Below are 121,896 nucleotides of genomic sequence, written 5' to 3'. Positions count from 1 at the left end.
TTCCAAGCATAAAAACACATACATTTTCAATCATTTTAAAACATATATTGAAATGCCTGACATCATAATTTTCTTTCAAAAGTATAGTTTCTAAATGCATGTTTTGTTACTTTAACTGTGGCATTTCTGTTAGAGATTGACTCATTCATCTTTAACAAATGTGTGTTTCAAGGTTTCTAAGTTTTACCTCCACGCAAGTACAAGAAATAATACTTAAAACTTTTTTTAATTTTTTTTTTATTTCAGTTTCTTGAAAAATGTTTCTGTCTAACCTATTAATACACATTTTTTCTTTTATTACAGCTGCATATTAAGTAAAGAATCTGGCTCCTCTTTCATCCTAAACACTTGCACTCTTCATTCCTGCATTACTTTTAGGCAGACACACTCAAACTTTTCCTGACCTGTCGTCTGATTGGCCAAGACCGAATCCGGACAGAACCCCAAACCACCACAAGGCATCATGGGAGATTATACCCAGGTGTGCTGCTGTGCTCCTGTTGCGAAATCTCCCAAATCCGTGGTGTTTTTATGAGTCGGCGTGCACAATAGTCAGCTCTTCCTGCATAGATGCACGCCTGTGATGTTTGGGACAGTCTAAATGAGCAGTAATCTGGCGCGGCCCTCCTCGTGTCCTGCTGAATTTCCTGTGGCTTAGGCCCAGCTGAGCTCCTCTGGGCCTCTATGGGATTGAACCAGGTCTGTTCAGGAATCTGTGCTGATTTAACCCAAAGAAATGAAAAAGGGAGGAATAACATGGCTGCCGTTTGAAGGAGAAGTAAACCTCAAAACTGTGGAATATTTGAGATTTTGTGTGTATAGATTTTATTTTGTTTCATTACTGCATTTTCTGATCTATGTTATAATATCGTGTTCTCATCAAAAACATACCTGGAGTTGTGTTTTGTTTCATTCACACATGTTTAACACACAAAACCTACATATTTATGTTCTGTTCTTCTTAAAGAGAAAACACTCTATTCCACCTTGTGATGTCATGTGATAATACAGGAAGTGCTCCACTGTGCTTTTAAACTCCGCACACCTTTACTTGAATCATTTGGATAATTTTAGTCCTGGAATTGCAAACTCTACTGAACAAAAGTTAAAAGGTAGCTGTTAATTTGAAAACTATCACTTCATGACATCACAAGTTGGAACAGAGGATTTGGGGCATGTAGATAGACTAATAATAAAGAATTACTCAAACATGTGTGAATGAAACAAAGCACATCTCCAGGTATGTTTTGGAGGAAGAAATAACATTCTAACACAACTTAAAGCTTACAAGAGTACATTTTTTATGTTATAGATCCTTTAAAATACTTGTAAAACACTTAGTTATGTGCAGCTTTGTATGTGATCAAACAAATAATATAAAAAGACCCACTGAGGTTATACTATATATCAACTACACCTTAATTAGCCTTAATAAAGTATGATGTAATGTACTTATTTAACAGGACTAGAATGTTTAATGGGATTTAGTAGCTTAGCACTGTGTAACTTTTCTGGTGGGGGGTCTGCCATTGGCTGGTCTCCATGGAGATGTTATTGCTTTGCCTTGAATGTTCCACAGTACGGTTAGTACTTGGATTGGAGACCACTGAGAATTCCAGGTGCCACAGTGGAGTGCAAGTCCCAAAAAAACTGTTGTTGTGTCCTTAGGCATGGCACTTCACCCACATTGCCTAGTATGAAAGTGGTGTGTATGTGAGTGATGGGGGTGGTTGGAGGGGCCGATGGCATAGATTGGCAGCCTCTCTTCAGTCAGTCTGCCCCAGGTCAGTTGTGGCAACAATAGTACATTACCAGCACCGTGTGGAATGAATGAATAATGAATAATGAATAAAGCGCCTTTGAGTGTCCAGAAAAGAGCTATTATTATTATTATGGCATTAAATAAATATATCTGTATTTACTTAATTACAGATGTTTTTATTTCTCAAAACTACCACAAAAGCAAACATTATTGCAATGAGCTGGCCCACTTCTCCACAGATCTGACCTGTAACTTGATGTGGTGAAGTAGCCTGCTTGTCTCCATCAAGATAGTTAAATTAAATGCCGTACTATGGAACTTTCCAAATAAATTCATAAAACATAATATCACAAATGGCTATTTTGGACTTATATGACACCTGTAAAACTTCACCATTTTAATTCAAATATTCCTGATGACTGTGTAAAGTGTGGCAGGGAAAAGGGGAGCCTTATTCATTTATGTGGCAGTGTGAAAAACTCCAACTGTTTTGGAAAGAGGTCACTACTACAATTTCAGATTTAATTGAATGTGAGATGCCATTGGATGGTAAACTCTGCATACTACACGTCTTCCCCAACAGCTTGAGTGTTAATCTAAATAAAAAGAATCTTGTTATTTTTTGTTTATTGCAGGCCAAACATGTAATTGCTCTCAAATGGAAGGAAATGGAGGGGCCCAAAGTAAACCAGTGGATTAAATTAAGGTCCAGCAATTTGGCTCTGGAGAAGCTGAGCAACACATCTAAAAGAAAACTTGAGGAGTTAGTTAGTTATTTGGTTGCCATTTTTGCTCATTGTTAAGAATTTTGACATGTAGAAATCATAATTGAGTGACTTGTGTTTTTAGGGTGGGGGGAGGATCTTAACCCTCTCAGGCTCAAATTAATTTTTAGTATCAGGAAAAATCTGATATTTGGGGAAAATTATAATATGGGGTAGTAATATACAATTCTGACGTTTTTATCCTTTGTAAACAAAAAAAGTATTTTGCACTTCTGGCAGGCCGTTTGCGTGTAACCATTCTTGCACAGTCTGCATCGCCCACGTTTATCAGCATGGATGGGAGAAAAGGCTCCTGAGTAAAAAAAAGCTCATATAATATGGATGTGGAGTAAGTAGGTACTTGGAATTTAGCTGTTGCAAATCTGCAACGCCTGCCTGGAGAGGGTTAATGTATGTGTTTTTATTTTCTTTTTGTATAATGTTTTTTATGTTTTGTATATTTTAATATGTAAAATCATAATATATGGAGTCAAGCAGGTGGGGACCCTCTACTAGAAAGTTCTGTGACACAATTGATTATTATAATTTTGCGGCATAATGGTCACATTTTTTTATAGCTTTTCCACCTTCAAGGCACTCAAAGCACTTTACAACAAGGAACCACTCACCCATTCAGACACACATTCATATACCAGTGTACGCAGACACTGTGGGCAAGGTGGGTTAAGTGTCTTGCCCAAGGACACAACGACAGCATTCATCTGTGGGAGCTGGAATCACACCAGCCAACCTGCGGGTCAGTGGATCTGACCGGTCATGTTGAGAGCTGGATTTGAACCTCCAACCTTCAGATCAGTGGGCGAATGCTCTACCAACTGAGCTACTGCCGCCCCAGCATAATGAATACAGCACCATACAACTTGTTCATGTGGGCATTTGTACATATTGGCTTACATACAGTATATTATAATGATTAAAATTCAGTTACACTTCAATCACTTGCAAGAACCCTATAGCATATTTCCATCATCTGTGAATACAATAGCTTCTTGATACAAGCAGATTTTTAAATTCATAAAAGGTAAAAGTATCTCGCTGTAAATATAATGACAATATTTGTGCATTGAGCATGTAGAAATGTGGGTTTTAGAAGAAAGAAAAGAGAAAATGTGTTTCGGTTTCCATGGTTACTTGTGTTCAGGTTTGTCTTGGAGGAGATCAGTGAGGTGCATGTGTCAGCGTGCATTAACCTGCTCAGGCCGGCACATGTACAGAGACACGGGACGCCATGAATAATACACACACAAGAAATCGCACATTAACCTCCTCATCTCACATCCAAGTAGTCGCAAAATACACACAGAATACACGAAAGTACACAAAATACGCAGGTGTGAGTGGAAAAACTGCAGTAGTCCCAAATGCAGGTGGAAAACATCTGTATTTGTTCGGCTGTAGCACACCAGGACTAAACAGTGAGATGTTCCGCCCAATCCGTTGTCTTCACTGAGGCATTTGGGATTTCAGACGATGTGGAAGATACAAAATCATGGGGTTAAATCTGGTTTGTTCTTCTAACAGTGGCTGAATCACCAACATCTGTGGATTACTCATACACTACTAAACATGCAACTGAGAGTCTGTTCACACTTTCTCATTTGGTCCTGGTTTGAACCCAGTTTAGTCTTGATGTAGACTGGGTTTTGTTTTGATCTAGTCCTGGTTTAGTTCTGGTTTGTTCCTGTTTTAGTCCTGGTTTAGTCCTAGTTTATTCTTGGTTTAGTCCTGATATAGTCCCGGTTTAGTCCTGGTTTATTCTTGGTTTAGTCCTGATTTAGTCCTGGTTTAGTCCTAGTTTAGTTTTAATTTAGTCCTGGTTTAGTCCTGATCTAGTCTTGGTTTAGTTCTGGTTTATTCTTGGTTTAATCCTGGTTTAGTCCTGGTTTAGTTCTGGTTTAGTCCTGGTTGAGTCCTGGTTTAGTCCTGGTTTATTCTTGGTTTAGTCCTGGTCTAGTCCTGGTTTAGTCCTGGTTTATTCGTGGTTTAGTCCTGGTTTAGTCCTGGTTTAGTCCTGGTTTAGTTCTGGTTTATTCTTGGTTTAATCCTGGTTTAGTCCTGGTTATTCTTGGTTTAGTCCTGGTTTAGGTCTGGTTTAGTCCTGGTTGAGTCCTGGTTTAGTCCTGATTTATTCTTGGTTTAGTCCTGATCCTAGTTTAGTCCTGGTTTGATCCAGATCCAGTTCTCGATGTCACAGTTTATTATTACTTTTTGTGTGTATGTGCAAAAATAAACACACCCTCAAAATAATTTCCCTTTTACGAAAAAATTTGAATATTTATTTTTCTTACTTTAACTAATTCATGATGTTAATATAACCACTTTGACACCAAGGTATTTACTTTTTTTTTTTTTACACAAGTTCTTCTCTCTAACAGACAAACAGAAAACATGTTGTTCCACCTCATGATGTCAGAAAGTGCTCCACTGTGTTTTTAAACTCCATACACCGTCACTGGAATCATTTGGATAATTTCGTCCCCGGAATTGCCAATCTCTACTGAAATAAATTAAAATGTAGCTGTTACTTTAAAACTTACTCTTACTTTAAAAATTGAAATCACATTACCTTTGTTTGACCATGTTTTTTTGTTTGTGGATTTGCTAAAAAATATACAACATATTTATATTTTACTGACAAATTAATGACCACAGTAGTCCCAAATTCATTCATGTTAGCGTTTTCACCCACTGTCTTTGAACACACCAGCTCCATGTGCGACTTCAGGCCTGTTGTCAAAGCCGTATTTCACATTTGGAGTGAGACTTGTGCCAAGCTTCAGGAGTCCTCTGCCCCTCGCCACTCTGCGCTCTGCCTCACCAGGGCCCACTATATTCCCCTCACAGTCAAATTAAAAGGCTATGCCAGAAAAGCAAGCATATCTGCAATTCAGAACACATTTTTCTATCGGACAGGAGATATATTGCCGACTAAGTATTGTCAGATGTTGGCAAATTCCACAGATTTTTCATATCCGGAGCCTGAAACTTGGCCTGAGACTGGGAACACATTATAGACAAAAGCAGAAATGAAGCAAATATCCCCTCCATTCTGAACAAAATAGTTTCTCTAATATGAAATGCCATAGCAGGGACCATAAATCATTTAGGAATCTGTTTGGAAAGTTCTCACTAAATATGCATTTATTTGGTGCTGTCTGTTGTATAAATACTATAATTTCACTTATGTCTGTGGAAGAAAATAACCACTACTACAAATGTGTACTAAAGTAAATGTTACATGGCTAATCAAGTATTGCTGCCAAAGTTGTATTTGATTTAAAGTACAAGGTTTGCATGAAAAATACTTCTTAAAGTTAATTCGTTTTTAATGCAATTTTAGTAATATTGTAGATTAATCTTTTAGGTAAATGTTGATTAATTAAACTGTTTTCTGATTGTTTTTATTCTCTAAGTTTTGGCCTATATCAGATTATAAAGAATTATATTTACATGATTTCAAGTACACTCAAGTACACAGTATATCTACACTCAAAAAAGTAGGATTACTCAAAGAATCTAATAAATTAGTTGCACTAACACATAACTTTTGTTTAATTTAGCCAAATTTGTGTTGGTGTCGGTGGTCGGGGGAAATGGGGGCTTATTTTTGTTGTTTTGTATTTATTGTGGGTGTTGTGAATATTGCTTTATGTTTTTGTGTTTTGTTTTATGTTGATTATTGTAATTTGTTAAATGTTGATTGTTGTATTTTTTAGTGAATAATAATGTAATAAATTATAACACAAATATTTGTACTTTTTTTCCTCACCAGATAAATTTATATTATTGAAGCTATCAATATTAGTGGTCTTTGTTAATTAATAGTAGTGGTCTTTGTTAATTAATAGTAGTGGTCTTTGTTAATTAATAGTAGTGGTCTTTGTTAATTAATAGTAGTGGTCTTTGTTAATTAATAGTAGTGGTCTTTGTTAATTAATAGTAGCCGCCTTAGCTAATTAATATAAACATAGATAACATGTATTAAATAGGCTAAATCTTACTATTTCATAATAATTTTCTGTGCAGTAATTGTAACCATGATGACTTTGGCTCGCATGTGTAGTACACAACAAAACAAAATAAAAAACAACCACAAATTCTCCACAATATTACATTTTTTTCTCAATTATTACAATGTGTGTGAAGGCCTGTCAGAGCAAAGAGCAGCAGTGGGCCCACCTTGTTAAAAAGCAGCCAAAATATGACATTGTAACAGCGAACGCAGAATAAAACGCTGAAATGGCCAGAATATTCCTTCTTTTCTTCACCCCAAATATTTCCTCTAATATAAACGCAATATCAGCATCCATAAATCATTGAGGAATTCATTTGGAAATGGTTTTGAAAAATGCATTTATTTTGCTTGGTGTTCATCAATAAAAATGTGAAAAGTTTTATTTATATATTCATGCATTCAGTGGGATTCAGTTATTCATGTATTCACTCATTCACAAGGCAGTGTGTGTGTGTGTGTGTGTGTATGTGTGTGTATGTGTATATGTGTGTGTGTGTGACCTGCTATGCTCCAGGCTAGTGCACTTCCCCAGGGGCCCCTCATCTTTTACTGGGCCCTGACAGAAGATGGAGGCAGGGAGAGGGGTCCGCTGCATTAAAAAGCCTTTACCTAGCTCTGATTTATCGCCCCTGCTGCCCCCTCCCTCCCTCTCTCCCTCTTTGTCCCCCTTCCTCTCTTTCTTTCTCCCCCCCCCTCACACACACACACACACACACACCTGCCATAGTCCCCACCGCGCAGCTCCACGCCACACTCTATCAAACACAGACGTACCAGCGCATTTACACACCATCAGACCCAAAATGGCGGCCGCTGCAGGAGGAGTCGCATGTCCTCCTGTGATTTTGCATTGTGATGTTGCAGCTATTTTCTTCAGGCTTTTTGTTCAGAGCGAGCGGGCAGTAGTAATCGTAGTAGTAGTACTTAGGGATACAGAGAATAGCTCAGGGCAGTGTTTTTCAACCTTTTTTGAGTCGCGGAAGACTTTTGCTGCTTAAAAGAATAAAATAAAAGCGTAAACAATGTCCATGTTACCGTGTCTGGAACTAGAAATTTTGCTGTAATGATCATTTTTATTTCTTTTCTAGTTCAAACATTTACATTAAATAACTTTGTGAATCAGTTAGCTCAAACTGGATTTTTTTCAAGGCACGTTTGGCAAACCTTCATGTTGAAAATGTTTTAGGGCATATGGAATTTTTGTAAAAACTTAAACTTTTATTCAGGCAAATTTGACACTTTTTACAGAGAAGAAGTGACAGCATAGTTATGGAATATTTACAAAAAAGATAATTTACTTTTTAAATTATTACTAAGACAACGCAAACTATAAATTCATCTGAAATTCCACAACTTGAACTTCAGAAATTTCAAACAAAGACTTGAACATACAGGAAGAAACACACTTACGCCTTTAAAAACATGATCAGAACATGAACTGTGCTGCTTGAATCCACCTGTGCAAATAGAAAAGACAATATGGGTTTCATGTATGTGTGGACAAAGTGAGGAGGGATTTTAAAATGCACCTGCTCATGGAACAAAGACCCACACAGCAGCAGTGTCCTTGAGAGGGCCAACTCTCCATAATCAGATTCACTCAGACATACACACCACTACATACACTGCATATGGGTGGAATACATTTGCTCCATCTCAGGTTATTGCACCAGAGCTGATACAGAGAATGGACTTAGATATGAGCCCGATGAGTCCAAATATTAGTACATATATTTTAGGCATTTTCTGTACTGTATTACAGGTCCTATATTATGCAAAATTGACTCACATGTTTGAGCAATGCCGTATTGTTAGTCTGTTTTTATCTTTAAAGCTCAAAATGTAGTAGTTTTGGAGTTAACAGTTACCTTTTACATTTGTGGCATAGAGATGTAGGTGTATGGAGTTTAAAAACAGTGAGGCACTTCTTGTATCACCACGTGACATCACAAGGTGGATCAGAGTGTTTTTGTTTGAGAGAAGAAAATGAAAAGTGAAACAAAACACAATTCCAGAAATGTTTTTGATGAAGAAACATTATAACATAGATCAGAAAACACTGTAATAAAATTTAATATTTTACACAATGAGAAGGAAAATATTTATATTTTTGTATTCATGAGCACATTGTAACATGCTTAAAGTGTATAATATTTAACAAAACACATTAACATATACAGTATTTAAGATTAGGCTAAAACTTTTATCCAGTTTTCCTGGATAAAAGTTTGACAATTTTGGTGAAGCTTTTACTTTCTGGAGCCAAAAGCTTGTCTTATTTCTACAATACCTTATCATTTTAAAAATATGAAAGGTATAAAAAAAGCTACCTTAGATTTGTAGTAATGTTCCAAGGAGTTCTGTTTAGACCTCTGCCTCGGAGACCTGGCCCTGGATAAGCAGATGAAGACGGATGGATAATGTTTCAACTGTCAAAATATTTGGATGAAATTTGGTGTATGTTGGTGTATTGATGACACAGACAGAGGGATATTTTTAAAAGTTTGTTCACAAAATGCCACTTAACTGATTGGGAACTAACATAAATATTTGCCATGTTTCCTGCCAAAATAAAACACAAAAAACCTCAAAACAAAATATGCAATTGTGTCGCATTCAGCTATTGTTGATTATTTTAATAATTGTAAAATGTGTTTCCAGATACGTCTGGTAAAAGGTAGCAAAAGAAAAATGTAATTCTGTCAACTGGACAAAAGTTTTTGAGTGAAGACGTTTTGCAGCTTCAATTCCAAATCTATATTTTCATTCACACAATACTGATACTCAAATATACATATATATCTACGTATTATTTTTATTCATATGGGCCAGAAACAAATACATAAAAAGCATACACAAATTAACCCACTGCACATTTAGTATGACTTATATTACTGTGCATGAATGAACGCAGCAGCAGCAGCAGCACTGCAGCCTGAGCAGCCATAGTAGTGTCTGTGGTTGTGTCAGTGTTAGCAGCAGATGTGAGAGGAAGCCCTGTGCATCCTTTTACTCCAAACTATAATTCATTGTTGGGAATGCCACAATCTAGATTACATCTTGCGCAGCTTAAAAGTGTATTCTCCCATAAACAGCAATCTACGGCACATAAAAATTCATGGGGCTCCAGCATAGACAATGGCAGGGTACTCTCGCTACTGCATGCGTGTGTACTGGAGTGTGTATTTGTACATGTATTTGTAGTAGCGGCATAAACAATCCCCCCTCTGCTCTCCCCCTTTCCTTCTCCCCCTCCTCTCCTCCGTCAGAGAACATGCAGTGATCCATCAGTTTGTCCACAGAAAAGCAATTTCAGGAGATGTTCAGTTTTTCACAGGCCTCCCCTCACTCAGAGCAGACACACACTACAGCGAGATAAAGGAGGGAGCTCGAGAGCTAGAAGGAAATGGAAAAGGTGATTTTAAAAAGGAAAGATGGAGCAAGAGAGGAGGACAGAGGAAAAGAGGGGTAGTCTGTTTAATAGGACATACTGGTATTTGCTGTATCATCACTGGAGTAGGCCTATGCTGCCTGCCGCAATGGTGCAATTGAGACAAGGTTTACTCGAGTAGTATTTTTTATTATATTTTAGTTATTGTTCAAGGGGAGACGAGCAGGTTACAGCACTACGATAAACTACAACTCAGATCTGTGGAGAGTCTCTCCTGTTCACTGAAGGAATTACTGTATTTTTGAGCAATAGAAACATCTGTACTGAATAAATGCTAGATGGATATGTTTAACGCCATACCATGGAACCTTCCAGGGAAAGCAATAACATCTCCACGGAGACAAGCGGGTAGCGAACTCTCTGCCAGAAAAGTTGCTAAGTACACCTTTAATTCTTAATTATCAAACAGTTTCTTAAGAGTGATTCAGGATTAGTAACTACTTCCCTAATACTCCTGAACCTAACCCCTAATTAAAAAATATCCTTAAAAAATAAAAGGACTAAAAAAATACCCTTACACCTTAATGTTAGTAGTTTCATAATCATTTTAACAAACTACGAATAAAGGTTTATTAAGATGTAATTATTAAAAAGTGTAACAAACAAGGATTATAGTCGACAAAATGATATTTAAAGGCCAGTTTGGAGCTTCTAAAGAGCCAATAGACTGGGGTTTGTAGGCCTGTATACCTGAAAGATGGAAGAAATAAGAAGCAGAAAAGAAGGGAGGGCAAGAGGGCCACGTAAAAAAAGAAGAAAAGGAGTGGGTGGTGTAAATAGGACAGGGACAAGAAGAGGGGTGTGACAGGAATGGTCCTGCTCCTGAACTTAAACTGAACTGAAACCTATCTTCAGTTTAGTACTATTTATTCGAGTACTTCTCTGCAGGTACACTGTGGAAATGTCAATACCAGCAGAAGAGAAGGGTACGTTTTTGAGGTACTATCAATAGTTGCATAGAAACAGAAAAATAAATTTTGAGCTTCACACTGTTGTATATGTATTTGCATGCAAGTAATTCAATTGGACTGCATTTGCTTATCATACTATTCATTTTCCTATTCACTTCCACATTTGGACAACCTGTATGTCATTCTCCCATACCTTTTCAAGAGGCAGATTCACAATACAGTACAGTCCATATAACACAAACATGAAGTCATCTCCAAAAACCTTCAAAAATGACAGATATTATAAAGATTTGCGAAATTTCAATGACTCCCCATGCCCTATTTTTTACAGTGCTGACAGGAGCAGATGACAGCGTAATTACAGAGCAGGCGCTCATAACACACAATTAAACAAACAAAGCACATCTCCTCCTTACACCCTGGTCTGGGGACTTTTTGTTCTGATTGGGTGTAAAAAGTCCCTATAGTACAGAGTCAGTGGGAAGAATCCATGTGCAGACAGGAGTATATGCTCTGCTAACAAACAGCCAATGGACAGCAGGCTAATGTATCTCTGTGGTAATGGGCTTAAGTTAAAACAAGATGAGAGAGGCCTTGGTTTTAGCAGCGCCGCATACGCACTAATGACTAGAGGGCCTCCAACTGCCATTTCAGCCTATTATAACAGCAAGATGGCCTGTCTCTGTTTTTAAAGATGAATACAAATTAAAAAGCATTAGGCTACATTCATTTGCAGTCTTTGGCATATAGGGCACTTTTGGTCGGCGGGCCACTTAAGACTGCCTGATTTCTTCAAATGACCTTGGAATCAAAGAAAGAGCAAGTTTTAATGATTCAGAGGGCTCTTAAAGACAGGGGCGAAGGAAAAGCAACACGCGGCCTCATTAAAATTTTCATTTAAACATTAAAAAAGCTTTTTGTTACAAATGTCCCTGCCAGGAATCGGAGTTGATACACAAAGCGCCGTAAGAATTTGCAGCATCTGAGCCAATTTGATGGTGATGCGCCTCCACATCCCCTCATCAGTGCTATACAGTAAATTATAAGGGAATGCTTTTTGGCTCTTTTCGAATTGACTTTGTTGAGGCTCAAGCAAGTGTGGAATAAATAATGAGACAAAGTAACAAGACTGCGCATATCTCTCATAACAAAGACATTTGTGTAAAAGAGCAGAAATAACACAATAAATAAGAACGGAACACTGACTATAACATAAAGTATCAAGTTTAACATTGTAGCATAAAACAATAATATATATATAATAATAAAAGTGCAGCTACACTTCTCAAAAAGGTGTGGCGGGGAAATAAACATAGAAAAATATAACACAAACATAATATAAGTCAGGACACATATACTGAAGTTAAGACAATTAAAATTCAGTTTTTTATACTTATAGTGGCGCACCATAAAGAGCAGGCAAGAATCACTCCTATGTCCTCTCTTGGGTATGTCACTGGGCACTGTAATTTTCCAACACAATTTTGTCATTATAGATCAATGTTGCAATTTGTCCGAATGTCCAAAATACAACATAATTTTCCATGATGTCAGAGATTATAACCATTTATTTGTTTGTTATGAATTAAGTCTTTCTTCATGCTTTATTAAGGCTAGTTACTGAGAATTCCATTTGTTAAGTAAAAACATTCTTAGATGCTAAACAGCAGCTTTGATCTTTATTCGTCACATATGACTGAACTGTTTGGGAAGGCCTAATATGCAAAATATTCAAACAGATCCAGCCCATCCACTGAAAGTCTTCTCCTCTCTCCTCGCTGGCTCTCTTATTTCCCAAAAGCCTTCATGCCTTGTAAAAGTGCGGGCCCGGGCTGCTCAGCTCAGAGCTCCTAAATGTAAAGTAATATTAGACGGACACGTACATCTGTGTTACTGTGGGCCCACTCACTGTGGCTGTCCACAGGCTACACTGGACTCAGCCAAATGTTCCCTCTAGTAGAAAGTACACAGCTGGTACAAAACCACACAAGTATTAGAACTAGAAGCAGTAGTACAAGCAGGAATAATATTGAGGCGGTAGTGTTAGTGATCTTATTGCAGTAGATTTGATTGGGGATCCACTTTACTAATATATCCCCACCATTAGGAGAGGGTTGTGACATTTGGCTTGAATTCATTTGCATATCACCATGGCAATGCATTAAATCAAATATCCCAAAAGAGTCAGAGTATTAATTAAGTACTTACTAAGCCTGAATCATTCTTAAGATATTTGTTCATTACAAATTATGAATAATTATTAAATTAATGAAAAGTTCTATCGACCCGTTGCAACGGTCTGATCATGATCTAATTTGTGGAATAACCAGATTACTGAAATGCCATCTAAAATTTAAAATCTGATTTAAGTAATCTGATTTCTTTCTGGTTATCTGCCTCAAAATTATGCAAAAAGAGAAAACTTAAAAATGAAAGAGAAAATGTTTAAGATTATAAGAGTTATATTTTAAATGTATTGTACTTTGTTTTCCAACTCCAGCAGTTTCTCTAAACACATGTCACCAGGTGTTTAGACGATCAGATTTCTCTTGTTGATGTAAACACACAAACCAAAAATCAGATCTAATGATTGGGTTATCTGATTATTTATATTTTTTCCTCGCCATGTAAACATACCCACTGTCTGAAACAATGAAACCCTGCTACACCATCTCTCTGCAGTTCTCGGCTCCGACCGCAGTCTAACTTCACCTCTCGTGTGTTCAGTTATTTACAGCCCTGACTACAAAAGCAATGAACTGTTCTGCAAACTACACAGCGCTGCCTTTGTGTCACCGGCAAAACAGGAAATCAGGCTTTTGTCGGCAAGAGACGGCTTCAAAACTCGCTGTGTTTCAAGTGTCTTAAGCAATCCCAACTCTCCGTCTTCACACGCACACGCTCCTCACAACAGATTGGGAAACAGCACAAATGATCTGGAGGGGGGAGTCCCAGCGGGCGCCATGTTTGATTTTTTTCTCCTCAGGTTTGCCCCTCCTTCCTCCATAACTTCTATCCTTTGCTCATTTTGTCATACTTTCTTCTCGTTCGTTTCACAGTGCCAGTTGGTTGTCCTGTGTACTCTCCTGGGTACGTGTCTTTCTCTCTCCCACTTTAAAACATGTGCTTGCTGGTTGGGTGTGTATGTTGCGCAAATGTCAGTAGTGATTGTATCCTTCATCCACAATGTAATAATAAGGCAGGTGTACGGATGGCTCCCACTTTTCCTCACCACAAATTGTTCTCTTTGTGGCCCAGAAATGAGCTATCGCAGCAGTAAACACTAAGAGCAACAACAATCCAAATGAAAGATTCGATTGGATTTTGGGAGCTAGTTTTGGTCGTCTTTGTTGACACTTGGTAAAAATGATAAATAGCCTATCTGGTCATGTGTATTTTATGTTTGGACCATGCAATGTGGAATTCTGGTTCTTCCTCCACTGTCAGCAATGTTATGACATATAAAATATTAGAATATAATAAAAACACTTGGACACACAGAAGAAGCTGCAACAAAAGAGCTACAGTTTTGCAAAGACCCTGACTCTTCGTCTAGCTCATGTCTGAATAAATAGTTTTGCTTTCTCATTCTTAGAGCGGGGTTGAATAACTCCTAAAAAAATTCTTAAGGTAATAAGATATGTGGAATCATAAAATGTCCTAAACAAGAAGATGTTGACTCATCATATTATCATAAAAATATTTGGCATGATGGCCACGTGATCAGAAAACGAAATAATCCACACGAGTCCTCATTTGGGTTGCCAGTTTCAATGCTGAAATCCATTTGGTTAAAATTGCCTCTCTCTGATCTGAATGGTCACTACCTAAACCTCATCATCTGCAGCCAAACATTAATGGGTGAAATCTGGAGGTTGTAGAGTTTTTCACATGAGGCTTGGTCTGTCCATATTCTAATAATGCAAAAATGTGCAGATTGTGATTGTGGTTCATTTTCAGCAAAAGCCCCCTAAGAAAACGTATTGTTGCTTACTTTAAAATGCTATTACTAGGCCACCATTGATCAGTGGATATAAAAAATCAAACAAGTTTATACAATGGAACTGTTAAAAGCTCAACTACAGCTTAAAGTGTCAACTTTGGAAAAGAGATGGTGGCCAATTATTGACTTTTCCAAATTTTTCCAAAGACACTAACATGCCTTATTTTTTATTTATTTTTTAATCTGTTTTTTTTTTTTCTTCTAGAAAAAAGGTAGCCATCTAGTGCCCTCGCTTAATTTTATTTCTCTCCAGCAACTATGTCAGGAATCAAAATACACTAGAAAACCCTGGAAGTGCAAGTTCGGGCATCAGCTAATCAGCGAAAAGCAATACACTGTGTTGTCAACGATTCCCGAGATCGAGGATTTAAAACTGGAATAAAGAGAATGTTTGGTGAATTGGGAAAGGGGGATGTTATTGTCCTTCTTCCTACGGGATTTTGGAAAAGCTTAATATACCAGTTAGCCCCGTGAGCGGCACGTTACATACGTCAAGACCAAACAGCAGCGACTGGTTAAATTAAAAAAAGTACCGTCCTATTGTTGAGCGAATGAATTCCAACGCTGCGAGGTCAGACGGTTTCTACAAAGTCAAACTGGCTGATGAATTAAGCTAGAAAAAAGGGGGGATAAAAGGAAAAATATAAATTGTGTGAGGGCCTGATCTCAGGATACTGCTGATGTGAACTGATTTGTGGCAATAAAAGTAAAAAAAAAAAAAAAAAAAAGTGCTATTGCTCAACTTCAAGTACAAATTATTTTGCAACAGTTTGGATGCAAGATTTGTGATTTAGTTGTATAAAAGTTCTAATGGTGTGCACATTCTGGGACAGATCATAAATTAAAGCCAACCAACATTTGTATACAATCATTTTAAAACAAGAAACTTTAACAAGAACATATATAGCAGCCTTTTTCTCGGTGAAACCACCCTGCTCCCATTTACATCCCCATTTACTCACCTTAAACCAAAGGATTCATCTTGACTGTCCACAAAGTGAGTCCGTGAATAAGTTACATTACACCTGTTAGCACAAAAACAACAGGTCCAGTTGGGAGCGGAGCTTGGAATGGGACCACTCATAAATAACGGCGTGCTCATGTTTAGTATTTGTGGACAATAGTTTGGATGTGCTCTTGTGGATGGATCACAGGTGCGGAGGACATTGTGTTGTAGATGTGGTCCAGGTGCTGCAGTTATTTCTGGTGTGGGCCGTTAATCACCAAGCAGACGCTAATGAAATATGGCTTGCATTTTAGCAGTTTTAAAATAGTTTTCCTGACTGCATAAACTTACATAGGGAGATCATCATACTAATAAGGACAAATTTATATAAACAAATATTTATAGAAACTTGGAATTTCAGTGAGGTGTGAAAAAATTTACGCGGAATTTACCCTTTAACTATAGGACTTCTCCATCTTGGTTAGATTATTGCACTGGTAGAAGTCTATAAGATAATAAGTGTTTAAGGCAGTGGAATGTCATGTATATCACTCTTATGGCTGTTGACACTTGGTGTGACGCTAACTGAAAGCACTACTCTGTCAGAAGTTCTGGTTAGACCTGTTGTGAGCTTTATTTGAACATCATCTGACCGGAAAGAGCTGACTTTGGAGTTTGGAACTACAACTGACTTGTGCCAGTAAACCGGACTGGACTATGAACACTTATATTCATCACAGACTCCTGATAATGTGTTGTTGAAATTCATTTTGTATTTTTTCAGCCAATCTCAAAACTACTTAAAAATACTTAACGCTATTGCTGAAGTTTGCTTTGTGTCACCACTGTAACTAATGAACATTCTGGCATAGAAATAAGCCCAGAAATACACCCCCAGCATGCTGTCACTGCAAAGTATCAATACCACATTAGTTTGGAAGCTAAGCAGGGTTTTGCCTGGTTGGTAAATGGTCACATTTTTATATATAGCACTTTTCCACCTTCGAGGCTTTACAACAAGGAACCACTCACCCATAAGAGAAAATGTTGTTTTTGTTTACATCTGGCTTTTCTGCATGTGGCAGTGGCTGGTAGGTCGGGCAGGTCTTTTGTGTTGACAGTTGCGTTGCGTATGTCATGAGATAACTCGTCTTATTTTTAAATAGGTTTTGCATTTAATTGTTTTGACATGACTTCATCATACTCTGCTCTAAGTCACTGAATGTTGAGGATCAAAAACATTACTTTGAAAAGTTAAAACTCACTGAACTGTTGACAATGTTGACGTTGTACTGCTGTATGACCATTGTTGATGTTGTACACCGATGATTGTTGATGATGTTGACGTTGTACTGCTGTATGACCATTATTGATGTTGTACGCCGATGACTGTTGACGATGTTGATGTTGACTTGCCATTTTTTGCCTACCAAAATGACTGACATGAAGTCTTCATGGTTTCTCGTATTCACACACTCATTCATACACAAAGGTGAGGTGGGTTAAGTGTCTTGCCCAAGGACACAATGACAGCATTCACCTGTGGGAACTGAAATCACACCGCCAACCTGTGGGCCAGTGGATCTGACGTCTCAACCAACAGTGTTTACGTCAAGAGCGGGATACGAACCGCCAACCTTGGTCTCAGTGAACAAACCAACTGAGCTACTACTGCCGTGGTTAAAGTCTAGTGCGTATTGTTGCTGTGTCGTTGGGCAAGACACCACAACCATCGTGCCTTTGTGTGCACGTTTTGGACGAGCGATTGATCGGCGGTTGGAAGGGCTGATGGTGTAGATTGGCAGCCTTGCTTTTATCAGTCCACCCCAGAGAATAGAACCAGTTTTAATATTGTCTCGTATTACCCAGCGTGCATGTCAGCTCGTCTTGCTAAATAAAAGCTTGACACAAACATTGACTGGAATCCCTATTACTCACAGACCTATGAACTTACTGTAAATAAGCAGATGTGCCCATGTGTTTTATTATTGTCTCTAATTCACATTTCCCATTCATGTTGTGGCTGTCCTCCATTAGGGGCCAACGCAGAGTCAGAAGACACCAGAAAGAGGCTAAATATTTGATTATAAGGTGTTTATCCCTGTTAAACGATGACAACATTGTTACGCCGATATGTAAGTGCCTCAGATGTGATGCGGCCGCTCGATAACTATTGACAGACGAATGATTGTTGTTGTTCTTTGGTTTTCGTCATTGTCCGGGCCCGATGCACGAGGGGCTAAACTGGGAGTGAATGTGATTGGATTTTCAGTCTCCATCATTGAATTCCCATGCGGCGAATACTAATTCCAGTATTTAGTGCGGTGATGCCGGGGCTTGCTTTCATCTTAAACTGATTCGAGTCTAATTAGATTGGGCATGTGGGGGGTGCTGGATGTATCCGTCTGGACTAATCCTTGCCTTTCTGTTCCAAACATTGTATTATCCAGAGAAAATCCATTGGCTGCAGGCTATTCAGAGGCCAGATCTTCAGCCTCTGTACTGTATCATCGGGGGGTGTCGTGGCTGGGAGGGCACACACTGGACCCTAATGGCAGTGAGTGATGTATGGGTTGAAGAAAACGCCATTTAGAATTTACCGTAAACCTTTTATCGTGCATTGAGGGCAGGACCGCTCTCTGCTGCAACCAAAGCTCTTTGTGAACTGCGATGAACTGTCCTCTCCAAGCAGTTTTATTCCAGGACAGAGCTGTGGTAAATTCTCAATATAGTCACATCTAAAATGACTCTGTTTATTTTGGTTGACTTGAACAAATCGGCACCAGAATGAGTTTTGTTTGTGAGTCAGACCGCAGCAGTGTGAGATGGAGGAGGTGCTTCGTGTACAGGCGTTTGAGAAGGCCGGAGAAATGAAAGGCCTTCAAAGCCATTGTTCTCGGCAAAGGTCAAACGCAATTCAATCCTGTAATATGGCAGCGGGGAGAGCTCCGTCGCCCACCGCCGCCACTTTAAGGGCGAGGAACAGGAAAAGGGACGTTCAGCACAACACTGGCTCCCTGAGAACTCCTCACATACATCAAGGACAGAGGCAAACAGGCAACATGTTCAGCTGTTTGTGCGTCGTGAATGTTATGAATGAATTGTGTTGTGTTCCCTGGATGTCTTAATAACACATACACACATTTTTAGCCTTCTGAGGTTGATTTTTATTGTTATTAAAGGTCCTACATTACGTAAAATTGACTCATGTGAGCTTTTAGTCATGTTGGAATCAAAAATATACCTAGAGTTGTGTTTTGTTTCATTCATGTTTGAGTAATTCTTTTTTATTAGTCTGTCAGCATCTCCAAAGATCTCCAAAGCTTGTTCTGTTCCACCTAGTAATTTCAAGTTAACAGCAACCTTTCAACTTTTGTTCTGTAGAAATTGGCAATTCCATATAATTATGCCTTATTAAAAAACACTTTCTTGCTATTTTGAATTTATTATTATCATTTATATTTTTGTTCTTTGTTATTATAATATATTGTGATGTGTGAGCTACTGTGTCCAGATAATTTTCCCTGTAGATCAGTAAAGTTTGTCTTAGTTTTAGCCTAAGAAATGACCCAAATGATTATGGTGAAGGTGTATGGAGTTTAAAAACATAGTGGAGCACTTCCTGTATTACCACATGGCAATACAAAGTAGAACAGTGTTTTCTGTTTGAGAGAAGAACTCAGCCTAAATATGCAGGGCTTGTGTTTTAAACATGTGTGAATGAAACAAAACACAACTCCAGGTCTGTTTTTGATGAGGAAACATTATAACATAGATCAGAAAACAGAGTAATATGGATCATTTCAAGACAAAATTGTGTTTTTGACAGTAGAAAAGTTTGATTTGATGAATGTCACTGAACTGGCTGTGTATTTGTGTGATAAAAACTGCATACTACTGCGTTTTCATGACGGGGCTACCTTTATGTTGACACAAATAAATGTCAGTCATGATTGACACATTTACCTGGTTGGTGATACGATGCACTTGAGCCATCCTTGAATTCCACTGTCCACGTCCTCAAGATAAGGAGGCAGGGACTCTTCTCCAGATCTTAAGCCAAGAAAATTGTTGAAATTTCTCCAGTAAACAACACCAAAACATAACCTTTAATCTATATTTTAGATGCTCACACCCCTAAATAGTACATTATATTCAGTGATGGGAAGAATACTTTTAATACCTGCATTAAAATGTATTTGTAACATATCAGAGTACTTTATTCTGAAAACATTCACATTCAATTTAGTGATATGAGTATAAAACCAGAAGATAAAACTTTATTTTTGTTGTATTTATTTATCACTTTTTCTTAATAATGGTGCGCAGTTTAAAACATAAATTACAATTCAAGTATTGTCATATGTTTCTTTGAGTTTAGTAAAGTAACTGTACTTGGAATACCCCCAAATGTAACTGTACCAGAAAGCAATTTGGGTATACTTATGTACTTCACAATACTTTGTTGACAGGTTGTTGTATTGTCTCTAATGCGAAAAATCCATAGTTAATTATTATTGGTTTAACTTATATAACCGCATAATTTATTAGAGACTGAACATCTCATTATGTCTTCAGGTTAATGCAACACTGAATCAAATTAACAGCTAAAATAATCCTTTCATATGAGCAGACAACTGAAACATGAAATCATATAATATATATAGTGTTGCAAGCAGATTTGAGTCTCTCCTTGCTTTGTGCTGCCCTTGTAGATTGCATTAGGAGGTGTAATGACTTGTGAACGCGTCCCGCTCCTTGACCCTGACACAGGAGGAGGAACTGTGATCTATTGTGGCTATGTGCCGATCTGGAGCAGCCATTTTAATGTGACAGCATATGTTGACCTTGGCTCTGAAGGGTCATGCTGCCTGGCTGTCTTCTGTTCTTTGGCCTTTTTAATTCAATAGTAATATATTGTCAGAAGCCTTCCATTTCACACTGCTTTCATGTGCCCGTGTTGTGATGTGTTGGCGGAGATAATAGAGAAAAACAAGGGCGCACCTGATCTGATAAACATCCATATATAATCCCATACATCTGCTTAGAGTCAGATTATTGTAAATAGCTTTAGGGCTAAACCTAATCAACTCTGAATATGAATATTGGAAAACAGATCACAGGAAGTGCTTAGTCCAAAAATAATGAATTATTATAATCACAAATGTAAAGTCACATTTGTTGTAGCACTTTTCAAAGTACATGGTAATAACCAATTTTCATATTTTGTTTTCTTATGGTTTTTACATAATCTTATCAAGAAACAGCAATAACAGTGCTTGAAAACTCTGGTGTTTATCAGAGGTGACAGGTGCAGTTTCCCAACTTTTGGTAATTATAAAATGTAGTTATTGTGAAGTGTTTTATAATCAGATCATCTGTCTGACTGCCTGTATTATCTCAAGTGATCTTTCATTCAGTATTAAAAGTTTGCATCAAACACAAACAAAGATGGATGAGCGCGAGCTGGTTTGCAGATACAGTTTTTAATGTATCACAACAATGAGCAACAAACATACTTGATGAACTATTTCCAGAAGTTGTTCAAATACCATCTACAATAAACGTCATTTCAACTATGACAACAGGTCTGTGACAAAATAAAAAAAGGTTTCAAAACCATGTTATTACCGTGGTACGGTACAGTTGAGACCTCAAACAGTACAGTAACAAAAACTAATGCAACTACTCTCTATATATAAAACATCAATAACATTTTTGGTTTAGTTTATTTAAAGTTTTAGCCATAGGGGCTTCTTCTTATTAAAACCTCAGGGTGCATTCCTATGTAACCCAGATGTTGAAGAGTACATATTGTGGAGGATATGATTGCGCCATGAAAATCCCTTTGACATCCAGAAGAACAATTCCACTTTCAACCTTTTGAAGGCTGTCCCCATAAAACATGACACAATCCATCCATTTTTTTTTTCAAAAAGTTTTTTTTTTCTTTTTGGCTGCTGTGCAGTTGCAATATCTATGTACAGTATATTGTTGGACCATCCTCTTTGTTGGTTTGTTAGCTTTTACCAGTCCTTGGTGTGGAAAGCGTACTGTCGGACACTAGCATCTTAGCACATGATGCTAGCTGACAGTTCAGTCTTTGAATGCTGAGCCACAAAGTGGGAAAGGCAAAACGCCAGAGTAGAGAAAGCCTTTGGGATCAGGACAGTCATGTTTGTACAATGGCAGAATTGCACCTTGGGAGGCCAGGATGTCTCTTATGAAACACAATCAAAAAGTGTCTTCAGGATTAAAGAAAGTGTTAAAATACTCAAAATCCAAATAATGACATTTAGAAAGCTCACACAGAAAAATAAAACTGGCATTTTGCGTCAAATAAAAAATACAATAATAAAACATACGGAAATGATATTTGATGTCATTGTTTGAAACAATAACTAAGCATGATTTGATTTAACCTGTCAAACAGTTGCATTACATGCTACTTGCTCATCTCAGAATAGGAAATACCAAAAGCAATACATTTTTGCATTTCTTCATATTAATAAATTTGTACCATGCACAGCCAACTACAAATATGTACAACAGCTTAGCTTTCTTTGTTCACAAGCCTTTTCTTTCATACAAATAGCCTTCTGTTACTTTGGAATGAATCACATTGGTTTCAATTACTAAACTAGAAAGTGATTCGTAAAAAACAGAACACCCTTTGACAGCTTTCACATTCTTAGTTCCACAGTAAAATAAAAGAAAGAAAAGAAACAGAAAAGAGCAAAGCAAAGCAATGAATGGATCAGGATTTTGTCTGACACAAAGTATAGAGAATTTATGGCAAGCAAAAAAACATTACACAGTAGCAGCAAACCTTGTAAGGTAATACTTAGCAATGTTGAAATCACTAAATGTGGAAAACTGAAAAGTGTAGATCAAGTGCCCAGAGAATTGGTGGGAGGACGTCAACCTAATGGCAGCGTATGGATGTAACACTGTTTGGACTACATCATGAACATGTCTGAATATACAACGCAAATGCTGTTGTCCTCCTTTTGAAGCAGCATATTTGTAAATGTAAAGCATGATCATATTTTAACATCGTGACCAACTTGTACCTTAACAGTTTCAAGTATACAGTACTGCTTTCTTGGATGCACCAATTATTAAATAGGTTTCTAGATTGTTAGGCATCAATCTTGTAACAAATGTGGACCAATATGCTGCTGCAATAGACACAAATAATAATTAAACACAAACTTACATACAGACATATAAACAAAAATCTATTAAATTAACAAATGGCCTACTCAATAATAAAAAGACAAATCAAACAAAATAAGTGCACTATAGTCCAGACACAAGCAGGTACCGTAACAGTACAGCAATTCACAAATGAAAAATGTTATATTCACATAATTCAAGAGTCTATCAAAACTAGAGTTATTACCTCTTGAGAAAAGGGCGTGAGCAGAGGTAAGGTGAGAAGGTAAGAGTTGGCACAGATTAGTATATACTACAAGAAATTAAGGATACAGCTTGTTGGAATACAAACTGGCAAACACAGGGGCATCATACACATAAAGTTCACCATTCAAATTCCCTCAGTGGCAAAACCATACTGTCTTTGTAGGGCAAAACTAAAAGGATATGCACATTGTCCATTGTAACAGTAATATTGTCTCTTGGTACTCTATACACATCAAGGAAATGCGTCCGATAAAGCTTGACATGTTTTGGTTATAAGCCAAGTGTACCCAGGCTTTTGCTGCTTTAACAAATGAGAAATGTTATGTTCTGACCTGAGAATTTAAAGCTACTGAATTACACCTATCTAAACTAAGAGAGATTCTCTTTGAGGGTTCTGGATCGTCATCCCATACAGTACATGCTAGCATTTGGAAAACAATCCAGCTGAGGTGCAATTTGCTATCGTGAGAGTTTTTGGCTTGAAACAAGCCCTCAAGGGACTTGTGGGATTTTTTCCTACTCCATGTTTTGTATACAATATAAGCTCAGTCAAGCATCTGCAACAGTTCTGTCCATAACAAAAATCAATCAATATCTTGCCAGCATATCAATATGGGAAAAACAATCCTGAGTCAATCATTTGGTACTGTAATTTTTTTGGGTTAAGAGAAACTTTGGAACTGCAGTTTAAAAAGTCTTATTTTTTCTTTAAGCAAGGGATCCTTTTGTCACTCCTACACACTGAACATATCCATTCTTATACTACTGAAGCTGGCGTCCAGGCCAGAGGCCTGCTTTGCCTTGACTTCCAACGCGTTATCTAAGTCTTCCAGCTTGTGGCTTAGCTCATTGTCAGACTCATCTGAACAACTCTCGGTGGGTAGTGAGGTTGGAACCCCTGAGGTGCTGCAGGAAGTTGAGGTAACCGTTGAAGGTGAGGACAGGGGAGGAGGGGGGGAGGCAGACGGGGAGGAGGAGGAAGCAGCTTTCCGGGCTGTGGTGGCCTGGAACAGGACATTTGGCCAGGACTTCATGGACAAGCGAGAGAGATGAGGAAAGGTGTTATTAGAAGAAGCTGCAGACTGCGAGGTAGATGTGGTGTTAGGAGTAGGGGAGCAGACAGTGTGAGGTAATAATCTAGTATGCTCTTTGGCATTTCTCATTGCTTGTTTGATTGTTTTCTCTTTGTGCAAGCTCGACTGAAGATGTTGGCCAAGTGCTTCTTTCCCATTAAGAACCACGTTGCAGGCAGCGCACGTGTAGTTGCTGACCGCTTTACGAAGCACTGTCTCTTGCGGGTCGGTAAAAGGATGTCCGAAGTAACAGAAGGACTTCTGATGACGCACCACAGAATCTTCGTCAGCAAAAATCATCTGGCACTTTCTGCATATAAACTCATGCTTGACGGACGGGACGATAAAAGTATCTGATAAATCCATGGAACTTTTGGTTTCGGTTTTCGGTTCTTCTTTTGTGCTTTCTGTTGAAGAGCCTTTGTTGGGTTCGTCCTTCACCTCTGACACTTCTTTTGGTTTGAAGTTAGAGTTGGTGGTGCTCGGTTGTTTCTGCTGTTTCTGCTCCAGCTGCTTCTGCTGCTTCTGCAGTGAGTCCTGGAGGGACTGCTGGTACTGCTGGTACTGCTGCAGGAGGGCGGTCTGGGACAGGCCTGCTGACATGGCCGCCTGTGGGACAGCCGCTGGGCCGTAAGGGAACAGGCTCTCCATTCCACAGAGAGGGGGAAAATAGCCCCCGGCCTGGACCCCTCTGGGCAGCTGAGGAGTGAAGCAGTTGGGAAATCCAGGGAGAAAGTATGGCAGAAACTGCCCCCCCAGGAAGGCGCTGGGGTCACCTGCAGCCATGGCGCTCTGCAGAGCCTGCAGCTGTGTGGCATCCATCTCACTTCCTGGTTTCCCCGCGGCGTGAGGGGCCTTCTCTCTCTTCTTGTTAGTGCTGGGAGTGTTGGGGCGTGGGCTGCTCTCTGTCTCTCTGTCCTTCGCCTTGGTCTGCGCAGGCTTGTCCCCTGGCTTCTTGCTGCTGTCTCTCTCTGCGTCCTTGCCTTGCTGCTCTGTGTGATTGACTGTCAAAGGTGTGGAGGGAACAGGAGGAGGAGGAGGTGGAGGAGGAGGAGTCTGCAGAAGAGTCTTGGTTGGGGTAGTGCTCAGAGACATGGCAGGAGAGGGGGTGGCTGGTGTAGGGAACCCAAGCATGCCAGCACCGGGAGACGCTAAAGCTGGAATACAGTGGCATAGATATGGAGATATTCAATATTTAGATATTCAATTCCAAATCACTAAGGACATTGGTATTCAGATAAAGATTAAGATAAATCATTAGTTACTGGCTGAATATTGGTAATAAGTCTGATTTAGATTTTGTTATGGATCAAAACTGTTACATGCGCTTTACAACAATTTTATCTTTCAATATAGCTTTAAATATACCAAACCTACAATACTGGGAAAATAACACAACAAATGAAAGCCATCAAATACATTTGTATGTAAAAAATCTCTGGACCAGCTGACTATACAACTCTGAGGATGAAAGCATGCACTAAATTTAAAATAGCTTTAAAAATAAGAGTTTTAAAAAACCCTCTTGTGATTTAGAGTAAACAGTAGTAAAACAAAATAAATAGTGCATGGTAAAGCTCAGTTCATAAAGCATCTATCAATGTACTATGACGTTTTGTCATACTAACTCACCAGGTGTGTTTGGAGGGAACACAGGGAGTGAGGATGGCCCGTTGACCCCCGGGAGCAGCACTGGTGGGAGCCCTGATATCCCGGGGTAGCCCGAGGGCAGGCTGAGGCCGTGAAGTGCATTGTTGTTGTCCACTGCAGTCTGCTGCTGCCCGGGCATCAGACCCTCTCCAGCTTTCTTCAGTCGGTCCAGTTCTTGCTGGGCCATGAGCTGACGGACAGTGGTTGGTGCTAGGTAGTCCTTTTCTCTGTCCACCTGGTTGCCCAGGGTTTCCTGCACTTTGGCGATGTGCTGCTTCGAGAAGATGTGATCTCTCACTGACATGCGTGCAGTGTACTTCACACCACACAGAGTACACTCTGGTCTGGGGCCTTCTGGGGAGCCTTGACTTATCATGAAGGGCTTTCCAATATTTATCTTGAATTTCTTTTCTTTAGCGCGGGCATTTTGGAACCACACCTGCACCACACGTTTGGGGAGTCCTATCTCGTTGCCCAGCATCTCACACTCCTGCATTGTGGGGGTGCGGTAGTCACTGAAACAGGCTTTGAGGACTTTGAGCTGCAGGTTGCTCATCTGTGTCCTGAAGCGTTTATGTCCCGGTCTGTCCCCACCACTGTTCCCTTTACCAGACTTAAAAGGGTTAGACGCACCAAACGGACTTGGTGAACTTGGATCAGCTAGGCTGGATGACTCACTTTGGTCATTGTTTTCCTCCATGTCGTCATCTCTGGAGCTGAAGTAAGAGTCACAGTCTTTTCCAGAAAAGCTCAGGGCAGGGCTGACCATGCTAAACTGAAATCTGTCATTTAAACAATCAGAGTTTGTGAGGAGATTGTTTTTATTATCACTGAGCTTGTCACCACCATTTGTAGTAAGGCTCTCTATCATTGTTATTGGCTTCGTCACCTGTTGTAGCATCACTAATGGCTGTATTTATTGACGAGGTCTCATCAAAGTCCATTTTCAGGTCATATGATGAAGTCTCTGCTGAATTCATATTAGGCCCTTCAGTTTCATCACAGTTTTCAGCTTTTAAGGATGAAGGGCTTAAGAAGTTTTTTACCTGGGCTTCAGTTGGTTTCATGGGGGTAGAGGAAGCAGCAGGCAGATCATAGTCGTTTTGCTCACTCTTAGTTGGCAGTGGTGGACAGTCAAAAAAAGAATACTTGTTTGGACTTTCCCCTCTGTCATTGTCTTGATTCATCATCGGGCTGGGGGGCAAACTAAAGCCTGCTTGTTTAGCCTCGTGCCAATGTCTGGACCTTATGTGGCTGTCTAAAGCAGATTTAGCTTTGAAGAGGGCTCTACAGAAGGGGCATTTCTTGTGTGACTGGGAGGGTCCAATGGCTCTGAACTGGCCCTTTTCTTTCTCTGGCTCGGGTATTTTGGAACCACACCTGCACCACCCTCTTTTTCAGGCCCACCTCTCGTGCAATATGGTCCAACATTTTGCGTGTAGGGTTGGAGTCGAGTAGGTATTTATCATAAAGTATCTCCAATTGCTCTGGTGTTATTGTGGTGCGCAGTCTTTTATCTCTGTGTTGTTCTTCGCTGCTGTTTCCACCATCTTTATCATTTGTAGACTCATCCTTGTCATCCATTTTTCTTTTCATGCCCCCGGCCGATGCTAGGCTAGCGCTACTCTGTGAGGGGATTTGGGTTAGACCTCCAGAGAGCAGGTGACTGGCCATGAGCGGGTTGTTGGGGTCAAATATCATATAGGGCATGTCAATGGGTCTTTCCAGAAACTGAGAATGCAGGAATTGATTTTGGGCAGCCAGGAAATGCATGTGCTGGTGCTCTTGCCATAACTCCACTGTTGGGAAAGCGATTTTACATTGTTCACATTGATACTGCAGCATTTGGTGTGGCAGGCTGTTGGTGAGTGTGGAGAGAGCCATGGAGAGAGGACTGGAGGCTACAGAGGCTGCTTGGGGCTGAGAGTGCGGTCTTGACATGGGGGGCTGCGTGGCTTTTTGAGGGGGAGGCTGAGGGGTGCAGGCTTTGGATGGTCTTGGTTCGGGGAGGGACTTGATCACAGGTGAGGGGGCATTCTCAGTTTGTTTGGGTTCAATTTCAAGACCGATTGGCTCTGGCTTGGGTGAAATTTTGCCCACGCTTGTGTGAGGGGAGGCCAGAGTGGGAGAGCTGGAACCAGAGCTGGTGGCCGTCCCATGCTGTAGCCTGGATGACTCTGAATAGATTTTACTGGGCAGACTTAAATCATAAGAGTCATTATAATCGTCACAGTGAGAATCATCATTTGTATCTTCATCTTCGTCTTTGTAGCATTGCTTTTTCTGGTGAGTAATGAGATCAAATATTCTTGGGAACACGATGTTACATTTTTTACACTGGTACTGCATGTTGCTAGTTCTGATGTAGCGCTCATTTGTTAGCTCTTTCTTCTCACTGTCTTTTGCGTCGGCCTGGTTTTCGTAGCTCTTGCGGGCTTTTTGACGAGCGTTCTGGAACCAAACCACAATGACTCTGGTGGGGAGGTTTAGGACAGTAGACAGCTGCTCGATCTCATCATCTTTTGGATAGGCATTTGTGTCAAAGAAATCTTGGAGCACTCTCAGTTGGTAATCAGTGAATCTTGTTCTGGAGGATCTCTTGTTAATAGTTGGGTCTGTTCTATAATCAAGAGCACTAACTTGGGGTTCCATTCTAATATCTTCAAGTGTGGTGATAGGAGGAATATTGAAATTATAAGGCGAGTCTTTACTACGCTGCCTTTCTTTGAATAGCGTGTTACGGAACCAGTGCTTTATAACTTTTTGTGGCAGGCCAGATTTTTCAGACATCTCTTGGATTTGTTCCTCATTGGGGGAATTGTTAATATCAAAGTTGGCTCTGAGAATTTTCAGCTGGTCGTCAGTGATACGTGTGCGCGGCCTCTTAAACTGGGATTGGCGCAGAAAGTTGGGATCGAGAGCCAATTGTTGCTGGCAGAGCTGAGTCAAGTCTGTGGATAGAGAGTCCATACCAGGCAGTTGCAGAGCCAGTTGTGGGGGCAGGCCTGGGTGCTGAACTGACTGCATCATGAGAGGGGGGAAGAGAGGCAGGTCTAGCGGGACAGGCAGCTGCACTTGGGGAGGTGCGGGAGGGGCGGCTGGTGGGGGAGGGGGTGGAGGAGGCTGGGTTGGGGCTGTCTGGTGGGCAGGCTGATGTGTGCTCTGGTGTGGGGCAGCAGCAGGCGGAGGTGCCGGGGTTTGGGGCTTGGGCATGGATGTGGAGGGGGGCTGAGGGGTGGTCACTGGGGCAGGGGCTGGCGGTGGAGGAGGAGGCGGTGGAGGGGGCGGAGGAGTCTCGGGAGAAGCAGGGTTTATGGGGTAAAGCTTGTCGTAGGCCTCTCTGTACTGCTGGGCAAACTTTTCCAGTTCGCCGTAGGGGAAGAATTGGCTGTGAACGTGCTCCTGGTGGCTTTTCAGAATCAGCATGTTGGAAAAGAGCTTGCCACACATGCCACACTCCAGCTTGTCTGTGCTTATTTCTACTTGCTCCATTCCTTCTTTGTTTTTCTTTTGAATCTTCTGTCTGTTTTCATTATATTGGATCACTAGTTCAAATCCAAAGTTCTCCAGCAGCGCCTTGGCCGCGTTGCCCCTTGCTCCTGACACTATGCGTGGTGGAGGGATAAGTGGCTCTGAAAACTTGGACTTTTTTAGATCTTTATTTTCTTTGTTGTCATCTCCATTTTCTAATTTTGCTTTACTCTCTTGCTTTTCGAGCTGCTCTTCGGCCTCTCGGGACATTTGAACATCAGATACAGATATAGCACTGGACTCAGTTTTGGGTTTAAGGCTCTGCTGGTTTTTCTGGGACTGAGAGGCTTGCTGCTGCTGTTGCTGGGCTTGCTGTTGGGCTTGGGCCTGTTGAAGCTGGTGCTGCTGCTGCATTTGTTGTTTCAGATCCTCTAGAAATGACCCAGTGAGACCCGGCATCCCAAATGCAGCCGCTGAGTGCAGGGCTAGCTCCGGACTGAGGTTAAACTCTGCCCCTGGGATGTAGAATGGGAACAGGAACTGGGGCTGCTGGAATTGCAGTAGTGCCTCTGGAGTCATGGGGAAATGGGGGAAGAATGCTGGGTTGAGGAATTGCGGCTGGAAGAAGGCAGCCTGCTGTTGGAGCTCGTGCTGAAGTTGGAGTTGGAGCTGGGTGGAGGCCTGGGCAGACTGGTGGCTGCTGCTTTGAGCGGAGACATGATCAGAGGTCGTGGCCTGTTTTGTGTTGCTGCTGTTCCCTTCTTTGGATTCCACAGCATTCTCTTTGTTAGCTGAAGGTGTGCCACTCCTAGCGGTTTCTGAGCTATTATTGTTCCCCTGTGTACTGGGCGCTGGGCTCTTTGCAGGAGCCGTACCACTAGAGCCACTGTTGCTGCTGTTTCCTTCACTTTTGGCAGTTCTGGCTTTGGTCTGGTGAAGAACTGACCTCATGTGGATTTCAAGCGTTGAACTTTGGCTATAAGCAACATTGCAGATATTGCATTTGTATGGTTTGTTATCAATGCTGCTGCTGGTCTCTTGGGGGACAGGGCTTGAAGCTTCTTGAAGTACTTTCTTTAGTTTATGCAAATGGGACACTGAATTATAGTGAACCAGCAGAATGTTCTTTTGGGTAAAGGACTCTTTGCATACAGTGCATTTGTAAGGCCGGGATGGATCTAAAAACTTCTCCATAGTGAAGTTGGGCCCTTTTCTGAATGGCAGAGTTCGTTTTGGTTCTGCTCCCATGTCGTCCAGCAGTGAGCCACTGTCACTGCCAGTGGGACTGGGCTTTTCTTCTTGGTCTAGTTCATCATCTTTGTCTAAGTCGTGTTCAAAGGCTTGGGCCTCCTCTAAAGCTCTGACCTCACTCTCAGTGATGTCTCCATTTATTGGCAAGTTTCCAACTAGCTGCTGCACCTCAGCTTCAGTTAGTTCAGGATGCCCGTTCTCTAAATGCTTCCGAAGGGCCAGGAATGTCCTAAAGCTGCGCTGGCACAGGCTGCACATAGTGGCTGCTCGGATAGCGTGGTATTGGGAATGTATCTGAAGCTTCTGCATGGTCTTGAAGGCCAGACTGCAGTGGTTACATCGATACTTGTAGACATGTCGATCAGACACTGACAGCTGCTGTTGCTGCTGCTGGAGCCTCTGGAGCTCAGTTAGATGATCTTGTAAGACGTCTGAGGACTTCTCGTGTCCAACATTACTGCCTTTGCTCCAGTCTGGGGCCTCAGAGGCTTCCTTTGGAGGCTTAAGTTCTTCACATTGCACTTCCATTTCATTTTTGTCCTGTGCAGATGGTTCTTCCTTCAAAATGTTTCCTAAAAGGAAAACAAAAAAACAATAAACTGTTACTTAATGAACACTAGACAATATTAATAATTAAATCAAAAATAAAAATATTTATATACCTTGAGCCTTTCCAGTCCCTTCAGAAACAGAGGTAGAGGTCTCCATTACAGATGAGTTTTTGTCTTGTCCAGTTTGGTGATGAATTGCATTATTTGGTGTTGCTTTGTCAGGTCCCAGAACCTAAGCAAATATAATATTATAATTAATGCCTTTATTATTTATTATTATTTGTTATTGTGAACAGTAAAAATATTAAATTACACATACCGTCATTATAAGCTTCTCCACACAGTCAGGTGCCACACTGTGGAGGTGGGTCAGATGGAGCTGCAGGTGGATCTTGTTGCTCAGGACGTCCTGGCACAGCGGACATCGGATCACAGGCTGCATGGAATGCTGGGACATCACATGGAGCTGCATCAGGTTGGCATCTTTACTGCTGTAGTTACAATAAGGGCACTGCTGGACCTGCAAAAGAACGAGGACAAAATTAGCTGGGAGAAAAATGCTGCTGTAACCAAATTAACTTTGCACTAGATTCTTCTCTGGCATTTTCATATTACCTTCATCACGTTTTCCACTAACCCTATGCCCACCTTTACACAGAAGCCGTGGTCCAACCATGTTTCCTATAATTCACTTAAGTCTCTGATCTCATGCAATTTTATTAGCAGAAAACACGATTGGGCAGAATTTCTAATCAGGATATTACAGATGACAAAGGTGTGTACTCACTCAAGCTACGCCTTGCCCTCATTACAGGGAGTACTCAGAACATAGCTGCCTCCCCACCACCTGTCTTAATAGAATCCATTTCTGAAATGACTAAGTCCTCCCTCTTTGCAGAGCCCTGCACCAGACGAGCTAATACTTCATAATCTAATTTAAAAACACATATAATTTAAAGAGATGCAAAAGGGGGACAAAGCAGAGGAGAGGGCCTAAGGCTAGTACAGGTATCCACTTAAAGCACAAAGACGGCCCTGCTGGGTTTGATGCTAAAAAGCTCTGTCAGGGAAGGAAGAGGGAGAGAATTTTAACCCTTTGAAAGAAAGCAGCATGGTGCCAGCGGAAGCTAACTGCACATGCACTTAGACTTTTCTTTATTGCCATTGCTAATAACGCCAGTGAAAATAATCTCATTAGCACTTATGAAGACAAAACCTGCCATTTCATCAATGTCTTTCATTTGCACACGGCTTTCATTTCAAAGTATTCTTAACTGTCTGCATGTGTCCTCTGTAAGACGCTGAATCTATTAGTTTTTGTTCTCAATGACTTTACCTGTTCATTGGCAGAGGTCTTCCCCTCAGCTGACTTGGGCCTTTTTGGTGGGCTTTCATTCTGTCGATCTGGCAGGAGGGAATGTTTACCCATGCTGTTAGGTCCTGAAATGTCTTTGGATATGGCATTGGTTCCTGGAAGACAAAAAGAAGTGGGAGACAAGAAACAAAATTAGTATTAATCTAAAAACATATTTTTAGAAAAGAAAAATATTTTCACAATATGTCATGCAAATTGAGAAAGGTATTAAGCAGGTATATTTCCACATGTTGGTCAATGAAGGATTTTTGACTTGACCATCATATTTGTATGTTTGTGTTATGATGGTTTTAAAACTGATTTGACACCCTGACAATGTGTGTATGGATACATGGGAACGTGGTCTGCATTATTTATATTCATATACAATGATGTATTTGTGCCTGAGGACATGTGAAATGGAGAAAACTCAGGCAGGCTCATTATCACAGCACGACATACATTAAATGTTATGGTAATATGATACACTTCATTAGTTCATATACATTTCCCCAGCTACTGCCACAACTTCTCGCTCGCTACAAGATGCAAAATTTTCTGGGCTCAGTCACGGCTGGCGCGGCTCGCCTCGCGTGCTACATTTGTGTGTGTGCGTGTAAGCGTGCATGACATTAACAGTGCAGCGTTCAGCCCCTGGTTGTATTTAGTAAATGCTGCAGCTGCTGATAAATCTTTCATTAGGCTCATCCTACGATACCGGCCATGCAGACCCCACTATACTCTGCCACTGCAATTTAGCCACTCAACACAGCACAAAGACACAGCAACTATCCTCCCTCCTACCCTACCTCTCCCTAAGCCATCTCCCCCTCGCTCGCCCACCAGCCCGCCCTCCCTCGTCTGGTCACTCAAGGCAATATGTGAGCCTCACTCTTGCGAATCAACGCTTCACGCTAGATGCACAAATGGAAAAAAAGGGAAATCAAAGCACTGATACATAGAGAGGGGGCTGAGAAAAAACATTTTGTATTTCATATTATTCTGTGGGTCGTGTTTGTATTGGGCGCATATCAATTCCTCCGGCCCGTTCATGCATTTTAATTCTGTTGCATTAAGTAGGCGTTCCACTTATTTTATTTGTAATCCCCTATATCTGGAGCCTGAAATATTGGCCTGTCAAGGAAAGTGACAAGAGAGACGGAGGGAGCAAAGAAAGGGAGAAAGAGAGAAAGAGAGAGAGAGAGAGAGAGAGAAAGAGAGCGAGAAGAGGGAAAAACACAAGGGCACAATGTGAATTTCCAAGAACATCCGAGAATTGCTGTGCGGCTCAGAATAGCGAGGTAATCTGGTCTCCGTGTGCGTGTGATGGCCCCTGCAGGCTTGTATGTGTGTGCGTGTGTGTGTAATATGGGCTTCCCGACAGGCCTCTGACACTCCATTGGTCCGACCGCTGCAGCCTGGAAGCACCCGTCATATCACCTGACCTTTTCAAAGGCTTCACCACGCCTACCGTATTTATTATGACCATTTCTAATTTCAACTTTCAATTTTTCCCCCCGTCTTCCAGTCAATTTGCAACTAAATTACATCCCTGCAAAAGGAGATGAGGCGATTGTCGGACAAGAGGCTGCAAACACATTTACAATGCGGCGGCGAAGGAAGCCCACACATCAACATTGATTACTGTCATACTGAATGTAAATATATGTTTGTTCAGTGCATGTGAGCTTGTGCACGTTTGACACAGTTTTCCTTGTGTGTAGGATAGTATCTTCAGTTTTCATCAGCAGCCTATAATATTTAGGAAAACCATTAGCTTAAACACTGCAAGAGCTGAACTGTACTTGTGTAAATGACACCTCTGCTGTATTATACATTTGTAGATGAACTATTGTTTTGAAAATAGCGGTGTGCCCTCAACAGTGCACACACAAAGGTTGAAAATGTATCATCAGCCCTCAGAGTTGCCCTCAATACCAAATGGAGAGCTAAAATAATTAGAGGAATAATAGGGGACATCTAGACAAGAGACATTTTTCCTTTGTCTCCAAGTCTGCACCCGCACTTAATGATGGTGTCCTTTCCTCCTCCTCCCTACAACCTTTCCTCCATCCCTTCATCCCTTCATCCCTTCATCTGTGTGTAGGCTCCACCAGCTGCAGCCCAGTGAAGCGAAGGGCCAGAATAAACCTGACACCCGCACCCCCCTTCCACCAATGACAAATGTGTGCATGCAGCAGGACCCTACTTGATTAGATAAATCAAAAAGTGATTTATGACACTCAACCTCTTTTGCATTGCGTGGGGAGCGAGAGGCGCACTCACCACCCATCTTTATTTGGGACTGTCAATGGCGTTTAGGGAGCGGTGTATACACAGCCTTACATACTCGCAAGTACACGCTTAAATGGAGAGGAGTGCAGCGCATTGGAGGGGCGCAGTGAAAGGCAGAAAGGGCAATCAGACGAGAAAGACAGGAGTGCACAGGCTGAAAACACCTTAGGATATCGCTGTCCCAAATTGTTTCTAAAAACATGGACAAGCATTGCTGCTAACGTTTTTGTACTGTGCCCTTTGAATGCTATTTGTGAGATGAGATTGTATCACAACAAGAATATCATTAAATTCTTCAAATCAGAATGAATCCTCTGGAGCAAATAACAAAACCATCTGTGATATTTTATTTATGCTTTGCTTTGTAATCTCTAAAACAATGCATTCTTGGCATTTAATTGTAAGAAAAAAGCGAGTTAGAAGAGTGGAAGAGCGGGCTGGGTGGCGGCAGCTTGGATTTAGTATTCAATTTAGCTGTCCTGAGCCCTGGCAGACTGGCTAAGGTTACAGAGCAGTAAATCTAGCAGCAGAGCTGGCCCAAACAGACCAGGGAGGGCCAGCCCCATGATTTACTGGCCTACTGCTCGGAGGTTACGCATTAGGGCGACCCCTGGTCACCTGATAACATTACAGCAACATACTGTAGACCCCAAACTCCCAGTGAAGCCCTCAGCCAGCACACACGCAGCCGCAGGCAAGGTCGAGCGAGCCAGAGGAGAGCAGGGGAGAGAGAAAGAGGCTACTAAACAGCAGCTGTCGTTCAGTTGTGTTTTTTAATGACTAGCCTCCTTTCTTCTCCCTGTTCCGAGTGCGTTCTAATGAGAGATAAATATGAGCAAGGCCATGTCACATTTGACAAATCATGTGAAATGTTCAACAAGCTGTCAGGAAACATGCACACACAAAAGCATGGCTGCAGGGTTGTAATTAAATATGCTAATAACTTTAATCAGTTTTAATCTCGTCTTGTTGAGGCATAGAACAAGCAGAGCCCTCATGTCAAGATGGGTAAATCTGCAAAATACATGCAAATAAAAATGAGGAATTTATTCAAAACATGAAGCAGCTAATATGGAATATTTAACATCTGATTTGGCTTGCATGAGATTCAGTTTTTGTTTCTCCACTCATCTTAACAATTTAAACTTGCACACGAAATTAATAAATAGCATTTGACTGCAGAAACAATGAGCAATTTCTTTGCTAATTTGAAGCAGGTAGAGATGTGTCATTTCCTTGGGCAGCCTGACGTACTCATTTCCATGTTCAGGCCTTTGTTTAGTTGGTTATTTATAAGAAATGGACCCCAGAGCCATGTTGGTGACATCCACTCACAGCACAAAGCTATCTGGAAGTAATCCACATCAGGGACATTTGCATGGAAAATATAACATGGATTATAATTAATCTAAAGTGACATGGGATTAAAAAAGACAATGTAAATGAAGCAAGGGAAAAAGCTTGGAGAGTCCTTCCTGGCCCCTCCCACCCCTGTGTTTCTCTTCCTTCACTATCTACTCTATCTAGGGCTCTTTGTTAAAGGGATCCTGGGCTAGGAGATGAAGTGCGCAAACACACTGCTCACTTGGTCACACTGTAATCCCTTCCCTGGAGATCTCCATATGGACACACACTCACTCACTATCAGACACACAGAGCTGCACACTTCAAGCTAGCTGGAGATTTGGGGAAGGAGATGCTAAATCTTACCACTTTAAGCTGGAAAAAGAGAAGAGGGAAACACAAGGGTCTTTCTATGTTATTAACCCGACCACAGCACACTGACACAGCAGGCAGGCTTTGTGCATTGTCAGGAATTTCAACACTTTCTCTCCAATACACATATGTTACACGCACATGGCACACAACTGGCCCTGAGCTGGTCTCATATCAGATGAGCCATAGATCCTTTTACAACAGTTTGAATGTTATAAACAAGTCAGAGTTAAGTCAACTTATCTCTCTGAACATATCAAGAAATATCTAGATGTATCTGTAGTTTAGACCTCTACAAACATGTTCTGAAATTCATGGAATTCTTGTATTGGTTTATCAGTCCATACTTCAGTCTGGGGTTGTTAACAATATACACACTGAACAGAATACTACTTTTAAAACATATATTGCAAATCTAATCGAAAAAGCAATACTTGTCAGAAAAATGGCAATTTGATTTTCCTCCAAATAACCCTAATAACAAAAATAATAATACAAGTAATTTTTTTGGGCATAAAATTCCATATGCTTCACAGTATAAAAATGCAATAGCTTAACAATAGAATGGTGTCTCTTGAAGTAAGAAGATCGAGTACATGCTTTACAATTTCCATATGACTATAATGGGATACCGATCCGTAGGCATCAAAAGACATCCGTAGACCATACACGAACAGACCAAACTATCCCCAGCCTCCATTACCACGTTTTATACAAGCTGACATCTGACGGCTACACTTTGAAATTCACACATACTCGGGCTTTGGCTCAAACGTAGAACGGAGAGCTGGACATTGTTTTGCATGTGTGCAGTGGTGTTAAATGACGATGGCAGTAATATGCGGCGCGGAAATGCATGGATGGTGGTTCCCCGCCATGTCTGTCAGACGGGCCTGTCAGGGAGATAGAGCTGAAAGATAGATGACTAGCTAAACTAATAGGCCCCAGCCACACTCAGCTCTCCTTCTGCCTCATTGAGCTTCACATTATAGAGCTAGGTACGGCCGTGCGAGGAACAGGAGGAGGTCGGGAGAGAGAGAGAGAGAGAGAGAGCGATTGGTGGTTAGGATAGATAGCGGTTGGGAGTTAGGGAAGGTGCGTGTTCGTGTGCGTCTTCGGGGGGAGGAGACACATTAGGAAAAGGCAGGAAAGAATGAGAGAGAGAACCCCATGCAATGACAGAGAAAAAAGAGCGCTCCATGCAATATTCATCTGGAGTCATGGATTTCCATCTCATACATAAAAAGACCATATGAATTCTTATTTGGGTAAATCAAATCTAACAAAGCCAGGGCTATCCCGACCACAGCCTTGAGCGGAGGCATTATGTGTAGCTCTTCCTCGCACCGCAATAATCAAAAAATACAGCGCGCCGCCTTGTACAGATAGTTACCCCCCCTGCTAACAACATTCTTACAAACAAATCCCTTTCTGCTCTTTATGCTCAGAGCTTGGTGGAAGAGTCACAGATTGGACAACAATTAAAGAATAGAATGAAAAAAATGAAAGGAGAGTGTAAGGGAAAAAACTAATTTAAGTGTTGCAGGGATGCTGTGCAATATTAGAAAAACATATACACAGCCCCCCATCTAATCCTACGCTTATGAAAAATTAATATGTCATCGGAGAGGGCACAAGAACTAGAAAAGATTAATGCAAGGCGCTTATAAATTACAAGCACGCAAACTGATTTGATTAAAAAATAATCTGGGCCTGGACATAGCCTGGTAATATCCACAACACTCAACTTATCCTCTCCCTCTTCCTCTGTCCCTCTATTCCCCTGCCTCTGTCTGGTCTCCTCGCACTTTTCTCTTTCTGTCAGATGGTAACGATTAAAGCGGGTCACATGGAGGCTAGTGCGCGCCGTTCACATGTTACACACACATGGTTTTGGAGTCTTATCGGAGCCGAGCGAAAGATGAAGGATAATTATGAGAAGAAGGGATGCGTACAGTTCAGAGGTGATGCATACACATACATACAGTGAGTGTGTGTGCAGTTTTGTGGTTGGTTTGTGTGTTTAACTTACGGTCACTTTTCCTGCCTTCAGTCAAGTCTCGATCAGTCAGTCCCGGTCTGGAGGAGGAGCGAGGGGATCTCTCACTGTCCTCAGCCGTTTCATCTGGGAAAAGAAATACACTAGCTTACCCATAAGGCAAAAGCACAAACCAGCAACCAGACAAGTTAGAGATGATATTTGTTATTCAATACATAGTACACACAAAGTAGCAGGATTGTGCCAATACAATAAGTAATAGAGAAGCAATATCTATGGCTTGTAATTTTCAACTATACACTGTCTCTACCAATAGCTACAGGCAATAAATACAGCTATATCTCCCAGGATCCTTAACCTTTCCTTAACCCAAGTATAGGTTGCAATGACAATGTTGAACACATAATAGATTTTGCTAATTTAATACATTTTGTCGCCAGCTAAAAACATATCTATAGCAATCCAACCCAAACGTGCAACTCTGTACTATTAGCAGATTAGCCTGCACATCTTGGAGAGTTCAGCCCCTTGTTTGATAATTCTGTGTATCTCAGTGTTCTGCCAGTGGATTATAGTGTGTGTGTGTGAGCGTTGGTTCGTATATGTGTAACTGTGTGTGTGTGTGTGTCGCCAGCACAAGCTAACACTAATCCTAGCCGAGCCCCAGCGCTCCCTTTCATCCAGCCATCATTTGTCTCCGGCTGGGCTGATGTCACTTTGTAATGAATTTTGAGCAGTCTGAGAGAGGCCAGATAACCAGGCTCACTCACACACACACTCACACACACTCACACACACCACACACACACACACACACACACACACACACACACACACACGTGTATACACAGGACCCTCCACCAGTCACAGCAAAACACAATATAGAAAAAAGAAACACTTCAAAATTACACCCAGGCGCTATCATATTCGCACAAATGCATGTACACAGCAAAAGCGTTCAAAATTTCATGTCTGCTAAATAGAGGGGGAAGCGGCTGAGGAAGGGGAGGGTCTTTCACCACAAGACCCTCACTCGACTACAGAAAGAAACTGGAGTGTAAAAAAAGCTGTGCTCATCAATCCTGCACCCGCTTAATAGCCATATTTTACAATGCACACACACACATGCACACAGTCATATTCATAGAAATTGGGCAAAGGGTGCATTGAGGTCAGTTCACATTAACATACAATCACTTGGGCCATTGTGGGACGAGCATGAGGGGCCTGTGGAGACCCCCCCCTCCGTAACCTGATATGATTAACCCTTTCACATTCGGCGGACACACAGACGAGTGGCGCCGCACCCTTTAAGACCAACACATTAAATGGACATTATATACAGCATGAAATTTTCATGGCAGATGCCGGAGTGTGATTGAGGAGGGAAATTGCGTTCCTCTCCTATATATCTGTGCTTATTCATGAGTATTTTTGCACTTGAGTCCCGTACATTTTTGTGTCAAGGTGTGTGCGTGCGTGTGTCCTTGTGCGCGTGTGTTTGTATGAAAAAGACAGAGAGACTGGGACTGCACTCTGCTCCTGATGTTTTATTAATATGTCGGTGACAACAGGGATGAAATATCTCCTGTCAGCCACTGGAGCCTGGGCTTGCAGAAATTGCAATTTTCACTGCTGCTGCGGCGGCGTCCATCTTTGTATTTTAATTCGCTCCACCTTCGTATGGAGGGACATAGTATTGGGACGTACCACTGCAGAGGTGTGCAGATACAACATCAGACCCGAAAACACTGAGAAACTGTTGGAGTTGGAGGTCCTCCACTACTACTCACTTGCCCTCTGTACGGATTTAGTAAAATGACAATGTAATGACAAACAATATGGCAGAGATAAAAACAATACACACTCTGCTCTCATTACTAACTAAATTATGGTTCTATATTTTCTTGATAATATTAATTTTATTATTATTTTTTTTTTACAATGCAATATAAACAATAGCTGTTATCCTACATAGATGGCATTTACAGCTAATCCTAATTTGGGGGCTGTTGTCCCAAGTTGGTCTTTCTACTTACAATGCATTGAAATTTGCAGTTTAGTTTACAATTCCAAATCTAATAGGCTACACACAATTTATTCCATGTTGTTAAATAAGTAAAACTGGTTGCACACACCAGCCATAACACTGCATATATCTCCCCTTATTAAAAACCTCTAGGGGGCACTGTACCAGTAGCTTGATAGGTCACTAGAGAGAATAAAAGACAAAGAGCAGGGAGAAGGGGACAGAGGGGGTAGAGTTAGGAGTACGTCTGAATAGAGTGCTGGTGAGGGAGCAGCCCCTGATCATCTGGGCCTCATCAGGGTTTGTTCATTGCCTTCCTCACAGAGCTTTATAGATGTGTGGCGTGTGTGCATACAGGGGAATGCGTTTCCACACTCAGGACATTCCCAGACGAGCTCTCTCAATACATCAGCGCTGTGTCTGCCCTCTGCCTGACCCTGACAGTAACACACCACATGAAGCCTCACCGCTGCGTGTGTGTGTGTGTGTGGGACTGTGTGGTGCTGTGTGAGACCGGCAGCGTGCACGGAGAGCTAGAGTGCACGTGAACCATTGATCAAGCAGGAGAGACAGTGACGGCTTGTGTTTGCATGGCTGTGCGCGGCATTTTGGGGAGAAAAGAAGAGTGGAGGTGGAGGTGGAGGGGGACTTTTTAACCATCAACTTAATGGCTACCAGAGGACACGAAGCCAACTTTCTCAGTCACCTTCCCGGCCTGTCTGTGTGGTTTGTAGCACGCGCACGCACACTCAGAAATACACACACAGTCAAACGGAAATACACACAGGGAAATACACACACACATATACACATAGGAGGAGTGGTGTGTGCGATTCTGGCAGCGTGGTGGGACTTTCTTTGATGTGGGTCGGTCAGAACATTAAAGTCGGTCGGTGAGCTGATGCTAACCACAGGCACTGGCTCTGATTACCCGGCAACCAACACCAAGCCTATATTTAAACATTACAGGGCACAGAATAATTAAGTGATTCGTGATCAGGAACATAAGCTAAATTTTATATTTTTAGAATGTGAAGTTGGGCACTGGGAAAGATATCGTTTACAGATGAATAAATAAACCACACAACAACGTGAGTGTGTGAAATTTCCTTCTACAGCCAAAGCATACGTTTAGCAAGCTTATGGTTTACATTATTTATCATCATCATATTATTTACCTAAAAGGTTACAGTAATCTCATATTTAAAGATATAATATTTGTTTACTAAATGAAGCATGCCTTTTTACATGAACAATTTATATAATTTAAATATTCCAAGTTAGTAGGTAAATGTTATTGGTCTGTTTAGACGCAAAAGCTTGAGCTAAAATCCAGACAGTAAATAAAATAAGATGAAATATAGAAAGAGATATTGGACCTGAAAAATGGGAGATATGGGACATATGGGAGATGGGGGCATTGGAGGATGTACTGAAAGTGTTTGTGTGTGTGTGTGTGTGCCCTGTAGCTGTATAATGACCAGCTCTGAGACCACTGCCCCCCCACACCACTCCCCCTGAGGGCCCATAACCGCCATGCGGGGTCATTATGTGCCCTGTGGAGAACTCAGTCGCTCTGCACACAATTCAGAACCCACGTCACACTGAGGAAACTGTGCGCTGCGGCTCCAAAATGGCTGAATTCATTAGCCGGACCGAGCTGCCTCTAATTTGCTTCCTTAGGGCTAGGATGGTGCTCATTAAGGGGGTAAAGGAATAAGATTTCTTTTTTACATGATTGTTTATTTTAAATCTATGAAAGTGGAGCATGGACTAAAATGGTAATTGCTGCCAAAGAAAATATCTTAAGAAATATATGAGGAATGTAACATCTGCGTGTAAAAATATTACTGGGTATTTGCAAAGACTCTGCCATAATATTATGAGCTCAAGTGTTGAGTCAAGACATTTACTAGGGAAATAAATTTAGTTTAATGTGTACTATCTGATAATAAATTTAATGAAAATAAATACATAAATATGTAAAATAGGGACAATTTAGTTTTTTTCATAATACATTTTAAGCATGAAGTCATCTAACTGGAAAAGCATCTAAATTCATGTTTTGGGTACATTAAAACATTAAGTACATAAATAAAAACACATTATTATAACTGTTATAATTTCCATAGCCCAGCCACAAGAGGTCCTAAACCAGAGTACTCCTTGTGTCCATTCAAAACAAATAAACATACAATAAAAAGCATTTGAACAAACTATGCCAATCTTGCCTTTAGATTTAAATGAACTGCAAACAATCCGTGTTTAGTTGTAATGCAGCGCTTACATTTTGCATAGCCTTCATGAGAGCCGTGTCTGCTCTGTTTAGCTGAGATGGTGAGGCTGATTCCTCTGTACACCTCCGGTCATGTCCCTTGTGAGTGTGCGTGTGCGTTTGAACGGCTCTACACTGGAGCACTACAGGGGCTGGTGATGTCACATTCCTGCGCCGCGCGTGGCTCCAGTTTGGCCTCTGAGTTCTGAAGGCAAAAGCTTTGAAACATTACACCAGCCCACAGCCCCACACAAAAAGCTGGTGGGTGCACATACACAGTCAAGGGCCAGCGGTAATACTGCCAGAGTAATAACCTTACAAACTCACTGATCTGCCTCTCCCCTGTTCTCTCACCCTCCAATCTCTATTTACCCTGCACACACCCCCTCTCCGCTCGCTCGCCCCGTACCTTTCCCCCCCAAATTTCAGCGCGTTTAACAAGCATTTAGATCTTAACCAGATGTTGTTAATGTAGCATGTCTAAAATACTAAACATCAACCCAGCGGAGAGGGCTTTAGCTCCTGCACCGGGCCTGGGAATAACTGACACACACCTCCACATGGACACATACATGCAGTGCACTCCCCCGCACAGCCACGGCCCACATGCTAACGTATAAACACGCACACGCTAGCACAAGCAAACACACGCCTTTCCATCCACACGCTTCAAATCCGCCCACACCGCTCATTTTATTGCCCAAAAACACATGAGAACTTATTACCCCAGCAAAAATATCTATTGTTTCAGGTTGGCTCCAAAAGGCAGACAATGGGATTGTCACATTTAATACGCTCCTGGTGTGAATGTCAATAAGTTGAACTGACAGAAAAGAGCTGGAAAAATGACTTTTGTGTAAAAATGCTTGTATCAGCAGCTCCAAATTTGCTTTGTTGTTGTCAATTATGACTTCCTGAGACACTTCATTGTATTTTCTTTAGCTCAAATTGCCCGCACCGCTGTCTTGCAGTCAACTAACAAAACACCTATTACTCTTTTTTCCCTTTTTTTAAGAAGTCATATGAATAAACATAGCCAAGATTAAAGGCTGGCGTGCCTGCCGTGCTGTGCAGACAGAAAGTGTTGTTCTGTGTTAAGAGAGGTTTCATTTTCTGAGCAGAGAACACTGGGGGGTACAATGTTAATGATTCTTTAATAGCAAATACAAAAGGTTTTCACAGGACACAAATATAGCTTCAAAAGGTTCAGCAGTGGAAAGAAAAAGTGCTGCAGCACCTGGCTCTACACAATAGGCTGCTGCTCCTACTGTACACCTCCACACGTGCTCAGCTCACACACACACACACACACGTACACACACACGTACACACACACACACCTGCATCTTACACAACGGCCATATTGCATTTCGCCGCTTTGAATCACCTCAGGCTGAGTGGTGAATAGGAGAGGCGGCGCGGCCAGCTTACACAGGGATTTAGGAATAATTTGAAAAGAAAATTCCTCTTCTGTGTTTCATCTTCTCCCTTTTATTTTCTCTCTTTCTTTGTCTTTTATGATTCCCGAGTCCAATATTTATTTTAGCCCCTGATTATAAACATCTGGCCAAGAGGGCAGTCAATCTGGGAACAGTGGAAATCTCACATGGGCTTGCCAACATGACCCCGCCAGGTCTGGAGCAGAGGAGACGAGGACAAAGGAGAGAGGACACGAGAAACGCAGAAAAGGATGGAGACAGAGGAGAGAGAGAAGCAACTAGGAGCGCAGGGTTAATGGCCTTCCCATCTCTGTGATAAGAATTCATTCTGTTCTATTACCAGCACTTATCTACAGAGGCTGCTGTCTTTCCCCTCTCCTGCTCAAAAACACACATACACACACTTAGGCATAGACACTCGCCACGCGCACAGCAAGGCTCCAAGATCAATAGATGAAGCTAATGAAGAAAGCAGCTGTTTCTCGGCATACCTGCTCAACTCTATCAGGCCGACCACATCTCCCTGTCTCATCTACCCACCTATCCCACCTATCCATCCATCTGTCCATCTATTTTGATATCTTTCCACACAGCTATCCATCTCCCAATCTGGCCCCGGTGCTCCCATTTACTGCTCTATCTATCTGCCTACCCACCACTACACTATACTACACTGGTAAACAAAGATCTAACCAGCGATAGATATCATTTCCAATTGACCAGACTGACTCGCCTCTCCGTGCCTTTTCTTGTCATGCATTCGGAGCTTATTTATTTTCCAGGAGCTAATACGCCGAGCCTGAAAAAGGGGAGAATCTAATAAAATGGCCGCCATGGTTTAAGAGAATGGTGGAGGGTGAGTGTCTATCTATGCTTAAAATAGGCATGTGACGGGCAGTGGCCAAATGGATAATGCTTAAACAGATCTCTATCCGTTTGGGCTACAGGCCTGTTTATAACCGCGGAGAAAAACATCTGCTTTGAGAAAGACGAGAAAATGGGATGTCAACATTTAAGACGATATCGGGACCACAGATACAAATATATAGGCATGTACTGTAGGTTTTATATTTACTAATAATATGTTTTATTTATAGAGCACTTCTAAACACTCAAAGACACCTTCTTTTAGTAAGGTTTTGAGACATTTCATATCATATTGCAAAAATATGCATTATACATGTATGATGCCATGCCAAGAATATTATCAGTGTCGCAATCACTATTTCTATTCATGCAGTTCTTTTGTACTTTCCAATGGCCACAGTTCTTATTGATGTGGGCTTTGCTTGACTTACAGCAGCCTGTAGCTTCCATTAGCACATAACCATACTGACAATAAGGCTTACTACAATGATGTGATACTACCAAACAAAAATGCAGGCTTATTACGTGCTACATACGGCTAGCTCAAAAGTACTGTATGTCATGAGAAGAATAAAGAGAAATATTTTGGAGTCCAAATATTTATACGAATCATCTCAAACCTGGGGACACTGCCCTGGAGATGGTATTTGCAGACGGTTACAAATAAGGAGTGTTGGCTTTCCACCGACTTTCTCCCAAACATGCAAAAAATGTCCATTTCATTACTGGCTAAACAATGTCATATGGGCCCCCACTGGCCCTAATAGAAGCAGACAAAGACAGAGCAGCACACATATGCTTCGAATAAATCAGATTACTGAGGGGGGAGCAGGAGAGAGAGAGAGAGTGAGAGAAAGAGGAAAAGAAAGAAAGACACCGCGAGACACTTAGAGAATTGACCATATTCCCTGTTCCCCGGTTCACTTTCTTTAGCGCTCCCCGCCCCCGCCTCGCTGGATCTGTTTTAGATTTGAGCCAGCACGAGGGCCATATCTCTACCTTATCTGTGCTAGCCGTCAGAAAACAGAAAGCCCCATGTTTCCATGCATTAGACTCCCAGCCTCTGACACGCCACTTGAAAATCTCACAGTCCCTCAAAATGGCTGAGCAGGAAAATAAAGCAGCTCACATATCATTTAATCAAGGTTAACTGTTGCATTGATGGCTTTTTTCTTTGCTTTCTTTCTTGAGGATTACTTTTATACAGTGTCATATCACAGAAAATGTCATCCGTGAAAATTATGGAAATGCGTTTTAGCACAGTGACAACAAATGTCGACCAAAGCCAGTAAATGAGGCTGTTTGGAAAGAGTCACAATGCGTCATTAAGGAGATTTGAAAAGCGCTCCCAATCTGAGGGATGTGACATTTCTGAGCCCCTGACCACCTCTGGATATCGACCCCATCAAGACATCCTGTTGTGTTTTTGGCTTCAATTATGTCAAAGCACTTCTCTGATGACTGTAAAAGGAAGTATTGATTCTGCTTAAAGTTGTAAAAAGAGAAAGGAGAGACGCGGACAGGGCAGAGAATATGTTAACAATTTGAGGAAAAAGGAAGAATCAATATTCAAATGACTCTTTATATTGATTTATAATTAAGTCTTAATTGCGGTGAGGCTGGTGCTTTGAAACTGCTCTGTGACAATAGCCAGAAAGAGGATAGGAGAACATTATTGATATACTTTAACAGTGGTGGTCGCCCAGTCATTGATTCAGCCATTTTGCGGTGCCTTTGGCATGCTCTTAGGGATCTAAATGCAAGTGTGTTTCAGGAAACACACACACACACGTTACAGTCGAAGAGCAAAGGCACAAAGCATACAACAATAAACACAGCCCCAGTCAACCATAGGCCAGCCTCATCCAAAAGTCACCCTGTGTCTGCTGTGGATTCAGATGGGGCTTGTCTATTGTACACCAAATCACATGCAGTTATAATTATATTTCATTTATTTATTTAACAGGACAATGTACAGTCACATAATGCCCGATGGCAGAGACGATAATACCAGATTTTATCTTAGGAAGCTAATTTCCATCTGCAGACATTGTTTTGAGATTATCTAAATAGCTCTCTTAATGGACATGAAAGAGCTCATGGTCAAAGTCCAGGGAAGTAAAAATGTCTAAAAGTAAAATTGTAATGTTTATTGTGCTGCCTATAGACAGTGAAATCTCTGAGTATCTTTTTGTCCACTATCAGCCCATGTGACAATGTGCGAGCTGCAGTCCAGACGTGAGTCCCCACGGGCCTAATCAGGTATCACCTACCTTTTGTTTTGGGAGCTCATTGATGGATGAAATCTTTATCTGTGCTATTGATCAGGAGGGCTGGGGTCCTAAACTGTCTGTCTAGCTGCTCGCCTGCTCCCGCTCTAACAAGATTGCCAAGGCCGAGTATATCAGTTAACATTTAATCAATGGCAGCTTAAGACACTGGGGCTAAGGGAAAGAAGCCCACCGCTTGAGCCCCTGCCCCAAACTATTACCCAGGATTGAAGGGTTGGGTTGCGTGTGTCTATTGGTGCGGCCAAGGGGGGGTGGGGGGTCTGATGATTACAAGGGATTGGATCTGGTTGATCACATGTCTTCAGGGGACTGAGGTGTGAGCTGTTGTGTGTTTGTGTGTCAGTGTTTACAGGCATGCAAGTGCTGGCCTGTCAATACATGCTAATATGGAGAAGAAATGCCAGAGGGGTTGGCATGTTGCAGGTCTGCTCGCACCGCTCGCCACAAAATGGGAAAAGTGAATGGAACATGTGATAAAATGGAGAAATTGCCATTCAAATGAACTGAAGGCTTCAAATAGAGCAACACGGTGAGGAAATACACACATACGCACTGCAGAGCCAGATATGACATATCAAGCAATGTGTGATTTTTTATGCCGCGCTTGCAGAAAGCCCCCTGATGGTAAAGAGGGGAGTCAGCAAAAAAGAAATATGATCAGTTGGGTTTTTTTTCCTGTCTTTTATTTTTCCATCATCTCATCTGACTGTAAATGAAACCCTATCCGATCCCAGACACAGATTGTTCCTCTCGTTCGTTCTTTGTGCTATCAATCGTCCTTATCAACTCACTTTGAGCAGAATTACAGCGGTCTTATACTCTGCCCTGTGCCCTGTGTCTGTGGAGCTGCTCCATAGACAGTCTGGATGTCAGCATTGGCCTGAGTCCCTCTGTTGGGGGAAGCCCTCTCTCGTCCCTGCCTTTCGTCCTAAGCCTCGGAGATTCCCACCACCGAAAATCAATGCGTGTGAGAGCATATGCCCGCGTATGTGTGTGTGCGCGTGTCAAGGTTTTGTAAGACAAATCTCTCCAGCGTGCACCGCTTTAGTGCTATTGAACCAGGCTTCGATCACTTGGCCACTGTGAATAATGTAAGGGAGGCTACTGCTCACTTACAGGCCGGGACTGGGGCTGTGCTTGTGTGTGGACGTGCACGCACTCCTGACAGGATGCTCCTTTTTCCTTCTTGCAAATGCAACAGGGCAGTTGTTCGACGTTCCTCCACTTGGCCCTCTTAATCTCGTGTCAGATACAGGAACTCCCACATTGATAGTGTCTGTTTGGTGTGTGTGTCTATATATAAGTGTGTGTGTGTGTGTGCGCATGCTGGAGGCTTCTGCAGTGGACGGGAAGAGCTTAACTCAAGCAGACAGCTCAGTCCTGCACTTTGACACACCCTGACTCATTACATATAACCGGCACACAGCGGAATATTGTCATTAAAAAAGACAATTAGATAGAAAGTCCAAGGAGGCCAGCAAATATAGGTGAACGTGCTCCAAGCCTCATATCCCCAGGTATACGAAGCGCAGATATTAATAACCTAGAGTAATTAAAATGATTTCCGATGATGAGTGTGTATTTTTGTGTGTTGTTCCCTTAATTAAGCTGAAAGATTGGAGATGACACAAACCATAATGCCTAATGGTGTCCTGTTGTTGATGTGGCTGGAGGGGATGGCAGTGGATAGGGCTACAGAGAGAGATGGGGGAACATCGTCATACATGGAGCTACTGCCCAAGAGGAGCGACCATTTTTTGACATAATTATCTCTGTCATCACTTAGGAGGCAATTAAACAAACATCACTTCCTATTTCCTCTGCGGTTGGACTTTTCCGTGTCCCCGTGCCATCCAGGCTTCCCTTGCTGGCCCTTCTTTCTCTCTTTTGATTTAATCTTACTCCTACTCCTCCTTTCTTCTCCTCATCCTCCCTTCACATGTGACTCCAGACGAGGTTTCAATTTCAGCATACTGATTGTCTCATTGCCGACTCTATGCATGTCTAACACTTACTGGCACTCCAGGGACCAGCAATACACACCATCTAGTGCCTGCTCCACTCCCACATGTTTCTGCTGCCGTGTTTGTGTGAAGGGGTGATGAGGGTATAAAATGCCTATTACGCTGAGAGTCTGGTCTCTCTTACACTGGAGAGAATCCTCTGGCGCCTAAAGAGCAGAAAATTGCAATGCTCCTCTTCCTCACTCCCCATTAACCTGCTTTTGAAACAAAGGCTTGGCCAAGGTGTGTGTGCTGTCCCCCATTAGTCTTATACACCGTCATGGGTACAGCATCTCGTGAGCCTGGCTATGCAGAAAAAAAGCTCCTCTCTATATACATTTTTACAGTTTCAGAGCATATAGAGGATTTGCTATTGTATTTGGCATACTGTAGTCACAAATGAACTTGTCACTAATTTTACCTTTCATCCTTCCCTCCTTCTGAAAGACAAAAAGCACCAGATGACATACAGTGAGGGGCGCGGTGATGACTAAAGCAGCAGGCATATTTGTCTAATTTGCACAGAGACATGCACATCAAAGCACAAATCAAGACCCAGGCTCATTCAATGATTTTTTTTTTTATCAGTCTATCCATTTCTTCTTTTCCCAAGCTTCCTCTTCCCTCTCTTGTCACATTCCTCTTTCTGTGTTTCTCTCTGTTATTTTGGCAGCGTTATTAGGACATGATAAAAGCAGAAGGGATGTCATGACACGGGACCCCCTGTTAGCATTAGGAGGTGGGAGAGAGTGCGAAAGGGGGGAAAGAGGGAGAAAAGATGAAAGAGATTTGTCTGGAAATGATTGCTCACAAGGCATTGATTCTAGGCTTTAATCTCCCACACTGTGCTCAAATTTCCTATTAGGGAGATGAAGAAAAGGGAGAGTGCGAGATGGCTCTTTTCACATAGGTGGGAAGGTGAAGCTCTCCATGTCTCTTAGGCTTCAAGACAGACAAAGCATGCATTTTCCAGCTTTCAGTACATGTGCAGCTTCGCCTCTTTATGCAATTATTTAAGTATAGGTAAACACAAGAACAGCTATTGCTATCGAGCTGTTGGAGGGTCAACGTATGACAAGCCACTGACAGCGGCTATGGCTCCAAAGCTTCCTCCGGTTACCGACGATTAGCCTTGGCTATAGGTAATCAATAACTCCTATCAATTCCATAGCGCCAATGATGGATGGGGTAAAGGCAACAGTAAGAGTGAGTGAGACAGAAGTACATACATAAGTTATGCTGTCTGCTTATGTGGCGTCCATTTGCTTGTATATTTTGCATGTGTGCACACTGGCCGTCTCAGTGTCCATCTGTGGCTGTATCATCATGGCAGAGATTAGCGGCTGCTTGGAGCCAGCCAGTGTATTGCCTGGTTACGGCCTCTCCAGCCCCAGCGCTCCCTCCTCCCATCACCGGATTGTTTGTCTTAATGCTGTGTGACGTGCCCCATTGTTTTGTCCATCTGTGGTTAAGAGTCAATGGACAGAGGGTCTATGAAGGGATCTGGCCAGGAGAAGAAAAGGAGCAAGAAGGAGGGGAATAAATGGTGAGTCAGGGTGAAGGTGGGGGTGGGAATAACTGCAGCAAAAACAAATGAACAGGATGGACATGAAAAATGAGAGGTGAGAAAATATGGATTTGGAGAGGTCACAAACAGACAAAGAGGGTGAACCCAACAGTGGCCTTGAGATTTAAATCAGTCGGAGAGTCCATAGACTAGCACTTCCTCTATGGTCCTTCATATTTCCACAGGCTCAGAGCGCCATATGGAGCCGCCTTAAGCTCTTTGTGATATCACAGTGACGCCAGGCCGCTCTTCAAAGGGTTAAGTCATATTTAGTATGCGTCCTCAGAGCCCCGGGCTTTGTATTGTAAATAAGTCTAATGTGGCATTGGTCAGGTATGCTAATTCAGATAATCAGCGCAATTTCTGCAAATTATAACTGTCAGTGTGGTGGGCACAGAACCTTGGCGGAAAACATAAGGGAACAATTTGGGCTGGGTAATACCCCTCCACCAAAGAACTGCTCAAGTCAAAGAAAAACAATCAGCCGGAGCCCATAGCGCCCGACACACCATTTCAAAAATAGTTTATGGTGAACGAAGCTCAGTCAGCCTGCTGCCCTCTCTATGTGCACACAGACCACAAAGTAATTATAATTTGCTTGGATGGAATTATTCAAAAAATGACCACATCTTTTACTCCCTCTGCTATAGAGAATATGGTTTGGGGAAATTTGGACTAAATTGCTACTTGCTGAAAATATAATAATATACATATATAAATGTGTCTTATTTTGACTTGAGAAATGATTTAAAATGCAGCACATTGTCTCCAACTAATTACACAGCAATAAACTTCACCCAAATCCTATATTGTGTAATAATACATCTCTGATCAGGATCCTTCTCCAGAGAAACTTTCACTGATGCTGGGCCTACGCTTGGATCATTCCTACTTTTTATTAAGTGGCAAATGTATCCCATCTGACTCCATACTGCGGACTTCACCCCTGTGCCCTGCTGCACTGTGAATGAGAGTGAAAGGTCACAAAGACTTCTCCAACTGTAGATAATAATGTGTATGTAAAGAATCAATATGGAGTGTAATTGGCTTATTAAAGACAGGCCAAAGCATTTGTATCTAGAAACCAGAGGTGCTCGAGCTATAGGGGAAAACAGTGACAGGCATAATGAGCTTGTCTCACCTCCTGCTTTCTGACTCCAACGATAAAATGGTCACTACACAGTCTCTTCTCCAGCAGTCAGCAAGAGCTCTCACTCCTCCGCTCATCCATGATGTTTATGTAAGGGCCACAAATTACTGAGACTAACCAAGAATAGTCTGTCTGACGAGCTTTAAAAAGACAAAAATGTTGGGATGGTAAAACCGCTACATTACAAAAAAATGAAGAATTGTGAGAGATTTGAAACATCCGTACTTGGACTTTTGAGAGTTTTGGTTTATACTGGAAAGAAGAGATGTCATTGCTCTTGGATCCAAAACAAGACACACTTAGCTTCATCATTATGTGCCTGTATTAAGCTCACGCATCCATATCTCTGCACAGTACATATACAGATAATAAGTGTCCATTAAGCCTAGGTTCTAGCCTACAGCTGCTATGTAAATGGTTAGCACTACTGCACTAATTTGGACCAAAAATGTCCCCGAGCCTTATCACTCAGAGAAACAAAAGGCGCACACTTATATATAGAGCGGACCTCGTGTACAGAGGGATAAAAGTGTTGTTGGTCTATGGAAGTCAGAAGAGGTCTTTTGTTTAAAAACAGGGACTCAGACAAAGCCGTGCCCCCCCACCCCACCCGCTCTAATGCATGGGCAGGGGGGCAGTGGGTGGGGTGGGGTGGGGGGGTGCTGGAGCTATGCATGACAAGCCCTCGCTCTTGGAAATAATTACCTCCATAAGATCCCATCTCGCTTTTTTCTTTAGCAAGGGCGGAGAGGGGAGACAAAAATGACACAAAGTAAAGTATGTAGAAAAGAGCCAGTGTTTCTGCCTGATGTGGCTTATGAGGATCTTTACACATGATAGAGCACAGGGCTAATGGGCAGAGATACACTTACACACACAAACCCTTAATGCCCCCAGCAAATGCTCCAATGCTTCACAGAGAAACAGTCAGGGACAAAATCACTGGAACAACTGCACTTCACACACTGTTAACATCTTGAAAAATCCCACTAAACAAATTATTCAAATAAAAAAAACAAGATGGCATACTCATGACTCACAATCTGTCATATTTCTCTTTTTTGACCTCAAATTTGACTAAACAGTTCCATTCAGGGTTTAATTTTGTTTAACAAGGATGGCAGCACACACACACACACACACACACACAATAAAAAAATCAAATTTCTTTAATAACTTCTGGACGGCCCTCAAAGGGAAATGGCCTCCCAGTGCTCCATGTTGAGAGGCAATTCATTTATACTCGTTTCTCTGATGCAAACTGGCATTTTTTATAAACTCAATTTTCTTTAACAGTAGCAATTGTGCACATAGAGAGACAATTTATCTTGGTGTGGGCACAGTGGGCTGTTTGTCTGCGAAGGACACAACTCAAAAAGACCAGGGCCAAAGCAGCAGTCAGTGCCAGAGTACAGTGCAATGCTGTCTGCTACTGGTGTTTGCAGTGTAAATGATGAAATGACTGGACTGTGTGTACACTCCAAATGTTCCTAAATAAACGCACTAACACATTGACATGCAAACAATGAAGTCGGCACAAATTTGCTCTCGCTCTTTGTTCAAAACACCTATACCCTTGTGGTGCGTCTCTGCTGCACTGTATCCTTAATTAGGCCATAAAGTCAGCATCAAAATTGTTTAATGAAAGCCATTCACATGTACATAAAGTCCAGAGCATTAGAACTCTTATTCCCAAATGGGCCTATAATTATCTGGCTCAGTGCCAGGTCGCAGGCTTTAAGAGAAAGATACCGGTCAGCACTTAAATTAATCTTTTTCATACCAGTCTCTAATGAACAGAAAGTGCTCGAGTCAGGAGTTGTAGCCCAAGAAAACTAACAGCATGCATACACACACACACACGCACGTACACACACACACTTTGTACAGACCCTTTCTAACTGCAAATGTTGCCTACTATAGATCCTTTAATACCATTGAAAACATTCTTATCATCTCTCAGTGCCCAAAGCAATACATAGAATCTCCACTACCTTACATAACCTATTGAGTAAACATTTTGTTAAGCTCACCACAACAATGCTTTTAACCTAAGAGGAAAACAGGACTCATATTATTTAGTACTGATGTTTGATTTGTGCTTAACATCATTCAGTGCCAGGACCTGCCAAATACTGGACTAGGAAACACCTTTTCAAACGCAGCACCATGTACCAGTGAAAGGATACTGTTGTTCCCTAAAAATTATATAGGCTGGGCAAAGAGAGGGCATCCAAACGTGCGGCTTTGTACAGTGAGCTTTGCCAGTGTCCATTTAAGCTTAACTCTCACTTCCTCATGGAAATTCACCATATGGCATCAAAGCCGGGATATAAAACTAAGACCTGGACAACAAATACTGTGTAATTTATGAGTGGAACTTTTAAAACGTGCAAAAAGGGGGCGATTGCTTCTGACAAGTTTAAAACCGCTTAGTGCGCTCAAATGTAAAAAGTGTATAGGGAAAAAAGTCTTGTATTCTAGATGCAAAAATGGATAGGAGGAGAGCAGGAGAAGGACAAAAAAGGAGAGAGAGAGAGCAAGAGCGATACAAATAGCGCAAGAACTGTAGAAGGAGGGGGTATGTTAAATTGGTACAGTAATGATTTATCTAAGCATGCTTTTCTGCTCCCCGAATCTGAGCGAAACTTTGATCCCTGTGTAATTAAAACCAAACGCACACCGCTAACCTTCTCCGTTTCAGGTTTGGGAGCTGCTCCTTTAGCTGTGTGTTCACATATGTTTCTAAGCGCTGGGCTCCATCTGTGCTGGGAGTACATGTACAGTATAAACAGGACACTTTGGAGCAGATTCATACTACACATGAGGAGAGAGAGAAAGGGAAGAAGAGAGGAGGAGAGGGATGTATGGGCTAATGCGATGCTGGAATGCTATTTAAACTGTGGAACCCCTTCTCCCCGTTGCCGCCCCACCCGCTCCTTCAGGTCAAGCAAAGCAAAAACAAGTTAAGCGCTCATTTTCTCCCGGCTGCATTAACATAGGGATGACTATATAATGGACCCTGACTCTCCATCTTCTGGTTTGAATTACAGCACTCGCCCCCTCTGCTTACACCCTGCAACCCCTCACCAACCATCCAACCCCCACTCATACACACAAAAACGATTAATCTTTTTTTTTTTTTCCTTTTTTTTGTCTCTGAATGTTTTACAGTTCTGTTACACTTATTAGCTGCTGGCAGGGCCGAGACTCTTAAATGAAAGCCAAATTGCTTTGGTCATGAGAAAGGAAATGAAAGCTCACTCCAGGGAGACACTGTGTAGCCTTAGTGTGTGTGTGTGTGTGTATGTGTGTGTGTATGTGCGCATGGCTATAGACCTTTTCACTAAGATCCTCCCAAGGTGAAATTTCATAAACTGCCTGCCTGCCTGGGATGTCCCTGTGTACGGGACAGTGTGAGTGTTTGTGGAGGAGAGGAGGCATAATAGGAACAGTATGCTCATTTTGGAGAGATTAGGATGAATGCACAGGGCTGTATCAGGGGAGTTGATCTGGATCTGAAGGCCAAGCTATGGGGAGGGGGCAAGGCATTTGACACAACAACACAGAATTAGTGAAAAAGGCTGGTAAGTGAAGAAATTTAGCCATTAGGAGTGTTTACAATTTAGTGTACTTTTTAGGCCCGATAAAAGCCTGGGTAAATAATGTGCATCTACAAGGACCAATGGTGTATAAACTATGGCAAACAATATATCAGCATTATAGATAGCGTGACCATTAGTAAAATACGGTTGGAGCATTTAAGCTTATAGATAATGGCGTATGATTACGTTCAGAAAGACTGCAATATGTAGAAAAATATTACAACTCAATACAACAAAATACAGTACACCCAAAAAATCTTAATTTCTTGGTGAGGAAAAAATATATATTATCGTGTTTTCTATGTAAATCTCACTTTATATACAACTCATGAGTGAAAATCTCTAAATAAGTGGAGTGAGGACCTGAGGCCTAAATAGCTGTGAAGGACTAACTAAACTAAAAGAAGGACATGTGGTCGGTCACTCTATAGCACTAAAACTAGAACAATTATAACAACTAATAGGAAAGCAAAAAAAAAAAGCCTTCATTTAAAAACACAAAATATAAAACAAAATGAAAAACTATCCACCTGAACAATAACCATGGAGAAACTCAAGCATGAAATTAGCACACAACAACATGGAGGCTGGCCTTTATGCCAGCACACATCCATAGACATAACGCAGGTGAAGAGCGCACTGACCTTGGCCGCAGGGGCTCTCTCTGACGAGGAAGAGCTCTTGTAGGCTGAGCTCCTCCTCTCCGCTCAGGCCCTGTTGGTGGAGCTGGAGTTTCCGCAGGCCCTCGCTCTGCTGGTGGCGGGCGGAGCGGGCGTGCTGCACCAGGTTGAGTCGGGCCTTGGTGGAGTAGTCACACAGCGTGCAGTGGTAAACACAAGACTCGGGGCTAAAGGCGCTGTCCTGCTTCTGCAAGTACTGTTGGGGAGAGAGGAGAAGTGGTTAGGGCAAAACTCTCTAAAAATATCGAGTATGCGCGCTATGTTTTGGTGAAATGAGTGGTCTAATCTGTCATGTGAACTTTGAGTATGTGGGTTTGTACTTGTGTGAGTGCATGCACGTGTTTGTGTATATGCAACAGATATGATGTAATGTATCAACATATATGAAAGGATACATAGAATAAAACTGTTTTGAATAAAAATAGAAATAAATAGAAATAAAATTTAAAAAACATGGAATTAAGATCTATAACTTGTTTAAGAATGATAGTAAAGGTTAATTTCCCAAAATAGGAAACCAAACAAAAAAATTACTTGTGATTAAAAAATACACTATAATGAAAACTAAACAGAAAGAAATGCACCCTACTACTACAGTACGACTAGTATTTGACTATTGCTACCACAACTACTACAGTATGACTAGTATTTGACTATTGCTACCACAACTACAACAACAATTACTACTACTACTAAAACTATTCATGATGATACTACAACTAATGCTACATGATGATACTACAACTAGTACTGCTACATCTATAGTGTCTGCCCCTGTATCCTCTTGAATATTTCTGATAATATGAAAACTACTTTATACTTTATACTATTATTGCAAAAAGATCACCAATCCTAAGCTCTAGCGTTACACTTTCCCAAATTAACTAGATAGGTTTAAGGTGACACTGAGATCAAACTGTAACAAAAGTCAGAGAAAGAGGCTTAAACCTAGAATCCCGTTTTTGTCTTTAAGCACACATTGTCCAGCTCTCCCCATTGTTCCGCAGCTGCAGGGGTTTTCTCATTCAACGTGTGCTGTCAGTTGCAAGCCCCCTTAATTTCCAGTTGCCTCTTTAATGGCATCGCAGCCATGCAAAGCTACCCCCTACCTCTGTGTGAGCCTGCCCTCAGCGCATAGGCCTGTGGACACATGCAGACGCACACGGCCCCTCCCCTCCCCATCCCACCTTACCCCTATCCTCCCATACACCCAGTCAAGCCAAGCATATCAAGTGTGCCTCTGTTGTTGCTGCCGGGCTAATGAACAATGCACAAAAACAAAAGAGCAGGCCAGCCTTTTATTATCTGATCCTGTGTAGAGGGAGCCGGAGGAGCAGAGGGGGAAAAAGAAAGGCAGACATAGATGGAGGTGGTTTATAAAGGTTACTTAGTTTATGTTTTGTTAAGATTTATTGAGGAACAGGTGTACTTCAGCGCACGAATTAATATATATTATTATTTCGCTGTCTCCCAAGGAAGAAAAGTTCATGTCTAAAGGATATAAAAGTTACCAGGGTCATATTTTTGCAGTTGCACAGAGCAAGGAAAAATATGTGTCTGTGATGCGGTGAGGTGGGGGCACGGTTAGCTAACTGCAGGTGTGTGAGTTCAACCCCCCTCGCGCCCTCACTCCTTTGACAAACAGGGATTAGCAACATAGCTACAGCCGCTAACACATCTTTTCTCCCTCTGTCTCTCCCCTTCTTTTTTTCCCCTTTTGTAGGAAATCTTACGAGCTTTTTCTCACGAGACGGTGGGACGTCCCCTCGCAGTCAGAGGCCCTTTCAGAAGTCTTAAGTTTTAATTAAGTCGGAGTTGTCAGAAGAAAGCTCCCCAAGTCCAGAGCTCAGGGCCATTAATTACACCTATCTTTGTTTCTCTGTGAAAGGAGGCCTCCCTCACTCCCTCTTTCTTTGCCTCTTTTCTCTCCCTCTCCCCCTCATCGCTCCCTCGCTCCCTCCTTCCCCCCTGGAAACCACACACATGCACGTGCACATGCAAACATATTCAGAGAAAGGTGTCTAGCACTGTCTTCTCATTAAAATCGTCACATTTTCTTTGTTGTTCATTTGTCATTAACCCATTGTGGCCTTTCATAAATGCAAAACTCTGCAAGCACATAAAAGGCCCACTGTTCTCTCGCCTCATTCTCATTAACCTTGTCAATCACTCCACTAGAGAAGAGCTCTGTTTTTCACTGCTTTGAGCTATTTGTTCTGCTTCAATTCGATCATGTCTGGAATCCACTCTGCAATCATTTCAACAACATTCTGCCAGATATGAGCACTAATTTCACTAGACAAATGATATCTGAGCAATGCAAGGCAGCCTAGAAGCAATTATAACAAACTTTCATTTAGTATAGAGAAATACATAAAAAAATAACATGTTCTGATACAACTGTGGGCCATTTAATTGTGTTATAATTGTGATTTGACCTTGCTACCCTCAGACGAATGCTTTCATGTACAGAACAAGCAAAGAGGAAGCCTGGACTAGTATCTTTTCATTTGCTAACTTCGACTTTTGGGGAATGTTTTTGCTTGAGAGTTATGATATAGTTGGGGTTGAGCCGGGCTGCCAGATAGGTTCAGGCCTAATATTAATTCTGTCCCCATCAGCACATTCCAGAGGGTTTGTTTAAGACCTAAACTAGAGGCTGTCGGTCTCTCTCTGGGCTCGGCAGGCCTCAAATGCAGGCGGTCTGCTGATCACAGGCCCAGCATCCATGATTTATGAACTTTTAAAGAAGCACTTTGACTCCTGCCAGGCGCGGGTGGTGTAATGCATATTCAAACACACAAACACACTGATGGTGGGTCGGCCATGCACCCAGTGTACACTCATAATCCTGTGTAATAACAAACACTTTACGTTATAACAAGCAGCATTGTGTAATAACAAGCAGCACATGTTACAACACGCAGGACTGCAATAAAGACTGTGTGTGTGGCGCCTGGCAGAGAAGCTTGTCCCTGTCAATATGGCACCTCTCCAGAGTGCCGCGTGGTTAATTGTTAGGGATTAGTGTTTGGCAAACAACCAAATAAGCTAACAGTCCCAGTGGGCCAATCAGACAGAGTCTAACAACCCTCTGAGCTCAGACCTGAACATGGCCCTGACATCCCACAGGAAGTGGAGGTGTGCTCTCATACACAGGATGTAAATGACAGCACAGGGGACTTCCTGTTTACCTGTCAACTAGTGGCCCTGAGCAGAGGGGAGGAGTGTGACAGGTGAGGGAGGCTCTAATGTGTGTGTGTGTGTGTGTGTGCGTATGTGAGGCAGAGGATGACAGAGCACTGCATTCATTATGCAGAATGAGATGTTTACAAAACACCTTTCTCCCTCTCACACAAACAGCGCACACCTCCTGTGGCTGGGAGCGCACTGCTGCTGTCTCACATTCATTTGTTCTATGTGCACTGACAAAGCTGCCTCATTAACTGAATTTTTAATAAAGCAATGCAAAAGACGTTCCTCTACTTCTTTTATCTGGGGGTGCAGTTTGTGAGCGCTGTGTGACAGAGAGTGTGTGGAGATAATTCTAATGTTTCCTGTTTCTTCTGGCTTCACAAGTGTGTGTGCTGCCACTGTTTACGCATCAGTAATTTCAATGCCACATTTTTGTATTCCACCTCATAAAAGTCTGTGTCTGTGGGTAATTTCTGAAGCTCCTTCCTTTTTGTCTTTACTTGTGTACAATGTTACAAGACAAAAATATTCAGAATGTGGTGCAAAGCAGCAGGGCCGTGTTTTTCTCTATAAACCAAATGACAAATTAGGGTGCTCAGTACAAACATGAGTCTTTCCTGTCATTAAGTGTAAAACCAGGCAGCTAATGAACACACTGTGAAAATAAGAAGTCTGCACCACAACAGCTATGTCTTAATAACCAGTGTGTGTGTGTGAGCGTGTGTGTACGTGTTTTATATGTACAGAGCAGTACTGCACTTCTGTCGCTGGATGTGGGGAGAGGGGCTGACTGGGGAAGGTGCATTGATGGTACACCTTCTTTTAGGAATGTCACCAGCTTCCGGTGCTCTCCCCTGGGCCCCCTGAGGGCCATTGGAGACAAAAACAGTCCCGCTTGGCCCAGAAAACAACAAAAGCATGTTTTGTTCCTTGAAAGTATTTTAAACACATACCAGCTCTGCCTGGAAGGCTGCCAAGTGTAGAATTCCATCAGTTCTACTACCTCCCTAACACATGTTAGTGCTAACCGCTGCTCAGCCCCGAGACATAGATGTAACGCAAGATCAGTGCCACTGGAAGAGCTGCAGACTGCAGGCTCTCAGACAGGCCAGGTCTGTGCCACCTTCTGTATAAACAGAGGAGCTAATATAGTGTAGAGGGAGACAAATTCACTGCTGCACACACAAACAAATATGCAAATAGTCTTCACACAGAAAAAGTGCTGAATGCACATTACTTATGCACAGAGCACATCTCTGCTCCCAGCCACACACACACACACACACACACTCACACACACACACACACTTTGTCTCACACACACACACACACTCACGCACACTCACACAAGGCCACTGCATGGATCTGAAGATGCTGCAGAGACAAAACAATCCACAAAGCTCCTCGCCTCGGCTCAACCCAGCCCCTTCTACCTCTGCTCATTTCTTTCTCTGCTATTTTCAGACTAAGAAAGTTCCTGGAGAGAAGCAGCTCCTCTGGGCCCGGCAGTGTGATCACAGCTCAGGGTGCACAGTCTGTGGACCAGCGCGCTTTAGGTCGCCCAAAAACAACAAGCATCTATCACATCAGGACTGCCAAGACAAATAAACTTAAGTATTACAATGAGTCTTTTAGAGGCATTCTGCTAAACTCCCTCTCCTCTACCTTCTGTCTTTTTCCTCCTCAGGATATTCCTATGCCTTCTTATCAGCACAAAGACACCAGGAAGCAATACAGTGTAGCCCTAAACCCAGTAAAAAGCGTATCCAGTTTTGCAATGCCCACACAGCTTGCACACACACTTGTGGGAATGACGTAAGTGTGTCTGACACCTGGGTCAATAGGTCAATCTGAAGTTCACAGCTTCCTGACCTCTGACCTCTCACTATCACTGCTGCCTTTCTCTGCCTTCTCTCTCCCTCTCTCTCACACACACTATTCATTATGTAGACTAAAATATGCCTTATTGATTGCACTGCACTTGCTCGTCAACAAACATATAGAAATGATAAAGCTACAGTTTAGAACATGTTGTGTGTTATCAGGAACAGACACAGCAGAGTACAGTTCAGTTCAGTGTGTTAGCAAACCTCTGGACTGGGTAAAATGGATGAGTATTTACATTAGCATTAGATTTAGACAGCACAACTGAGCCACTTACTCCCTATTAGCTCCCCTGACCTTAGCCCATTAAGGTCTAAAAGCTCCTGCCTGTCTCCATTTGGCCGCCAGGTGAGACTGACCAGAACAGACCATTTCCCTAAACTATCTCTAGCTCTGAGATTATCTTTTCCATCAACCCACAATCAAACAGACTGCGAAGATTGTTATCATTTAAATGCTAACTGCTCTGGGGAACATGCTTTTCTAGTCATGTACGAGGAGGAATGGTGCGGAAAAGCTAATACGGTTTTGGGTAAGGTTCAAGCATTTTCGTAGCATGTAAAAAAGCGTTCTGGAAATCAAGGCAAAGCTTAATTGACAGGATCTGTGAAAGACATGGATAAAAACAAAAATAAGGGTCTGAAGAATCTGGGGCTTCCAACCATCGAGTCGAACCATCAAAGAGGTTTGTACAACGCTGATGTTGTTATCTTTAACTTAAACTGAAAGGGAAGCAGAGGGGAAATAATTTTTGGTGCAGCGATTTGTGCCAAGTTTGTTTTTCTGCGATCGTGTTAGTAATGAAGACGCGCAGTAAAAAACGTCCATTAGTGATAGTTAGGCAGACGCAGCGGTAAAGGCGTACAGTGGGTGAAATATATAACTGGATAGATTGGAAAACAGTGACAGCCAGAACAAAAGAGGCAGACAGAGTTGCAGTGAGAATTGGAAGAATCTGGATGGGTTCAAATCACTAATTACACATTCCTGCGCTTGTGAAGGGGAGTATTGTTTTGTAGTTAGCCCCAACCCGGTCGCATGGTTTCACTTAGCACTAAACAAAAGGTACAGGGAACAAAACACAAGCTTAATGCCAGGCCTTGCTAATGACAGAGAAATGGGAGAAATTATCCCTGGGGTGGATCCTCGTGAGAAAATGGCTGCTGATTACTGGACAAAGACAGTTCATTTTCAAACTGTGACAAAATGGAAGACACTCTTTAGCTTGTTTTAAGGGACTCAGATCGTAGAACATCTAGTATATTGATTAGTCTATGTAATAAAAAGTTTTACAGGGAAGGGCTCCTGGATTAAAACCTAGCCTAATCAATATACTGCATGCTAGAAACAGGTATGTTGCTGTCAAAGGAAACTAACAAACAAACAAAAAACAAACACATCCAAATAGTACTAAACAATATTAAACAAAACCTTTTTCAAACATTTAAATCAGCTGAGCAGACACGTCACAGTAATATCACGGGACCACTCTGAGGTATGAGAATGAAAACAAACTAAACTTTGGCCTGAAAATCTAATCAAATAAATTATCGGAAGACCAAATGAACCTCGATGAACTACAAACTGCAGCGGCTGACAGTGCCTCTCAGATATTTCCAAATCCAAGTGCGGAGTCAGGAGCTGAAAGTGTGGCGACATATACTTTGTTTTGCATTATAAGTGAGATAAAACATACTCAAGCAAACTCGGCATAAGATGAAACTTAATACCGACACAATGGAAAGCAGCACTTCAGTGGAGCTATTTTGCATATTGCCATAGGAAATCAGATGGCTTGGAGTTGACCTACAAGATGGCACACTTGATCCCTCTGTACAGTTTGGCTCTCTCTTCCCGTCTGCACTGCCTGTTTTATCAAAGGCAAACATTTAAATAGGGGAGTGCGAGTCTCCCAGAACACATAGATAACAATTATTGCAACACTTTGAGCCACGTCAGACATTCACGCCATAACTACGCAAGATTTTTCCACTGCTTGTTACCTTGAAATATGCAAATCCACAAACACGAGCTGCTTTGTGTTATCATACGTCTTTTACTAAAATACACAATACAGAATACACTCTATTTTGGAGTTCAAACCTAAACCAAAAAGAAATAAAAGAATTGAACTACTTTCTATTTACTTCGACTTACTTCTACTTACAAACTTCTGGCATTGGATGAAAAAATAAATATAATGCCATATGTGAATTCCTATATTGCTAATATTGTATAAAATAGTAACTTATGAGACATATTTTGTATTACTTGCTGAACCTGTCATACTTAGCACTAGCATGAGCAGGGCTAAGTGGGTGATTTGATAGTGGTGATCAGGCTGCCAGTGTTTGCCCAGGCCTCACAGTATAGGGCTAAAGAAGGATATTGTTTTCCCCTGAAAAAGCCTCCGCCACAGTCCGCATACCAGCGTCCACTCAACATACCAATGGGCTCTTTGAAGATTACTCAAATGTTTGCCTTTGTTACCCCCACCGCCCGACCACTCGTCCTAATCTACACTCTGGACCCGAAAGAGGAGAAAAAAATGACCAAAAAACAGTAGGACAGCGTTACCCCCCTCAGCTTGGGATTCTAGTCTAGTCTGCTCACAATCTTCGAGCTTTCACAAATGAACAATAACCTAATGAGGAATATTATTTGTTGATATGAACTAATGCTACTAAATATGTTTGCAAAAGCCACTTAAATGTGGTAAACATTTGTCCTTTCCTGAAAGACTGAAAGCAAAAACAGTTTTCAGTATTTTCCAGTATATTTTCATTTTTACAACCATAAATTAAATGCGCTAATTTAACTAAATGTGCAGAAAACTCAAGATCCCCCACCCCTGTGCAGGCTGGTATTAATCCCAAACAAGTAAGTGGGCTTTCTATCAGGTCTATTTCAAAGCATTAGGGATTACCTCGCACAAACTAAGCTGCTTGAACTCACAGGAGGTCAGTGGTATATTGTGCCGTTGCCAGGGTGGAAAGGCCACTGATACAGAGAAAGACAGGTTGGGTCCTTCTTCTTGCCCTGGCCCGCACCAAAACATCCCCTATTCCCTCCCTTCTAGCGTATAATCGAATATCTCCCCCTACTTATCTATTCACTGAGCACCTAATGGTTAAAATCAATTACAACTGGAATGCTGAAATGCCGAATACTAGGCCACATGCTGATAATGACAGAGAGTGAGAGTGTGCAGTGGGGAGACTTGGGAGCGCTCCAAGAGAGGCACAATTACCTCCAGTCGATTGATTATTGATCGGGAGGGGGCGTTGAGAAGTATTCCAGTTCAACTTTGTCCCTATCAATATCCTGATAGCTCTATGAGACTGGAAAGTGGGGATGTACTATCTAAATACCATCCTGATGATAGGAAAAGCCATTTTCTGCCAATTAAAATGTATGCCACAGTGTTGTCTATTTTATTTTATTTTTTTTTTTTACTTGGAAGTTTGTACATCAGGTGATGTGAACTTTAAAGTTAATAGATTAATATCAGATGTTGCAAACTTGTGACTTGTTTGAAGCTGATCAAATCAAGCCATCAAAAGTGAAGTGAGTTAGCAAGGATCATAGTTCAGGTCACAAGCTTGAATTTATTACCGTATTTTGCGTTTCTTCTGGTATATGTGCAGTAGAGATTGACCAATATAGCTTTTATTCATGGCCGATGCAGATACCGATTGTTCTGCTGATATTTTGGGGCCAATATGTAATTCTGTAATTCAAATTTACTACAAACTCACTCACAGCCATTCTTACTATAAACCTTCACAAGAGTTTGGTAGTCACGATTTGTCCAATTATCTGTTCGCTTTTAAGGTTTAAAATAAAGACGTGTGTGTACTCTTTAGGTGCCAGGTCAGCCAAAACAAAATCAGATCAGGCCAGATTGCTTAAAAGTGTAAATATCTGCCTATCTCTGCCTATTTTCAGCCAGATGAAATGGCTAGGAATATGTTTTGGTATGGGAAAGTTAAGTGGGTTGGTAAAAATTAATACAAAGGCCAAAAGGGGGAAGGTCCAGTCAAAAAAAGCCAAACTCAGCGAGCTTCTTTGTCCGAATGTCCCCTGGTGGTACGGAAGACACTAACCCCTATTGTAGCAGGTCTGCCCCCTCCTCCTTCCTGCTATCTTTCCTATACCTGTCAGTGGTGATCTGCTTTACACTCCCGTGCACATGGACAAATGGCCTGGCCTCAGTACGGACAATCCCAAATAGACCATAGCCCCGGAGAAAGGAGGGGGTCACACCAAGGAGTATCAGTTTAAAATAAGAAGCTGAAATGGAGAGAATAATATGAACATTTAGTCTGTGGTAGGGATTTGTAAACCTTTTAGAATATAAAATAAACAGAAAACTATTTTGGTTCACACTAGTCCATTTGGTCCTAAATTTGACCCATCTTAGCCTTGATGTGAACTTGATTTGGTCCTGGTCCAGTCCCTATTTTGATGTGGTGAGTGTAGGCCTGTCACAATAAATACTTTTAACTTATTGTTCAATATATGATGGCTGAAACAATAATTTTTGAGGGTCAGTATTTACATGAGGGTTTGTTTTTTTTTTTTTTTGTTTTTTATTTTTACTAGTGGGCATTTTTCCTGCAGTATGATAAGATTCAAGCTGTAGAAGGTTGAATTATGAACTAAAATTATACTACACTAATATCTAATTATTATTATAAGTGTGGCATTCTGCTATTCATTTATTGCAGCTCATGTTTTTAACAATATACTACATTTAGAATAACTTTTGTGGATAATTCTGCTTTATGGTTTGGGTTCAATATTTCGATTATCATCTATATTTACTTCAGCAATATATTACACTTCAAAATTTGTTATTGTGACAGGCCTAGGTGAGTGTGCATGATTGAACACACTCCAGGTTAAAGTGGGTCCATCAAACTAAATGCAAAATAAAATAAAATATAATAAAGGTTCCCACACCACAATTTGATAAAGTCAATAGAAATGCTACATATTTAGATTTTGAAACAACAAAGAAAATGGAGGAGGGTAATTTAAAACTACATAAGACCAACGCTGGACACAGAACACGCTCACTAATTGTGCACTGACCATCTGCTTAAAGCTTTAGGGGAGAGAGTGGGTGAAAGTCTTATTAATATCTGGGGATTATTGGCTGAAGGGGGAGGTTAAGGAAGTCTGCCTATTCAAAACGTCTTTCTGACAAACACAAAAAAGCAACAAGCGCACACAAGCATACACCTGCTTTTATGCTTTAATTAGCCACCACCCTCTCCCGCCCACTTCAGCACCCATGGCCCTCTGAAAGATTTCCATTGTAATCTGTGTGCAGGTGAAAGACGAAACCATTTGAATAATCTACTAACCGGCATCTCTGTGCCTATACGACACAGAGAACAGGAGAGGGGAGGAAGGGAGCAGGGGAGGAGAATACAGGAAGACAGACAGACAGGCAGGCAAGCTTTTTGGCAAAAAACATGGCTGAATCTACTCCTCTCCTCAGCTGTACAGACGTCAGGAGACTGCATCAGCCCGACTCCAAGACAGAACATGAAAATCTATATCTCCCAGTCAAGTAGCATCTAGTGTGAAGTGTCTGAACATTCCTGTTTGAAGAGAGGAGCAACTCTTTAAGACAGTGTGCGAGTGTGAGACAAGGACTCGCTGATCAAGAGAGTGTCTACAACAAGAGGACATGGGCCAAAGTGGAAAATGGCAACTTCATAAAACACACAGCCATAGTGTGTGTGTGTGTACTACTGTACGTAAAACAACACCAGTACATTTATGTTACATCTTTCTTTTAAATGTATACATTTAAGTGAGTGGGTGTCATAAGTGGTGCCATGCATCTGAAATAGATCCAGACTCTTTTCTATTCCGGGACCATCACAATGGCTTTTTATGCAAATCTTTGGGAGTCAATCTCCTGTCCATTTCCCCATCACACAAGTCCAAATGACAGTCCAATAATTTGGGCTGCATATATATAGGCCATTTGGTTTTCAAATGAGAGTGGGCAGGGTTGACCCTTGCTAATAGCCACCACACGGCGGTAGACTTAATATTGCAGATGCATAAGCACTGCCATCTCTGTCTGAGAGATGAAGGAGAATATAGTGTAAAGGAGAAATGCAGCATGGCTGATGGGAAATGGAAAAAAATACAAAAATGAAGGACAATCTAGTCCTTTCCTTCTCCCCTCACCCCCAGATTTAATTCACCCCACCTCTCTCTCTGCCACTGCACTGCCAGGAGGATCATGGGTAATGAGATGGCCTATCTGCTGCTCCCCAGGGGAGGGACAGAGGGGGAAAAATGAATAAAAAAGGTGGACAGATTGACGTGACAACAGACAGTTCCATATTTTTCTAATTCTGAATTTCAATTATTTTATCTATAAATTGCATAGAGGCTCGGTCATAAACAGATGTAGACAAGGCGAGTATAATCAATCACACTAATGTCTAGTACTGAAGAATGTCCACAGCTTAATTTAATTTTTGAAAAACTAGTAACAAAACATTAAACTCTATGCTGCAATAAAATCATTGTGCATCTTTAGTTCAAAGAATATTAACAACAAAAAAAAGTCCACTGGCCCCTGGATGACCATTCTGGCTTGAATAATGATGGAAAGCGGGATAGACAGGCGGTTGGGGTGGTGATGGTTGAGCTGACTTTCAGATTTATGGGAGGATCCATGTGAGAAACAGGTGCTGAGGTCTGAGACAGTGTGTGTGGTCCTGCCAGGCCTTATGGACCATGGACATTCCCAACTCCTAATGAGCCAGGGGCAGACATGCTCCTCACTGTTCTGTAGACGCACACATAAACATACATGCTCACTACTGTGTCAACCCCAACTGTAGCCCAGACGCCCACACCGAACACACTGACAGATTTACCCCTCTCTCTACATCTATTAGACCTGTGTTTGTTATTCAAATTGTAATGAATCCATACATCACTATAGTCACTGCTAAGTCAAACACTGCTCTGGCCAGAAACAGTCATGCCATGCAACAACACCATTTAATGCCCTCACTACCCCACACAAGCTGCTGGCATATTCAAACATTTCCTATTTGGAATTCAGACTACCGTACATGTGGAGAAATCAGATTTATAGCTAAACTGTATGAAGAAGAATTTGCTAAAAACATATGGGCATGTATTTCTATCACAATTTCTGTAATTACCATTAACTTCCAAGTCATGAGGAAATGTAACTTTAATTTCACATCTGAAAGCAGCTTGGCAGTGCCTCTCTTTTTCCTTGTATGGCCGGACTTCCTGTGCCACCTGCTGTGCCCTGGTCACCCGATGATTGGATGCCCATGTGCTCTTAATGTCATTTCCCTTGTGGTGAATTAAAGTCTGGAAAAAAACTCTTCAACTCCCGCTCCTTTCAGAAGTACTCTATTGCTCTACAAAGCACCCATAAAATTTCCTGAATATGCTTTTTGTTTATATCTTCAAATGATTTTCCATGCCGTAAAGATATTCTGTGTTTCCAAACCATATGGTATAGTCGTCAACACTTGGATCTTTTATGCACCCGGCCAAGCTACCTCCATCCCCATGTGCGTTTCACCTTTGCCAATACATAAAAGGAGAGGTGTTTTTCTGGTCAAATAAAGACGTTTTTTCCTTGCCCTCCCTGTGCTGCCTATGGCTGCTTTGCTCTTCTACCACATGGTCTGAGGATAAAAAAATGGGATTTCTGCCAGAAGCATTAAAAACGTCATCTGTGGAACACATTTGTTAAACACTGTGGGTTGGTGGTTGGTACCAAAGAACAAGGGACTGTGGGGGCACTGAGGGGCCACTGGGACGAGCCATAGGAGCTCCAGCCCACACTGCTATATGGGATCCTAACAACCACAGTACTAGACAAGTGAAGATAAATAAAGTTAATGTGCAACACTAACTAACATACAATTATTCTTAGATTCTCTCTTTTGGCCTTTGTTGCTCTGGCCTATTTGTTTTACTTTAAATACACCATCACAAACACCTGCTGTTGCCAAACACGGCTACCAGTAAAAATCCCCATTAATGTAATGCACTTGATCCTGTCTCTAGGTCAAGGCTTAGGAAATGTACCATCTATTTAACTATTTAACCCAAAGAGATTCCCCAAAACTACAACACTAATGAAGGGAAAACATTAGATTTGAGATGAAACAATTAAGAAGAAGACAACGTGTGAACAGTCTAATTAGCTAAAAAAATCTAAAGCATTAACAGGACCTAGAGTAAACGTGTTATAGTGTTTGCCACTACATAAGTCCAGTCCGCACACACATACACGGTGTTGTTTTACATAGCATATCCTCCTTGGATAGGTCTATGAGGTATTTGTAAACAAATCACATCTAAAAAGAACCAGTAGTGTAGTGCTTTAGTGTCCTGTGTGTAGAAAAGCTGTTTTACCTTGTAAAGGCGGATGGCAGCCTCGTGCCTCTGGTTGGTGGCATGTAGTCGCAGTTTATCCACGCTGTTGCTGTAGTAGTCACAGGCGTTGCACTTGAGGTGCACAGGGTTGCCAATGGCCACACACTTTAATCTCCATTGGTTGGCCTTGCCTCCCTCCTTGATGTGGGCCACCAGCTGGTGCTTCTGCATGTGCTTGTCAGTCTTGCAGTGCAGTTGGAAGTTGGCCTTTAGCTGCGTGTTGTAACTGCAGAGCTTGCACTGGTAGACGTCACCCACCACACAGCGCCACTCCTCCTCGGGCAGAGAGCGCTCCGCGTTGACATGGGCGTTGAGGGCCTCCAGGCTGTCCGAGGAGTAACAGTTGCACACGGCACACTGGTAGAGGCGCAGGGAGGGGTCACTGATGGGGGGCGACAGGGACGACAGGGAGGGGTCTGAGGAGGACATGCCCCCCATCCCTCCAGCCGTAACCAAGGACAGGTCATCTGCCATCAGCTGACCACCAGCAAGACGCAACTCCGCCGATAAGTCGCTGTTCACTACAGAGGAAAAACAGAGAATCTATTAGGCTGCAGAAAGGCAGGGAGGGGATTGTCGTCCAAAGAAAAGGCACACAAAAACATAGTATGAGAATAAAACAAAGCACTCGTGAAAATAAAAGCGCTGTATGCATGGTAGAATCCAGGAAAGTAAGAAATAAAAAGGCTCTTTTTATTAAATGAAATTAGGTGTGGAAGAAGTCCTTGGTGCGGGCCTCTCTCATACAAAAGGATTTGATAAAATAAAGCCCCACTGAGGACTGGCGCTCCTTACAAAGTCTCGTCTATAAAAAACCTAATAGGATTGAATCAGGATCAATTACAATCATCCTTTTCAACCTGCTAACTCGCTCATCAGGTAGCTTTAATTACTGCTCTCTGTGATGGCGGGACAGAGATTTTAGAGTTTTTCACACATACACACAGATCTGAGGGGCTGATCAATGCGTTACACAGGTTTTCTTTCATCTAACCGCCCACCCTCAGACAAAAAAGATCTTTCATTCATATCAATGTAATTAACTGTCTCATTTGATCCTGTTATTGTCTATCTAAGCATGGCACGAAAGCTCATCAAGTCTTTTCTCAGATTTAACAATTCCCCAATTAGCTGATGAGATTTGCCAAGCAGTGTGTGTGCTACATGTGTTATACTTCACAGGATAAAATACTGTAAAACGTTTAACCATTGAAATATAAAATAGTCCTGCTCAGCCTCTAAGTGCGCGTACAGCTGGGCTCTCAGTGGGGAGCAGTGTTCCTGGTGTAATTCACTGAGTACATGTGCTGGCAGTCTGTGACCTCCACAGTACAAGAGGCAGAGGTGTACATCACTGCAGGGTCATTGTTAAACCTCAGTCCTATGGGACTGTGCTTCCTGCGGCGTGTCAGCATGCATGTGTATATGTCTGTGTGCATACTCTCCAGGACCAGCCACACAGGGCTGCTGGATGTGTAAGGGGAGGGATTAAGCTGACTTAAGAAAATTACAAATGAAAGATTAAGAATAATTCTCATGTGGCGTCTCATAATCATTTTTTAATCAGTGAGAGGGGTCAGGGAAAGGAGACAATGACAGAGGGACAATCTGAGAGAACAGATAAGAGGCGGAAAGACACAAGAGAGGGTGAACCATGGGAGCAGGAGGAGGGGGCCATAGTATGAAAGTGACAATGCTAGACAGAAAGCTAGAATACTGACGAGGAAGGAGGGAAACGAAGGACAAATGTGTCACAAATATGTCTTATGACAGCATAATGTTAAAAGTGATTTACAGGGACATTCAGAATTACAAGATTAAAAACAAAGGTATCCATTTATTGATCAGTGCAGTTATGACGTACCCAGACCAGATCCCAAAGCAGCGGCAGTGGCAGGGTCGAGCTGAAAGGGGTTGATCATCATTGGGGGCTCTGGGCCAGTGCTGCCTGCGGGGTTTTCCAATTTGACCCCTGCCAGCCCCATGTTCTGGGCCAGGTAGTACTGGTACAGCTCAGCCTCGGCTGGAGCCAGGCCCAGGTGAAGACTGTGCTGGATCTGCTTCATGTTCTGCTGCAGCAGCATCATGTTGTGCATGTGCTTCTCACTGGTCATGTGAATCCGCAAGTTCCGAGCCACGTTGGTCTCATAGTCACAGACCTGCAGCAAACAGGTGAAGTTTTACTGTCACTCCTATTTATAACTGGGATAAATGTGTTTCATATGAACAGAACAAAAGGCAGGCGGCTCTGCTGGTGACATACCTCACATCGCCATGTGGGCTTCTGTTTGGGTTTGGAGGGTGAGGGGGCACCACAACCCCCACCGAGGCTGGCACTGGGCACAGGGGCGGTGTGGTTGTGGTTGTACTGGGCCTCACTGCCGCCATTCTGGAGTGTTTGGACATTGTTCAGATGCTTGTCAGACTGCATGTGGATACTAAGGTTGCCTTTGGTGGTAGTAGAGTAGTTGCATACCTAAAAGAGAAAAAGCTGTCACTGCATTGCAAACATCACAAAAATATACTATTAAATAAATTATCATTATTAAACTAAAACAAGGGATACAGAACAATAAAACTACTGCAGCTGTATATTTTGGTCATTTAAACTTCAGTAAGTAAAAAAAAACAAAAACATATATAACAAAGGTGAAAGGACTAAATAGAGATGGACAGACCTCGCAGCGGAAAGGTTTGTATCCACAAGTATAGCTCTCGCCTCGGGCCAGACGTGGGTGGGGTTGTCCTGTCCGGCAGTAGACACAGGAGCCCCCAGACTCAGGGTGTTTCTCCTTCATGTGGGCATCCAGTGTCTGCTGGTACTTATAATGCCAGTTACATTTGGGACACTTTAGTGTCTTGCAGGAGTTGCGTGAATGCATCATGGTCATATGCCCTCCCAGTGACCGTGAGGACCCCAGGACTGTGTCACACTTTGGACACTCCACTCCACTGCCCGGAGAACCCTCCCCCGGCCCAGGGGTACCAGGAGTACCCGGAGTACCGGGAGTACTGGGGTTCCCCATGTGTTGGTGCAGAGGACCGGGGCTCTCGTCTTCTCTGCGTAACATGATCATATCGAGGGGATGGGCAGATGGCGATGACCCATCCCGTCCTGTTAGTGTTTCACTGCTCGAGTCATTACTATTGTCTCGTTCCCTGGCAGCTGCCACAGCAGAGGCCAGGCGGCTCTTGTCGCTTACAGACAGAGAGGAAGAGGAGGCAGAAGCAGGACCTTTACTCTCACTGTTAAATGCAAGCACACTGTTGGATAAGGGGGAAATACTTTGGTTTAAAAGAGGAAAATCTTTGCTACTGGTGCTGTCAGCTCGCTGGCCTGTCAATGCCATTGTCATGGCCTGCTCCTCCTCCTCCTCTGCCTCCATCTCTGCTCCACCTCCGTTTGAGTAAGAATCTTCATCCAGTTCTGGACTGTCTCCTCCCATTGCACCAGGCTCCCGCTTGATGGGTGGGTACTGGCTCAGGTCCAGGCCGTTGGGTTGCAAAGTGCATGTGTCCCTAATGTGGCCTTTGCAGTCACTATCAGAGTTCCGGCCTTCCAGGTTGCCACCAGTGGCAGCAGCAGCACTTCCTCCAGGGGTCCTGTGGGCACCAGCCCCTCCCCCGAGGTTTGGGTTGGTCTCAGCCTTTGGCATGTTTTGGGTTCTGGGGGTTTGGTCATTGGAGGAGCTGCTGGCGCTGCCCTTCAGAAAGGCAAAACCTGCTTGAAGGGAGTCTGCACTCTCCCCACTGTGGAACGCGTTCCACAAGCTGCGGAGCCCCGTGTCTGGCCCTAGGAAGTTGGCAGGTGTGGGAAAATGGGGTAGCACAGAGTTTGGGGATTTTTTTGGTTCCAGAAAGCTTATAAGAGGTTCTTTGTCCTTGCCGATGCCCTGGATGATTGCTGAGACATGTTTGTTGCTCAACAATTTCTGCTCCTGCTCATTCAGGGTCATGCGGTGGTCGTGGACAGCATGTGTCACGAAGGAGCGGCTATAGCCAAAGGAAAGCTTGCACAGGAAACACATGAGTACAGGCTTTCGCCGCCCATCGGATATGCAGCCCTCAAACTTGGACAAGTCCACATTGTTGGGGACATCTTTGGACACACAGGAGTTTTTGGCTGCACCATCCGCCGTCAGATAGTCTTTGTCATTCTTGTGGCGGAGGTCATAGACACGAAAACTGTGCAACACGGGACCAGCGCCCGCCAGCCCTCCAGCTGAGGTATTTGGGAAGGAGGGGTGGTCAGCCGCCAGGGATTTACTCCCCAGGGATGAGGCGATGTGGAAGGTGTTGATGATCTGGGGGTAGAAGGACATGGGTGCAGCGGGCTGCTCCAACCGCTCCCCCCCTTGGCCCAGGCCGCTCTGGCCACTGCTGGCCTGGGCGTTGGGGAAGGTCTGGGGGGACAGTAGGCCCCTGAACGGGAGAGCGCTCTTGAGCGCCCCCTGGTTGCCGCACTGCTCTTTGGTGTCCTCCAGAATGAAGGCAGAGCCATCGGGCTGGTAGATGATCTCGCCACAAAGGTTCTCCACATCACTCTCCTCCTCCATCTCACTGATCTCTGCTCCAGCCCCTGTGCGCTCGTCCTCACTCTCCTCCACCCCCTCCCCCTCCTCTCCCTCCTCAGAACCCCCAGTGGTAGGCAAGCGGGCGTTGGGGCAGTGGTGCTCCATGTATTTTTGTAAACTAGAGAAGGAGCTGGAACATTCGTTGCAGGGGATCTCTTTAGTGGGTGCCACTGGAGACATGGCAGGGGCAGAACAGTCTGAACCCAAAGCTGCTCCTCCTCCGACTCCTGGTAAAGTCCCGGTAACACTCCCTTTGTTACCAGTAGTAAAGCTTTCTCTCCGACTCTGCTCGGGCACAGGGTCGGTGGTTGCACTGACAGTGAGGGTTGTAGTGGACCTCAGCGGGCTCACAGCAGACTCTCCTGGTCCTTTGTCCGGCTCTCCGCAGTTGGTGTGGCTGCTGTCGCTGGTCTCCGGGGCGGAGTGGTCCTCAGCAGCAGTGTCCAGCCTCGGCCCACCATGTTCCTGCTGCCGCGACGACACCATAGGGGGAGAGTCACAAGTTGCCATGACGACCACTACATAAGGATCTCATCTCATCCAGCCTAATAGGGACCTAGACGGAGAGAAGACAGACAAAAATTAAAAGTTAATAAGTAGTCATCCAAGAACAAGAGAAGTGTGGAACAAAGCACCAAGTCTGGGTGTCTGATTGCACTTAATTGAGGTACTATTTGTTCTGATGTAAAGTCTTGTCGGGAAGAAGTCAAAACCTAGATAAAAAGATGAGAAAAACTTCCCTACTTCATTTTAAGAGCTTATTCCAAAATAAAAGGTCCTATATAAATGAACAAAGCAGACCCTAACAAAACTCCTAGTAAAACAAGCCTGAGAGGTAGCCTACTTAGACAGTCTTTTGCAAAGAGGTTGTGCATGCCAGTGTCTTTTCACTTGATACAGTACCAGCGCCTTTCAGATCCTTGCGTGTAAATGAGCTGGCATTAAAAGCGAGCTTTAAAGAGCCATGTTAACCTTTAACCCAATCCACCTGCTGCTTAATACTCCCTCTCGTTTTTCTACGCTCCCTCCGCCTCACAACAAAGCTACAAAGCAATTAGAGGATTAATCCGCAACAATCCTGGGCTAAACAAAGCCAGTAGGAGGGACAGTAAAACCGTGAGGAATGAAATCAAACATGTGGCCAAGGATGTTTGCTGGTGCGCGCTGGAGCGAGTGTGCACGCGCTATAATCAGTTCTAATCTGACATATCCCTCAGATGATTCCATGGAGAATAGCAATAGATTAAAGGAGCGAAATTATGTTTTTGCTCCCTGTGTCTCATTTTGTTTCTGTCTTTCTGTTGCCAAGATTAAAAATAATTCACAGGATAATGAATTTTACCAGTGCTTATCAGATAAGCATAATGAGACAAAATACAAGGTGAATGTGGGATACAACATAAGAATATCCTCTGCATTGCACCTCTCAAGTATTCAGACTGCCTACATAACCGCTTTTATCATGCATTAAAAGCATGGTGGGCCTAAACGTAGCCGGGGTTTGTAAATTTAAGTGATGTCTTTTATAGCCTAGCAGCAAAAACAGCCCTTGGACCGGCTGTTCCTCTAATCAAACATATAAAACATTTTTATTTGTTTATTCTTATAAGTGTACCCAGACTGGAGTAAATGGTGATTGAGAGCAAAGCCGTTCAGAAGCTGTGGGTTTGGCGGCTAATGTGACACATACGGCGGGATTTACTACTTGTCAGTGCTGTCATTTCGCTGCTTATTTCATTGGGGAGCAACCTCTTTGAATTGTAGCATGGACATAAAACACAGCGCTTTATGAATTATGCATCTCCTAACACTTTAAGAGTGGAATTATGTCTCATGTAGAAGCCAGTGTGTTAAGCACTTGGCACCAATATGTTAGCCCAGATGCTAGCAGGTTAGCAGCCGTTTACATGTGGGCAGTGGTCCAACAATAACTTAATGTCATCCAGTTCATTATATTGTTATATCTGGCAAGATTTAAGCCTTCCCAGTTCAGCCCATTAATTCTGTCTGTATAACCATAAACAGTGCTACATAAGCATGTGGTAATATTTGAAAAGAAAATATTTGATGTCTTGTTTTAGATTAGCTGTACATAGAATAAACAGCAGTTCTCTGAGTGGCCTCCATAGTTGAGCTTCATTCTCTGGTCTTTGCACCTTTCACAGCGGTTGTGCCGTCTCCTGCGTCTTTTAAAGCAGATCATGTTACTGCTGCTATGAAACCCTTCTGTCCATCTCCCCCACCGTCTCCTCTGTTTCTAACCAGGAAGACAACTTATATTTGAAGCAGAAAGAGCACGGCAAAGGCAGACAAATGAATGCATAACAACTCAAAAGTTCAGCTTTTAAGATTTATGCACACATCAGCTAAGGTAATTTAGCTGGCAGATCAGATCCAGGGAAAGGCATACAAAAGGACTGGAATGCATGCGTTGGACACTGCTAGTTTAGAGAAAAAGGCCAGGGGACTCTTTGGCCTATTGTTTCTGACCCCCGCCCCACTCTCCCATGTCCCTCCACCTGCTTCTCAGTAGCTTTGGGACTATGTACTAATGCAGCATCTTTTACTGCTTTCTAATATTGTACTTTAAAGGAAAGTGACGACCACTCTATGCTAATCTCTGCTATGTTTATAAGGAGTTTATGTTGTCATGGTGCTGTATTGATGCAGCCTACAGCATGTCCACTGCTCAGCCTGAAGTCAGCTCTCCTTCTCCTTTGTCTCTGTGTCAGACGCTGCATTAGCCTGTGCTGCCTCTTATTAAATGCCAAACCTGTAATTGTGGCGTTGCCACAGTGGCGTCTTTGTTTACACGAGGCTCTGTTAGGTTCAAATTCCTTATTACTTACTGTCTGACATTTTAATGCAGGGGCAGACAGCGCAGTTAATACTGAATATTTATACTGTGTGTAAACACTGGCATTAGACAGATCTGTATTTTAAAGTTTCAAGTTGTTGCTATCCAACTCTTTGAGTTCAAATATCTTGTGTTGTTAAAACCGTTAAAATCCAAACCAGACAAAATCTTTAAGCTGACCTCAGAAAGCTAATAAAGTCAAACAACAAAGTCAAAAGGCAGCGTGAAACCACGGCTATGTGTCCGTTTCTTAAGGTCTTCTGGAAGGTCATCCCTCTCCCTGCATGTGGGCCCTCAGTCCAACACCAAATCTTTTATCAAAATGTCACCAAGCGTTAGTCAAAGACAAAGACGAAGGACGCTCTCAAACCCCTGCATCCATCTCCCACTGTCAGGGCCATGAATAGGTCCGCTCTGCTCTAATTAGACCTGTTTATTTGTTACCATGCAGAAATGCAGAGCTGGAAACTAGAGTAGATGAAGGTGGGAGAGAATTATCTATGAATTCACAATACAAGAGCTATCAGGGAGCGCACACAGATACATGCACACCATCAGAAAAGGGGCTAATGTGACACTCAAAGATAGAAGGACAATCACAAAAAGGTCTGTTTTTTGTCTTTCTTTACCTTGGAAAGCTTTAGTGCGCTGCCCTTGTTTGTTGCCTGAAGGTGTAATATTAGAGGCTATATGCAGGCCCCCCCTCCTGTCTCTCTCTATGCGCCTGTCCCCTCCTGCATGCACGTCTCCCCGGTGAGTAAAGGCCTTCATTACCCAAAGACACCTTATCATTACTGCGAGGCGCGGCCCAGACACCTTAAGCAAGCCGCACTCCATTTAGTGCAGGAATCTTGTTCGACAAATTACCTACTCCACAAAAATGCCTTTTAGCAAATCAAAATCAGAATTACGCCTACATGAGGAAAGATTTCAGAGTGTATGTCGGGGTGTAAAAGTGGATGCAAGAATGGAACGAAAAGAGCCAATAATGAGGAGAAATGTAAAGAATGGAAGACAGATTTTTCTTTTGGTAAAGCAACTATGCAAGTCTTAACGTTGCGGCTGATGACAAGTAAATTGGCTTCACTAGTTGCTCAGGTAACCTTATACCACGCAGCCTCAAGAAGAATTTGGTCTCTGAAACAAAACAAAAATTCAAGATGGTGTCACCTATAACTAGCGCTGGTGTTCACTCAAAAAAAAAAGAAAGATGACAAACTAGCTGAAGATAAAAAAAAAAAGTTTCAGCCCCTAGTTGTCAGTGTTGGTAATGGATTAAAACAAGTTTGCCTGGATTTAACATATTTACAAATGGACTTGCAGCTTACCACATTGGGTCAAAATATATGCACAAGTCGGACACTTTGAAGAGCAATATTTCAAACTAAACTCGATCTGAAACATGAAAATAAACAGTCCAACACCGCTGGGTCACAGTCACCACTTACTGCCCTGGCTAAAGATTTTTCCAGCATCAAAGGCACAGCCAATCTACATAGCTAATGCCTTGCACTTTCCTCCCCTCCTCTCGCTCCAACTCGAAACAGCAAAGACCATGAGGTTGCGATGAAAAAACGTGGGGATTTTTCTTTCGCTGGCAATCTGGAAACACTCTCAAGTTAATTAGGGTTGATTGGAAATGAACCGCACAAACAAAGGCCAGCCTATGTCCCGACTTCTATAGCTTTCGCATAAATGAGCGTGAGTGCGTCTATAGCGTCGAAATAGAAGCTTTCTAGAATCTTCCTTTTAAGAAAAATTACCCCTGCTCCGCTCGCCCCCCCTCCTCCTCCTCCACCTCAGATTAAGGGAATGCACCGCCAAAAGAATGTGTGACGACCTCCACTGCCACGGAGCAAAACTTCCCCGGCCCCAAACGCCACAAAAGGCAAGAAGGTAATTAAGTTTGAAAGAATAGAAGCCAGCTCCACAAACAATGCGCCAGTGTCCGCGGGGAGGGATGGCCAGAGACATTAACATGCAGTGGTCCGAGGAAGGAGGGCAAAGGGGAGCGCAAAATGGCATCCTCCATCATCTGCTCCTTCGCTTTATTTATCTCTCTTTATTTGGATTCAACATCTGGCTAGGGGCTTCCCACGTTCCCCCCGCCCGCCATACTACAACTACTACTACTGCTCCAGGACTTTTCCAAGACAGTTTTCATATGTTGCACCCTAAAAAGTACGCTAACAATTATCTTCCTCCCTTTGTTACTGACTGAGAGTGCTAAGAGCTAACTAGATTGCCTCTATAAACAACGTCGGCAACAAAAAACATAACACAGGGGGCTTTCATCTTTTAGGCCACATCTTCAGCACAGCAGTTTAACTCAATTAGTAAAGAATGTAATTTTATTTACAGACTCCCGTAGTCCAAGTGGTAACACACGCACATGCCCACAGACGTGCACTATAAGCAAACTGTCTCTAACCCACGTGGCCCGAAAGCTAAGAAAGAAGTATTCATTGCGTATGTTTCATCACAAGACACTCCTGATGTCGAGATAAAGGGGAAAAGACAATTTTTTACAATTGTCGCCTTTGCAAAATGAAATTGAATTTACTAACAGGTAAAAAAAAAAATCCTCAAATTGATCAAACACAATTCTTGATTTGATTTTACTCTGTCTTTTTAGAAACAAATAAAAATGATCGCCTGAACATTGAGAATACAGACTTTTAAATGGTGTAATTTATAACAACAACAAAAAAAAACAGTCGCATTTCTCTGAACTCTGCTCCAAAGCTCATGCTTTTACTGATTGGATTGGCTGCAGAAATGACTAAATCTTGATCCAAATTCAATTAATTGTACAGTCCTAACAGGTAAGTGTCCAGAAAAGTGTCCAGAAGAGGAAGTGAACTAATTGTGGTTTTGCATCGTTTCGTGTTCAGTAATATGTCCCCTTTTGTCTCTGCCTCTCACAAGAGACGTGGATTAATGCTAAAATGATGACTGCATAATCCTTGATTTGCCTGTGCTAAATAAATATTAATCTAGTGGCGCTCGCCAAGCTCTTGTAAGGTACAACATACACAATATGAAAGGGCTTAGTGCTTACATAAATCACTGCTTTATCTTTTGGTTGAGGCACGATCCCACACACACACACGGTAAAAGGGTGGCAGGACGGGATTATGGCAAATTAATAATCCCGCTAAATACAAAGATAAAAAAGGAGCCTAAATGTGTTTTCTTTTGAGTGTGTGAAACAAAACAGGACAATGCATATGTACAGTATTTTCTAAGTATTGCTCAAAATGAACTTTTACTGAAGTACAAAAGCAAGTTCAACCTTCATTAAGCTGTTTCCGGGTGCCTGCATATCTTAAATGTTTGTGTGAATGTTTATTTTGTTGTACTAATTGCAATGGTATCAACCGCAACATTATTATTAATAGCAATGGTTTTAGCAGAACTGGTATTGTGGCATTGAAGTGGCAGCAGCAGCAGACATAGTAGTAGTAGCACAAGGCACAGACAATAACAGCTGCTAGTGTACACATATTTTTGAGTACTTTATGTCTCGCCTGAAGTTTAGCAGAATCATGTGGAATGAGGCTGCCTATACCAATGAACAGTATTGCTGGCTTCCTTCTCTTTTGGACACTCAAACTGACAGGCTGTGGCCGCCCAGCGCAGAAGAGGTTAAGCAAACACTGTCCACGTCACTCAAGGTCTCCCAGACACTGAGAGTCCTCTCTGACGCAGGCATTTCACATCCACCTGGTACTCACACACACACCACTGTATCAGCCAAACCCGGGCCAGATACTGCTCGTGCATGTGCTCTAGGCTCTGGTGAGGGAGACTTGTGCTAACTCCTTATAACAATAATTAATCTATCTTGGAAGAGGAAAGGAACTTCATAGTAGATTTAGCAATAGTGTGCTTTTTGTTTTTGCTCAAACAAAACTTAGTATCAAGATTTAAGTATCACACAAAACGTGAATGGACCATAAAATTAACCACAAAAATGCAGAATTTCCACTTTATACACTAGTTTGAAAGATTACACTAGACATCTCTTTTTTTTTTTTTATGGACTCTTTTTGCTGTCATAAAAATGATAATATAGACAATATATAGTATACTCAATATTCAATTTTGTAATATCTCCAGAACTGCAATTGCAGTATCACTTTTTATATATGTATATGTCCCTCCTCTACTTCAGAATAACCCACCATTACTGTAATAAATCAGTAGTAAATATACAGTGAGTGAATGGTTTACACACCGTGTGCAGTCTCTGACAATGTTTAAACTTCAAATGTCATGAGGTGTTTAATATCGAAATTATACTTTGTCAGCAATCTTGTAACTACATACTAATCTTTTCTGCTTTATAGTGTTGAATTCTAAAGTGGTGCCGAAGATGACAAACAGCTATTACTACCAGTGCATCGTAAACCTGACACATCGTTTTTGTTCTTTTAAAATGTACCTTAGTAACTGTCTGAACACCTGTTTTTACAAGCGAGGACACAAAAACATGTAGGTAATTGCACGGTTCCCTTTCGGACGATGTGACCGAGTGTTTCAGTTATTTTCCAGGGGTTAACAATAAAGTGTAAAGTTCATCCTCCCAAGGTTTTTCTAAAGAGGACACTGGACCTATAATTATCTTCATAAACATAATCATAGGGAAGGTATCCTGACTGACGCCACCAGCTATGTGCCCCTCTCTAAAACTACTCCTGAGCACTTGTTTGACACGCTACATAAAGACTGCTAATGTCCTCAACAACAAGCCCAAAACTTGAAAACAGATTGTGAACAAAAAGGGGACAATTTGCGTAAACTAAATGCACTCATACCTTTTAGCTGAAATTCTCGTGACAGGTCTAATTTCTGGACCCAGGGAATTACTAATTAACTTAAGCTTTTTGGCTCTCTATTTAATTAGAGAGGGCTCCAAATGAACTTTAGACCAAAGCCATTTGCTTTTTAAACAAACCCCCTTTTTCTGACAGCTGTTGCGAGTTTACCCTCTTCTCACAGAAACCACAAGCAAAGCACGCTTGTTATTTATGCCATCATCGGCTCTTTTTCTGGTTACCGTGGGAGGGAAGAAAGAAAGGAGAGAGAGAATAGAAAAGAAAGGAAAGAGGAATGGAGTTGAAAAGTCTATGTTTTAATTGGATTTCGCTATAAAAAACAACGACTGTCAGATGTAATTAGTGCGGTTTGAGATTAGCGCCGCAATATTCCTTTATCAAATAAACACCATGTCACGCAAATCCAGCGCTGGCCCACTGAGAGGGAACATATACAGCGAATGGACCATTACTCCAGTGTGCGCTGTGGGAAATTAGAGCCACTATTTCTCTGTTTAATGTTGAATACCTGCGCTGTGATCATCTGCACTATTGTTCTTTCTGACACTTATGTCTTTGCTGCTTTTTTATCCAAGAGATCATTGTTAGCTAGGGCTGGGCCTTGTTAGAAAAACATGTATGACTATATAAAGATTAGTGATGCTTTTTTTCATAAACATAAACAAAACTTCATAGAGGTTTACAGCGTACAAAGAGATCAGGTCAAAGGTCAAAATGTAAAATTAGAAACTATTACCTGGTATATAAGTTTAGGTATAATATGCAAAGACATTATTTGATATACAGTTCATAATGGCCAAGCTGACATGGCCATTTACTTGTTACATACGGTGCGGCCCTAAGCCAGACAGTCCAAAAACACAGTCAGCTTTCTTTCACTTTTCTACAACCTAAACGTTACACACCTCATCTGTGTTATTCCAAAATACATGTAACCACAGTATTAAAGCCAAGTGTGTAGACTCATCCATCACCACCTTGTGACAACTGTTTATTAAAGAAGCAGTCTATTCTTTGCTTTTTCTAACAATCCTCCCAAATCCTTCCCTATATCTACTCATCTGAGGCACACTTTATTTAGTCTAGAGGCAGGGCTCTGATACATCAGTGAAACCACGGACCTAACGCACGCTGTTAATACCTGCTATTTTATACACAAGAACATTCCTGGGACAGCTCTGGTCTTCTTCTGTGTCATGCAAAAAAGTGTGTGTTTTTTCATCGTAAAAGGAAAATAATTAAAGATTTTTCCGCTGGTGTTGTGCCAGGCTAAAGGTTTTTGAGAAATGGCTGGTTCAGATGTAGTGTTGACCTACATCGGGGAGGATGAATCCACACACCTGACCTTGGACAAAAATAATAAATATTAATTGAATTATTTGGATGTCATGGGGTAACTAGGCCTAAATTCCTCCTGGTAAACTGCATCTCATCTCTCATTACGCTGTTTGTTTAAGCCCACAAGTCATGCATAATTAATTAGCCACTCGTTCCCTTATGAGCACAGCCAATGGCCTTGATATCCCTATGTTACTGCCTTCAGGAATAGCATGCCAATCACAGTGTATAGATGTACATTGGACGCATGTCACACATACAAATTATCAGAAGTGCAAATGACTGTACACATAGGAAGAGGAAGAAAATTATAAGTTTTAAATTTATTTTGCCTTCAAGGTGCACTGCTCAACTTTTCTGGTGCTCCATTACCTACTTATCTCAATTTAGATGTTATTGCTTTGCCTTGAATGTTCCATGGTAAGACATTAAACATATCACCTAGCATTTAATCATTACGAGTGTTACTATTGCTCAAAAATACAATAATTCCTTCTGTGAATAAGGGCGACTCTCCACAGATCTGAATTGTAATGTAGCGTAATTCTGTAACGTGCTTGTCTCCCTTGTGATAAATAGGTTTAATCTATACCGTGAAATATTCTACACAAAGCATTAACATTTCTATGGAAAGAAGCAGGTGGCGGACACTTTACTAGAAATGTTACGCAGTACACCTTTAATAATTCCTCATTCTAGTTAGTTAGATGCTATCTGAAAGTCTGTTAATGCTACATCCTATGACTGGGCTTCTCAATCCGTGTCTTTGTCTCACACCGAGGAGGAAGAGATGTCTCATTTGTCATGAGACTTCAGCTGCTGCTATTGTGGTCGCGCTTTTCTCCAACCTGGACATACTTAGTCATTCGTCAAAGCTTTTTTAAACTTTATATATGCTGTGGTTTAAATAAGGTAGTGTGTTCTGTCAGGATTTTCATCTTTGAAGACTTCAATGAATCTGTTGGTTCACACAAGAGAGAAAATGTTCTAAAAACATAAATAAAGGGAGCATAACAGTTATTTTTTTGTGGTTTGGGTAAGATGAGGGCAGATTTAAAATCTTAGTGCTATCAGAACAGTTAAGGACAAATCACTTCGCAAAGCTTGATCATGAAGTCTACAAACAGTTCACCTTTTTGGATCACTTTGAACGTGCGTGTCAGTCAACAACATTCACCGATGCAAATGAAAGATGATCCTAAGAGCACAAGGGAACATGAGACAGATAACACCGACAGAAAGGCCAAAAAGCTAAATCAGGAAGACAATAGACAGAAGCTGAAAAAGGCCAGGTCTATTTTATTTGACCTAAACCTGAGAATCGTAGCCACCCCGAGGGCCCACCGGACCGCAGATCAAACACAGAGCTCTCCAAAACATTACCCCGATTGTTCTAACCCCACTCCTTACAAAATCCCCTGCTCCTACTTTCAAATGAAAAGAATAAACATATTATTGTAAATGAACTACCCAGAGTGGTGTTTTTTTCCATGGCTAATATCCTGTACGGGACGGCGAATGCAAAATAGGCAGGGGAGCCTGAGAACCGGGCAGAGGGAGGAGAGAAAAATCCCCCTCTTTCTATTTTCCCTTCAGAGACTGAGAGATGCAGACAGTGAGATGTGTGTAAAAGACTGAGAAACGCAATCCTGACTGGCGCGGGACCAACAGCAACAAAAACATTTAGATAAGCGTGCTCAATAATGAACGATTTCAATGAGGACAAAAATTACATTTCCTACAGATAACATGGCCTCTTCCCATAACAGCAGCGGCAGACGAGGGTGCAGACCACGTCACGCTCCTCACTGCAGCTCCACCATGTCAAGGGAGGCCTGTAATAACCATATTAGTATCCGTTTACCTCGCCCGAGACACTACTTTACTCGTCACAAGGAAATATGGACTCTGTATGACAACTTGACTGGCTTCAGTGAAAAAGCAACAAATCGCACTTCAAGCCCAAGCTATAGCTAGCAGTGGCTCAAACGATTACCGATCTGCAACACACGCACAAGGGCCACTCAAAGTAACACTTCATGCACACACACACACAGAAGCAGGGCCGCCATCACGCACTTGATCCTCACAGGTGGCACGGGTCACAGCAAGAATGCCTTCCCCACCTTTTCCCATCCGCTAAGCACTCACTTCCTTTCATGCCACAGTCTGTCAAGTCGTCGCACAGGAGAAGAGGCAAGAAAAGCACAGATATGGCGTGGAATGGAGACAGGTCAGTAGAGTGGGAGTCTTTGTCCCGCACCACTCAGCTCCTGCATGTTTCCTCCTCGGGTTTGGGGTATTAGCATATGAAAGGAAGAGGAAGGCGTGCAAAAGGTCACAGAAAGAAGATCCTGTCCAATGAGACAAAACAAAAACAGGCCACACCAGCCTTTGTGCCGGTCATGTTCTCTACCACCCAAACTAACGCTCCTCCCATTCATAAAACCATTTCCATAGCCCATATGCAGCCCCGGTGATGACGGTTGATCATAAATTAGTCACTGAGTTGAGTGGGGTCAAACAGGAGTCACTGTGGCATCACCGACATGTGGTCTATGCTAGAGCGGTACAGGCCTGCGCACCTGCCTGCTCCACACTTCCCTCTTCCCCTGCAAAATCCAACCAAATCCTCAGCAAACATCTCAATAAAGAAAATCTAAGAACGCTGTAGTTTGATTTGATCCATAAAGCCACTCCCTTCCTTCCATGTAAATGCTACCTGAGCCACACATAATTGCACACTCCAGTGCTTCAGGGGTACAGTTTAGTGCATACATCCAGCTTAAGCAGACTGAGTTTGCACTAACTCCATTATCATACATATTGCCAACATGACAACCTCCTCCTGTTGGCATCCGATGTCTGGGCCCAAAACATGGGCCTGCTGCTTCCTGGTGCTTCCTGTTCCTCGTGCAGCAGCAGCAGTGTCCACAGACAGGCCTGAGAGGAGGGAGCTCAGGGGTAGAGCATTTCATCTCTCTTTCATCTCTGTCACCCAGTCAAGCGTTCAATGCCCCATTCAGCGCCTGCCCAGCATTATGCAAAATAATGCTAATCCCCTTTCCCGTGCTTTCACACTTGTATAAACCGCCGCTCCTGCCTCTGAAAAGCAATTATATCAGTTTACGTTCCTGTCAAAAACAGAATCAGCATGCAAGTACAACTACCACCAACCAGACCCAATCTCCAGCCACCTTCGGAGAGTGGGGAGCACTGTTTGTCCACTATCTCCCAGCTGCTGAGTGAGACATAGTCGGTTACTGTTTATTTAAATGTTAGGATGAAGTCAAAATGTTTTTTACACAACACCTGCTCAGAACATGCAACATGTTGCATAATGGTGGTAAATGAAAGCATGTTGTTAATCAGTAGCTGCAGCACTAGAGTCGTGTCTGTCTTCTGGCTCCGGCTGCACACTGCTGTGTTACACATGTGACATGCTGACTGACACTGTTGTCGTCTCCGCTCTCACATATTGCCACCACATGCACAGGCGGACATCGCACGAGTGCACATGCAAACACACAGCCATACACAAGCACAAAGGCTACAAGGAAAGATGGCAGGGTATTTTTGAATATGCAAATGTCCATACAAGTGGAACATGTGTAAATAGGGGGCATTGTGAGTTGGTTTGATATTGGGCCTCTCAGCCTTTTCAGCCTGACTGATGTTATGTTATAGGACTCACACCCGTCACTACTGACGACAAATCAGCGGACATTAGTCAGCACAATTAACCAGGTCGTCATGGTGACTAATGAAATTGAATGAAATGAAATTTGGCAAAGCGGACAGCCCGCGTCTTAAATGGGCTAGTTATGTGCTAGCACGGGGTGCTGCTGGCTGGTTGCCTTACACACTGCCATTATTCTCTCCTCCGTCGCGGTGGCACAATGGACTCTTGTATCTTAGCTGATACCCACTGGCGGTACAAGCTCAGTCTGACAATTTGCATATGTTAATATAATTAAGTGCTAATTACACTAAAACTCGCATATTCACAAGCACCCTCCCCGGGAGCGATGGAGGCTTGATCTGGTTCCAAGTCTTTAGCCCTCCTCCTCATGCTGCTCTCCAAAGGTGTGTGTGTGTGCATGCATGTGTATGTGTGTGCGCATGTGTGTGTAGATGTGTGTGTTAGAGGCTGCCCCAGGGCTGACACAGGAAGCCCCCCCTGTTTGAGATACAATGCTGAGCTGCTGTGGACTTTTAGCTTCTCCCCCTACAGGCTTCCTCCAGCCAAGAGCCAGGACCTGGCACTGCCACTACTTTCAACAGTCACCTGTACAGCTCATCCACACACAAATGGGATACCTCACATATTTAAATGACTCTTAGATTTAAACTGGACACACACTACTCAAAACAGACTTAGGGAGACTTTAAAAAAAAAAAAAAAAAAACATAAAAATGCACAAAAATATAACACTGACAATTCTGGCTAAAATTATGAAACTGTAACTTCATTGTCAAAGTGGTCTGTTTGAATGTTGACAAAAATCTACATGATTTCCCCATTGAGTATGCATGTATGGATGTGAGCATGGCGTTTTGATAATGGAGGACAGGCAGTTGTGCTTTTCACTTGGTAATGGCCGTGAATCGGGGAGGAAGCCAAGCGGTCGTGCTACAATTAGAGCTCTTTTGTGTCTTTTCCTCTGTCTTTCTCCCTCTCTCCTGGTTTCGCCCGCTGACACTCTCCCTATGAGGGCTATGTTAAAACAGTACTCCACACACTGGACTAAGGGCGAGTGATGGAGGGGTCACACCATGCTGTTGGACATGCACATACACATGCACACACCAGATGGTACAGGAAGAAGCATTAAATAAACACACACACACCTATTGGCAGACTGACGCCTCGGTGTGCGCCCATGTCCCTTAATGAATGTCTATAGGGAGTCAAAGGGTCCAAGCTCATTTAGTTGCCTCTCAATGAGATGCAGCATTATGACTATGGTAATACCCCCTCCCCTCCACAATAATCATACACAGGTCATTGTGTCAAAGTGATTCATTTCTATCACACACATACGCCAGATGTTATTACGCACAAGAGTAAATCTCTCCTGTGGACGGCTCTGGGCCCATGCAAAAAGAGAGAAAGTGTTCTGAAAAAAATATATTGTTATAGCCGTGCTGCGTGTGGTGAGCTACGCTGCCCGCTCAAGCATGGCGCTGGTAATGCAGGTTGGGATGTAGCCCTGAGTGTGTATGTGTGTGCGAGGGGGAGCCCCTTCTCACTAATACCTGCTTCTCGGATTACCACAGCGTCTTAAGTATTCAACCGGACTCATATTTTCCCTTTCTGCCTTTTTAGTCAAATTGGCTGTCTTTACAGTGTAAAGCTGCAATATAGCTGTCCTTACTAAACGCCTATGGGGATCCACACTAGAACATTAACATGCAGCGATAGTCTGGTTGCAAAGCTCCTCTCTATTTCTTTCTCTCTCCCTCGCTCTTTCTGCAGCAGAGACTTCTAAATCATCCAGCCTCCTCTATTAGACGGGAGACTTATTGAGGTAGAAACCATAAAAAATGAAGAAGGGAAATTTAATCCCTGAAATATTGATTTGCACATTAATATCAGATAGGCAGAGGGCAATCTAGCCGGGTGGAAATGACACATTGTCGACCCCTAGGAGAGGCCCGAGCCAATCTTCTGGCTGCATGTGTCTTGGAGCAGGAGTTATAGGAGAGACTCTCCTCCTCCCTCTGCCCCTTCAGAAGCTGCCTTAATGAACGCTGCAATGCTGAAAATGCATTAGCTTTTAATAATCAAGATGCATTTGGAAGCCAACAGCTATTGTCCTCACAGGGCTGTCTGGCCATCTCTCACACTATATGTTTTTTATGACCATTCTGGTGTTGCCACGAGTAAAATGAACGGTGCGAGTTACATGCTCCGATAGAATACACTGGCAGGCTTTGATAATGCGAAGACAATACAGAGAAAACACAACCATGGCCTTGGCTTTTACCAACACTAGAGTTAAAATCTCTACTTTCAAAACAAAAACAAAAAAAAGTGAGACAATAACATCATTAACTGATGAAATTCTGTGCAATTAGAGAAGATCATATCATGCTACATTTTTGAGAAACAATGAACATGCATTTAATTGTCAAATTAATTATGCATTAAATGACAACATACAAACAACTCATTTAATAAATACTTCCCAGCAAGCATAAGATTGTCATTTCCATATCTAAATATTTTAAGTAATTAGAATACACTGATAAGGTAATGGTAATTAATAATTTAGTTTTTATGTTTTTGTTAAATAAAATTCCTAATAATAATAATAATAATAATAATAATAATGATAATGATATAATAATAATAATAATAATAATAATAATAATAATAATAATAATAATAATAATTTTTTTTTTATCAACCAGTAAATTGAGTGATCAGTTAAACTGATAGAAATTACTTAAACGTAGGTTAAAAAAAATTAACCAAGTAGCCCAATAGGCAAAGGTTTTACATATAGCCAAATTTTTTGGGAATATTTCTAAATTAGCCTAGTCAAAATACATGACTTGAAATTCCCAATAATAACCCAAATATAAAAAGGGTGAAAGTGTGTTAAGGTCTTTGGCTGTGACGCACGAGCTCGGTGCTCTGCTCCGGTCCACATACCAGGGTAGGAGACTGGCTGGCCCCTTGGCCCTGATCTTTCCTTTTTTTTTTCTCCAGTGCGATCGATGTCCCCCCTGTCACCGCCGCGTCCCCGTGCGCACAGTCAAGTCTATCTCTCTCCTCCGGAAACACACGTACCCGAGCCACGTCCGCTCCAAACACGCTCTAAAATGATTCTACCTGACCACTTTGAGGACGTTTTACAACCTGCCTCCGAACTTGGGACAATTACATCTTCCGTACGGTACCCTATGGAATAAGACCGATGACAAAAACGGAACTTAACTGATAGGCCTGTAGTATAGAGAAAAAAGATTTTTTTTACAAGTATCTACAATATGTAGAGCTTGTGAGTGTAATTATGTGTCTGTAAGCACCAAGGCAAAAAACAAGGGCCAGGAGTTGGCTGCGAATTAGCGACTCGCGGTGCACCCAGCAGCCCAGGGATCGCGCTCTGTGCCGGGTGACGCAGCCACCTACGCCTCGGTAAAGTGACGCGAGTTTAGGATGCACAGCGGGTACACGTGTAGGCAACGAGATCGGGAAAGGTGGGTTAGTTTGTGTTAAGACATTATAACAGCAACTGTTCTGATCAGAACAGTGAGTTAATAGTATAAGACTTAGTAGTATCGCATCGGAGGGCTCTCTCCGCTCGTATCCCTTTGGCAGAGACAGCAAAGAAGGTGCACTAGACTCGGATATCATGGTAAAAACTGGCACTCGAGACGATCTCTATCTCTAAAACTGGTCTAGTGATTGTACAAAGATGTTCTGGGTTGATCTGACTATTCAGAAGTAGCACGAAAGATGTAGTCGGACCCAGTGTTGGAAGAACTGGGGGAGCGAACATGTCCGAGGAATCGGACAGCCAGTTCCATATTCGCACTCATAGCAATGAGTGGTGCTGGAGAAGTTTCGAATAAAAGCTCAATAACTAACGCGTAAACTTGGTAAGGCAGTCGTTGACCTGTAATCCAACCGTAATAGCACGGACACAAGCGTAAGAACGCCTCCGCCGCTGTCACTCGCCTTTTTACTATGGCCAAAGCGCCTCCGAGTTGTACTACAACATGATGATATCCGCCTCTGTTTGTGGACTAAAAACACCCAGCACCTGTTCTCCAAATAGCCCCCCGATGTCAAAGATTCAGCAGAGAGACAAAGAATCGATACACGACCCCCTAAATTTAACACACACACACGCCAAACTACTCAATAAAAGTTAAAGGGGAGAGGTGCAGAGGAAAAAACTTACTTTCTTCCCCCTCCAAAGCCGTCACCTCCGCTTCTCAGCTCGTTGCTTTAGAAAACAGTCACATCCAGCGGCTCGCGTAAGAGGACAATCAAAAGGTGAAAACGGGGAAAATTACAATAATCCTCCCAACTTTAAAGTTGGAAAAAGGGGTAAAATCACAAATGTCAAAGCATTAAGAGAGCTATCCCTTATTTTGGTTCCGGTAGCGCTGAAACGACGTGTCGACGGGCTGCCTCGCAGTTTCTCTTGTGGACGGGCTCTGGAAACGGAGGAAAGGAAATGAAAATCCGATATGTCTTTATTCTGCTAATTATTATCGTTTTAGCCCTGTTTAAAAAAATGGCTGATTAAGTTGAGTGCGCATGTCTTTGTGTGTCTATTTCCCGATATGCACTCTGGGAATGGGTAGAGAGACAGTCAGTGAGAGAGGGAGAGAGAAAGAGGGAGGGCGCACAGAGACACAGGAGGGAGGGGGACAGAGGAGAGAAGTGTAATTAGTGAGTTGATCAACAGTCTCCACATCGCAAATGACGCGCACACGGAGCACACGGAGCCCTGGCGGCAGCAGAGGTCTTTGCCGCGCGCGGAGAGCTTTACGCACGGGCTCTTCTACTGAAGCTAAGTGGCCAAATCGTCTGTACAACAATAAACAACTACTTCTAAAGTTAAAACACACTTCAGGTACAATTATTCACAATTTCATCCATGGTTTTGCTGGTGTACAGAACATTTTTAAAAATCAATGGAAATATTTAGACTTTCAGAATATTAAAAACAGAAATCCAAGTGGTAATAATTATTTTCTGTATAGATGTGGGATCAGTTTGAATATTAATTAGAAAACTAAAGATTTGTGTAATGGAAATAGCAAGGTGTGTATAATGTGCATAATGTGTGTGAGGATTTCAAATCTGTAGTAATATAATATTATAATACTGAATGATTTTTTAAAATATGTGTATTAAAGCACGTGGAAAACACACCTGACGTGAAAACCACAACACACAAATGTACGGCGCAACAAGGCTCTCCACAAACTACAGTAAAGAATATACGATTTCCAACAGCTGTAGTGATAATATCAAAAAAGGTGAGCATTAAAAGAAGACCAACTGTGCATGTATCTGAAAGTGACATTTTATCCTCTAAAATATGTATTTTTGTTTAGGACATGCAGATTACAACTGATTCATAAACACACTTGTTTCAAATCCACCAGCAAATTATAAGTGTCCTTTCAGCGCGTGAGGCCCTGAGAGGGTTTAAAAGCCAAACTGCAAAATCCAATAGGGTCACACCAAGTATCCCCTCACTGTCCAGGCTGTGTTTAGTGTCGTTTACATTGACTCTGGGTCTGATGGTCCTATATGCTTTGAAGGTCCCCCTCTTGTTTCTAAACAGTGGCTTTTGGGCAAAGGAAAGACTTTACACAGTCTCAATCGGGGAGAAAATCAAGAGATCTCCTTCATGGGGAAAAAAATCGAAGCTGGGGTGAATTGAACTGCATGAGCCGGGGCTTGGGATGTGATGATAAGGCTGCTGCTGCTGGCAAGTGAACTACTAAAGGTCTACTTCGGAAGCCACATTGACTAGAACGTGCACCCCCGTACCGACTGGATCCTTAAAGAAGCCAAGAGATCCGAGCCCGACCCGACCCGAGGCTGTTTATTCTGGCTTTTACACAGGTCTCTGACAGAAAGGGAAGAGGGGGAGTGGGTGGGTCGAGGTGAGGGAACAGAGGCGTCACTTTTCACCCGGATCCAAGGCTCCTGCCGCTGCCGCTACCGCTGCAGCTGCCTCGCCATCCTCCAGGGGTGTTCTCTGTGCGTGCAGCCACTGGAGGCGTCGCGCACACACGGTTCGAGAAGCGAGGCTGTCCGCTCATTGCTGCAATGGTTGTATCAGCCGCGTTAAGTCAAGCAACGAGCGACATAAAGCTGTGTGGACTATATATTCTTTATCGGGAAATCTCCTTTACGCATCTGATCGGGACGTGTGCATTTTTCGTTATATTTTTGTGTTTTCTGTCAAGAAAAGCGGATTTGGAGAAGCAGCCGCTTATCTTAACCTCCTTCGTTTGGTAAATCCCCCGGTGTCCTCCCTCCCCCTTTACCCCGCAGACGATGCTCTTTCTCCGGCACAGCGCACCACAATAGGCAGCGTTAACTAATATTTCGGTCCATTTCCATATCAGCAGCATCCTCAATTAATTATAGATTTTTATCTGCGCACGCTGCACACGCTCCTAAGTCTGTGAGTTTGCGCGCAAGCTTGTAATGTAAGTGTTCTTAAATTATAAAAACGTCCAGTGTAACTCATCGTGTCTAAAAGTCAGTTGTTTCGTTTGGCAAGCATTTGAAATGAAAGTGTTTTAACTCTTAAATGAAGCAGCATGGAGAGATCAATAAGAGTAAATGCCAGTTAAATTGACAATTTGTGTCCTCATAATTCTAAGTGACGTGTTGGAAATCTAGAGGATGGAGGCTAATTGATTTCCTTGCATTTACTCATTTAGCATACCAAAAATTGTAATGTGCTGATATGTTTTGAAATAGCCACAGTCACCTGGCTCTTGCTCCCCGGTGCATGCCCTATGCTCCGGCGCCCTCGTGGGGCTGTGAGCCTGACCTCTGGCTCTCTAGGGCGCGTGCACACAGCCGAAGCGCTCCCAGAGCCCCAAGCCGTGACCCGGTACCTGTCACACTGACCCAATGGCCAAGTTCCGCCCAGCAGCACTCACAAAGCAAGGCCCACAAACTCACACAGCAGCAGTTACAAAGCACTTTAAAGTTACGCTTGTATCAACTGTAAATCCGCTGCAAACGGAGGATACTGTACATAACAATATATCTATAATAAAGTTGCCACAATATACATTATCTGTGCCTAGTTGTCAATCTATTCGCGTTCAAATTTTCTAATCGATAATTGCAAAAAATAAACAACAACAAAGCACACATTTGTGATTTTTGCCAAGTAAACAGTGCTCTGTGCGTAAAACCAATAAGCATAACTTGTCTTAACAGCAGCAAAAGGCGACAAAAGATTAAAGCAATTCCACAAAATCAACTTTTTTCCAATTGAACTCTCAGCAGAAATTCCCCGGACACTTTCACTTGTAAAAACAACAACACTCCATAAATATGCAATCAGTATAAAAATCGTAGCCTTTTCTTACCTCGCTTAAATCCAGAAAAAGTCAAAAGAATAATAAGCCATTGAGTGAAAGAAAGTGTAGATTCGTGGTACCTTTGGTATAAAGCATTCCGTTTTGCTTCTGTCTTTCTCTTGCTCAGCAGCGATCCGATAATAGCATATGGAAAGTGTTTTCAAAATGCCCAGATTTGGCACATTGTCATTGAAAAGAGAGGAGCGCAGTGATGCGGTGCTACAACAGGGGAAATGAGTTGCGGATTGGACGCAGCCCGCCTCGGTGCGGACTTATCCCACTTTAATTTAATATTCCGCAATCACACACACTAGTGATGGCAAATAATTCAAGGAGAAATTCAGAGGGAAGGAAATGCTTTTTCGTGTGTGTTTTTACACCACTTTATTTGATTAAGGAGGGGGCAACACAATATTGTTCCCTCCTCCTTTCCAAGTTTATATTTTTGGACAATAGAAGACAATAGATTTTTATTTGTTTGCATTTATTTAAAAATCAACATCTGACGGCTTTTGGGCATCGATGTCACACTGGAATCATTCCTAACATAAAATCGAGAGCCATAAACGCTTGTTTGTAAAACACTGAACCCAAAATCAATGTATTGGGACATTTCAATCGATTATATAAACGAAAATCCATACGCAACATGAGACCGGTATCAGCCCACTCTTCCGCTCCGCTTTTAAAGAGAGGGAGAGGAGAGGGAGACGGAGGAGAGAGCCTTGTAGTGGTTGAGTTCAAAACAAAGACTGTCAATGCAGCCCTTTGCTACAGTCACATACATCAGGGCTTTTTACATCGGAGGACTCTATACCTCCTCCTTTAATGTGATGCTTTTGTAATCACAATCACACATGGAATAATTAATACAATTTCGTTAAATTACACACATTTCCATACATGAAACAGCCCCAGTAGAGTCTGTGACAGAGGATTCTCCAGCTCGACTTTTGTGACCTGTATTGACTTGACCTGCCAAAAGTGCTTCCAGATGCCAGTGATGGTGCAAGCACTGATGACAACAATTAGGCAGAGGGGGAGTAAAGGCGCTCTAATCAAACGTAGGATTACGTTGAATTTTAAGGGTCAAGGGTAGCCGTTTTAAAGACCTCCCACCCCTTATATTCTCTTAAGATCACATTTCACATGCAACAATCAACAAGCAGCCGGTGCGTAATGACGGTATATGCAAATTCCTTAAGGAAGACATGGACACTATGCCACAGTCAATTGCATAAAATGCGCATTAATATGCAATGTGATATTAAGTATGAGGTTACAGGGGCAGGGGGGGGTGGGGGTAAGATGTGCCAATCTTGTAAAATTTACATGGGACCACAGCTGCAAGGGCTCTCGAGCAGAGAGAAGGAAGGAGGCAGGAGGGAGGGGCCATTATTGTGCGTGGGGGTCCTTGAGATTAGGACACAAGGGGTAGAAGGCGAGGTGAAGGGTGGTGGGTCTGCGGTACAGCCGGTTACAATCTGTGTATTTGATAAGAGCAATCATGTCCTCTGACTATACCAAATACTGCAATTACCAAACAAGAACAAATGAAGAAGAAAACAGCATGGCACGTGTTTCTTTATAATATTCTTTACTGTTCAAGAGAGTAGCGCAACATTTTACGCGCAGACACGTTTAAAGAACACTGTTGCTGCTTCCCTTTCAGCTGTCCTCCTCCCACTTGGCCCTTTGCTCCGTAGATCTTTTTTCATTGTTGAGCCTTCTTTAATAGACACGCGTCCAGTGAGTGTCCTCCATAGATGGACGGACAGAGAAAAGGGGGGAGAGGCGAATACCCCCCTCCCTTTTAAAGACGACCTCCTGGTGATGCCCTAACACACATTTCCTCGCCCGCAGCCCCCTTCAACGCCAAATTCTATTGATTATCGCTCAGATCCACACGCAGTTACGACCTATAAAGCCGCGCGGATGGGAACAATGGCACCTGTAAGCTGCGTTTGAGAGACAAGGAAATTCATCGACAGAGGCTAACTGGTAATCAATACGGGGAAAAGTCATCTCTATTATATTTTAACTAAATGTAGCCACGGAATTCATGCAAATTTTATGAATATAGCGTGGGTTAATTATTTAAAATAGTTAAAAATGAACATATAATAATAATAATAATAATAATAATAGTAATAATAATAATAATAATAATAATAACATATGTAAATAATATGCAATATAAAAAGCCTGTTCCCGTTGAAAGGAAAACCATTAAGAAATGGCATAGGCCTACAGCTGATTAAAAATGCATCCTGACAAGCCACGGATTCGAACATGTCAATTTGGAGGTCCGAAAGGTCCAGGAGCCCCCTGTGTCTCTGGAGGGCCGTCACCCCTCCACTCTCTCAGCCCATCGCGCGTGCAGCCATGGCCCCTGTCTACCCTTGCCCAGAGCACACACAGACCTCAGGGGCCGAACCAAGAGCCAAATCAGCCGGTCAGTACCGATACGTCACTTCTGAGACAACATGCACACAGCCAAACCACGCCAACGTCACCCGTTACTTTCATGCCACTCTGATGGGATGCTGTTGCATATATGCAAAAAGGCCTCTATTAAATTAGCCTATTTTATTTGATCTTATCTGTTCCATTTGGCTTCATTATATATTAATTAATGTGATTATAATAATTAATAATAACGAATTTTAAAAGTTTTATGCAAGGTTACGTTTGGATACATTTTCCATTTTATTATTTGTGTTGTAGCTAATAACAACCAGCCCGTCCTGCTGCCAGCTCTGAGGTTATACAGTCAAATCAGTCAGTACTGCCTGGACGCCATCACGTATCAAGCCAAGTCAACCGGAGGCGCAATGACCACTGCGTAAATGCGCATGGATTAGCGGATGCGGCTCAGACAAATTGGCAACGCTTGAAGGGAAAGAGAGAAAGAAAAAAGAGGGACATAGAGATAGGCGTCATTTTTGAGGTGTGCAGTGACCCTGAACGACGCTGGTTGGCTTCATCAGTGCATCAGAGGGGTCCTTATGAAAGCTCCTCCTGTCCTGCGGTCATGGGAGAGCTTTATTGATTATTATAAGCACGAACTCCAAGTTTGTTCTAGTGTCAATAAGCAGACCAATGGATGTCATGTCTTTGACTTCTTAATGAAATGTGACTGTAAGAAAATAAGCTTTTGTTATAATGTTTTACTTGAATAATTTTACAATAAAATTATAAAAAGGTATTTCATAAAACGGATACATCCCAATAATCCAATTAACTTTAGGTAACATGGGGAACAGAACAACACTATGAAATATTAACAGTGCTAGAATCAATATAAAATGGTTGCATATTGTCTGTTTAAAAAAAGAGAGATTATTTGCATATTTAATAATGCCCAATCAAGTGAAACAAAGCCAAACATTGTCTTACAAAGTAAAACAAAGTCTGTATTGTTTCTGTCAACTTACCTCCACAGCTTAAGTAAATGAACAATCAAACAAAGTGCTTAGAAAATGGTGAAACAGTACAAGCAAACCCCCCAGCGCACACACCACAGACACACAAACACAGTCTGTTATGTTTTCAATTTGGGTTGAAAAGTAGACATTTTCCCTTGGTTGCATAACTGCCATGCATATCGCCCCTCCCTTCAATTAAATGCTATTTCTCCCAAACAAAATGTCAGAATCATTCCACAGTGGCTGGTTCATCAGTGATCTGTTCTGAAAGCTGTGTGTCCTTCCCAGAGATGCTGCTGCTGCGCGTGTACACATACATGTCTGTGTTTGTGCCCTGACCTCAATTCAGAGTTCACGAAGGGACAGAAAAGGTGCCTAAAATACACTTCATTCACAAGCAACGCACGAGAGACAAAAAAGACAAATGCTTTTCATAATATGACAAAATTATACTAAAATATAGGTGTTCAAATATAAGTTGGATCTCCCTAATGGACAAGCTGTGGCATGAAAGCAAAACCGGCCATTTTTTTATTTTATCTTAATTACTTAATTAATAAAAAACTATTAATTGTTCATTATTTAGTATTAATATTTAGTATTACTGACTTCCTTATATAGTATGTTGTATATAAGTAAATGACTAGTTTGCAGCTTGACCTAATTAAGATGGTAATATGAGTTTGTATGCAGGTCTTTATGAAATATGTGTTCACAGATTTATTAACATGTTATTTCATATTCTCTTTAACATGAGTGAGTAAACAGACAAACAGCATTTTGGTTACACTGTGTTGTAAATATGTTACAATGAAAATAAAAATGAATCAATACATTTTTCAATAAATCTGCATATAGTTAATTTTGAGGACAGTTATTTGAAGAGGTAAAATAGTATGGCTGTGGTTGTTTGTCATTTCAGCGCGTGCATGCAGACACCGCTCTATAGTCCACTGGCTCAGAGCGAATCCAAGATGGCGGCGCACCTGTCATGGAGGTGGATTGTCCTGATTATGTATGGAGATCACCTCCAGGCCTCAGTAAGCCACGGGGAGCGTCCACACCTACTGATGCCGCTTCAACGCCAGCATAGATACCAAATATATACTGAAATATAAAAATGCTGACTACCCTTTAGAAACAGATAAACCATGGCGCCTTCTCTCCTTCACACTTTCCTATCCTCCTTTCCTTCTTTCTCTCCATTGCCCCCTCTCTCACATCACAAGCTCTGAAACGCACCCCAGGGCCAAATCGCACAGAACAACCCCTCTGAGCCTGGAGAAAAAAGCTGGAATCCGTTTGCCCTGATATTTCACCAGCTCCAGCCCAGCCGTGTGGAGAAGAGAGAGGGAGAGGAGAGAGAGACGGACTGGGGCAGCAAAAAAACAGCCATAGATGGGAAAAAACCAGGGCTCTATTTATTGAGGGGTGTAGAAGAGTGGCGCGCTGTAGGGCTGTGGGACGGTGGCTATGGTAGGCAGTAGTCCGAGGTGTTGGGCTGCTAGTGTGGTGGTGTATTTTTCCTTTTTCTTTTCTTTTTTTGCATCAGGAAGAAGGGAAGAGCATGCATAGATAGGCGAGGGAGAGATGGAAGGATTGGTCATGCGCAAGGTAAGAGACAGGCTTTGTTTGATTGTATGTGGGAGGGGGGCGGGAGGTGGCTGTAGCTGTCGTCTGTGGGGTTATTATTATTGCAGGCAATCTATGTGTGTGCGTGTGTTGTGTATATGTGTGTAAGGGGAGATAGGAGGTGCAGCCATTGGGTCATTATTTTTTTTAGTTCCTGTCATGTGGTTGGAGAAACTTCACTACTTCCTGATTCAAGGCCCTCATTTGCATATGTAATCAGGTCACATGACTACCGCAACTTCCGGCAATAAGAGGCCAGATACACGTCTGGATTTCAGTAAAAGATAAACTAACTAAACTTGGGTGCATCCTAATCAGAAGGCCTCATTTGCATATTAAATTAGAATTGTGATTTTGACATTTTTTTCATATAAAAATGCTGCTCTCACACAGGAGAACACTGAAGAAAAGCAGAAGGACTTGCACTCTTTCTGAGGCCTCTAATTTGCTAATTTGATTTAATTACACTTAATTATTAAAACTATTAATACATCATTAAAACAGCAAATTCACATTCTCATTTGCTGAATTAAGATATAACAAATATTTTGTTTAACAAATCAACATTGGGCCTTTTGTGTAATCACTTCCTTGTTAGAAGGCCTCATTTGCATCATCTGGTCACATGACTGTTGTAACTTCCCGACAGCAGTTTCAACGCAATTTCTGGGTGAAATATAAAGATTAGTATTTTTCCACTGTAATGTAGCCACACGTAGGCTCCACCTTAACAGCACGAGACGGGTGATAACCAAATAAATAAATAAATGTGGGCTTGAGTGTAGGAAGGAGAGATTAGAGGAGCAGAACATTTTCGCCCAGTTTAATAGTAGGACAGTTAATGGGTCTTTTTTATCGGGCCCAGGCATCAATCAAAGGGGTGTCATGCGGCCAGTGAATCTGGGCTGTGGTCCTCTTCACAGATGACTGATTAGCAAGCCAAAATCACCAGATCCATCTTCCGACGCTCACTTTTATTACAGTCATTTTTAAAGTGACAGCAACCTGCCTTGTCTCACAACACTGGCCACTGCATATATATTCTCATCTTCTCTGGTGCAGCTACACATCTGTCTTCCTCTGCTGGTCTGTCGCCGGGTATTCGGTCACTCACTCCACAGCATTGTCCCTGTCCCTGCTTTTTTCTATATATATTTTATCTAGCATCCTATATAAAGGCTACCGGAGAGGTTAGCAGTGAAGCAAGGGGAAGGCAGAATTTGAGTTTCATTATTTGGGTTATGTTTTGTATATTATATCTTTCAGCAGATCAGGAACCACGAGCTTACTGATAATATTTTGAGTACGTAAAATTATTTTGAAATTCAATCACAACAAAAGAGAGTTAAATTAATGTAAAAAAATTCTGGACATCTAGTGCCAAAAAGTGTTCCTATATTTTTGGGCAGGACATAGTGTAATGATATGTTGTGCTAAGTCAGTGTCAGTAGACTGTCGAGGAGTCATATTTTGTTTTGGGGCTTGTCACTCATTTCCCCTCCTTGCTTGCCTCCGTTTACTTACGGGCTGTGTTCAAAATAAATCACTGCATCAAATAATCATGGTGCAATCATTCAAAATGGCAGCAGAGCTATGTTTACCCAATGCTTTTGCTTATGTGTGTGTGTCTTATGAAGGAGAGAGTGTACAAGGCCAGGCACTAAAGAGCACTCCTGTGTCTTGGCAGGAGATATGCTAATCGCAACTGACATCAATCTGAAAAACATCAGGCCAAGTAACATGTGTCTAAGATTACATTTACAACCTTCTGAGCAAAGAGGGACACAGCGTGCACACAAGACGCACAGCCAGAAAAAGTGGGTCAGGTATCCCAGAGACAGCCTGCCATTTGCAATGTCCTCAAAAACAACTGATTGAACAGCTTGTCCAAACGTTACCACTCAAATTGAAAAGCAAAGAATCATCTCAAGCCAAATACAGGCGGATTATAATGTTATTATTGTTCAGAGCGCTTTTAATATGAAAGCAAACATGCCACTACAAATGCAATCTCAATAGGTCGGGATGTTGTGTGAAATGTAAATAACAAATGGATTAAATGCAAATTCCATACTTAACACTAACCTATGAACAGTAGAAAGTAGAAACTTGTTTTGATATTTCATAACATAATAAAAGCACATATCTAAAAAGTTAAGACAATATCACCCTAAACAGTAGGCTATAACAAAAAATTTAAATAAATTTAGCAATAATTTTAAAAGCGACTATACCAACGTGCCATCCTTCTTTCCTCCTTCTTATCTTTTATCTCAAAAATAACAAAAATGTGTTGGAATTTGTGATCTTTCGTGGCTGTGATACGTATTATACGACAACCTGGGCTGCATTGGAGCACCTGAACATCAGAGGGGCCTGGGCGGGTGTAAAATATGTCTCCTGTTCAAATCTATTTACTATAAAGCCTTTAGATGTATGTGACATTCACGCACTTTGAGGAAATCACTGTAATGGTGCTAGCAGCTGTGGCCCACTAAGTGAATACATACGACTATAGATGTCAACCTTGGGATCACATCTGGCGACTTATGCATAGGGGAAAACTGCGCATTTATTTGTAACACTAACTTTTAAGCGTTTATTTTCCAGTTCTACAAAATCTTGCCTCTTGCCATCGAGCAGTGTACTCCCAAACATCCGGCAATATTGGATCTCCGTCGTATTTTACGCTAGAAACATTTGATGACAGGCAGTAACTAGTGTGAAATTCCCGCTAGATTAAATGTCCGAGGAGTTAAATTCCCATCCGGTACATACACAGAGCTATAGGGAAAAGACCTCAGCGGGGGGAAAGACACAGGAAATCCAGATCCACATAGAAATCCTATGCACACAAGCCGGCATATGGGACTGTACATAGGCCGAATAAACAGGGCATTGAGGAAACAGTGGCTTACTCACAGGCTAGAGACACTCACCAGGGGGTAAATCATAGAGGGAGACTTGTAGCGGGATTGGCTGATTACCAGTGGAGCAAATAGGAGAGAAGCGAGAGGGACTGCCACCGTCTCCACACCACCACATACCTGTTTCTTTGTCAGTTATAGCAACACACTGATTGATCCCATTATCAGCGTTATTAGACTGATTAGAACTCACCTGAGCATTTAAGGTAGGTTGGAAAAGGTTTAAAGTGACCTCATGAGGGAGAGGAAATCATGTTGTGTTTTTTTTTCTTGATTCTGTGTGTCAGATGCTCTTCCTAAGCAGCCGCGTTTTTGTCCAGTGCAGGATTCGGTAGGTGTGACTCCTGTCGCTTTTTATGATTTCATTTTTGTGTGTCAAATAGCCTCCCTAGTACCCAAATTTTGTCCAGTTTTAGGGGTAGTACAAGATCCGGTGAGTGTAGCGCTGCGTTGTTGAATTGAATTCCTAAAAAGACTAAAAGACAAAAGACAAATAAACTTCAAATTTTAACTTTTTCATAATTTCTGTAGCAAAGTCAGGTGGATTTTGGTTTTGTATGTCAGATGCCCTTCCTAGGACCCACATTTTGTCTAGTCTTAGGGCGAGTACAAGACTGGGAGTGTATTGCTGAACTAAATTACAAAAAAGACAAAAACAGGCACACACTTTTGTTTTTTGGTTGTTGTTTTTTTTTTTTTTTTTTCATTTCTGGGGCAAAAACATTTGGATTTTGCTTTGTGTGCCTGACACCCTTCCCAGCACTCTAATTTTTATCCAAGTTTGGGACTAGAACAAGGAAAACAATGGCTCCTTATTTCTAAATTCTTTTCAAAATCGGGAAAAAAGTTAATTTTTGCTTTGTGTGATTTTTTGTTTTATTTTTTTGTTTAATGTTAGTAAGATTAACTTAATACCTCAAAGAATAATATCTCTTTACTTCCAGCAGAGTATTAAATTATCCCTCATTATAGCTGGTGCATAAAGGAGAAATTGTATATTATTAAACACATACAAATAGAAGTGAACATTCATTTGGACTATTTCTATCTGAAACAGCACATATATCATAATTTTAATGAACACCAGTACAGCATGCAATACCACCTAGCTCTTGGCTCCCCGCTGCTCCCATACGGCACAAATCAAGGCACAGCGAGTGGGGGTCAGGTGGAGGTAGGCCGAAGTAAAGGCTCTAACCATGCCATTTTACAAGCTTAGTTAAAGATATTGATTTGGTCGTGTAAAAAGGTAACAGTGTTCTTAGCAAGGAGAAAGTAGTAGTTTACAGCGTGTGTTCATATCATCTCGTAACATGTGTTCTCTGCTCTTATGGACTGAGATTATAATGGATGTATGACCTTTTAGAGGAGCAGGGGAGGGCCAAAAAGTTACATTTCATTTCAAACAAGTATTTTAGATGTAGGTGGAGGCGAGTGGTGCTAGTTTGAGTGATACCTGTTTTTTATTTTCACTTCATATTCCTCTCTGAAAGCTCCTTTTGTTGTCTATGGGGCTATAATGAGAAACAGTTCAATGTGGTCGTTTTTATATACTGAACTTTCTGCTCCCCTAAACTTGTTTTTAAATTAGATCTATACAAAAGGGGACTTGGTTGAGGAGGCTGGATTCAGTCTCTTTAGGGATCACAACCACCAGGACATACAAGTGCACACAGCCAGCACGCCCTAACCATTCATAGCCATCGCATAATGCTTTTAAATCCTTTATCCCTGACACTACAAACTGTGTTATCAGCTGTAAAGAAGTCCCAAAGCATGACTATGACAAGCAAAGAGGCGAAATTTAGAGGGATGGGACAGGAGGTGTAAGGATGAGAGGAGCCGATAGGATTTGGGTCTAACTATGCAACATCTTGATACTCCTGTAGCATTAAACAAGGTGTGAGTGTGTGTGTGTGTTTGTGTGTGTGTGAGAGAGTGTGCACGCTATATCGACTAACTTAGCCCTTGATCTGTGAAGAGGAGGTGATGGCGTCTTAAAAGATGGTGGTGCACAAATTGTGTAGATTTATCCAGTGGAAACAATCATGTAGTGTGTTTGTGCTAGTGAAAGCAATTCCTCAGAATAACCCATGAGTTGGACTACCTGCTGGCATGAGCTAAGCTGTAGATCAATACCAAGTGTTAGTGCGTCTGTATACGGCAGGCAGCGTGATTGTCCAATGTTTATTTGTGTGTATGTGTGGGGGTGTGTGTGCGTGAGGCATCCTACAGTTACTGGAACACTTACTATATTTGGCTCCCTCAACCCAACATTGAGTTTTTTATGAAAGCAATCCATCTGAATCGTGGCAATAAATTTCCATCGGCTGACAATTTCTTAAGTGAAACTAACAAGTGTTTCCAAATTCTCTATAAAATTACAGTGGGTCTAGAACAGATTAGACGTTACAAATAACATTTAGTTCAATAATACAGTTTAGATGGATCGATAGTATGGAGTGAGCGGGGTGGACGTACATGCAGTTGCCATGGCGTCTGTATGCTTTTTGCATGTTCCTGTCACATGAGCGCGGCGCGGTGCTGAAGGGCGCAGTGACCCAGGCAGCTTCTCCTCTGGGGTGACACGTCCATTACGCTCTAACAACACGGACAGCACCATCAAAAGTCCTGGTTCAAACCGCAAACAGGCACCACAGAGCTCTGGCTTTCATCTGCATACACAGCTACATATACTGCCACATACGCCGCCAAGGATCACAGCCATTTTGAGAAAGATTTCAACACGTGTTTGAATTTCCACCACATAATTTCAATAGGTGTCGTGGGCCTAATGTTCATGAAACATGCAGCAGGGCCTGGAAAGCCTCAGTCCGTTTGGCCCTTTCCTTTCTGTGGTTCTGCCAAGAGTTAGCTGCAGGCTAATAAAATGCATGTTCATGTGATATTATGGAATAGGTTCTGGAGCAGGATTATTGGCTCTGATTAGATAGGACAGTCATAGTGAAGCCAAACCATGGAAAATTCAGCTTTGATCCATCTCCTTCAGTTGATCATATCTTATAGGTGATTTCTTCACCATTTTAAGAAAATTGGTTCATAACACTTCCACAAATTCCCTGTAATGTGCAAAAAATTTGAGCTAAGAGATGGAAATCTAAAGGCAATAAGTGACATTAAGAAAGAATGAAGATCTACGAATCAAACTATAGCCTAAATTATTCTATATTATACTATATTATTATGTTTATGCAATGATTCAGTGGTATATATTTATTCAAACTTCAGACTGACTCAAAAGCACTTGATTTAGTGGCTTAAATATACTTAAACTCCATACATTCATAGTATAACTCAATAATGCATGTTACAAAAACTGAAGTGAAGAAAAGGCGTTCATGATTTTGACATCCATAATGAGAGCTGGGCTTTGAGGCTGTGTGATGTGGCAGCTCAGAGTGCCTAATGAGGATGTTGATTTCGTTGTGATTATAAAATGGTTGCTGTTTGTTGATATCACGCCACTGTGTCCTTCCCTCCTGCTGCGCAACACGGACACCAACTGCCAACATGAGAATTAAAATTACTTACCAGCCAATTAGTCTGCAGCTTGCACTCAGAATAGCAAATGTTCTGCACAACAAGAGATCGAATTCTGTCCCGATGCACAGAAAACAACATGAGCCGCATACATTACCTCAAAGAAAGGCACTGATTTATGTGAGAATTAACTTGGTCTGTGATTTCTTAAGTTAAGTTGCTGTTAGCACTCTTTGAACTGACTTGTTGCCACAAGAAACAGAAAGTAACTGTGATTTGTGCTTTAATCACACACAAGTTAAACACAACACATTCAGTTTTAAAAAAGAATATGCAAAAGTATCAAATGAAAATAGTCTATTCAGAAGACGCTCTACTAAAAGTACCTACTTTTGTGCTTAAATACAATTTCTACACTGGAAGTACCTGTCGACTACAGCTACCACAGAAAGTTGTAAAATATCTTTCAAAAAGTACTTAAATTAAAATAACTTCTTACATTTCACCTATGCAATATGTATACCATCTCCTGACAAAACAGACGCAAACTCACGATCCAAAAGCCTTACTGCAGATTTCAAGATGCTCCTAAAAAGTGGGAGAAACAACTCCTACACACCCAAACCCTCTTAGTGAAACTGCTCAAATCTGAGCGCTCCCATTATACATAATTTAGGGGAATCTATATTCATAGGAGTGCGGGGCGTGTTGTGCTCAATGGGCTAAAACGCCCCTGTGTGGGTAATGGAATGGCCTGAGTTGCGTGATTGAGTGAAATGTGCTGGAAAGATTGGGAGGAATTTTAGTGCAGATAAATAAAGAGGAGATTCGGCTTTTTACTGGGCGTCAGCATTAATGCAGCATCTCCCCAGGTGATCAACACATTCAAATGGGAGCGATGGGAGACAAAGGAGCAGAGGAGATGGGCGCAGACAGATGGAGGGACACTTTAAGAAATAAGCCGCCTCGCTCCCCTCTCCACATGCACAAGGGCTATACCACGCCATCTCATATATCATCATAATGTTGCCATTCGGAGGTTCAAAGCCAGGGGAAAAAATGGGCCTCTTGCAAATTCAAAGTCAAAATATCCAAGGGACATTATGAAGCTTCTAGATGACTCGAGAAGGCCGCGGCGTTTTCCTCCTTCTCTTCTTACCTTCCATAATTTTACACTGAATGTGAGGCAGCAGCTCCTTTCTTTTCACCTCCCTCTCTCCACATCTATTACCTTTGGAGAGATGCAAAGTGAACATTTCAATTGGATTGCAATGGCCAGTTAGCGCTTCTTTGATCCCCACTCTGCTCTTTGAGGGCTCCATTGTTCCTGATTTGCTGCCTTGATTTGCCTGCCTGTGGATAATGGCCAAGCAGCTACAGTCTCCAGGCCCCGGCTACCATCAGCCTATTTCTCCTTATCACAGGCCCAGGCTTCAAAACATATATAAATGACAGTGATGTGTGCCCTTATGGCTTTGAGTACCTTATTCTTCATATGTACTGGGCGTAGTGTTTATCTTCTCTGTCATATAAACCTCAACTTATTGTACAGCCCACTATACAATATACCCTATCTATGGGATTCAGAAATATAGCACAGTTGCCATAGGAATTAGTAATTAGAATGGGGAAAAGTCACCTAGAAGCTGGAACCATAAATAAATATTATCCACCATGTTCTACTTTTTTAAAGGCTTGCCAGTTAAAACAAAACTTAGTCAGTAGACCTATGCAAAAACAAGTCAATTAATATTAATAATAATGTGACATAATCATAAAGTCATAATACAAAGTTAATTATCGCTCATTTTGACGGCAACATACAAACAGAGAAGTTAGTGGTTTCATCTCGTGGATTTATCTACTCCCATTTCCATGCAGTGACTGTCAATATCAAAAAGTCTAAAAAGGTCAAATAGGGCATACTGTACCGCACCATAATTCTCAAAGGCCTTCTACAGTATTTTAGTCATGTTTTAGGCCGTTATAGCTACACTATTTATTCATCATTTGTTCCTAACGTCAAGTTCATGTTTTCCTTATTACATGCAGGGAGCCAGCTTTTCAGTAATGGCGCTGTCATTCTTTACCATGTGTCAGCATGACCCTCGAGTTCAAAGGTCACTTAATGCACTGTGGTTTTAGATTGGACATTAGAATAGCCTTGAATACAGCATTTAATAGGTAAACACTACAGCAAAAACTGAACAACATTTGAATAAAACTGGATTTATAATTTCTGTTTACTTGGCCTCTAACATTTAAAACATCATTATTTAGTTTACATTTACGGACTTAATATTTATTTGTGTTAAATTTGATTCAGTCATTTGTAAAGCTATTGAATATTGGTTATAGAGAAGGTGAAGGCAATATCTGTGATACAATACAAATACTGCTGCGAGAAAAACTTCAATCTCAAAATGGACAACACTTGAGGAACAGAACAGTTATGTACAAATAAAAAGAAAAGGAATACATAGGCAAATAAGATGCATATTGTGATGTAAATTCAGGTAAGTGCAGAGGTCAATGACTCAACTTATGTAAATTCCATGTACACCAATGTACACCTATATATATATATATATATATATATAATATATATATATATATATATATATATATATATATATATATATATATATATATATATATATATATATATATATATATATATATATATATTATCTGACTTCATTCAACAACAAGATTTCTGTCATTCATGTCTGAAGTTACTGAGACATTTTTCCATGAATTAAAAACTCTCGAAGGACATGTAAAATAGTCATATATTTCTTATACGATACCAAACCCACTCATAAAATAAGATGATGATGATTTGAAACCAAGCTAGTGACGCACTGGAGTTTTGACTTTAAAACAGCAAAAGCTTGGGCCCACAAACCCCCCGCGCATACACTAACTTCACTGTGGCGCGTATAAATAGAAAATGCAGAGAAGATTTGCTCAAGTGTCTGGTCTCCTCCCAGATACAAATGAACAATTTGTTTTCCATTTCTTTCCAAACCTTCATCTCAGCTGTTCGGCTTTGAAGTGGGGAGTGGAAGAGAGAGAGGGGAGAAGGGGTGAGAACGAGGGGGAGAAGGGGGCTAGAGATGGTACGATACTGTGTTTTCTTCAAAGAATCCAGGTTTGCTTACAAATGCGCCGGTGAGTACAACGGCTTCAAGGTGAAATTGATAAATCTAGTCGTAAGCTCTGTCATGGCAATAATAAGCTGAAATTGTAGAGAGGGCTTCATGGATTTTTCGATGCAAATGTTGTCGGGGCACCACCAGGCAAAAACCAGATTGAACTGTGGCCGATAGATAAGAATATTTTGAGAAACATAATTACATTCATGAACAATATCCACCTGACTTTGGCACGGCTTAATCAGGCTCGATACACTCTTTTATATTTGGCTCTGGCCTTTGATCGTCCCCATCTTGGCTATCTCCAATGGGATTCACATCTCTTTTTTCTGCCTTTACATATCAAAACATCTCATTGTAGTCGTTCGGACAGAAACTTTCCAGAGGCACAGACTTGAGTGAGCACAAACAAACAAACAAGGTAGAAATAAAGTAGGAGGAAGACAAAGAGAGAGAGGAAACTCATCAGTTGTCCATCTGGCGTATATGACATCCTTTGTAGCCCCTCTGTCATCTCGTTTTCATCTGGACAGAATCTCCCTCTCTGCCTCTCCGCGCTCCCCAGAGACACCTTGCTCTTCTGTTGCTTCTCTCTTTCCTCTCACAGTGGCTGCTATTTTCCTCAAACTTTATGAATTAGTTACGAGCTGTAGCCCCCCTTCCCCCCTGCCTCCCCCCACAACCCTCTTTCTCTTCCCTTTTTACTTCCTCATCTCGCCGCCGACGTGAATTCGGCACCTGCCTCTAGACAAACTGTCCATCTTGGCTGTGTCCGTCCGGCTGTCTGTTCTGCCGTTCCCCCCACCCCAACTTTTTTTTTTCTTCTTGTTTTTCAATGGGTGTCTGGCGCAAAACCTCGGAGGGAAAATGTAAGATGAAATTGAAAAAAGTTTAAAAAAAAAGAAAAAAGAAAGATGGATATATATTTGAAGAAAAAAATAAGTTGGGGCAAATGAAATGCAGCTGTGCGCGTGGATTGGGTGGACACAGGGGGCGGTGTATGGCGTGGACACTCTATATTGTGTACTGACTTCTTTGTGACCGCGTTCCTGGACACGGGACCCTCCCCTCTGGTTTTTCGCATTGGGGGGAAATGCTGGGACTGTGGCAGCGACAGGGCAGTTTTACAGTGCGCCGGGCTGAATGTTAAACTTATATTTAATGTATGACATTTCACACAAATCATCCGGCCACAGACATGACCCTGGGGTATTCCGCAGATTGCTTTTTCAGTGCCTCAGCAACTGTGGAATTATTCGTCCCAGAGAGGGAGAGGCAGAGAGGGGTAGAAGGGGTAAAAAAAAACCTTTGAGTTGGGTGAAATGATCGGCCTCTTGCTGCTCAGGCCATCCCAGACTGGAAGCTCTCTGGCTTTCTCTCTTTCTGTGATATCATGATCGCAGGCCGTGCCAAATTGAAAACATCTTGGCAGTCTGGAGGCTGTATGAAATAACCATATATTATGTGTAGTACAACACCCGATTGGATAGCAAAACAATTATGCCGTTTTGGAGTCTCAAAAGATTTCTGGTTGGCCTCTTCAACCCCTCTGCTCGTTTCATTTCTATGTATAAAAAAAACTTCTGAAGGGAGTGTGAAAATTTTGATTTGTAAACTGGAGTTGGATTTTTGAACCCCTCCTCCCAGAAACTTTGATATGAATAAGTCTACAACAGTTTACAGCGGTCTGTACCACGCACGGCAGTACAGCTATGTGTACGGATTAGAAAGAGGACTGTAAATATATTGTATTCACAACCAAGTTATTGTGCTTTACGGTAATATACTGAAGCCAACAGTTCATGAATACACAGTCAACACAGCAGTACTAGAAATAAACCCATGTTTTTTCTGCTACATTTTCTGCCATTGTAGCAACCCTTCCAAATGCATTCTGGGAGATTTCAACATTTTTTAGACTTTCTTGTCAGCCCCGTCTCACAAAACAGTGCATTTATACAGATGGCTTCTTATAGACGGGTCATTCATTTTATCTGAGGGGACATTTTTCAACATTTGGGTGTAAATGTGAGTGTGGCGGTGTCCACTAAATCAGCGTCACTCTTCGTCTCAAGGTTACAGCGGACGGGAGTTTGGGAGCATCATGCTAGCTGTTCACACAATCACAGCTACACACTGGAGCTGCACATACAAGCTCAGATTTTACTGCCACTACACAGTAAGCAGTAGGAGTGCGTACAGTTCATATACTAGTGTTTGGATTTCTAATAGTTGACTTGACTGAACAAAAGGTTCTCAAATATAACTTAGGGAGGGTAGTGTAAATTATATGTTTTATAGTGAATTAAAATATATATAAATAAGTATTAAAATCTTGTCTAATTGTATCAGATGATCAAAAGCGTTTTAACTGAAAGGTGAAGTGCTACAAGTAGTAGTAGTAGTCATAGTAGTAGTGGTGGTAATAGTAAACAAAACACAACATTACTGTAAAATTATGGAAATCTACCATTTACTGACACATGAAAGACTTTCTACTGGCCGTCCTGCGATATTGTACTATGAATATAACATATTCAAAGGATTATACAAAGGTACTTTGAATTATGGGCTTCTTTAAACAAGACTTTTATGTTTTCAAGCTGAGACACGTAGAACAACTACATTAGTACCTCCAATGTACTTGAACCCACAGCATGGAGTGTGTTCAACAGTGTGCTCCTATAATCAACAGCAGAGATAAGAGGATTTAAATCTCACCATTGTGCCTAATTATGACGCATTATTTGATACAGCTAACATCATCAGCACTGTAAACATGAGGCCAAGATAAAACAGGATCTCACAGACATTGTTTGGTCTCCACAAAAGCACACACACACACAACCACACAGTCAACAGTATAATTATCAGTTCCCTTTAGGGTGTTAGGAAACCTGTTCCTAATTGGAGCCCAGTTGGGACTTTACATGGATTAAAATACATGAGGCGTCTGCAATAAGGAAAACACGCAATACACACAAATAGAAAATCCGCTCAATGACTTTCCAGCATTCCCCAAATTTTTATTTACGCTAAATCTGGCATGATCCCCATTGTCTCGCTACACTCGGGTCGAGCGCAACAACACGGGTCTCCAAAGCACAATTACGCCACTATTTTCCCCTTGTTTTGTATTCTGTTTTTTCTTTATTTTTGTTCCATTTCCCTGACTTAAGCTGTTGCCTAATGGACAGCATCGTGACAGAAAGGAGTTTGGTATCAGATTGAAGCCGCTTGCCCTTTTTGCCAATTTGCGAGCAGCCTCCTCTGTACTTGTAAGATGGCCAATTAGCTGACCGGCTGACAGAGGCTCTGACTGCGGCTATTAAAACGCTGCACGCTGCTCCCACACACACACACACACGCACACACACACATATACACGCGCACACACACACGTACAGTCAGAGCGGGCGCCTCTCTATCTGCTGTTTTTGCAGGAAGCGTGCCTAGCTCTCACCCCTCACCTCCAGCGCACAATTAGATGACAACGCACACACACATGCGCGCACACACATCGGTACACAAGCGCACCGACGGTTTCCCCGCCAAAAGATGTTATGCTCCCTGACCCCCCACAGCCCCCACCTGCTCTGTCTCCTCCTATATAGCACTCATCTACCTCTCCATCCGTCTCTCTGCACCCAACAATCCTTCATCCTTTCTTTTTTCCTCCTCGAAAACTTTTATCCTTTTAAGTCTCCAGCTCCTCCATATTGATCAAACATGTGTGCTCTCTCTGCCTCCATCTGCCAGTGCTAAACTCAATTAGCCTTCACAGCGTAATTATAATTCATTTAATTTGCTCTCATTAATTAGCGGGAGGGTATTTCATTATTTGCATTAGAGAAAAGAACAATGTTATTACCGCATAATGATGATGGAAGCATTTGAATTTAATTAGTTAATTGTTAATCATCAGGAATGAGAGCAGGTTGCATAATCAGCTTGAATAGAATGGGGATGGGGAAGCTTGCATTATATAAAAGACAACAAAAATATCAAAATATAACAAATAATCAATATGTTATGCAATATTTTTGTTCTTGTAATAGTACTACAATTAATATTTGATTAAGTTTGAATAAGTACGTGTATCTATTTCACAAAAATCCTACCATTTTTAGTTGCTGCAGCTCCGGACACTTAATTAGACTAGGTAAAATTATGCAACTTTTTATTTATTTCATCATTTTTAAAAATTTGAATATTGTGTTTGCCACATTACTTCAAAGGTAAATTTTTGATTTTTTTTTCTAATTATATATAAATTAAATTAACAAATAAAACAAAAATTGTAAACGAACTAGCCAACACAAAATGGACACTAGAACATCTCCCCCTCGGGACCTCCCCTCTAAAATCTCAACCTTACCCCCCTTCACTTCTCCCCTGCGCCCCCCTCCCCCCACTGTCTTTGTTGTCCATCACAGTAGTTTGTTTTAAGCTCTGCCCTGTCCCGCCCCTCCCCTCTCCTCCTCCACGGTCAAGTTCAAGGGTCCTCTAGACACATACAGGCCAATATAGTATGTGTGTGCATGAGTATGTGTGTGTGCATGTGTGTGTGAGAGAGAGAGGAGCAAGAGTCATGAGGTCAACAGTTCCCCAGGACTGTAAATGCACAAGGCACAGACACCTGCAGGCGCATATCCGAAAACACACACAACCGCCAAGACATGCTATAGAAACAATATAGTCTGCCCGCCCCCCCCCAGACGGCCCAAACCATCATACTGGAGCAGAGATATTCACAGTAGCATGCAGAAATAACAAAAAAGAAATAAATAAGTGAAATGTTCTGACACCTACACACTCGTCCCGCTGCACCTGCTTCCTCAAGGTCTGTCGGCTGCAGTCAAAATGGTGGACACAATAACACTGGCTTAGCTTTGATTCCTAATATGGAGGAAACAATAGTATTTTTCTATGGGGCGATGATACTCCTGGAGAGGATTTAACCCCTCTGCCTCGTGCTCAGACACACAGCACCCAAACTCACGCCCCTTTTTTCTATTGCTCCCTCTTGATATATCTGGACATTATGTGTGTCAGCCCCACTGCTTTGTGTAGCACGCTTCTAAACCATGAATCTTCACAGAGAAATAAACACAACATATTTACTCTATAAATAACTCTAAATGTCATCAAACTCATTTATTTGAATAAATTACAACTCCTTTTATATTTGTACTTAGAATAATGCTGGGAAAGAACTCCACTTTCTGCTCTGCTAAGATATATTTGCATTGTAAATGCAATCTGCGTCTATCTGCAATTATTCCTAATTAATTTTCCTCTAATTCTTAGGAGACTATTTGAGCCCAGAATGAACACAAAAGAACTTCCTGCCTCAGTTCTCAGACCAAAGATAATTATAAAGTTAAGAGGGTTTGCTAATTTAAAAATGCTATCTGCATGACATCAAATATACATCTTTGATCTGCTCTGTCCCTGATGGTTAAATGTTTTTAATTATTCTGAAAAATTAACTTTCTCTGCATAATTAACAGCTTTTCTTTTTGTTTGTGCTGAGCACTTTTAGCTTCATTAATTCTGGTGACAAACAAACTGTAATATCCCAGTATATCCATACTATTATCCCAATGTGGAGGAAATTCATCAACTGTAAATCAAAATAGTCCCTCAATCCCCCATCCCCAGTGAGATTGGCTTTATGCAATAGTTTCCTCTGCCGCACACATGACTTGCACAATTTGTGTAAATCTGTGCATACCGTGCCTCTAATCCGTGCACATAGTGAGAATAGCATAAAGCACACATATGACCCACATGTGTTCTTGACAATCAGTAGGGACCTTCTCTAGATCTCATTATATTCCCCTATAGCATATCTGTATCTCCCATGGTCAAAGTGTATACATACAGAGAGGAGGAGCCAAATCAGATGATTCATATTATCTTTATCAGCTGCCTACAGGAGCTCCCCTCTTTGTCCCTGCCATTATGTAAAACTATGGATTAGGTTTGGTATGCGCATGAATCCGCTGTTCAGAGGTGTATGAGAGTGAATGAGGGACTGGGCTGTATACAACCATGCACGCATGTATGCAACCATGCAGAGACCCCAGCCATTTTTCTTTACCTCTCCCTCCCTCCTCTCACCATCTATCATGCATCCATAGGTCTATCAGCTTCGGGAATGAGGTGTGGAGAGAGGGGAAGGGGCGAAGGGTACATGCAGGGGGAAGAGAAATAAATTTAGCCCCCCTACTTTAAAAATGCACATACATTTCCATACATTGAAAAGGCAGTGAGGTGCACACCCTTCTGCTGCTGCTGGATCCCCAATATTCATCGGCGCCATCACACACACGCAGCCCAACACCAAACACAGCCAAGATGGATGTGTGTGTCCTGTTCAGAGGCTGCAGTGAAAATCTGCCCTGTGCCATATTTATCTTCATAAGAGCAGGAGGTGCAGTGTGTGTGTGTGTGTGTGTGTGTGTGTGTGAGAGTGTGTTTGTGTCTACATAAGTCCATTTTATTCACCTCCAGAAAAATGATCCCACACACGCTTGTGTGTTAAAAAGCATGCTGTAGATTTTTCTGATTTTTCTTTGTAATACATATTTAAATATTAAAACGTCAAGCTGACTGAGTTTTGGGTTTGAAAGTTTTATCATGACCAAATTCACATTTTTTCTCATTTACAACAAAAATGTTTGATGATGCATAGATTGTGAATACTTTATAGTCTATTTGCTGTCTGTCATGTAGCATTGCTTTCAGATATGAAAACAACAAGCACGACCTTTCCCTAAAAAGCTTCGGAAACATCCGCCCCCTTGTAGATAATGACGGCCTGTCGCCACAGAGGAGCGAGACACGCGCTGTGGTATTATTAAGTGCGACTAGTTTGTACAGGAGAAGTGTTTTTTGGCTTTTAAAAAGTTCCATTTTGCACTCCCCGGGCGCCACATATGGGGTACCCCAGGGAGGCGGCTGTATACGGGTGCATGCTAAAATATTCTGACTGAGCTGTCTCGCGGCTCACAGAGCAGAGAGATGTGTCCTGTCTCCTGCATTCAAATGTGCCAAAGTAAACAGCTATGCTTGAACACACAAGTGTGTGTCCACCTGCGCAGGCTGCACATGTATGCATGTACGCACAAGCGCTCGCACACTCTATGAAGATCAACCTGTGAACACCAAAACTAGTGTCCGTCTGGATTTACACCTCTCAGCCTCATCACTGTCTCCTCCACAGTCTTCACTCAGTCACACCACTCCGTCAGTCCCCGATAAATATTTAAAAAGGACGCTCTCATACGGAACTGTCGTCAAGGCGCGGTCGTCATGGACATGGCCTTTCGCTGTGCGCAGAGCTTCTGTTTTATGTGGCTTCGTAAAACCTGGAAGGGTCTGCATTCTCGCCTCACTCCTTCAGCGCTTTGATGTGTTTCACACCTGCACTATATAGGCAGTAATATAAGGTAGTCCAAGACAATGAGCTGCCCAGTTGCCAAAGTGGAGAGCTGACAGCAGCAAGGGAGGAGTGGTCGGGAGAGGTGGAGAGAAGCAGCACCCCTTCAAACAGAGCCTGACCCTTAAAACGCTGTGCTGCTCCAGTCTGTCTCACTGCTGGATTTCCTCTACTCTTCTTCGGCTATGTCCCCCTCTACCTCAGCCCCCCTGTACCCTCTGACCTGCGGCCCTTCTCCGGTCCCTTCTCCAATCCGTTCACACACAGATGTGTTGTCTGTCATGGGTGCGATGATAAATTAGCACGGCTGCTGCTGCTGTAATAGGAGCTGGTGTGTGAGTGCACAAGGCCACAGTGGTGGACAATGTCAGGGATGAGCCCTGATGGTTCAGCTGTGGCCCGCTCCAAACCGACACTTTGGAGTCACTTCTATAGTGCCTCACAGCCCCACACTCTCACTGTGTTTAGCTACGCTCTTGTCTGAGGATCAAGTACTTTAAAGGGCTGAAAAAGCAATGACATAAACACAAAAAAAGGGATTTGACATAAGCAATTTTGTGAATAATGATTATGTATATAACAAATACATTTTAGTGGTTAAAAATATGTTACTGGAGGACTACTGACAGTTCTGATTTTTAATGTGTGCCTGATTTTGTTTAGAGGTAAATTCTGAATTAAAATGTATGCAGAACTTTCCACTCTAAAAGTTTTTTTGGCCAGGTTTGAATAGCCTGAGAAGCTGATTCTCCCTGCTCTAAAATGGCCTTGTATTGTTACCTGTAGCGCTGTAGGATTGGTCTCATATTTGCGGGGTTTGTGGGTTTGTGGGGCTGTGGGGTGAAGGGCCGCATGCATGTGAGATCTGTGCTCTCCTTTTGAGGAGTGTGAGTCTCTTTTACCTGCAGGCTTTGATTTGGTGCCTGTTTGTGTCTGTGCTGGCGTTTGGCTCAGTGTGTATGGACATGTGTTTCTCATGAAGGCCCATGCCGGGCAAATTAATTCTCAGAAGTTGCGTGGCGGGGGCTCTCCTTTCCTTTGAAATGGGGCATACTGCTCCCTGTAATCAATAAGTCAAGCCATCTCGGCCGCATGTTGCAACCCCCCCGGCACACACATGAAGAAGCCCAATTTACTCATCATAAATTCTGATTCCCACAATAAATATGGGAGGAGGTCCCACGGTATTAGAATATGGGGAGTCTCAGGGGCGTTTGAAATGCCGACTGGCCCTCGCCTCGCTGCCTTTGTTGCTTAGAATATGTGTTTTTGTGTTGAATAGTAATGAAGGGTCAGAAATATTTTATTTTAGATCTAAGAAGACCAAGATGAAAAAGGTAATTTTATCAATAAAATGAAATGGGTGAAAAGTTATTTCAAATCAGATACTGTCTATGGTACGGGAAACTAAATTAGATGCATTTCAGTGATTTTTTGGGTTGCTTTGACAAAAATTTCTCTTTTTATTTCTGACATTTTCTAATGAAAGTGGACAAGAACCTCCAGACACACAGTGACGTGTGCAGGCCGAGGCATGTGAAGCTGGGGCTATGCTAATCTAAGGGACAAGTGCTGTCGCTCCAGTTTACAGGCGCTGTGCTAAAGGATACGGCCTCATAGCACAGACCTGAGACAGTGTGGCAGCTGTGGCACTCACCTATCAGGGCGTGGAGCTGATCACCACAATCACTCAACCAATTGTTTTTATTTCTTGGGCTTTCGGGGTGCATTTCCATCCAAGGTAGTGAAGCTCTGGAACCTAGGTCACAGATAAATGATAGAAGGTCAGATACAGTGGCTGTGGTTACATGCACACTCACAATCTGATAATCAGATTTTGGAGTTAAAGTCATTAAGATGACATGTAAACAGCAAAATCATTGGATTTATTTCTGACCAGGGTCCTTCGATTAAGTCAGATTTTTCACTTTGCATGTCATTTAAATCAAGATGCAGAAAATGGATAGTAATCAGATTTTGGTGTCCATCTAAACTTAGCTAATTCTCCAGCAAGACGAGCATGTGGACATTTTTGTTGCATATTTACAAAAAAAATCCTCTTCATGTGTAAAATGACATGATCTTCAATAATAACATCAAAATCAAGACATAAATCTCCCTATGTAAGTCATTTTGCTACAGCCCTGTTCTGAATATTCTCTGCATGACAAAAAGAACACATGAATGACTTTATTTCATTTACTACACTATGGTTTCCTCAAAACCAGCACTAGATTTCCCCTTCTTTTTGGTCCTCGTGTTTGTCCAAGTCCTCCCACTGACACACTTTGTACGATGCCCCATGAGTCCCAAGTGTTGCCCAGACAACGGAGACAGCATCAGCACCATGACAACCAAAACACCCCAAAACTGTCAGCGCCAAACGCATGAGGCCCGCCGCCAACATCGCGGTCAGATCGGCGAGGTCAGCAGTGCAAAATCTCCAACTTTGGCTTGTTTTGTGTAATCGAAAAAGAAAAGCCATGACGTGACGCGATGGGGATAGGGGGATAGGGGGATGTATTCAAAGCAGGCTGCACCGGAGGGAGAGAAAGTAGTTTTCCTTGCAAGTCAATACAGCTGTCTTCATTTGTAAGGCAGCGTTAAGAGCACTAATTCCTGACCTGTTAGTTACATGTGAGGAGAGCGAGAGCTGTGCCTGGCGCTAATCTATAAGTCTAGCGTTAAGTGGTTCATCAGAGAGTGCCCAGGATCGAATGTCACCAATTAAGACGGCTAAATGCCCAGCTAATTGTGCTCAAAGTGTAGCGCTCCATCTCTCTCATGATCACACATGATTAAAGAGCACAAATCGGGCTAATTGTAGCGCAGGCTCAGCCATGAAAGACTTGACAACATGAAAGCGGCTGTAAGGAAAAGCGGAGAACACAGTATTTGATTGGCAAAACAATTTACCTCACACCGTCATGATGTTAGCAATTAAGATCCAACACGTTTAGGCTTTATAGGCCAATAACACTGATGAGTGCTTTTAATGCTGTGGTATTAAAAGATAACACAGTGATAAGGAGGTGTTAACTTGCTGAATTAAATATGTTTGGTACAGCCCGATTCTGATAAAGTGTTAATAGTCAAATAATTGGCAATAATTTAATGAATCTAATGTGTAGCTATAGACAGAGTGTGAACATGCGGAGGTTGGTTACATGAAAATCCATATACTGAGAGTTTAAAGGTCAAATAGATAGGAATTAAGGGTTCATACTAGATGTTAAATCATTCCACCTTGATCGCAAAAGATAATTTTCTTGATCGAAAATAACAGTTTTATTAATTACATATTTGATAAGGTCTGATAAAGCTTACTTTTTTAAGTCAGTGAAGAACATTTAATTTTGTAAATCAGATATGTAGAGTAATGCTCAGTACTTGAAACCGATTTTGATACAACGGTCACACAAATTCTAGACAGTATAATCGTATCCTCAACTCCAAATGTTAGCAGATGCCATGTGGTTTTATAGTTCTGACATAGACTATTCAGCTATTCAAGAAAAGTCTGATTTGGTCAAAGTTATGTGAATTTTTTTCAATCAATATTTTCAAGTTTCCAGTTTTCACACTTGTTCTAGTATCATGTAGGATCTAGGTATCCACTTTTGATCTCACACACATAACAGTCTGTAGCATCAAGCAGTAGTCTAACCCAAACAGTTTTAGCTTTTGTTTTATGGTATAGTCTTTCTACCTCCGATCTTAAACACCTCAGCGTTGCCTGCCTCTGTATTGTCACTCTCCTGTACCAAATGTAAGAGCGCTGCTGCAGAGATCTGGCAAAGAAAGGAAAGAGATAGCATCTGGTCCGGGCCTCTCCCTGCCTGGGCCCACAGGTCTGAGGAGCAGAGCGAATTGTGTCTGAAAGGGGATGATACCCATCGGAATGTTAATGGTGCGGAATATTTCGGAGGTGGGATCATCACATGGCAGCAGGAGGACGGCTGGGTTTCCCGAAAGCATTTAGCGGTCCAAGTTCCTCCTGTGTTATTGTAAGCCCAGAGTCAAAGATGATTTTAAAACACGCTTAACAAGGCCCAGTGCTGCTGCCCAGATCTAAGTTAGATACTTTTTTTGGTCTCTCACACAAAGTAAACTTGTCTGGTTTCTTATCACAGGTTCAACAAATAATTCTGACTATTTCGAGATAACTTTTTTTTTAACAGTTTTTATTTCCGTTTGAAGTCTCAAAAATAAATCTGAGACAAAGGCGATATATCTTTGAGTGAAGGTGTGTAAATCTCCGGATGTGCGGCTTTAGGCTGAACTTTTTTTGAAAGCAATAAACACAGGTAACTCGTATTCCTTGTGGCTCTTTTACAGTATTTGTCATGATGAAATATCAACTAGCATTATACATATGGTAAATCCAGGCACCGTCGTATATGACATAAGTGGTTCTTAAGGCTTTTTCAAGAAGGAAAGAAAAATCATGGGAGCCATAAAAACAAGGGGATTGCCCCAACAGTCCTTATAAACATCTGGCAACCACTACACAGTACCTTTATTTCAGCCAAAATGACTGGTTGTGTTAGCCTTGAGAGAGTGAGACAAAAAGAGGGGGGACAGGCTGAGGCTAGGAGGCTGGGATCCGTTTTCCCAAAGTCAAATTGAAGTTCTTTGAGCCAGAAGAGGGAAGCAGCAGGGTCTAAAATTAAGAGAATTATTGCATGCTCCCAGATGTGTGCGAGGCGGAGGATGACCTGAGAAAGTCAAAGTTGTCCCCCATCAATCATTGCCATATGCTGCTGGAGAAATGGATCTTGCAGGACACTTCATATTCCTCCTTTCTGATTAGTTCATTTGAGCGATGAGTAAAGGCTTTGCGAAGACGGACAGCTCTGGTGAAACCCAAGAACTGAAAGGGTTCAATGTCAAAATTAAGGCCCTGCTATTTAAGACTTGGGGGATCATTTTAGGCCCGTTCACCTCTTCCACCCCCTCCCTCTCCCTCTCTTCTCCTCTACCTTCACTCTCCGCTCAC

At 42.1% G+C, this 121,896-nt stretch overlaps 1 protein-coding gene across 1 annotated transcript; it reads right to left on the bottom strand.

Annotated features, from left to right (window-relative positions):
- Positions 1–21,350: 21,350 nt before the first annotated feature.
- zfhx4 (zinc finger homeobox 4) lies at positions 21,351–92,014 on the bottom strand. The gene is given in 14 exon segments (XM_055150798.1): positions 21,351–25,528; positions 26,004–26,890; positions 26,892–27,367; positions 27,369–31,315; positions 31,406–31,526; positions 31,614–31,814; positions 32,631–32,764; positions 38,692–38,784; positions 56,529–56,760; positions 70,089–70,630; positions 71,974–72,268; positions 72,373–72,585; positions 72,788–75,239; positions 91,636–92,014. Coding segments are annotated over 13 exon segments (11,043 nt in total). The 5' UTR covers positions 75,194–75,239; positions 91,636–92,014; the 3' UTR covers positions 21,351–24,032.
- Positions 92,015–121,896: the final 29,882 nt, after the last annotated feature.

This window comes from Boleophthalmus pectinirostris, unplaced genomic scaffold (genome assembly GCF_026225935.1).
Source record: "Boleophthalmus pectinirostris isolate CB_2022bp ecotype Guang Dong unplaced genomic scaffold, ASM2622593v1 HiC_scaffold_15, whole genome shotgun sequence".
In the NCBI taxonomy this organism is placed as follows: domain Eukaryota; kingdom Metazoa; phylum Chordata; class Actinopteri; order Gobiiformes; family Gobiidae; genus Boleophthalmus; species Boleophthalmus pectinirostris.
Note: the sequence above shows the minus strand (reverse complement) of the source record. Positions and strands in the feature narration are given on the sequence as shown.